The 106297-nt window shown below is 48.1% G+C and overlaps 2 protein-coding genes across 2 annotated transcripts; both read right to left on the reverse strand.

The window, feature by feature from the left end:
• Positions 1 to 18764: 18764 nt before the first annotated feature.
• On the reverse strand, positions 18765 to 50391 carry ZNF513 (zinc finger protein 513). The gene is made up of 4 exons (XM_082252490.1): positions 50296 to 50391; positions 41862 to 41993; positions 24844 to 25446; positions 18765 to 19939 (listed from the first exon to the last, which is right to left on the reverse strand). The coding sequence occupies exons 1-4, from the start codon at positions 50333 to 50335 to the stop codon at positions 19224 to 19226; spliced, it is 1491 nt and encodes a 496-aa protein (XP_082108616.1). The 5' UTR covers positions 50336 to 50391; the 3' UTR covers positions 18765 to 19223.
• Positions 50392 to 67333: 16942 nt separating this feature from the next.
• On the reverse strand, positions 67334 to 91075 carry PPM1G (protein phosphatase, Mg2+/Mn2+ dependent 1G). The gene is made up of 10 exons (XM_082252489.1): positions 90886 to 91075; positions 88226 to 88295; positions 87926 to 88011; positions 79854 to 79986; positions 79304 to 79752; positions 78122 to 78256; positions 71461 to 71695; positions 68993 to 69122; positions 68809 to 68911; positions 67334 to 67939 (listed from the first exon to the last, which is right to left on the reverse strand). Exons 1-10 carry the CDS (start codon positions 90994 to 90996, stop codon positions 67766 to 67768), a joined length of 1626 nt encoding a protein of 541 aa, XP_082108615.1. The 5' UTR covers positions 90997 to 91075; the 3' UTR covers positions 67334 to 67765.
• Positions 91076 to 106297: the final 15222 nt, after the last annotated feature.

Below are 106297 nucleotides of genomic sequence, written 5' to 3' on the forward strand. Positions count from 1 at the left end.
CCAGTTCTCCATGGGGGACCCATCTATGGTGCCTCTAAACCCCAGGCCTCAATGACAGGCACCTGCAAATCAGAAGATCAATAGGTCTGTTGTGGACATGTTGGTCTCTCTGAGCACTAGACCTCCATGGGGAATTCACTATGGTCCTTTGGATATTTAGATCTGCATAACAGGCCTGTCTGTGGTCTCTCCAAGCTCCAGGCTTCCATGGCAGATGTATCTATTGTCCTGATCTGCAGTTCTCCATGGTGGATACATCCATAAGCTCCAGGTGGTCCCTCTGAGCTCAAGGTCTCCATGGCAAATCTATCTATTGTCCTTCTGGTCTGCAATTCTCTACGGTGGACATGTCCCATGAGCTCCAGGTGATCCCTCTGAGCTCCAGGCCTCCATGGCAGACCTGTATATTGTTCTCGCTGCAGGTCTCTGTAGTGGACTTGTTGATGGTTTCTCTGAGCACTAGATCTCCATGGGGACTCCTCGGTGGACCTTTGGATATTTAGATCTGCATCACAGGCCAGTCTGTGGTCTCTATAAACTCCAGGTCTCCACAGTAGAGCCAACTATTGTCCTGATCTGCTCATCTCCATTGTGGGCCCGTTGATGGTCCCTCTGAGCACTAGATCTCCATTGAGCAGCCCTCTATCATCCCTCTGAGATTTAGACCTGCTTAGTGGGCCTGTCTGTGTTCCCTCTGAGCTCCAGGCCTCCATAGTGAACCCTTCTGAACTCCTGGGAACTGAGGGAGACACTTGAATGTGTAATGAAATCTATGCAACATTACAGAACAAGTCCAACTGAATGTGACCAACTCCTACAAGATACACCAGGTGTCCTCAGACTTTTTAAACAAAGGGCCAGTGTATTGTCCTTCAGAGAGTTGTGAGGCCAAACTGTGGTTAGTAGGAATAAAAAAATACCCAGTGTGTGCATTAGTGAAAAGAATAGTGCCCCATCATTTGTATCAGAGGCATTAGGAAAGCATTGGTGTTCACTGGTCACTTACCTTTGTAAACGTTCCATGTCTCACGCTACATCTCAGCTGGCCAGATGATTTCACGGCCAGATCTATGTATGCACCATCAAGCAGGTGATAACACCTCTTAACAAAGGTACAAACTCTGTGTTCTGCTGCCTTTCTACCAAAACAGCAATCTCACAGTGGGTACCTTAGGGCAGTGGTCCTCAACCCTGGCCTACAGGGCCCACTATCACGCCAGATTTGCAAGATAACTGAAATACATCCCAGGTGATATCATTTGCTGCTCAGTGATTGCAGTACTCTAGTCTGCATCTCCCCAAGGTAATACCTAAAATCTGGCCTGTTAGTGGGCCCTGTAGGCCAGGGTTGAGGACCAATGCCTTAGGGGCAATAAAAAGCCGGAGGCAGGCCCTATTGGGCTCTAGAGCCAGAGTATGAGGAGCATTGCAATATAATATACAGGAAGTGATCCAGGGACAATCCTATACCAGCACATCACATTGTCGAAGGCCTTTGATTTTATTTGCTTCAGCACCTCTTGCCTGGCAATGCAAGCGTTGCTTATTTTTAACCACCACTCCTAATGCTTTCTTTAGTTGTTGGATTCTTATTTACTAAGGCAATGTTTGTAAATGTGAGTGCTCGGTGTCACAAAGGGGTGATTTTATCTCTGGCTGGCTATTGGCCGATGGATCTGCCATTTTTTCTGCTTTTTACCATCACCTAAAGGTTTGCTTTTCACAGTTTTCTTCGTATATTCATTCATCTTGTAGCAACCTATTTATCAGGCCCACTTCGAGGTTCCTCTGTATACCAATGCAGCTTTGAATTGTGATCTGTGTACCCCATGTACCACCTCCACGGTTGAGCCCACTGCACTTTATCTTTTCAATGGTGGATATTATACCAACTCCATAGACATTTCATGAACCCCTTGAAAAAAACCTTTATGTAGTTCTTCCTCTAATTGGATGGCAATTGTAGGTCAGCCTTAAAGATCATTATAGCTTTCCCTCCCCTGCCTGTGCTTTAATCATTCAGGGCAAGGTTTCAGCTTTAATACCATCCTCCACAGAGATGCATACTCACCTCCATCTCCCTCCCCTGTTCAGCTGGTGACTGGGTGGGTGATATTGCATGGGGCAAGTCCCTGGCTCTGTCTAACTTGAGCTTATTCCATGTATAGAGGAATAACGTGAACCTGTTTCTCCATTTCACATACAAAAACATAAACCACAGGTTCTCTTATATTTTCGGTCAATACAGGGGGGTTGATTTACTAAAACTGGAGATTACAAAATCTTTCCAGGTATTTTTTTTTTTTAACCAAAGCTTAATTGAACAAGCTGAAGTTAGAAGCTGCTTGGCTACCATGCACAGCTGCACCAGAATTTTCACTCTTCAGTTTTAGCAAATCAACCTCAATGTGGGAGAGGGAACCGTTGTGTAAGATAGATGTGTGAGACAGCCTTGTGTAAGGATGTATGTAAGGAAAACTGTGTGGGAAGGAGCGTCTGGGTGCGAGGAAGATGTGCAGGAGGAAGCACTGTGTAAAGCCTAGTACACACGCAACGATTATCGGCCGACCGATCGTCCGTCTTTTGTCCAGAGTGGTGTTTTGTTGGTTGGAATGTGCCTAGACTGCACACAAATTTTCTCGCCCAACAAAATTCTACTTCAGAAGTGATGTCATGTGTTGGTTTGCTTTCTTTGTGTTCTTTCTTCTCTAAGCATGCCTAGTCTTGCTCATTAGATTTTCCCTGTCGAAATCTGTACTGACTGCACGAAAATCGGCCATGTTTTGACAGCGGACAAAAATTTTATAGCCTGCACACCAGATTTTTTTCGGCCGAAAAGTCGGAGTCGGTTGTCGGAAGCATCATATTAACAAGCCGAAAATCGGCAGATCGGTCGTCGGACGAAAATTCCCTGCCGATTTTAAACACGTGTGTACGAGGCTTAACCTTAGGTTCCCACCTATGCGTGTGAGGAAAGCAAGTGTGAGAGAGGTGTATGATGGAGCAGGTGTGAGCAAGGCTCTGGGTGTAAGGGAGATGTGTGTTAAAGAAGGCCATATATTTGAGATATGCGAGGAAGCAACGTGTGAAAGCTTCTGGATGACCTCCCCCCTGGGTCTGGGGGATTCATGTGCGAGGGAACCCTGAGTGTTAGGAAACCATGTACAAGAGAGATAGGTAGGTGTGTGTGTGGCTCTGAGGGAACCTCTGGGTGTGAAGGAGCCACATGTGAGGAAGCCATGAGAAGCGAGAAAGGGAGCCTCTGAATTTGAGAGAGCTGTGTGTGAGGGAGCCTCTAGGTGTGATAGAACCACATGTCAAGATGTGTGAGAGGGAGCCATGCGTAAGGACTCGTACACCCGATTAGAATATCAGGCAAATGATTGTCATTTTTTTTCACCCATGCCATTCTCATATCGAAAACTACTAGAGTTACGAAAATTCTCATAAGACAGAATACAACTTCCCACAATGATGTATTGTATTCTTTAGTTTCTGAACATGCGTGGTTTTGGTCACTAGATTTTTTATGTACTAATACTGTACTGATTAAACGAAAATAGTTAGGTTATCGTAAGAGAACAATTTTTGTGCTTTTCCCTTTGGATAATTTTGCATGAACTGTCGACTCTCGAAAGTTATACTAACGATCAGTTTTTTTGTATGATTGCTATGCAAGCGGTATTTTCCGTCCAATTTTCTCATCGTGTGTATTACGAGAGCCTCGGGGTGTTTGGGAACTGAAGGTGAGGGAGCCACATGAAAGAGAGATGTGTGTGAGGAAGCTGCATTTGTGTGATGTGTGAGAGTGCATGAGAGTACATAAGGCAGGCCATAGACGATTTGAATCTTAGCCGCAGCAGGAACCGACTGAAAGTTAAACAATGTATAGGCAGGTTTAATGTACCCAAGTTGATCAATCAACTTAAGTACAACCAAGCCTGCTGGATTTTACATACGATTATCGCTAGTGGCTGGTTCTAGTAGCTAGCAATAATCACGGCAACCCCCCCTCCCGGGAAAGAAATTTGCTCCATGTATGGCCTGCCTAAAGCCCCGTACACACGATAAAAAATTTGGCTGGGAAATTTCGTCCGACGACCGATCTGCTGATTTTCGGCTTGTTAGTATGGTGCTTTCGATAGCCGACTCCGACTTTTCGGCTGACAAAATCCTGGTGTGCAGGCATTAAAATTTTTGTCCTCCGTCAAAACACATCCGATTTTCGTCTCATTAGTACAGATTTCGATGGGGAAAAATCTTATGAGCAAGACTAGGCATGCTCAGAGACGAAAGAACGCAAAGAAAGCAATCCAACACATGACATCACTTCTGAAGTAGAATTCTGTCGTACGGGAAAATTCGTGTGCAGTCTAGAGCACATTCCAACCAACAGACACCACTCTGGACAAAAGACGGACTACCGGTCGGCGGAAATTTGTAGCGTGTGTATGAGGCTTAAGAGAGATGCGTGAGAGGGATCCATGTGAAAGGGAGCCTCAGGGTGTGTGGGATCCATCTGTGAGGAATCCTCTTAAATGTGGGGGAGATGCATTTGAGGGAAAGGTGATGGAGGGGTGTGTGTGTGAGAAATGTGTGATAGAGCTTCTTGGTGTGGGAGCCCCTGGTGCGAAGACACCTCTTAGTATGAGGGAGCTGTGTGTAAAGCCGGATATTCCTCCATCCACACATTCCAGTGTGAGGGAGATGTATGTGAGGGAGCGACGTATGATGGAGATGAACGTGATGGAACCACGTGCGAGAAAGGTGTGAGAGGGAACTGTGCATGTAAGGTTGTTGCATGTGAGGGAACCATGCATGTAAGTGAGATGTGTGTGAAAGAACTGTTCATGTAAGGGAGATGTGTGTGAAAGAACTGTGCATGTAAGGGAGATGTGTGTGAAAGAACTGTGCATGTAAGGGAGATGTGTGTGAGGGAATCGGGTTTGTGTGACTGAACTATGTGCGATGAGGCCAGATGTGAGGGAGCTGCATATGAGGAATGTGTGTCTGTAGGAGTCGTATGAGAGTGAAGGAGATGTGTGAAATAGAGCCACATTGAGGAAACCGCATGTGAAGAAGAGGTGGGTGAAGGAACCGCATGTGAAGAAGAGGTGGGTGAAGGAACCGCATGTGAAGAAGAGGTGGGTGAAGGAACTGCATGTGAAGAAGAGGTGGGTAAAGGAACTGCATGTGAAGAAGAGGTGGGTGAAGGAACTGCATGTGAGGAAGAGGTGGGTGAAGGAACTGCATGTGAGGAAGAGGTGTGTGGGAGTCGAGTGTAAGAAAGTTGTGTGAAAGAGAAGAGTGTAGGGGAGATACATGCAAGGAAGATGTGTGTGATGGAGCTTTATGTGGGGCAGATATGTGTGAGGGAGCCATGTGTAAGGGAGATGTACTGTATGTGAAGGAAATAAGTGTGATGGAGGCTGGAGCTGTGTGAGTAAGGTGTGTTTAGAGGAGTCGGCGTGTGGGGGAGCTGCGTACGAGGGTTATGAGTGTGAGGGAGCTGCACATCAGGGTTATGAGTGTGGTGTGAGGGAGCCGTAATGAAGTCAACCTAAAGTAACTGCATGTGAGAGATGTGTGGGTGTGTGAAGGAGAAGAGTGTAAGAGAGCTACATGCGAGGGAGCCACGTATGAGGAAGGTGTGTGGTGGAGTCGCGTGTGAGGGAGAAGAGCGTAGGAGAAAGCCACATGTGAGAAGGGAGATGTATAGGTGTACTTTTATGAACGGGTGAATTTTTTTCTCTCTTCGCTTCTCTGCAGTTCTCCGGGGAAAATGATCACCTCTGGCACCCTTTTTATGAAGCAGAGAACTTCAGTTCTCCCAGGGTGATCAGAGGTGAACTGTTTTCTCCGAGATCTGTGTAGAAGTGAATGGGACGCCTGTAATCTCGTGAGACAAAGCGAGATTACAGTAGTATGAAAATCTCTGGCGCGCTTTAACAAGCAGTGATAAATTATCACTGCTGAGTACACGATCCCCACTAAGGTTAATAAATAATTGTCCCCTTACATAAATATATATATATATATATATACACTGAATACACACATACATACATACATACATTATATATATATATATATATATATACATTAAATATATATCTACGTGTGTGTGTGTGTGTATATATATATATATATATATATATATATATATATATATATATATATATATATATATACACAGTAAAACCTTGGTTTAAGAGTAACTTGGTTTAAGAGCGCTTTGCAAGACAAGCAAAATTTTCAAATAAATTTTGACTTGATATACAAGCGATGTCTTGATATACAAGTAGCTTTAAGTCACAGCTGAGTATAAAAGAGAAGAGAGGTGCCTCTAAGTGTAGTAATATGGTTAAATTTAATGAAGGTTCAACATTTAGCAACTCACATGGTTGATGATTGGAACAGGCACATCTAAGTATGCAGGCATCCAGGCTAAAGCTGTCCACATAGACCATCCTCCGCACCGCCATCTACGTCATCCCTTCCATACTGCCCCTCGCTTTCAGATCGCTTTACTGCAGGGTGGTCTTCCCGGTCAGGATTACAGACTGGCAGTCGGTGGTGCAGAAGATAGTCTATGTGGACAGCTTTACCCCAGATGCCTGCATACTTAGATGTGCCTGTTTTATTCATCAACCCTGTGAGTTGCTAAATGTTGTACCTTCATTAAATGGAACCATATTGCTACACTTAGAGGCGCCTCTCTTCTCTTTGATACTCTGGAGCTCCTGCTGGATTTTGCATCTAATCCCCTTGTGGAAGCGGCTATTTGTGGATGGACATTTTATGGTTATATAACCTATCGCAATGCTATAATCTTTTTATATGGACTATAAATTGAAGGATTTATGAATAAATGGTTGTGGAACTAATCATCTGAGTTTCCATTATTTCTTATGGGGAAATTTGCTTTGATATAAGAGTGCTTTGGATTACAAGCATGCTTTCGGAACGAATTATGCTCGCAATCCAAGGTTTTACTGTATGTATATATATATATATATATATATATATATATATATATATATATATATATATATATATATATATATATATATATATATACATAAATATGGCAGGGGGACATGATTACTGTGTTGGGGGGTCTGACCGAGGAAGAAGGAAGTCGATAATCTTCCTTTTCTCTAGCGCTCATTGACAGACGTAGTCCTCGGTGATACACCACCTTCGGGTTATGTTGCCTCCACAGGAGCAGGACTAGACAGGAAATTAAAAAGCTCTGGCCACACCCCAGGGGCAGTCCCAGAGGGTATATCCTCTCTCTCTCTCTGCCTCAGCAAATCAGTTATTTTCTGTCTAGTTAGGAGTAAGGACCTAGATACCTTGCTGGGATCTTAGGTCCTGGCAAGAATTTTTTCTTAAAGGATTTTTTTAGACAGCTTTTTTCTCCAGTGTTCCTGTGAGATCTTCAAGCAAGAAAGCTGAACTGGGCGACGGGCTGGATGTTGAGATCCGGTGGTCACCCCAGTTCAGCCTACGAGCGCGTGCAGGCCATAGCTCCGCGCTGGGTCGGCCGCGACAAAGTCCCATTAAAGGACTGTCCACGCGAGTTAAACGTCTCGCTGAAACGCCAAAGACCATGAGTCACGGCGTCCGTATCGGTCGACAGCCCTCCCGCCCCGGTGGAGAGGGGTACTGTCAGGAGTTGGTGCCCGCCTGGTTCCGGTATGGTGAGTAGTATGTTCCCCCTTTCCCCCTGACTGGTTTTGTGGTGAACGCGGGCCCCTCTCTGTATGGTAAGATAGAGTCCCTTTCTATCCTACAACATGACACAGATCCTCCTACTTTGAGTGTGATTTTATGTGTGCAAAAAGCCAGGAGGCTTGGTTTGGGAGCTAACAATCTAATTGTATACATGTTTTAAAGATGTAATCTGTGGCATTCTGGGAATCTTATGGGTTAAGAATAAGCTACCTACCAGTCAGAAGCCACGGACATGTAGACTGCCTTCCTAATCAGATCTCCAGCTATTAGCAGGCCTCCCGAACGGCCATGCGGTCCGCCAGGGCCGGTACCGCCAACCACGCCATATCCCCATGCAGTGAGAGTGTTGTGTGCCCTGCAGCACTTCGCTATTCAGTACGGGCCGCCGCCATTTTTTTTGCTGGATCGCACGAGCCGCCATTTTGGCGTAGCCTCGTGTCTCCAGCATGGGGGCGGCCATGTTTGAGGTGATCCAAACACCTCGTGGAGCTTGGGGGAGGCGCCGGAAGGCGTACAGAGGGGCGGAGCCGCCTCCTTTCTTCCTGGGCAGCCAGCCAAAAGACTTCCTGTTTGTTAAGACAGCGCTGTAACCTGTTGCAGTTAAACTCTGAGCATCAAGTGGTGAGCCTGGGGGTCTATCTCTCTCTCTCTCTCTCTCTCGATCGATAGGGATCCCTAGCAGGTAACACTAAGGGGCTTTTGTGGCGCTGGGGGTCGAAAAAAAAAAAAAAAAAGAAAAGTTTTATTTTTGAATTATATTATCCAGGAAGTAACTGGAGTTATCATGGACCCTGCCACACATATTCCCCCACCTGTTTCCCTCGAGGGGGCCACGGGACCCGCCGGTGCACAGAGTATAGAGTCATTTACAGCAATTTTGGAGTCTATGGTGGCTCGGGTGGGGGCGGCCTGTCAGGGACGGGGGTCAAGGAAGCGACCCCCGCCTACCCCTATACCATCTGACACCTCTGACTCAGATTCAGAGGTGGTCACGGCAGTTGCAGGTTCCTCTGCAAGGGCTGTTATCCCAGGTAAAGCCCCCTCAGACAGTGAGGAGGACGCCTCTTCTCCTGCTATTATTCAGGAAGAAGCATTGGTGGACGCACTAGTTGTAGCAGTGCAGGAAACCTTAAAACTTGAGGCTTTACCGGCAGAGGCAACTGAAACAGAGATTCCTTTTGGTACTAATAAGCCCATCAAGACGATGAAGGCTTTTCCTGTACCTAAATGTTTCGGTAATCAGATTAAAGGAGAATGGGAGCATTCTAAACGTACCTTTACTATTTCCAAGCGTATTGCTAGACGCTATCCGTTTGAGGAATCCATCATTAAGAAATGGACGGTACCACCAGTCGTGGATCCGCCTATTTCCAGGCTGAATAAAGCCACGGTTATTCCAGTGGAGGACACTTCGTCCTTTAAGGATCCGGTGGATCGAAAGATGGAAGCAGAGTCCCGCACCATCTTCTCTCTGATAGGGTCAGCTTTTAGACCAGTAATTGTTATTGGTCTAGTTTCCCAGACACTTACGGAATGGGCGAAAATGATACGCCAAGATCTTAGGGGAAAAGATATTCCCCAGGAGACATCTGATTTGATGGAACAGATTATACAAGGGCTACAGTTTATCTGTGACGCAGCCTTGGACACTACTCCCTTATTAGGGCATGCATCTAAGACAGCGGTGATCCTCAGACGTGTGCTGTGGTTAAAATGCTGGTCAGCTGACCTAGGTTCCAAGAAGACCTTGACAAATCTCCCCTTTCAGGGGAATCGTCTATTTGGGGCCAACCTAGATGAAATCATTAAGGATGCCACTGGGGGCAAGAGCACTTTTTTGCCACAGGCTGCTAAAGCTAAGGGACCTCGCAACAAGCGAGGACCTTTCTTTACCGCCCATAAAGGGCGCCCGGCTGGTACTAGCGGGAAAGGCAAGACTCCTCCAGGAGGGTTCAAGAAGGGCTGGTCGGACAAGCAAAGGACCAACCCAGCCAAACCCGAAGCAAAGGAGTACACAGCCTGAAGGTGCGCCCCCACCCGGTTTCAGGGTGGGGGGACATTTTCACTGGTATTCAGGACATTAGATCGAGCATCAACCACTACTACCGGTGCGATTCTTCCCTTCCAACATTTAAGTACTACAGGAAGCGGTAATTACCGTTCCCTGAATAGATCTTTTCCTTTACCTCTTCCTAAGATTAGTCCCGATACCTCACAGGAATCGGATCTGGTTGACCAGATAGGCCAAGTAGCCTCTAGTCGGGTGACTTCGGTCCCTGAGGTTCAACCAGAAAAGATCACCTTTCCTGATAACTATCAGGTATCTGATAAATGTGTGGGAACAGAAAACGACCAGACTTTCTCGGATGGTCGGGGCCAGATACCTCTAGGGACGCCTGGTTCAGATCCAATCAGCGCCAGTGGTCCTAGAAATTCTAGGCTGGCCTCCTCAAGCCGGCCTGGCCGACTTGGACATGTTAGTCGTAGACGTTCCGTGGGAACTTCGTCTCAGGGAGTGTCTGTGGTCTCAAGGACCAATTTACCATCATGCTTTACAGTCGCTGGGTTTAATGGCCTGGCCATTGAGACCCAAGTACTGAAGGACAGAGGTTTGTCAGCTTCAGTCATTCCTACCCTTATTAAAGCAAGGAAAGCGACTTCCAGCAAAGTCTATTAGCACACATGGAAAACTTATATTGCGTGGTGCGAATCTTTAGGATTTCCTCCACGTACCTATTCGGTGTCTCGAATATTGGCCTTTTTGCAACAAGGGGTTGAGCAGAAGCTAGCCTTGAGCACCATCAAGGGTCAAGTTTCAGCATTAGCAATCTTCTTTCAGAAGCCTTTAGCTACCAAATCCTTGGTGCGGAATTTCATCCAGGGGGTGCGGCACCTGGCTCCTCCAGTCCGCGCGCCCTTACCGCCTTGGGATCTTAATTTGGTTTTGTCGGTTCTACAGAAACCTCCCTTTGAAAACATCAGGGAGATTCCCTTGCTTACTTTATCCCAGAAGGTGGCCTTCTTGGTGGCTATTACTTCTGCTCGCAGGGTGTCAGAACTGGCTGCATTATCATGCCAGTCCCCATACCTAGTGATTCATAGGGATAAGGTAGTACTTCATCCTAAGCCATCTTTTCTTCCCAAGGTGGTTTCAGATTTTCATCTGAATGAAGATATTGTACTACCTTCCTTGTGTCCTCAGCCCAAGCATCATCGGGAACATGCGCTGCATTCCTTAGATGTGGTTCGGGCAATCAGGGTATACCTGAAAGCTACGGAATCATTCCGTAAGACGGATTCACTTTTTGTGATCACGGATGGCCCCAGAAAGGGTTTGCCTGCATCTGCCGCGACCATTGCCAAATGGATTAGACAAACGGTGGTACAGGCTTATTCTATTAAGGGTCAGAGTCCTCCGTTCCCTGTTAGGGCGCACTCCACTCGAGCGCTCAGTACTTCCTGGGCTTTTCGCCATCAGGCGTCAGTGGTCCAGGTATGTAAGGCGGCCACCTGGTCGTCAGTACATACCTTTACAAAATTCTATAAAATTGATGTGACGGCATCGGCGGATGCCTCATTTGGCCGCAAGGTTTTGCAGGCCGCAATTTGAGGAGACCGGTGGTCTACCTCGAGGGTTTTTTTCTGTTTGAAAAAAAAAAAAAAAAAAATTGTTTTCTCTTTTTTTGTTGAGTCTCATCATTAAGGACGAGCATTGTAAACTTCTAGTTGGCACCGGTTGGGCCTTCTAGATTGGGATTTGATTTCCATTTTCCCACCCCTCAGTTGTGATACTGCTCTGGGACGTCCCGAAGGTGGTGTATCACCGAGGACTACGTCTGTCAATGAGCGCTAGAGAAAAATGGATTTTTATAAAATCTTACCGTAAAATCCTTTTCTCTTAGCTCATTGACAGACGTAGTCCCCGCCCCTCTGTTTTTTTGAGTTGGGTTAAAATCTCTAAAGACTGCTTTTTCACATAACTGATTTGCTGAGGCAGAGAGAGAGAGGATATACCCTCTGGGACTGCCCCTGGGGTGTGGCCAGAGCTTTTTAATTTCCTGTCTAGTCCTGCTCCTGTGGAGGCAACATAACCCGAAGGTGGTGTATCACCGAGGACTACGTCTGTCAATGAGCTAAGAGAAAAGGATTTTACGGTAAGATTTTACAAAAATCAATTTTTTCCCCCCCTCAGTTCTCCCCCGATTCTGTCTTCACTCCCCGCTTCACAAGCTCCAGGCTGGTGAACCCGGGAGTGTGAATTCTGACCCAGATCGCCAGTGAAGTGCGGGGATCGCAGCTTCATAGCCTGGCTGTTTCTGTGTCAGGCAATGACAGATTCCCGTGTGAAGAGATGATGTTCTCCGCTGATCATTTCTGTTTCATAAACTGAGAATGATCGGAAATGAGCTGTGATCAGCAGGATCACTGCTCATCTCCGTTTCATAAAAGGACCCCATAATACTGTGTAAAAGTTTTAGGCAGGAGCTAATGCTGAGAAGTACAGGCAGATACTTATCCATCACGCCACACCATCAGGGAGGCATGTGATTGGCCCCAAATTTATTCTGCAGCAGGACAACCCCAAACATACAGCCAATGTCATTAAAGTGGAACTTCACTCTCCCAATCAACATTATTTTCAATCCTCATGCTGCTAGCATTAGTAAATTGATAGGAAAGTATATTATATTTACTTGTTTTAAACTTTTTTTTAACCTTTCTTTAGATACTTCCTGGCTTCTTGCCTAGGCAAATTATGCCATACATCTCAGAAGGGGAGGTGGGGCTTTCTCAGCTAAGCACACTCTCTTGCATGCATGCTTAAGCTACTTCCAGAAAGTAAATGCTACGTGAATCATTTGCCCTTATTCAAGATGGCCACAGCCAGAAATGCTAGGGTTTTTTTTTTTCAAAGTGATTTTTTAACAAAATAAAGCATGGAGACATGGATGGATGGGGAAGTTCGCTTTGAATATTAAAAATGAATTAAATAGCATTTTTTTCAACATCATGGAGTCTGTCTTGGATGACATGAAGAGACAGAAGGATTTGAGGCAGCCGACATCCACAGAAGATCTGTGGTTAGTTCTCCAAGATGTTTGGAACAACCGACCTGCCGAGTTCCTTTAAAAACTGTGTGCAAGTCTACCTAAAAGAATTGATGTTGGTTTGAAGGCAAAGGGCAGTCACAGCAAATATTGATTTGGTTTTCTCTTCTGTTCATTTACTTTGCATTTTGTTAACTGATAGAAATGAACTATTAACACTTCTATTTCTGAAAGCATTCTAACTTTACAGCATTTTTCCACACTTGCCTAAAACCTTTGCACAGTATGAGGAAGCTGGGTGTGTGAGGGAGATATGTCTGATAACGCCACATGTGAGGAAGCTGGGTGTGTGAGGGAGCTGAACATGAGGGAGATATGTGTGATAACGCCACATGTGAGGGAGCCGCATGAGAAAGAGGTGTGTGAGGAAGCCACATAAGGGAAAGGTGTGTGTGAGTGAGTTGCATGTAAGGTAGATATGTGTGTGATGGAGCCACATGTGAGGGAGAGGTGTGTGTTTGGGAGGTGCATGTGGCAGGTGAGGGAGAGAGTGTAAGAGAGCAACCTGTGAGGAAGCCGTGTATGAGGGAGCTGTGTGTGAGAAAGGTACGCGTAGAGAAGTCGCAGGTGGGGGAGCGCTGTGTGAGGAAGGTACGCGTGGAGGAGTCGCAGGTGGGGGAGCGGTGTGTGAGGAAGGTACGCGTGGAGGAGTCACAGGTGAGGGACCGGTGTGTGAGGAAGGTACGTGTGGAGGAATCACGGGTGAGGGAGCTATGTGTGAGGACGGTACGTGTGGAGGAGTCGCGGGTGAGGGAGCTGTGTGTGAGGAAGGTATGTGTGGAGCAGTCGAGGGTGAGGGAGCGGTGTGTGAGGAAGTTATGTGTGGAGAAGCAACATGTGAGAGAGACGCGGGTGAGGGAGAAGAGTGTAAGAGAGCAACATGTGAGGGAGAGGTGTATGAGGGAACTGTGTGTGAGAAAGTTATGTGTGGAGGAGTCGCAGGTGAGGAAGCGGTGTGTGAGGAAGGTATGTGTGGAGGTGTCGCAGGTGAGGGAATTGTGTGTGAGGAAGGTATGTGCAGAGGAGTCGCGGGTGAGGGAACGGTGTGTGAGGAAGGTATGTGTGGAGGAGTCGCGGGTGAGGGAGAACAGCGTAAGAGAGCAACATGTGAGGAAGCTGTGTATGAGGGAGACATGGGTGAGGGAGAAGAGTGTAAGAGAAACATGTGAGGGAAAGGTGGGTGAGGGAGCTGTGTATGAGGGAACTGTGTGTGAGAAAGGTACATGTGGAGGAGTCGCAGGTGAGGGAGCGGTGTGTGAGGAAGAAATGTGTGGATGAGTCGCGGGCGAGGGAGCTGTGAGTGAGGAAGGTATGTGTGGAGGAGTCGCGGGGGAGGGAGAAGAGTGTAAGAGAGTAACGTGAGGGAGCCGTGTATGAGGGAACTCTGTGTGAGGAAGGTACAGGTGAAGGAGCTGTGTGTGAGAAAGTTATGAGTGGAGGAGTTGCAGGTGAGGAAGCGATGTGTGGAGGAAGGTTTGTGTGGAGGAGTCGCAGGTGAGGGAGCTGTGTGTGAGAAAGCTGTGTGGAGAATTTTCGGGGGGAGGGAAAAGAATGTAAGATAGCAACATGTGAGGGAACTGTGTGTGACGGAGATGCGGGTGAGGGAGAAGAGTGTAAGAGAGCAACATGTGAGGGAGAGGTGTGTGAGGGAGCCATGTACAAGGGAACTGTGTGAGAGGAAGGTACAGGTGAGGGAGCTGTGTGTGAGGAAGGTATGTGTGGAGGAGTCACGGGCGAGGGAGAAGAGTGTAAGAAAGCAACATGTGACGGAGCAGCATGTGAGGGAGATGTGCTTGATGGAGCCGCTTTGAAGGAACTGCGTGTGAAAGGGGTGTGTGAAGAAGATGTTTGTGAGGGAATTATGCATGTAAGGGAGTCACATGTGAGGGAGATGTGTGTGAGAGAGCCACATATGATAGAGCTTTATGTGAAGAAGTTGCTAGTGAGGGAGATGTGTGTGACAGAGCCACGTGTGTGAGTGATGTATGTGAGATGCGTTTGATAGAGCTGCATACGAGGAAGGTGTGTGTGTGTGGAGTTGCTTATGTGAGGGTGAGGGAGTCAGGTTTGTGCGACGGAGCTGTGTGTAAGGGATATGCATGTGAGAGAAATGTGTGTAATGTAGCTGTGTGAGGAAGCTGCATTTGAGGGTTATGTGTGGTAGGGAGCCACGTTACAGGAAGCTGAGTGTAATGGAGCTGCACTGAAGGAACTTTATGTGAGAGAGGTGTGTGAGGGAGATGAGTGTGATGGAACTTCATGTGAGGGAGCCAGGTGTGTGTGACAGAGCAGTTTGTGATGGAGCCACATGTCAGGGAGCCGTGTGCGTGAGAGGTGTAAGAGAGCCGCGGGTAAGGGAGGTGAGTGAAACTGTGTGTAAAGGGGGCCGTGCATGAGAAAAGTGAAGGGAATGCATGTGAGGGAGGTGTGACAGAGCTGCTTGTGATGTAGTCAGGTGTGTGTGAGACTCATGGATGGAGGGGCTGTGGTTTGGGTCCATATACAGTCAGGTCCATAAATATTGGGACATTGACACAATTCTAATCTTTTTGGCTCTATACACCACCACAATGGATTTGAAATGAAACAAACAAGATGTGCTTTAACCACTTTAAGACCGCTCACAGTAATATTACTGCGGCAAAGTGGCTCGTTATCATCTGACGACGTAGTACTACGTCGTCAGACACTCCCCCTTCTGGGCGGCGCTTGAGCGCCGCCGGAGGCTCGCTCCCGCTGTTTTCATTCACAGCGGGAGTCGGGCCAGGGGAGGAGCAGCGGCGATCGCCGCTGCTCTTACCCGATTGTCGGGGATCGAGTCTGGAGACACACAGCGGGCGGATCTCCATAGTGACAGGGAGTGACAGATCGGACTGTTCAGCATAGCTGGACATCCGATCTGTCCATGACTCACTCAGTCACCTCCCCCCCTACACGTCAGTAAGCACCAGGCATACATTAACCCCTCCCTCTCCAATAAAATGAACCCCTTCCCTGCCAGTGTCATTTTTACAGTAACAGTGCATATGTATAGCACTGATTACTGCAGTAATGTCACTGGTACCCCCAAAAGTGTCAAAAATGTCAGTCAAGGGTCCGATCTGTCCAACGCAATGTCGCAGTCCCGCAAAAAAAATCGCAGATCGCCGCCATTACGCGTTAAAAAAAAAACCACCAAAAATGACAGAAATCTTTCCCTTTGTTAGTAAACGCAATAACTTTTGCGCAAACCAATCAAAATACGCTTATTGCGATTTTTTTTTACCAAACATAGGTAGCAGAAAACAAATTGGCCAAAAATTTTTTAAAAAATTGGTTTTTACATCTTTTTTGGGGGGAATTTCATATAAAAAAATGTTAAAAATATTGTTATTTTTTCAAAATAAACGCTCTTTTTTTGTTTATAGCGCAAAAAGTAAAAATCGCACAGGTGATCAAATACCACCAAAAGAAAGCTCTGTTTGTGGGAAAAAAAGGACGTAAATTTCGTTTGGGTACGGCGTCGCACGACCGCGCAATTGTCAGTTGAAGTCGCACAGCGCCGAATCGCAAAAAGTGGCCTGGACGGAAGACAGCAAAATCCTCCGGTGGTAAAGTGGTTAATTGCAGACTTCCAGCTTTAATTTGAGGGCATTTACATCCAAATCAGATGAAAGGTGTAGGAATTACAACAGTTTGTATATGTGCCTCCCACTTTTTAAGGGACCAAAAGTAATGGGACAGATTAACAATCATAAATCAAACTTTCACCTTTTTATACTTGGTTGCAAATCCTTTGCAGTCAATTACAGCCTGAAGTCTGGAATGCATAGACATCACCAGACGCTGGGTTTCATCCCTGGTGATGCTTTGCCAGGCCTCTACTGCAACTGTCCTTAGTTCCTGCTTGTTCTTGGGGCATTTTCCCTTCAGTTTTGTCTTCAGTAAGTGAAATGCATGCTCAATCGGATTCAGGTCAGGTGATTGACTTGGCCATTGCATAACATTCCACTTCTTTCCCTTAAAAAACTCTTTGGTTGCTTTCGCAGTATGCTTCGGGTCATTGTCCATCTGCACTGTGAAGCGCGTCCAATGAGTTCTGAAGCATTTGGCTGAATATGAGCAGATAATATTGCCCGAAACACTTCAGAATTCATCCTGCTGCTTTTGTCAGCAGTCACATCAATAAATACAAGAGAACCAGTTCCATTGGCAGCCATACATGCCCACGCCATGACACTACCACCACCATGCTTCACTGATGAGGTGGTATGCTTTGGATCATGAGCAGTTCCTTTCCTTCTCCATACTCTTCTCTTCCCATCACTCTGGTACAAGTTGATCTTGGTCTCATCTGTCCATAGGATGTTGTTCCAGAACTGTGAAGGCTTTTTTAGATGTTTGGCAAACCTTAATCTGGCCTTCCTGTTTTTGAGGCTCACCAATGGTTTACATCTTGTGGTGAACCCTCTGTATTCACTCTGGTGAAGTCTTCTCTTGATTGTTGACTTTGACACACATACACCTACCTCCTGGAGAGTGTTCTTGATCTGGCCAACTGTTGTGAAGGGTGTTTTCTTCACCAGGGAAAGAATTCTTCAGTCATCCACCACAGTTGTTTTCTGTGGTCTTCCGGGTCTTTTGGTGTTGCTGAGCTCACCGGTGCGTTCTTTCTTTTTAAGGATGTTCCAAACAGTTGATTTGGCAGTTTTTGCTATCTCTCTGATGGGTGTGTTTTGTTTTTCGGCCTAATGATGGCTTGCTTCACTGATAGTGACAGCTCTTTGGATCTCATATTGAGAGTTGACAGCAACAGATTCCAAATGCAAATAGCACACTTGAAATGAACTCTGGACCTTTTATCTGCTCCATGTAAATGGGGTAATGAGGGAATAACACACACCTGGCCATGGAACAGCTGAGCAGCCAATTGTCCCATTACTTTTGGTCCCTTAAAAAGTGGGAGGCACATATACATACTGTTGTAATCCCTACACCTTTCACCTGATTTGGATGTAAATACCCTCAAATTAAAGCTGAAATTCTGCAGTTAAAGCACATCTTGTTTGTTTCATTTCAAATCCATTGTGGTGGTGTATAGAGCCAAAAAGATTTGAATTGTGTCGATGTCCCAATATTTATGGACCTGACTGTACAGGCCAATATTTTATATCAGGTAGCTAAGAGTGGTGATAACTATATCATTCTAGGGAGTAAAATTGTCAGAAATATTGACAGTCACGGATATTGTTATTGATCAGTCACTGATAAGAGCATGTTAGAATTATTGATCTGTCTCTGATAAGAACACGTTAGTTATCAGTCTGTGATAAGAACACGGGTTATTGGTCTCTGAAAAGAACACGTTAGCGTTATTGATCGGTCTCTAAGAACATGTTAGCTTTATTGATCAGTCACTGATAAGAACACGGTAGCGTTATTGATCGTTCTCTGATAAGAAAGTGTTAGCATTATTGATTGGTCTCTGATAAGTACATTTTAGCATTATTGATCGTTCTCTAAGAACGTGTTAGCATTATTGATCAGTCTCTGATAAGAACGTTAGCGTCATTGATAAGAACATATTAGTTAGTGTCATTTATTGATAAGAATGTCAGCGTTACTGATCAGTCACTGATAAGCCTGTTGGTCAACAAAAATATTGAAACATGTAGCCAAAATATATTGACAACTTTCTTTGTGTGTGGGCCCCCAAATGCTACTCCCAGCACTTGATAGAGTAGAAGGTGTAATAAGTGCAGACTGCTCCACCCTCCCTGCACTAGATAGGAGGTGTCTGTGAAGGACGCTCCACCCAGTACTGGCTAGAATATGTGGTTTCAGTGAAGGCCATTTCACCCAGCATTGGATAGAAAGGAAGGTGTAAGGGCAGGATGATCCACACAGCATTGGATACAATAGGAGGTGTCGGTGAAGGACACTTCACCCAATACTGGATAGAACATGAGGTGCGAGTGAAGGACGCTTCACCCAGCATTGGATAGAATAGGTGTGAGGGCAGGATGCTCAACCCATTACTGGATAAAATATGAGGTGTCAGTGAAGGACACTTCACCTAGCATTAGATAGAACATGAGGTGTGAGTATAGGATGCTTCACCTAGCATTAGACAGAATAGAGTGTTTGGGGGCAAAACGCTCCACCATGGGATAACATAAAAAAATTAGCTCCACTCAGTCTGACAACCTGGAATGTTTATGGGACGAGCACATGAACCAGCCATGCAATACTCCATAATATTCACAAAATGAGGACATACAGCATAACAGAGGGTGGCCAGTACTGTGCGGCCAGCCTTGACCCAAGGAGCTTACACTTCTGCTGAAGCATACTAGGCTGCGTTTTACACCATCTTGTGTAGAGCAGTTAAAGGTTCTATGATCCATCAGACCTCGGGGGCTCGTTGAGTCCTCCAGAGTGTCCATGCGTCTTCTGGTGACGCTTATAATTGTCCCAGTGGCCGGTAGTGTAGTGGCACTGTGCACAGCGGAGTGGCTTCTCGCCAGTGTGACGCAGCATGTGACGTTTGAGGTTCATGCTTTGGTTACAGCTATAGTTACATAGGCCACAGCGGAAGGGCTTGTCCCCGGAGTGGATGCGCCCATGCCTCTTTAGGTTGGCGAGGTTGCCACATGCATAGTCACACAGCTGGCACTTGTAGGGCTTTTCCCCCGTGTGAACCCGCTGGTGTCTCTTTAGGTTGTCGTAGTGTGCCGAGGCGTAGGAACACAGGTGGCACTTGTAGGGCTTCTCCCCGCTGTGCGTTTTCATGTGGCGGGATAAATGGTTCTGGTAGTGGGTGACAAACGGGCACAGGACACAGGAAAAGCCTTTGTCGGGGCTTCCCGAAGAGCTACAGCGAGGGCAGAACTGTCCATCCATCTCACCATCATCATCCTGAGGGCTGCCTTCATCCAAAACTGTGCCGCAAGAGCGGCACGTGAAGGGGAAAAGCAGCTCTGGGAGGCCGTCATCTGCTGAAGGCTGCAGAACGGGCGAAGATGGAGCACGGCTTAAGCGGACACAAGCTGGCAGAAAGACTTCCAGGTCATCAGAGGTCACCGGGAGGGCCAGGGCTGCCGCAGACACATCTGCAGTGAGAGGAGGAGAAACATTAGATGAGGCCGGGTACACTAGAGGAATGGTGAAAACAATCTCCCAACATGTTACCTTGGATGGGGAAGATGACCCTACCAACAGGGGGAGACACTGGGGATAGAAACAATCTCCATGTGGGAGGAGCAAACTTCATTAGTGCAGACTAGGTCTCGCATGTCCAAGATGGCTGTGTCACCCGGTAGCAGGAGGGGCAAACAAGGACATACAAGTTGTCCCTGTGTCACTCTGCAGTGGAAAGGGGCAAACAACACCTGATCATATAGCTTCCATCAGTCACTCTGCAGTGGGAGGGGTTATATCACAGCTCTCCTATAGACATCATGCAATGGGAGGGGTCAGGCTAGTTTTCACAGGTCCATGCTTTGTCATCCTGCAATGGGAGGAACTGGTTTAAAGGTCTTATATAATTGTCCATATAGTGAGAGGGGCAGACTTCCATGCTCAGCTTAGTTTAACTTTTCATGTCAACCAGCAGTGGGAGGGGCAGACAAGGTCATACAGGGTCAATGCTGTATCACCCTGTAAAGGGAGTGGTTAGAGACATCATGTAATGGTAGGTGGCAGGCATTTGTCACAGTGGGGTAGGAGGAACTGGCTCATAGGTCTTGTCAGAGCCATCATGCAGTGTAAAGGGCTGACTCCACATCCTGGAAACTCCCTTCATAGTAACCCTGTAGTGGGAAGGGCAGAATCCCATGCTTTGATCTTTTCTGTGTCACCCTGCATTGGGAGGGGCAGACAAGGACTCACAGGTCTATGCTGGGTCACTCTGTAGCTGAAGCAGCAGAAAAGGTCCTACAGGTCCATGCTGAGTAACCATGCGGTGGGAGGGGCAGACAAGGTCCTACAGGTCCAAGCTGTGTCACCCTGCAGTGGTAGGGGCAGACAAGGTCCTACAGGTCCAAGCTGTGTCACCTTGCATTGGGAGAAACAGATAAAGTCCTACAGGTCAATGTTGTGTCACCCTGTAGTGGGAGGGGCAAACAAGGTTTTATAGGTCCATGCTTTGTCACTGCAGTGGGATGGGCAGACAATGTCCTACAAGTCCATGCTGTGTCGTAGTAGGAGAGCTGACAAGGTCCTACAGGTCCATTCTGTATCAACCTGAAGTGGGAGGGGCAGGTAAGGTCCTACAGGTCCATGCTCAGTCACTGTGCAGTGGGAGGGGTGACAAAGTCCTACAGGTCCATGCTGAGTCACCCTGCAGTGTGAGGGGCAGATAAGGTTCTACAGGTCCATGCTGAGTTACCCTGTAGTAGGAGAAACTGGCTCACATGTCTCAGTTGTGTCACCATGCAGTAGGAGAAGGGGCTGACTCCATGTCCTGAAACCACATTCATTGTCACCATGCAGTGGAACAGACTCCTATGCTTAGCTGATCCCATCCATGTCACCATACAGTAGGAGGTGCAGTCAAGGTATTATAGGTTCATGCTGTGTCACTATGCAGTGGGGCAGACTCCTATGCTTAGCTGATCCTTTCCATGTCACCCTGCAGTGGGAATGGCAGATAAGGTCCTACAAGACCATACTGTATCACCCTGCAATGGGAGGGGCAGACAAGGTCCCACAGGTCCATGTTGTGCCACTCTACAGTGGAAGAAACAGATAAGGTCCTAGAGGTCCATACTGTGTCACTTTGCGGTGGGAGGGGCAGACAATGTCCTGTATGTCCATGCTGTGTCACCCTGAAGTGGAAGGGGCAGAGAAGGTCCTACAGATTCATGCTCTGTCCCCGTGCAGTGGGAGTGGCGGCAAGGTACTACAGGTCCATGCTGTGACAACCTGCAGTGGGAGGGGCAGATAATGTCCTACAGGTCCATGCTGTGTCATGCTGTGGTGGGAGGAACAAAAAAAGGCTGTGACACCCTGCAGGGAGAAGGACAGATAAGGTCTTACAGATCCATGGATTGTCATCCTGTAGCGGGAGGAACTGGCTCACAGGTCTCAGTTGGAGTCAGCCCCTTCTCCTACTGCAGTATCACATAACTGAGAGCTGTGAGCCAGTTCCTCACACTCCATGGATCTGTAAGACCTTATCTGTCCTTCCCACTGCAGGGTGTCACAGACTTTTTTGTTACTCCCACTACAGAGTGACACAGCATGGACCTGTAGGACCTGATCTGCCCCTCCCACTGCAGGGTGACTTGTAAAGGATCAGCTAAGCTTAGGAGTCAGCCCCACTGCATGGTGACACAACATGAACCTATATTACCTTGTCTGCTCCTCCTACTGTAGGGTGACATGGAAGGGATCAGCTAAGCATAGGAGTCTGCCCCACTGCATTGTGACAATGAACGGAGCTACAGGACATGGAGTCAGCCCCTTCTCCTACTGCATGGTGACACATGTCCTGTACATTCACAGACTATGCTTAGCTGATCCCTTCCATTTCACCCTACAGTAGGAGGGGCAGACGAGGTATTATAGGTCCATGCTGTGTCACCATGCAGTGGGGCAGACTCCTATGCTTAACTGATCCTTCTCATGTCACCCTGCAGTGGGTGGGGCAAATAAGGTCCTACAGGTCCATGCTGTGTCACCCTTCAGTGGCAGGGACAGATAAGGCCCTACAGATCCATGCTGTGTACAGTGAGGGAATAAATTATTTGATCCCCTGCTGATTTTGTGCGTTTGCCCACTGACATAGAAATTATCAGTCTATAATTTTAATGGTTAGTTTATTTTAACAGTGAGAGATAGAATAACAAAAATTTTCAGAAAAACACATTTCAAAAAAGTTATAATTTGATTTGCATTTTAATGAGTGAAATAAGTATTTAACCCCTTGGCAAAACATGACTTAGTACTTGATGGCATAACCCTTGTTGGCAATCACAGAGGTCAGACGTTTCTTGTAGTTGGCCTCCAGGTTTGCACACATCTCAGGAGGGATTTTGTCCCACTTCTCTCCAAGTCATTAAGGTTTCGAGGGTGACGTTTGGTAACTCGAACCTTCAGCTCCCTCCACATAGGTCTGGAGACTGGCTAGGTCACTCCAGGACCTTAATGTGCTTCTTCTTGAACCACTCTTTTGTTGCCTTGGCTGTGTGTTTTGGGTCATTGTCATGCTGGAATACCCATACACTACCCATTTTTAATGTCCTGGCCGAGGGAATGAGGTGTTCACCCAAGATTTGACGGTACATGGCCCCATCCATCGTCCCTTTGATGCGGTGAAGTTGTCCTGTCCCCTTAGCAGAAAATCACCCCCAAAGCGTAATGTTTCCACCTCCATGTTTGACGGTGGGGGATGGTGTTCTTGGGGGTCATAGGCAGCATTCCTCTTCCTCCAAACATGGTGAGTTGAGTTGATGCCGAATGCTCGATTTTGGTCTGGTCAGACCACAAGACTTTCACACAGTTCTCCTCTGAATCATTCAGATGTTCATTAGCAAACTTCAGACGGGCCTGTACATGTGCTTTCTTAAGTAGGGGAACCTTGCGTGCGCTGCAGGATTTCAGTCCTTCATAGCGTAGTGTGTTACCAATTGTTTTCTTGGGGACTATGGTCCCAGCTGCCTTGAGATCATTGCCAAGATTCTCCTGTGTAGTTCTGGGCTGATTCCTCACCGTTCTCGTAATCATTGAAACCCCACGAGGTCAGATCTTGTATGTAGTCCCAGACCGAGGGAGATTGACAGTTAATTTGTGTTTTTCTCATTTGCGAATAACCTATTGTCACCCTCTCACCAAGCTGCTTGGCGATAGTCTTGTAGCCCATTCCAGCCTTGTGTAGGTCTACAATCTTGTTCCTGACATCCTTGGACAGCTCTTTGGTCTTGGCCATTTTGGAGAGATTAGAATCTGATCGATTGCCTCTGTGGACAGGTGACCTTTAAGAGAGTGCTCCTAATCTCAGCTTGTTACCTGTAAAGAAGACACCTGAAAGCCAGAAATCTTGCTAAATGATAGAGGATCAAATACTTATTTCATTCATTAAAATGCAAATCAATTTATAACTTTTTTAAAATGCATTTTTCTGGATATTTTATTGTTATTCTGTCTCTCACTGTTAATTAAAAAACCTACAATTAAAATTATAGACTGATAATTTCTTTGTCAGTGGGCAAATGTACAAAATCAGCAGGGGATCAAATACTTTTTTCCCCTTACTGTAACCCTGCAGTGGGAGGGGCAGGTATGGTCCTACAGGTCTATGCTGGGTCACTGTGTATTGGTAGGAACAAAAAACGTCCTACAGGTCTATGCTGTGTCCCCCTTCAGTGGGAAGGACAGACAAGGTTTTACAGACCCATGCAGTGTTGCACTGTAGTGGATGGAACTAGTTCACAGGTCTCAGTTGTGTCACCATGCAGTAAGAGAAGAGGCTGACTTCATGTTCTGTAGCTCCATTCATTGTCACCATGCAGTGGGGCAGACTCCTATGCTTAGCTGATCCCTTCCATGTCACCCTACAGTAGGAGGGGCAGACAAGGTATTATATAGGTCCATGTGGTGTAAGAGGCCTTGTTTCAGTCTCCATGCAGTGGGAGGAAGGGCATGTCTTGTTGATCCCAATGTAGTCACCCTGCAGAGGGAGGAGCTGCCCACAGGTCTACTTTGAGTCCCCCCCTGGGAGGAGCGTGCTGCATGTCTATCCTCCTAATTTGTTAACTTTCTTTGGGTGGGGCAAAGTATTTCACATAGATCCCTGCTGTGTGTGTCATCCTGGGGATGGGGGGTAGGGAAGACCAACAATGTTATGTCTCACAACAACCCATTGTGTCCCCCTGAGGTAGGAGGAGGATATTCCATTTATGTCACCCTGCAATGGGAGGGACAGGCTCTGCATCACTGTCACCTTTGGTCAGGGTACATGGGCATTTCATGGAGAGTGGGACAGGGATGGGATGTGATGAGTCATGGAACTGACCATCAGGGGGGGCGCTCCTCGCCTCTTTGTCCTCTTCACGCTTTTCCTTCTGCTGCCCCCTTCGGTGCGCCATGATGTGGCGTTTGAGGTTGCGGCTCTGGTTGCAGCGGTAAGGGCACAGGTGGCAGGCGAACGGTTTGTCCTGGGTGTGAACCTTCTGGTGGCGTTTCAGGTTGCCCGGACTGCTGCAGGAGAAAGTGCAGAGCTCGCAGTGGAAAGGCTTCTCCCCTGTGTGGGTCAGAAGATGACGCTTGAGGTTGACAAGCTGAGAGGAGGCGTAGAGGCAGTGCGGGCAGCAAAAGGGCTTCTCCCCATTGTGAGTCTTCATGTGCCGCTTGAGGTGGCTGGAGTAATGGGTGGAGAAAGGACACAGACGGCAGGAGAAAAGCAACCTCTCCTTCTCTGAGGTCACATCTTGGGGGGAGGAGGCCTCACGGTGCTCCAGGTACTGACAGCGGCTGCTCTCCGTCGTCTCGCAGGGCCCACAGGGAGATGGCAGACCCCCCACACCCGCCTCTTCTGGATCGCTGAGCGGCTGATACGCCGAATATTCATCCTCGCTCAGCGGGTAACGCGGGATCTCCAACTTACATTCTACCGAATCTGTGGGGACAATAAAGAAAATATAATTACCCAGGAGTAGGCAAAAAGCAGCCACAATCTAAACAAAGAATCTGCTCACACAATCTATATATACAGACCTGACCGATGTTTATATATCCGAGAACTATACACTCATATGTACCTTTATTATTAGGTACACCCTGCTAGTAATTGAAAAAAATAAAACGGACAGGGAAACCTACACATTAGGAGGTATCAAAAGAGACCTCTGGTTACCTACCCACTCACTTATATAAAGTGGGCTCTATAGCCAAAACATATCACATAGAAAAGAAGGCAAATAGACAGAACTGCCTTAAGCACCATAACTATGAGCCTCCGGGGAATTGTAACAAGATTTAAATACAACATCAATCTATAAAAATGTATTAAACTTTATTGTACACAAAAATCCAATGGTAAATATAAAAGAACAGGAACCACCCACCATCACCAGTATATAAAAAAGACAACGTTGTCTAGGTTAAACCAAAGAAAGTGCACCGGACGCCATACTCACATGTACACAACTCGAACATCCCTCTAATAACTAGACAACTGTGGACAAACTATAAGGGAATGGTAAGTGCACAGATATCTCGTAGGACACCTCAACAAACTGATGCAGCAGGAACAGGGCAATCCTATACAATAACATTGTATATGGAGTCATTGGAAATTCACAGTCTGTTATCGCTAATGCTTCAATGTGTGGGGTCCCCGGGTAGATGAAAAAAATCAAAACATGGGAACAGGACATACAGTATCTCACAAAAGTGAGTACACCCCTCACGTTTATGTAAATATTTTATTCTATCTTTTCATGTGACAACACTGAAGAAATGACACTTTGCTACAATGTAAAGTAGTGAGTGTACAGCTGGTATAACAGTGTAAATTTGCTGTCCCCTCAAAATAACTCAACACACAGCCATTAATGTCTAAATCGCTGGCAACAAAAGTGAGTACACCCCTAAGTGACAAATGTCCAAATTGGGCCCAAAGTGTCAATATTTTGTGTGGCCGCCATTATTTTCCAGCACTGCCTTAACCCTCTTGGGCATGGAGTTCACCAGAGCTTCACAAGTTGCCACTAGAGTCCTCTTCCACTCCTCCATGATGACATAACGGAGATGGTGGATGTTAAAGACCTTGCGCTCCTCCACCTTCCATTTGAGGATGCTCCACAGATGCTCAATAGGGTTTAGGTCTGGAGACATGCTTGGCCAGTCCATCACCTTTACCCTCAGCTTCTTTAGCAAGGCAGTGGTCGTCTTGGAGGTGTGTTTGGGTTCGTTATGTTGAAATACTGCCCTGTGGCCCAGTCTCTGAAAGGAGGGGATCATGCTCTGCTTCAGTATGTCACAGTACATGTTGGCATTCATGGTTCCCTCAATGAACTGTAGCTCCCCAGTGCTGGCAGCACTCATGCAGCCCCAGACCATGACACTCCCGGAACCATGCTTAACTGTAGGAAAGACACACTTGTCTTTGTGCTCCTCACCTGGTTGCCGCCACACACGCTTGACACCATCTGAACCAAATAAGTTTATCTTGGTCCTTAGTTTGCTTGTCTTCAGCAAACTGTTTGTGGGCTTTCTTGTGCATCATCTTTAGAAGAGGCTTCCTTCTGGGACGAAACAAATGCAGACCATTTTGTGCAGTGTGTGGCGTATGGTCTGAGCACTGACAGGCTGACCCCCCCACCCCTTCAACCTCTGCAGCAATGCTGGCAGCACTCATACGTCTATTTCCCAAAGACAGCCTCTGGATATGGAGCTCAGCACATGCACTCAACCTCTTTGGTCGACCATGGCGAGGCCTGTTCTGAGTGGAACCTGTCCTGTTAAACCGCTGTATGGTCTTGGCAACCGTGCTACAGCTCAGTTTCAGGGTCTTGGCAATCTTCTTATAGCCTAGGGCTAGGCCATCTTTATGTAGAGCAACAATTCTTTTTTTCAGATCCTCAGAGAGTTCTTTGCCATGAGGTGCCATGTTGAACTTCCAGTGACCAGAGTGAAAGAGAGAGAAGGCGATAACACCAAATTTAACACACCTTCTCCCCATTCACATCTGAGACCTTCTAACACTAACGAGTCACATGACACCGGGAGGGAAAATGGCTAATTGAACCCAATTTGGACATTTTCACGTAGGGGTGTGCCCACTTTTGTTGCCAGCTGTTTAGACATTAATGGCTGTGTGTTGAGTTATTTTGAGGGGACAGAAAATTTACACTGTTATACAAACTGTACACTCACTACTTTACATTGTAGCAAAGGTTCATTTCTTCAGTGTTCTCACATTAAAAGATATAATAAAATAGGGGTGTACTCACTTTTTTGAGATTCTGTAAATAGTATAACCAAACTAAACAGCATTGCTCAGTAGGGATCGACTGATTATGGGTGGGGCCGATATTCACTTTTTCTGAAGTATCGGTATCAGCCATAAACTTGCCGATATTGCTTCAAGTGGCTGTACCGGAGTGATTCCTTCAGCTACAGACATTACCCTGGCACAGTTTTTTAGAGCCAATGGTCGGCTTTCTTGTAAGAACAACCAATGCAGCTAAGCAGCTGCTCGGGTGTTATTACAAGCAGCGGGAGGGGACATCCACCCCCCCCCCCCGCTACAGCTCCGCCTGGCTCTCCCGTCCCACCGGGAGGCCTGAGTGACCAGCCGGCCAAAGACCCAAACAAAGCCGGAATTGTCTCTGATCGGGTTTCCGATGTAGTAACCCAGAAGTGACGTTAATGTTATGACATCAACTTACGGTTACCGGAGCCTTAAAGGCACCAGATTTTAAAAAAATTACAGTATTCAAAAACAGCCAAACTTGGCGTTATGAATGCTTTTAAGTGCAGTGGAGGGGTTTGGGGTATTTTAGATCCCAGATCCCTCCATAAAGAGTACCTGTCACTGCATATTACTGTCACTAGGGATGTTTAAAATCCTTGTGACAGCAATAAAAGTAAAAAAAAATAAAATAAAAAAAAGGACAGAGTAAAAATAAAAAACTTTAAATGTGCAGAAAATCGGCACCTAATATCGGCTACCGACCTGAAGGGTCGCAAGAAAATAGGTATCAGCCTGGAAAACACAATATTGGCTGATCCCTATTGTGAACCGTTCCCAGGGCTGTGCTGACATCACACCATAAATGGATAAATCAGACTAGTATATGAATTTGGCTAGCCATAGTACAGGCATGTCAGGAATGGACATACACTGCCGTTCAAAAGTTTGGGGTCATTTAGAAACTTCCTTATGTTTGAAAGAAAAGCACTGTTTTTTTCAATGAAGAGAACATTAAATTAATAAGAAATACAGTCTAGACATTGTTAATGTGGTAAATGACTATTCTAGCTGGAAATGGCTGATTTTTAATGGAATATATACATAGGTGTACAGAGGCCCATTTCCAGCAACCATCATTCCTGTGTTCTAATGGTACATTGTGTTAGCTAATCATGTTAAAAGGCTAATTGATGATTACAAAACCCTTGTGCAATTATGTTAGCACAGCTGAAAACTGTTGTGCTGATTAGAGAAGCTAGAAAACTGGCCTTCCTTTGACCTAGTTGAGTATCTGGAGCATTAGCATTTCAGGGTTTGATTATACTCTCAAAATGGCCAGAAAAAGAGAACTTTCTTCTGAAACTCGACAGGGTATTCTGGCTCTGAGAAACGAAGGCTATTCCATGCGAGAAATTGCCAAGACACTGAAGATTTCCTACAACGGTGTGTAGTACTCCCTTCAGAGATCAGCAAAAATGGGCTCTAACCAGAATAGATAGAGAAGTGGGAGGCCCCGGTGCACTACTAAGCAAGAGAACAAGTATATTAGAGTCTCTAGTTTGAGAAGTAGACGCCCCACATGTCCTCAACTGGCAGCTTCATTAAATGGTACCCGCAAATCGCCAGTCTCAGTGTCCACAGTGAAGAGGCATCTCCGGGATACTGGCCTTCTAGGCTGTACTGACGTCACACCATAAATGAATAAATCAGACTAGTATCTGAATTTGGCTAGCCATAAAATAGGCATGTCAAGAATGGGCATACACTACCGTTCAAAAGTTGGGGTTACTTAGAAATGTCCTTATTTTTTAAAGAAAAGCACTGTTTTTTTCAATGAAGAGAACATTACATTAATCAGAAATACAGTCTAGACATTGTTAATGTGGTAAATGACTATCTAGCTGGAAACGGCTGATTTTTAATGGAATATATACATAGGTGTGCAGAGGCCCATTTCCAGCAACCATCATTCCTGTGTTCTAATGGTACATTGTGTTAGCTAATCATGTTAAAAGGCTAATTGATGATTACAAAACCCTTGTGCAATTATGTTAGCACAGCTGAAAACTGTTGTGCTGATTAGAGAAGCTAGAAAACTGGCCTTCCTTTGACCTAGTTGAGTATCTGGAGCATTAGCATTTCAGGGTTTGATTATACTCTCAAAATGGCCAGAAAAAGAGAACTTTCTTCTGAAACTCGACAGGGTATTCTGGCTCTGAGAAACGAAGGCTATTCCATGCGAGAAATTGCCAAGACACTGAAGATTTCCTACAACGGTGTGTACTACTCCCTTCAGAGATCAGCACAAACAGGCACTAACCAGTGTAGAAAGAGAAGTGGGAGGCCCCGATGCACAACAAGTATATTAGAGTCTCTAGTTTGAGAAATAGACACCTCACAGGTCCTCAACTGGCAGCTTCATTAAATGGTACCCACAAAACGCCAGTCTCAACGTCCACAGTGAAGAGGCCACTCTGGCATGCTGGCCTTCTAGGCAGAGTGGCAAAGAAAAAGCCATATCTGAGATTGGCCAATAAAAGGAAAAGATTAAGATGGGCAAAAAAACACAGACATTGGACAAAGAGGAAGATTGGAAAAAAGTGTTATGAACAGACTAATCTACGTTTGAGGTGTTTGGATCACACAGAAGAACATTTGTGAGACGCAGAACAAGTGAACAGATACTGGAGGAGTGCCTTAAGCCATCTGTCAAGCATGGTGGAGGTAATGTGATGGTCTGGTGCTGGTAAAGTGGGAGATTTGTACAAGGTAAAAGGGATTTTGAATAGGGAAGGCTATCACTCCATTTTGCAACGCCATACCATACCCTGTGGACAGCACTTGATTGGAGCCAATTTCCTCCTACAACAGGACAATGACCCAAAACTATACAGGAACTATTTAGGGAAGATGCAGTCAGCTAGTATTCTGTCTTTAATGAAGTGGCGAGCGCAGTCACCAGATCTCAACCCTATTGCGGGAGCAGCTTGACCGTATGGTACTTATGAAGTGCCCATCAAACCAATCCAACTTGTGGGAGGTGCTTCAGGAAGCTTTGGGTGAAATTTCTTCAGATTACCTCAACAAATTGACAGCTAGAATGTAATTGCTGCAAATGGAGAATTCTTTGATGAAAAAAGTTTGAAGGACAAATTTATTATTTCAAATAAAAATCATTATTTCTAACCTCGTCAATGTCTTGACTATATTTTCTATTCATTTTGCAACTCATTTGATGAAAAAAAAGTGTGCGTTTTCATGGAAAACATAAAATTGCCTGGGTGACCCAAACTTTTGAACGGTAGTGTATATTCTTTGTGTCATCAGAGAGTCATGTGCAAGGTCGTGGGAGGGGACAGGCAGCGTGCAAATAGCAGATAGCAGCTAAGTGGCAGCAAATGATAAGCAGAAAATGACAGGTCCCGGCCTCTAGCGGAAATAACCAGATGTAACACCTGTATGCAGGGAGCAGAGGAAAAGAGAAGAATATGTGATTTATAAGTCAGACAGCGAAAGCTCAGTCCTGAGATACCTCTACGGTCTGTGAGCAGATCCTTCACTCTTAATATAGAATGCCCAATGGTGCTGAATGTGGCGCGTGTGTTCCAAGCCTGATGGTTGCTCAGACTTCAGCAGATCCAAGTATGCCGCTTAACCACTTTAAGACCGGAAGGATTTGCCCCCTTCCTGACCAGGCCCTATTTTGCGATTCGGCACTGCGTGAATTTAACTGACAATTGCGCGGTCGTGCTACGCTGTACCTAAATGAAATTGACGTCCTTTTTTTTTTTCCACAAACAGAGCTTTCTTTTGGTGATATTTGATCACCTGTGCGATTTTTATTTTTTGCCCTATAAACAAAAATCGACAATTTTGAAAAAAAAAAATTTTTTTTTACATTCTGCTATATAACATTCTCAAAAAAAAAAAAAAAAAAACAATTAAAAATCAAAATGTTTTAACATTTTAGGCCAATTTGTTTTCTTCTACATATTTTTGGTAAAAAAAAAAAAATCACAATAAGCGTATTTTGATTGGTTTGCGCAAAAGTGATCGCGTCTACTAACCACGGGACAAATTTCAAATTTTTTTTAAAAAATGTACTAGTAATGGCAGCAATCTGTGATTTTTAGCGGGACTGCGACATTGCGGCGGACAGACTGCACCCCTGACTGACATTTTTGACACTTTTGGGGGGACCAGTGACATTACTACAGTAATCAGTGCTAAAAATATGCACTGTCACTGTAATAATGACACTGGCAGGGAAGGGGGTTAACATTATGGGTGATCAAGGTGTTAAATGTAAGCCTAGGGGAGTGATTCTAACTGTGGGGGGGGGGGGGGGTGGCTTCTGAAATGACCATAGAGACATGTGATTCTATATAGAAGGATCACAGGCGCTCTGTGATCATTCCAGGGAGAATGATCACAGAGCGAACAGCTGACCGTTCTCTCTCAGTGGGGAACGATCGCGAGGGTCAGGCGGCAATCGGAGCCGCCTGCCCGCTACATTGGCTTCCCCGCTGACAAGCGGGGGCGGGAGCGCGCCGCCGGAGGCACGCGCTCGCCCCCTAGCCTCCTGAGAGCGAGCGACGTACAGCTATGACAATTTGCCCAGGAGCGGCTGCCTGCCGCTGTATAACTGTGGCAGGTGGTCGTAAAGTGGTTAAGGAGAATCAACACATGCCACTGCTCGCAATAACCATATGGCGGAGACCTACACACACATGGACAGCAGTGTGGTTATTGCGAGCAGCGGCATGTGTTGAGCCCCCTTAAGCGGCATACTTGGATCTGCTGAAGACTGGGCAACCATCAGGTTTAAACACAAACGCCACATGCAGCACCATTGGGTCAATGGAACTGGCATTATAATTTAAGAGTGAGGGATCTGCTCACAGAGCGTAGAGGTATCTCAGGACTGATACGGATGGAGCTTCTGCTGTCTGGCTTATGAGTCACACATTCTGCTCTTTTCCTCTACTCCCTGAATACAGGCCTTGCATCTGGTTATTTCCGCTAGATGCCGGGACCTGTCATTTTCTGCTTACCATTTGCTGCTGCTTAGCTGCTATCTGCACACTGCCGGCCACTTCCTGCAACCTTGCATACGACTGTCTGATGACACAAAGAATATATGTCCATTCTTGACGTGCCTATACTATGACTTTGGTTTAACCAAGACAACATTTTCGTTTTTATATACTGGTGATGGTGGGTGGTTCCTGTTCTTTATATTTAACATTATATTTTTGTGTACAATAAAGTTTGATACATTTTATAGATTAATGTTGTATTCAAATCTTGTTACCATACCCCAGGGGCTCAAAGTTATGGTGCTTAAGGCAGTTCTCTCTATCTGCCTTCTTTTCTTTCTATACACCTTGTTAGTAGCGGGTTGGAGCCCCCTTTGCCTTCAGAACTGCCCTCATTCTTCATGGCATAGATTCAACAAGGTGTTGGAAACATTCCTCAGAGATTTGGTCTATATTGACATGATAGCATTACGCAGTTGCTGCAGATTTGTCGGCTGCATATCCATGATGCGAATCTCACGTTCCACCACATCCCAAAGGTGCTCTATTGGATTGAGATCTGGTGACTGTCGAGGCTATTGGAGTACAGTGACCTCATTGTCAAGTTCAAGAACCAGTGGTGAGATGATTTGAGCTTTGTGACATGGTGCATTATCCTGCTGGAAGGAGCCATCAGAAGATGGGTGCACTGTAGTCATAAAGGGATGGTCATGGTCAGCAACAATACTCAGGTAGGCCTCGGCATTTAAACGATACTCAATTGGCTCTATGGGGCCCAAATCTCCCTTTGCAGGAACCTTGTATGAAACTGTGCAAATGAAACCACCTCGAAGGTAGCCACCATCAGGCCCAGCACCTGCATGCAAGTCCGGAAGGATGACCATCTGCTGCACAGCAGGAGACAAATTGCAGTTTCTGGAGTTTGTACAAAGGAAGGAGCACTCTGGCTAAGCCCAAGTCCAGAGTCAGACCCAGATAGTCAAGCTTTGTGGACAGAACCAGAGCAGACTTCTGAAAATTCAGAATCCAGTCGAACTCCCTTAGAGTTCGTATGGCGATGTCCAGGTTTTCCACAAGAGCAGTAGGAGACTCAGCTCGCAGAAGGAGGTCGTCCAAGTAGCCCAGTACCGCGATCCCCTATTGGCGTAACAATGCTAGCACCGGGGTTAACACTTTTGTGAAGACCCAAGGCGAGACCAAACGGTAACGCCACAAACTGATAATGGTCCTCTCCGACGGCAAAGCAGAGGAAGCATTGGTGACCAGCACATATTGGAATGTGAAGGTAAGCATCCTTGATGTCAAAAGAGGCAAGAAAATCCCTCTGATGCAGTAAAGCCACCATCGTGCGAATGGACTCCATTCTGAACTTCTACACCTGTACAAAGCAGTTCAGCGCCTTGAATTCCAGAATTGGACGCACCTTGTCTTCCTTCCTGGGAACTGTAAACAGGTTTGAGTAAAACCCCTGAAAACATTGCAATGACGGAACTGGGACAACCACTCCTTGAAGTAACAGGTCTTGTACCGCCTCAAAAAGGCCCTGTAAGCGGTCCGGGGACAGGTGCAAGTTGGAAGGAAAGAACCATTCGGGAGGGTAAGAACTAAAGTCGATTTTGTAGCCGGACCATATGACTTCATGGACCGACTTGTGTTGTACCAGGGAAGTCCACGGGTCCGGAAACCAGTGAAGACGTCCACCCATACCCATTACGGGTGAGGGCGCACATTCATGCTGAAGGAGCCTTGTCCGTCGGTCTGGAGAAGCCCGCTCTGGACTTGCCAGACCAAGTTCGCTTGGATCCACCAGAGGAGGCCCTGAAAGGCTTTGATCCCTTGTCAGTAGCCCCCCGAGCGACGAAAAAAAAACGTATGAGCCGAAAAGGATAGCCCACGTCTAGGACGAGGGTCCTTGCCCTTATTAGCCTGCAGACAAAAAGTATTCTTCCCCCCCTGTGAGACCCTTAATGATGTCATCCAGAGTAGCTCCAAACAGGTGATCTCCTTGAAAAGCAAGATCAGTCAAGGCCTTTTTAGAAGTCTGGTCCGCAGACCAGCATTTGAGCCAAAAAAAAAAAAATATGGCGAAGGACCACTGCTGAAACAGACAGCCTAGCGACTAGGAAAGCTGCATCCAAAGAGGCATCACAGATAAACTGCAGCCCCTGGACCAGGCGGGCGGCGGGGGGGGGACTGCTCCCCCTACAGGGCATAAAAGCTTAGCCCACTCGGTCAGAGTTTGCGACACCAGTGCAATGGTAAACACCGGCCTCAGTGCCGAACCAGCCACAGTGTACAAATTGCGGCCACAGCTTTCACCTTCCTGTCAGCCGAGTCCCTAAAGGCTTGGGGCCTTCAACCAGAATCATGGTTGCCTTGTTCAATCTAGAGACTGGAGGGTCCACCACCAGTGAACAGTCCACTTTTTAAGAAGGGACTCCTCATAGGGCTACCGCATAGCAAATCGCAACACAATCGAACACAAGGGACGGTTGATTCAGCATCTGAGAAGACAGATGAGGCAGGGGAAGGCGGGCCATTTTCGCTAGCCCGTCGCCCAAATACCACCTCCACCCGGCACACAAAGGACTCCAGGACTGTCATCAGTGCATCAATGGAGGGTTGGGACCCAGAAGGTCCCGTAGCCTCTGAGAGGGGATAAGGTGGGGAAATGTGCTCTAAAGACTCCATGAGTCACCAGGGAGACCCCACAAAAATGTGTAAAACTCCCACCGCGCTGGCAGCACCACCTGGTTGCCAGTAACAGAGGACCAAATCAATCCTCAGCAGAGAGGGAGAGAACCCCACCAGACTCACCACACAGCAGAAACAGGCACCTGCAGCCACCAGGATAATCTGCACTCTACGTGTGGCGATCAGGAAGTGAAAATATCCAGGAGTCAGCACCAGGGGATGAGGCGGGGCTCCCACCGCTAAAATTGCCGCCCAGAGGGCTCCACTATAATGGCCCCCGCTATTTTCAATGGCAAACTACCGCAAAATGGCCAACAGACTACACAAACATGGCCGCTGTGCATTGAGCACACAGGCTACAAGAAAATGGCAGCCCGCGCAGCACCAGGAGGGATCCCTAGGCCTCAGAAGACGGCACAGGCAGGAAAGGGGCCCCTGGTAGGAGCCCCCACCAGGTACAGGTGCCCCCCCCCCATCAGCCGATTGTCCGGTCACCGGCGACACACCCCCATTGCCAGCACCCTACCCCTACCCCAGGGGGTGGACCAGGCCACCCTACAGCCCCAGCGTAAGTGAAGGAGGGGAGGGGGTGGCGAGATGGCCCACAGGGACCACCAGACCAATGAGGGGGGTGTCTAACGGTAAGGAGGGGAACCGGGGGCTCCGATCGTCCCATGGAGGGGCCCACGTCCAACCCAAAACTCTGCAGGGGGAGAGGGGGTGACAGAAACCAGGCGGGCACCGCTCCAGACAGAACCTCCTCTCCATCTAAATGGGGGCTGTCGGCAAGGAGGAATGCTGCGACTCAGGCCGAGACCCGGACATATGCAACCTCGCAAGGAGTTTAACTCTCAGGCCAGCCCCCGTCCAGTGGGGCTATGTCGCGACTGACCTAGCGTGGAGCTGAGGTCTGTGTGCTCTCGCTGGCCAGACTGGGGTGACCACTGGATCTAGATTATTCAGCCCATTGCCCAGTCCGGCAGGTATTGTAGATCTCACAGGAAAAAAACTATGAGAAAAAATCTATCTAAAAAGAAACAATTACCAATACCAGAGATCCCAACAAGAAAGAAGGTCCTTACTCCTGACTAGGCAGAAACAAACTTAGTACCTATAGCAGAGAGGGAGTATACCACGTGGGACTGCCCATAGGCGTAGCCAGACTTTTTTTTCTGCCTAGTGAACTACTTCTGTAGGGGGCAGTATAACCCAATGGTTAAGAAGATCAGGAGCTGTGTCCATCAATGAACGAAAGAGAAATATCCGAAGCTTTGAACATTCCATCGTCCCAAAATGGAAAGAGTATGGCTCACCTGCCAACCAAGACATGGCTGTCCACCTAAACTGACCGGCCGGGCAAGGAGAGCATTCATCAGAGAAGCAGCCAAGAGGCCCATGGTAACTCTGGAGGAGCTGCAGAGATCCACAGCTCAGGTGGGAGAATCTGTCCACAGGACAACTATTAGTCGTGCGCTCCACAAATCTGCCCTTTATGGAAGAGTGGCAAGAAGAAAGCCATTGTTGAAAGAAAGCCATAAGAATTCCTGTTTGAAGTTTGCGAGAAGCCACGTGGAGGACACAGCAAACATGTGGAAGAAGGAGCTCTGCTCAAATGAGACCAAAATTTAACTTTTTGGCTTAAAAGCAAAACGCTATGTGTGGCGGAAAACTAACACTGCACATCACCCTGAACACACCATCCCCACCGTGAAACATGGTGGTGGCAGCATCATGCTGTGGGGATGCTTTTCTTCAGCAGGGACAGGGAAGCTGGTCAGAGTTGATGGGAAGATGGATGGAGCCAAATACAGGGCAATCTTAGAAGAAAACCTGTTAGAATCTGCAAAAAACTTAAGACTGGGGCGGAGATTCACCTTCCAGCAGGACAACGACCTGAAACATACAGCCAGAGCTACAATGGAATGGTTTAGCTTAAAGCATATTCATGTGTTAGAATGGCCCACTCAAGGTCCAGACCTAAATCCAATTGAGAATCTGTGGCAAGACTTGACAATTGCTGTTCACAGACGCTCTCCATCCAATCTGACAGAGCTTGAGATATTCTTCAAAGAAGAATGGGCAAAAATGTCCCTCTATAGATGTACAAAGCTGGTAGAGACATCCCCAAAAAGACTTGCAGCTGTAATTGCAGGGAAAGGCGGTTCATTTTCCTTCCACTTCACAATTATGTGCCACTTTGTGTCGGTCTATCACATAAAATCCCGATAAAATACATTTATGTTTTTGGTTGTAACTTGACAAAATGTGGAAAATTTCAAGGGGTATGAATACTTTTTCAAGGCACATATACACATTATATACATCTATACACAGACCCCACTCCACTTACAGCTGTGCTCAAACGTTTGCCCGCCTCCTCTGGCATAAAGGGTGACTTTTTTGGCATTGGTATTGAAAATATGACTGATCATGCCAAAAACCTGTCTTGCATTTAGGGATCGCAATCATATGAAGCCATTTATTATCACATAGTTGCTTTTTTAAATCATAATGAAAATCAGAAATAACCCAAATGGCCCCGATGAAAAGTTCCCATTCCCTGGAATGTTTGGCCTTGGTACAGACACACAAGGTGACACACACAGGTTAAAATGGCAATTAAAGGTTAATTTCCCACATCTGTGGCTTTTTAAATTGCAATTCGTTTCTGCATAAATAATCAATGAGTTTGTTATCTCTCACATGGATGGGGAGCAGAAAAGTTAAAGGAAACACACAGTATCTCACAAAAGTAAGTACACCCCTTACATTTTTGTGAATATTTTATTCTATCTTTTCATGTGACAACACTGAAGAAATGACACTTTGCTACAATGTAAAGTAGTGAGTGTACAGCTTGTATAACAGTGTAAATTTGCTGTCCCCTCAAATAACTCAACACACAGCCATTAATGTCTAAACTGCTGTCAACAAAAGTGAGTACACCCCTAAGTGACAATATCCAAATTGGGCCCAATTAGCCATTTTCCCTCCCCGGTGTCATGTGACTCGTTAGTGTTACAAGGTCTCAGGTGTGAATGGGGAGCAGGTGTGGTAAATTTGGTGTTATCGCTCTCACTCTTCTCATACTGGTTACTGGAAGTTCAACATGGCACCTCATGGCAAAGAACTCTGAGGACCTGAAAAAAAGAATTGTTGCTCTACATAAAGATGGCCTAGGCTATAAGAAGATGGCCAAGACCCTGAAACTGAGCTGCAGCACGTTGGCCAAGACCATATAGCGGTTTATCAGGACAGGTTCCACTCAGAACAGGCCTCACCATGGTCGACCAAAGAAGTTGAGTGGACGTGCTCAGCGTCATATCCAGAGGTTGTCTTTGGGAAATAGACGTATGAGTGCTGCCAGCATTGCTGCAGCGGTTGAAGGGGTGGGGGGTCAGCCTGTCAGTGCTCAGACCATACGCCGCACACTGCATCAAATTGGTCTGCATGGCTGTCATCCCAGAAGGAAGCCTCTTCTAAAGATGATGCACAAGAAAGCCGCAAACAGTTTGCTGAAGACAATCAGACTAAAGACATGGATTACTGGAACCATGTCCTGTGGTCTGATGAGACCAAGATAAACTTATTTGGTTCAGATGGTGTCAAGCGTGTGTGGCGGCAACCAGGTGAGGAGTACAAAGACAAGTGTGTCTTCCTACAGTCAGCATGGTGGTGGGAGTGTCATGGTCTGGGGCTGCATGAGTGCTGCCAGCACTGGGGAGCTACAGTTCATTGAGGGAACCATGAATGCCAACATGTACTGTGACATACTGAAGCAGAGCATGATCCCCTCCCTTCAGAGACTGGGCCGCAAGGCAGTATTCCAACATGATAACGACATTCAAGACAACCACTGCCTTACTAAGGCAGCTGAGGGTAAAGGTGATGGACTGACCAAGCATGTCTCCAGACCTAAACCCTATTGCGCATCTGTGGGGCATCCTCAAACGGAGAGTGGAGGAGCGCAAGGTCTCTAACATCCTCCAGCTCTGTGATGTCGTCATGGAGGAGTGGAAGAGGACTCCAGTGACAACCTGTGAAGCTCTGGAGAACTCCATGCCCAAGAGGGTTAAGGCAGTGCTGGAAATCAATTGCAGCCACACAAAATATTGACGCTTTGAGCCCAATTTGGACATTTTCACTTAGGGGTGTACTCACTTTTGTTGCCAGCGGTTTAGTCATTAATGGCTGTGTGTTGAGATATTTTGAGGGGACAGCAAATTTACACTGTTATACAAGCTGTACACTCACTACATTGTAGCAAAGTGTCATTTCTTCAGTGTTGTCACATGAAAACATATAATAAACTATTTCCAAAAATGTGAGGGGTGCACTTACTTTTGTGAGATACTCTGTATGTTTAAATCTATTGGCGTCCATCTTGTATAATGCCATCTTGTGTAATAGTTTCTAGCTTCATTTCTTTATGCTAGTTTAATTTCTCTGTAACTTAATGCTCCTTGTGTGAGACACCTTGAGTTATTCTAGTTTTACGTAGTTATACCAAGAAGAATGTAATGTTTTATTGGTTATTCTAATTTTAAGAAACGCCTAACTTCTTTTCTGTCTATAACCAATCCGCCGTAATAAACCTTTGCAAATATTGCTTACAACACTTTGGGAAACTTATTTTCCCCAGATCTGGCGGATCGAAAAACAAGGACAGATTGGCTACAGACAGACGAATCTAATAAAAAGAACTGTCAAAAGACCTGCGTAACAAGGTAATGGAACTTTATAAAGATGGGAAAGAATATGTAAAGATATCCAAAGCCTTATATATGCCAGTCAGGACTGTTCAATCACTTATTAAGAAGTGGAAAATTCAGGGATCTTTTGATACCAAGCCAAAGTCAGGTAGAGCAAGAAAGATTGCAGCCACAACTACCAAAAAAATTGTTGGGGATGCAAAGAAAAACCCAAAAATGTAACCTCAAAAGAAATACAGGCTACTCTAGAAAAAGACAGTGTGGTTGTTTCCACAATACGACGATATTTAAACAAAAATGAGCTGCATGGATTCGAGTTGTCAGAAAGAAGCCTTTACTGTGCCAATGCAACAAAAAAGCTTGGTTGCAATACGCCTCACAACACCTTGACACGCCTCACAGCTTCTGGCACACTGTACACTGGAGTGGTGAGACCAAAATAGATCTTTATAGTCACAACCATAAGCGCTATGTTTGGAGAGGGGTCAACAAGGCCTATGGCAATAAGAATACCATCCCCACTGTGAAGCATGGTGGCGGTTCACTGATGTTTTGGGGCTGTGTGAGCTCTAAAGGCACGGGGAATCTTGTGAAAATTGATGGCAAGATGAATGCAGCCTGTTATCAGAAAATACTAGCAGACAATTTGCATTAGGAGACACTCACCCTCCACCGGTATACAGCACCCTATGGGGAGGAGACACTCACCCTCCACCGGTATACGGCACTCTATGGGGAGGAGACACTCACCCTCCACCGGTATACAGCCCCCTATGGGGAGGAGACACTCAACCTCCACCGGTATACGGCACCCTATGGGGAGGAGACACTCACCCTCCACCGGTATACAGCCCCCTATGGGGAGGAGACACTCAACCTCCACCGGTATACAGCACCCTATGGGGAGGAGACACTCACCCTCTACTGGTATAAAGCACCCTATGAGGAGACACTCACCCTCCACCGGTATACAGCACCCTATGGGGAGGAGACACTTGCCCTCCACCGGTATACAGCACCCTATGGGGAGGAGACACTCACCCTCCACCGGTATACAGCACCCTATGGGGAGGAGACACTCACCCTCCACCGGTATACAGCACCCTATGGGGAGGAGACACTCACCCTCCACCGGTATACAGCACCCTATGGGGAGGAGACACTCACCCTCCACCGGTATACAGCACCCTATGGGGAGGAGACACTCACCCTCCACCTGTATACAGCACCCTATGAGGAGGAGACACTCACCCTCCACCGGTATACAGCACCCTATGGGGAGGAGACACTCACCCTCCATCGGTATACAGCCCACTATGGGGAGGAGACACTCACCCTCCACCTGTATACAGCACCCTATGGGGAGGAGACACTCACCCTCCACCGGTATACAGCACCCTATGGGGAGGAGACACTCACCCTCCACCGGTATACAGCACCCTATGGAGAGGAGACACTCACCCTCCACCGGTATACAGCACCCTATGGGGAGGAGACACACCCTCCACCGGTATACAGCACCCTATGGGGAGGAGACACTCACCCTCCACCTGTATACAGCACCCTATGAGGAGGAGACACTCACCCTCCACCGGTATACAGCACCCTATGGGGAGGAGACACTCACCCTCCATCGGTATACAGCCCCCTATGGGGAGGAGACACTCACCCTCGGAGTCCCGGGAGAAGGAGAGAAGACGCTCAGTGCCATCACACAGCTCTAAATCATCACTCAGGAGAAGATCTGACTCCAGGACCACAGTGCTGGCTCCAGGACCTAAAGGCTCCACCCCTCCACCACCTGTCAAATCAGAGAGAGACAATAATTAGAGCAGAGATATATATATATATATATATATGAAAGGACAAACCAGGAGGAGGATGGGTGGAGGGATAGACAGGCAAGGGGGAGACAGACAGGAGATCAGATATGTGGAGGAGGAGGAGGAGGATAGACAGGAGGACGGATATGTGGAGTGGATGAGGAGGGAGGGGGGGGGGGGGTAGACAGGAGGATAGACATGTGGATGGGGGGATAGACAGGGGGGACGGATATGTGGATGGGGGGGGGGATAGACCAGAGAACGGATATGTGGATGAGGGGGATAGACTGGAGGATGGATATGTGCATGGGGGGGTAGACAGTAGGGCAGACATGTGGATGAGGGGAGGGGGGGTAGACAGGAGGGCAGACATGTGGATGAGGGGGGGATAGACAGGAGGACAGATATGTGGATGGGGGGGATAGACAGGAGGACAGATATGTGGATGAGGGGGATAGACAGGAGGACAGACATGTGGATGAACGGGGGGGGGGGGGTAGACAGAAGGGCAGACATGTGGATGGGGGGATAGACAGGAGGGCAGATATGTGGACGGGGGGAGGGTAGACAGCAGGGCAGACGTGGATGGGGGGAGGGTAGACAGCAGGGCAGACATGTGGATGGGGGGGGGTAGACAGGAGGGCAGACATGTGGATGGGGGGGTAGACAGGAGGGTAGACAGGAGGACAGATATGTGGATGAGGGGGGGTAGACAGAAGGACAGATATGTGGATGAGGGGGGGTAGACAGGAGGACAGACATGTGGATAAGGGGGGGGGGGATAGACCGGAGAACGGATATGTGGATGGGGGGGAGGGGGGTAGACATGAGGACAGACATGTGGATGAGGGGGGGGGGAATAGTCCGGAGGACGGATATGTGGATGGGGGGGGGGATAGACCAGAGGACGGATATGTGGATGGGGGGGGATAGACAGTGGGGCAGACATGTGGATGGGGGGGATAGACAGGAGAATGGATATGTGGATGAGAGGGGGGGGGTACAAATAAAGCAGACATGTGGATGAGGGGGGGATAGACCGGAGGACGGATATGTGGATGGGGGGGGGATAGACAGTAGGGCAGACATGTGGATGGGGGGGATAGACAGAAGGACAGATATGTGGATGGGGGGGGGGGTAGACAGGAGGACAGATATGTGGATGAGGGGGGGGGGTGCAGTATGTTGGGGGAGGGGCCAGGGGTGGTATGAGGTGTCTCAGGTGGGGGAGGGTAAGTACTGGGGTGCAGTATGTTGTGGAGGGGTAGTATGAGGTGTTTTAGGCTGAGTTCAGGTGGGGGAGGGCGAGTTTTGGGGTGCATGGCGTGCATGTGGATGGGGGGGGGATAGACCGGAGGACGGATATGTGGATGGGGGGGGGATAGACAGTAGGGCAGACATGTGGATGGGGGGGTAGACAGTAGGACAGATATGTGGATGAGGGGGGGGTAGACAGGAGGACAGACATGTGGATGAGGGGGGGGGTAGACAGGAGGACAGACATGTGGATGAGGGGGAGGGTAGACAGGAGGACAGATATGTGGATGGGGGGGGGTAGACAGGATTACATATATGTGGATGAGGGGGGGGTAGACAGTAGGACAGACATGTGAATGAGGGGGGGGGGGAATAGACCGGAGGATGGATATGTGGATGAGGGGGGGGGGTAGACAGGAGGGCAGACATGTGGATGAGGGGGGGGGGGGCAATAGACCGGATCACAGATATGTGGATGGGGGGATAGACAGGAGGACAGATATGTGGATGGGGGGGGGATAGACAGGAGGACAGATATGTGGATGAGGGGGCGGGGGGTAGACAGGAGGACAGACATGTGAATGAGGGGGGGGATAGACCGGAGGATGGATATGTGGATGGGGGGATAGACAGGAGGACAGATATGTGGATGAGGGGGGGGTAGACAGGAGGACAGATATGTGGATGAGGGGGGGGGGTAGGCAGTAGGGCAGACATGTGGAAGAGGGGGGGGATAGACAGGAGGGCAGACATGTGGATGAGGGGGGGGGGGGCAATAGACAGGAGGACGGATATGTGGATGGGGGATAGACAGGAGGACAGATATGTGGATGGGGGGATAGACAGGAGGACAGATATGTGGATGGGGGGGATAGACAGGAGGACAGATATGTGTATGGGGGGGGATAGACAGGAGGACAGATATGTGTATGGGGGGGGATAGACAGGAGGACAGATATGTGGATGGGGAGGGGGGGGGAAAGACAGGAGGACAGATATGTGGATGGGGGGGGGGGGAAAGACAGGAGGACAGATATGTGGATGGGGGGGGATAGACAGGAGGACAGACACGTGGATGGGGGGGGGGAATAGACTGGAGGATGGATATGTGGATGAGGGGGGGGTAGACGGCAGAACAGATGTGTGGATGGGGGGGGGGGAAATAGACCGGAGGACGGATATGTGGATGAGGGGGGGGGTAGGCAGTAGGGCAGACATGTGGAAGGGGGGGGGTAGACAGGAGGGCAGACATGTGGATGAGGGAGGGGGGCAATAGACAGGAGGATAGATATGTGGATGGGGAGATAGACAGGAGGACAGATATGTGGATGGGGGGGGGGATAGACCGGAGGATGGATATGTGGATGGGGGGATAGACAGGAGGACAGATATGTGGATGAGGGGGGGGATAGACAGGAGGACAGATATGTGGATGGGGGGGGATAGACAGGAGGACAGATATGTGGATGGGGGGGATAGACAGGAGGACAGATATGTGTATGGGGGGATAGACAGGAGGACAGATATGTGGATGGGGGGGATAGACAGGAGGACAGATATGTGGATGGGGGGATAGACAGGAGGACAGATATGTGGATGGGGGGGGGATAGACAGGAGGACAGATATGTGGATGGGGGGGGATAGACAGGAGGACAGACACGTGGATGAGGGGGGGGGGGGGAATAGACTGGAGGATGGATATGTGGATGAGGGGGTGGGTAGACGGCAGAACAGATGTGTGGATGGGGGGGGGGGAATAGACCGGAGGACGGATATGTGGAAGAGGGGGGGGGTAGACAGGAGGGCAGACATGTGGATGAGGGGGGGGGGCAATAGACAGGAGGATAGATATGTGGATGGGGAGATAGACAGGAGGACAGATATGTGGATGGGGGGGATAGACAGGAGGACAGATATGTGGATGGGGGGGATAGACAGGAGGACAGATATGTGGATGGGGGGATAGACAGGAGGACAGATATGTGGATGGGGGGGATAGACAGGAGGACAGATATGTGGATGGGGGGGATAGACAGGAGGACAGATATGTGGATGGGGGATAGACAGGAGGACAGATATGTGGATGGGGAGATAGACAGGAGGACAGATATGTGGATGGGGGGGGATAGACAGGAGGACAGATATGTGGATGGGGGGGATAGACAGGAGGACAGATATGTGGATGGGGGGATAGACAGGAGGACAGATATGTGGATGGGGGGGATAGACAGGAGGACAGATATGTGGATGGGGGGGATAGACAGGAGGACAGATATGTGGATGGGGGGGATAGACAGGAGGACAGATATGTGGATGGGGGGGGGATAGACAGGAGGACAGACACGTGGATGGGGGGGAATAGACTGGAGGATGGATATGTGGATGAGGGGGGGGGGGGTAGACGGCAGAACAGATGTGTGGATGGGGGGGGGGAATAGACCGGAGGACGGATATGTGGATGAGGGGGGGGGGGCAATAGACAGGAGGATAGATATGTGGATGGGGAGATAGACAGGAGGACAGATATGTGGATGGGGGGGGATAGACAGGAGGACAGATATGTGGATGGGGGGGGGGAAAGACAGGAGGACAGATATGTGGATGGGGGGGATAGACAGGAGGACAGATATGTGTATGGGGGGGATAGACAGGAGGACAGATATGTGGATGGGGGGGGATAGACAGGAGGACAGATATGTGGATGGGGGGGGATAGACAGGAGGACAGATATGTGGATGGGGGGATAGACAGGAGGACAGATATGTGGAGGGGGGGGATAGACAGGAGGACAGATATGTGGATGGGGGGGATAGACAGGAGGACAGACACGTGGATGAGGGGGGGGGGGGAATAGACTGGAGAATGGATATGTGGATGAGGGGGTGGGTAGACGGCAGAACAGATGTGTGGATGGGGGGGGGGAATAGACCGGAGGACGGATATGTGGATGAGGGGGGGGGGCAATAGACAGGAGGACAGATATGTGGATGGGGGGGATAGACAGGAGGACAGATATGTGGATGGGGGGATAGACAGGAGGACAGATATGTGGATGGGGGGGATAGACAGGAGGACAGATATGTGGATGGGGGGGGATAGACAGGAGGACAGATATGTGGATGGGGGGATAGACAGGAGGACAGATATGTGGATGGGGGGGGATAGACAGGAGGACAGATATGTGGATGGGGGGATAGACAGGAGGACAGATATGTGGATGGGGAGATAGACAGGAGGACAGATATGTGGATGGGGGGGATAGACAGGAGGACAGACACGTGGATGAGGGGGGGGGGGAATAGACTGGAGGATGGATATGTGGATGAGGGGGTGGGTAGACGGCAGAACAGATGTGTGGATGGGGGGGGGGGAATAGACCGGAGGACGGATATGTGGAAGAGGGGGGGGGGGCAATAGACAGGAGGATAGATATGTGGATGGGGAGATAGACAGGAGGACAGATATGTGGATGGGGGGGATAGACAGGAGGACAGATATGTGGATGGGGGGATAGACAGGAGGACAGATATGTGGATGGGGGGGATAGACAGGAGGACAGATATGTGGATGGGGGGATAGACAGGAGGACAGATATGTGGATGGGGAGATAGACAGGAGGACAGATATGTGGATGGGGGGGATAGACAGGAGGACAGATATGTGGATGGGGGGGATAGACAGGAGGACAGATATGTGGATGGGGGGATAGACAGGAGGACAGATGTGGATGGGGGGGATAGACAGGAGGACAGATATGTGGATGGGGGGGATAGACAGGAGGACAGATATGTGGATGGGGGGGATAGACAGGAGGACAGATATGTGGATGGGGGGGATAGACAGGAGGACAGATATGTGGATGGGGGGATAGACAGGAGGACAGATATGTGGATGGGGGGGATAGACAGGAGGACAGATATGTGGATGGGGGGGATAGACAGGAGGACAGATATGTGGATGGGGGGGATAGACAGGAGGACAGATATGTGGATGGGGGGGGGGGATAGACAGGAGGACAGACACGTGGATGGGGGGGAATAGACTGGAGGATGGATATGTGGATGAGGGGGGGGGGGTAGACGGCAGAACAGATGTGTGGATGGGGGGGGGGGAATAGACCGGAGGACGGATATGTGGATGAGGGGGGGGGGCAATAGACAGGAGGATAGATATGTGGATGGGGAGATAGACAGGAGGACAGATATGTGGATGGGGGGGGATAGACAGGAGGACAGATATGTGGATGGGGGGGGGAAAGACAGGAGGACAGATATGTGGATGGGGGGGATAGACAGGAGGACAGATATGTGTATGGGGGGGATAGACAGGAGGACAGATATGTGGATGGGGGGGATAGACAGGAGGACAGATATGTGGATGGGGGGGGATAGACAGGAGGACAGATATGTGGATGGGGGGATAGACAGGAGGACAGATATGTGGAGGGGGGGGATAGACAGGAGGACAGATATGTGGATGGGGGGGATAGACAGGAGGACAGACACGTGGATGAGGGGGGGGGGAATAGACTGGAGAATGGATATGTGGATGAGGGGGTGGGTAGACGGCAGAACAGATGTGTGGATGGGGGGGGGGGAATAGACCGGAGGACGGATATGTGGATGAGGGGGGGGGGCAATAGACAGGAGGACAGATATGTGGATGGGGGGGATAGACAGGAGGACAGATATGTGGATGGGGGGATAGACAGGAGGACAGATATGTGGATGGGGGGGATAGACAGGAGGACAGATATGTGGATGGGGGGGATAGACAGGAGGACAGATATGTGGATGGGGGGGGATAGACAGGAGGACAGATATGTGGATGGGGGGGGATAGACAGGAGGACAGATATGTGGATGGGGGGATAGACAGGAGGACAGATATGTGGAGGGGGGGGATAGACAGGAGGACAGATATGTGGATGGGGGGGATAGACAGGAGGACAGACACGTGGATGAGGGGGGGGGGAATAGACTGGAGGATGGATATGTGGATGAGGGGGTGGGTAGACGGCAGAACAGATGTGTGGATGGGGGGGGGGAATAGACCGGAGGACGGATATGTGGAAGAGGGGGGGGGGGTAGACAGGAGGGCAGACATGTGGATGAGGGGGGGGGGGGGGCAATAGACAGGAGGATAGATATGTGGATGGGGAGATAGACAGGAGGACAGATATGTGGATGGGGGGGATAGACAGGAGGACAGATATGTGGATGGGGGGATAGACAGGAGGACAGATATGTGGATGGGGGGGATAGACAGGAGGACAGATATGTGGATGGGGGGGATAGACAGGAGGACAGATATGTGGATGGGGGGATAGACAGGAGGACAGATATGTGGATGGGGAGATAGACAGGAGGACAGATATGTGGATGGGGGGGATAGACAGGAGGACAGATATGTGGATGGGGGGGATAGACAGGAGGACAGATGTGGATGGGGGGGATAGACAGGAGGACAGATATGTGGATGGGGGGGATAGACAGGAGGACAGATATGTGGATGGGGGGGATAGACAGGAGGACAGATATGTGGATGGGGGGGGATAGACAGGAGGACAGACACGTGGATGGGGGGGAATAGACTGGAGGATGGATATGTGGATGAGGGGGGGGGGGGTAGACGGCAGAACAGATGTGTGGATGGGGGGGGGGAATAGACCGGAGGACGGATATGTGGATGAGGGGGGGGGGCAATAGACAGGAGGATAGATATGTGGATGGGGAGATAGACAGGAGGACAGATATGTGGATGGGGGGGGGGATAGACAGGAGGACAGATATGTGGATGGGGGGGGGAAAGACAGGAGGACAGATATGTGGATGGGGGGGATAGACAGGAGGACAGATATGTGTATGGGGGGATAGACAGGAGGACAGATATGTGGATGGGGGGGGATAGACAGGAGGACAGATATGTGGATGGGGGGGGATAGACAGGAGGACAGATATGTGGATGGGGGGATAGACAGGAGGACAGATATGTGGAGGGGGGGGGATAGACAGGAGGACAGATATGTGGATGGGGGGGATAGACAGGAGGACAGACACGTGGATGAGGGGGGGGGGAATAGACTGGAGGATGGATATGTGGATGAGGGGGTGGGTAGACGGCAGAACAGATGTGTGGATGGGGGGGGGTGGAATAGACCGGAGGACGGATATGTGGATGAGGGGGGGGGGGGGGCAATAGACAGGAGGACAGATATGTGGATGGGGGGGATAGACAGGAGGACAGATATGTGGATGGGGGGGATAGACAGGAGGACAGATATGTGGATGGGGGGGGGGATAGACAGGAGGACAGATAGGTGGATGGGGGGGATAGACAGGAGGACAGATAGGTGGATGGGGGGGATAGACAGGAGGACAGATATAAGGGGGGGGGGGGGCAGTCAGCATTGAGGTATACAGTTTGGGTGGGGGAGGGGTTAGTATGGAGGTATAGGGGTGGGGGGTTACTGTGGTGTGGCCAGTAATAGGTTCTCAGTGCCTTATGTTTGATTGGCTGGGTGTTGTGGAGGGGGTATTGGGGTGGGGGAGGGGTAGTCTGAGGGAGGTGTCTTGGATAGAGGGGGAGGGGGGTAGTATGTGGTAGGTGGAGTAATAATATAGACAGATGGAGGATTTATTGGGGGAGGGGTGGTATGAGGTGTCTCAGATGGGGGAGGGTAAGTACTGGGGTGCAATATGTTGGGGGAGGGGTAGTATATGGGCAGATGGAGGATGTATTGGGGAGGGGTGGTAGTATGAGGTGTCTCAAGGGGGTTGGGGTAGTATATAGACAGATAGAGGGTGTAATGTGGGGAGGGGTGGTGGTATGAGGTGTATTGGGGGAGGGGTGGTGGTATGAGGTGTCTCAGGTGGGGGAGGGTAAGTACTGGGGTGCAGTATGTTGGAGGAGGGGTAGTATGAGGTGTTTCAGGCTGAGTTCAGGTGGGGGAGGGTGAGTTTTGGGGTGCAGTATGTTGGGGGATGGTAATATGAAGGAGGTACGAGGTCTCTGATGCCTCACATTTCACAGGCTGGGGGTGGGACTGTTTCCTCCTCGGCATTCTAGCTTCTCTCGGGCACTTCCGGTCCGTACAGCTGCGATCACCCGTGTACTTCCGGTGGCGCGCTGCCTCCTGGGAGGTGTAGTTCTAAGCAGGATACGCCCCTCAATTCAACCAACACCTCCTATTAGTCACATGACCGCAGGTTTCCCTTCTCCCCGCCTACTCAGAACGACCATTCCGACGTCTCTCTATCACAAAGGAGCTCGCGGTCTCCGCCCCCTCCAGTCCACCCGGAGGAGGAGGAGCCAGCACTAAAGGGCTGTATTGATTCTGACCCCGCCCCCGCATTGTAGAGGGGCGGGTGTAAAACTGCGACCCCTGGCGGTGGATTGAATAAGCACTCCAGTCCTGCACCGATTGTTCGCAGAGCTTAGTGACTGCGGTGAAGCTCTGCTGACTTCCATCATCCAATCATGTGCAAGACTATGGGGGAGTGCAGACTATGTGCCCCTAGTAAATCCTTCCCCATGTATTGTCTACAGCTGGACTCCAGGCTTCCTCTCCCAATGGAGGAAGGACTCCTATTCCTTCTAAGTGGAAGCACAGAGAAATGTCTCCAATATGTATGGAGGGGGGACCATGTATGGCCAGATAAGGTCATAAAAGCCTGAGAGAGCTGAGAAGTCCTGCTAGGAAGGATGTGGACCCCATAGATGGACACCTTGGTTTGTTCCACAAAGAACAGAGAATGGGGCTAGACTGAGAAAAGGAAGGGGGGGGGGGGGTCCATTCAAGAGGGAGAGGGGCAACTTCCCATCTAAGAACAAAGGGGCCAGAGGGAGAACAAATTGTGGAACATTCCTACAACTGGCAGAGCTCCCCGACCAATACAGGTTCAACCAGATCTTACATGGATGAAGCCCCTCACAGGAAATTATAGCCAGTAGGGTCCCCGGTGACTGCCCTCTTCATGGGAGGGTTGTCAGGACAAGGCACTAAACGCCACATCCCGGCATCATGGGTCTGCAGAAGAAATGAGCCGTGCAGAAGAGACACTGGAGGTGCAGCTGCAAGTGGACCTAGATGATAGGTCAGGGAATCCACCCTGGGCCTGGAGAACACTGAGAGGCATCAGATACCACTGATAACCTTACACACTCCAAGAGAAGCTTATTACTGTGAGATAGAGATGTGTGCAGCTGAAGCATTGATTTATTTCCCTTCAATCAAGTTCATATTCTCACTTTATCATATTCATTGTTAGAACGATTCGTTTCATATACTCGTTATTTTCAAATCTATTTGTCTTTTGGAAGACTGCTATATTCATTCTATTCCTACTCTCCTTCCTACGCTTACTCCCCTTTCCTCCCCTCCACTCTCCTTCCTATGCTTACTCCTCTCCTCTCCCCTCCACTCTCCTTCCTATGCTTTCTCCTCTCCTCTCCACTCTCCTCCCTACGCTTACTCCTCTCCCCTCCACTCTCCTCCCTATGCTTACTCCTCTCCCCTCCACTCTCCTTCCTACGCTTACTCCCCTCCACTCTCCTTCCTACACTAACTCCTCTCCCCTCTCCTTCCTACGCTAACTCCTCTCCCCTCCCCTCCCTACGCTTACTCCTCTCCCCTCCACTCTCCTTCCTACACTAACTCCTCTCCCCTCTCCTTCCTATGCTTACTCCTCTCCACTCTCCTTCCTACGCTTACTCCTCTCCCCTCCACTCTCCTCCCTATGCTTACTCCCCTCCACTCTCCTTCCTATGCTTACTCCTCTCTTCTCCCTACGCTTACTCCCCTCCCCTCCACTCTCCTTCCTACGCTTACTCCTCTCCACTCTCCTTCCTACGCTTACTCCTCTCCCCTCCACTCTCCTCCCTACGCTTACTCCTCTCCACTCTCCTTCCTATGCTTACTCCTCTCCCCTCCATTCTCCTTCCTACGCTTACTCCCCTCCACTCTCCTTCCTATGCTTACTCCCCTCCACTCTCCTTCCTATGCTTACTCCTCTCCCCTCCACTCTCCTCCCTACACTTACTCCCCTCCACTCTCCTCCCTACGCTTACTCCTCTCCACTCTCCTTCCTATGCTTACTCCTCTCCCCTCCACTCTCCTCCCTACGCTTACTCCCCTCCACTCTCCTTCCTACGCTTACTCCCCTCCACTCTCCTTCCTATGCTTACTCCTCTCCCCTCCACTCTCCTTCCTACGCTTACTCCCCTCCACTCTCCTTCCTACGCTTACTCCTCTCCCTTCCACTCTCCTCCCTACGCTTACTCCTCTCCCCTCCACTCTCCTTCCTACGCTTACTCCTCTCCCCTCCACTCTCCTCCCTACGCTTACTCCCCTCCACAGAGGGGATGGGTGTAGAATGATGGTGATGGCAGGGGAGATAGCTTAGATATATGGTAATAAGGGGTGGAGGAATTCCTGAGCTTTATAGGATGGGAAGGGAACTCTATAGTAATAGCTGTAAAAAGAGGGAGCAGAATGGAGGTCAGAAGGTAGTCTGCAGCAGGTGTGTCCAACATGAGGTCCTCCTGCTCTAGAGATTGAGGGAACTAATAGAGGTCAGGTGAAGTCTATAGTATATATTGAAACTGGGGGGCAGAGGGAGGTCGGTAAAGGATCTAGAGATATAGTAAATTTGGCACGGGGGTAGAGGATTGCTAGAAATATTGGAGTTGGATGAAGGTCAGGGGAATTCTAGTACAGTGGAACCTTGGTTTGCGAGTATAATTGGTTCCAGCAGCTTGCTTGTAATCCAAAACACTCGTATATCAAAGCAAGTTTTCCCATAGGAAAGCATTGAAACTCAGATGATTCGTTCCACAAGCATTTAATGTAATGAATAAAGATATGCTGTATTATATATAAAGTACATTCCTGTGCAGTAAAAGTATGCCATCTCCTCTGTTAAATAACATCATGTGTCCCTGTGCCTGCACTGCACACAACAAATGCTGATTTATACTTTATTAGAGAGTCTGTGGCACTGTGTGATTACTTAGTCCTTCTCTGCAGCTCTCCTCCCCCTCCTCCTCAGATGACGTCAGGAGGAGTGATCGGCCCCTCCCGCCGGGGATAGCAGAGGGGACGGAAACCAGAGAGAGACACAGGGACAGGAATCGTACAAAGTAAGTGCAGGGAAACACTTTGATAAGTACATATCGGCATCTTCACATACAGTAGAAGCACTGGGACACATAATAACATGTGACAGAGGGCATTAACAGAGGGGATGGCATGGTTATAGTGTAATAAAACTGCTCGTATATCAAGACAGTGCTCGTATACCAAGACAGATTTTTTTAAAAAATGTTGCTCGTCTTTCAAAATGCTCGTAAACAAAGGCACTCGTAAACCAAGGTTCCACTGTACTATATGGAGAGGAGCATCTTTGAGAAAACAAGGATGGAAGGCAGGAGCATTATTAGACCTAGGGGAAGGGTATAGATCTGACAAATTTTAGAGATATGGAAGAAATTCTCAAGATTTAGGCATGGAGTTCAAGAAATATCAGGAATGGGGAAAGTGTAAGCGAGGGTATTTTTAGATATATAGTAATTGGGGCAGGATGGCGGTAAAGATATAGGAGATAAAGGGCAGGATGGAGATAGGGAATTTTTAGAGACAGAAGGCTCAGGGCAAGATGGAGGTGGGAGGATTAGAGGGAGGGAATTGTGTAGGTATAGGAACGGGGGGTAGGATGGAGGTCAAGAGAATGCTAGATATACACTGAACAAAATTATAAACGCAACACTTGTTTTTGCCCCCATTTTTCTGAATATAGGCCTATTTTTCTGAAATATTGTTCACAAACCTGTCTAAATTTGTGTTAATGAGCACTTCTCCTTTGCCGAGATAATCCATCCACCTCACAGGTGTGGCATATCAAGATGCTGATTGGACAGCATGATTATTGCACAGGTGTGCCTTAGGCTGACCACAATAAAACGCCACTCTAAAATGTGCAGTTTTATCACACAGCACAATGCCACAGATGTCGCAAGTTTTGAGGGAGGGTGCTATTGGCATGCTGACTGCAGGAATGTCCACCAGAGCTGTTGCCCATGAATTGAATGTTCATTTCTCTACTATAAGTTGTTTCACAGAATTTGGCAGTACACCCAACTGGCCTCACAACCGTAGACCACGTGTAACCACACCAGCCCAGGACCTCCACATCCAGCATCTTCACCTCCAAGAGCATCGGAGACCAGGCCCCCGGACAGCTGCTGCAACAATCGGTTTGCATGACCAAGGAATTTCTGCACAAACTGTCAGAAACCGTCTCAGGGAAGCTCATCTGCATGCTCGTCGTCCTCATCTGGGTCTCATCCTGACTGCAGTTCGTCATCATAACTGACTTGAGTGGGGAAATGCTCACATTCGATGGCAGCTGGCACTTTGGAGAGATGTTCTCTTCATGGATGAATCCCAGCTTGCACTGTACAGGGGAGGTGGCAGACAGTGTGTATGACGTCATGTGGATGAGTGGTTTGCTCAAGTCAATGTTGTGGATTGAGTGTAACATGGGGGCGGTAGGATTATGGTGTAGGCAGGCCTATATTTTGGACAACTACCACAGGTGCATTTTATTGATGGCATTTTGAATGCACGGAGATACCATGATGGGATCCTGAGGCCCATTGTTGTGCTATTCATCCACAACCATCACCTCATGTTGCAGCATGATAATGCACGGCCCCATGGTGCAAGGATCTGTACACAATTCCTGGAAGCTGAAAACATCCCAGTTCTTGAGTACTCACCGAACATGTCACCCATTGAGCATGTTTGGGATGCTCTGGATCAACGTATACAACAGCGTGTTCCAGGTCCTGCCAATATCCAGCAACTTCACGCAGCCATTGAAGAGTAGACAAACATTCCCCAGGCCACAATCACCAACCTGATCAACTCTATGCAAAGGAGATGTGTTGCAGTGCGTGAGGAAAATGGTGGTCACACCAGATACAGAATGGTTTTCCAGCTATAAGCTGCTGGTCACCACCATTACTAGCAAAAACAGAAAATTCCATAAATGTATCCCATAGTTTGTGGGCGCAATAATTTTTACATAAACCAAACGCTTATTGGGAGTGTTTTTTTTTTTTAACCAAAACTATGTAGCACAATACACATTGGCCTAAACGGATTAAGAAATATTTGTTATTACTTTTTTGGGCACGTTTAAGAAAAAAAAAAAAAGGGATTGTTTTTGACTTGCCATAAAATCCATTACGCTAAAGAACACCGCTCCTGATCTTCATATACAGGAATAGGACACTAGGCAGAAAAAGAATCTGGCTATACCTATGGGCAGTCCCGGGGGGGGGGGGGGGAGGGTATACGCCCTCTCTGCTATAGAAGTATTCCGTTTTGTTACAAGCAGTGGCAGCAGAATCAAACCTCCAGTGGGGTGGGGTGGGGGGGGGGGTGCTGTGTCCATCAATGAACATCAAAGCAATTAATTTTATAACCAGTCAAAAAAATCATATTTTCTTTCGTTCATTGATGGACAGCTCCTGATCTTCATAACGATTAGGACATCCTAAAGCAGTACTAAACATTGAGGGGTGGGAACGGCAAAAAAAATTCCCAAGGCTAAAAACAGTAGCAAACCAGGCAACAGGAGCTCACCCAAAACAACTTGCGCTCACCTGAAAAAAAAAAAAAAAAAACACACAACACACCCTCAAAGAGGACCAGGTTCTCTAAACAGGAGCCTGCCAAACCATGCAGCCAAAAGAAGCATCCGCAAATGCCAACACATCCACTTTGTGAAAGTGTGCACCAACGACCAGGTAGCCGCCTTGCACACCTGCGTCACTGACGCCTGATGAGGGAAGGCTCAGGAGGCACTGGGTGCCGAGTAGAATGCGCCGTGACAGGGAAAGGAGGAACCCGACGCTTGTTGGAATAGGCCTGAATAACCGTTTGTTTGATGCATCTGGAAATTAACGCAGAGGAAGCATACTAACCCTTTCCGAGGCCTCTAAGTGAGCACAATTAGTAAGTCTGACTTTCTAAAAGACTCCATAGTTGCCAGGTACACCCTAATTGCCCAGACCACATCCAAGGCATGCAAGGTAATTTCCTTCGGCTATTTTGGCCTGGGACACATGGAAGGTAAAATGCCTTCATTGAAATGAAAATCAGACAACCCTTGGGAGGAACTACGGACAGGGGCAAAGAACCACCTTATCTCTGTGAATCACCAAGTAAGGTGGTCAGGATAACGGCGCCAGCTCCAACACCCTGCGTGCAGAGGTGGTAGCCACCTGAGATAGCATAAGCAAGGGAATCTCCCAGAGGACCCAAAGCACCAAATTGAGGTCCCAAGGTGGCAAGGGAGACTGCACTGGAGAAACCAAATGTCGGACACCCTGAAGAAAGGTACGCACCAGGTAGTGTGTGGCCAAGGGTCGTTGGAAGAAGACCGCCAAAGCTGACACCTGGTCCCTGATGGTACTCAAGGACAATTTCTGTTCAACCCCCCCTTGAAGGAAGGTCAAGATCTGAGCCAGCAAAAAGGGAGCGAGGATGAACCTCAAGAGACTCACACCACACAATGTACATCTTCCACGTACAATGGTAAATCTTCCTAGAGGTAGATTTCCTAGCTTTTAATAGCGGTGGAATCACCAACTCCGATAAACCTCTATCCATCAGCACCTGGCATTCCAACTGCAAGCCATCAAAGCCAGCGACTGAAAAAGCAGGATGGAAGATTGGTCCTCGAGACAGCAGATCCTCCCCGAGAGGAAGCTTCAAAGGAATGTCCATGACAAGGCGCATCAGATCGGTGTACCAAGCACGACGAGGCCAGTCGGGGCCACTAAGATAACCAGAATTCCTTCTGCCTCAATCCTGTGTAGAAGTCTTGGCAGAAGCTTGAGAGGCAGGAGGGTGTAAATCAGACGATACTGACCCCAACAGGGCCACCAGCTCGTCAGACGTTCGCCAGAGGATCCCGTGACCAAGGCTCTTTCTGTTGGGCTGAGACTCCAACAGATCCACCTCGGGGATGCCCCATTGGAGACACAACTGATGAAACACCTCTGGGTGAAGGGACCAGTCCCCTTGGTCCAACACCTGTCGACAGGTGATCCGCCTGCCAGTTTTCCACCCCGGGAAAGGTATGGTGTATAGGGCTGACATAAGCCACAGCCATGGCATTGTCTGATTAAATGTGCACTGGACATCCCTGAAGATGATCCATCCAATAGTCCAGACTACCGATCAATGTCTTGGAACTCCGAGCGATCAGATCGGTAGCCTGAACTCTTCCAGTGTCCAGATCCCAAATAGAATTTTTGCCAAGGACACCTGCCCAGCCAGACAGCCTGGCATCCGTGGTGACCACTGTCCAATACAAGGGGAGGAAGGATTTGCCCAGACAAAGCGCCAAAGAACGAAGTCACCATATTGGGGACTCCTTCATTCCCTGGCTCAGCCGCATCCGATTGTCTAGAAACTGCAGAGTTTTGTCCCATTTGGCCAGAACCTCCCTTTGCAGGGACCTCATGTGGAACTGTACAAACAGAACTGCCTCAAAAAGGTAGACACCATCAGGCCCAGAACCCACATGCAAGACCAGAGGGGATGACCATCTGCTGGACAGCAGGAGACGAATTGCAGCCTGCAATTTCTGGACTTTGTCCAGAGGAATAGCACTCTGGCTAAGGCCGAGTCCAGAGTCAAACCCAGATAGTCCAGCTTTGTGGACCGAACCAGAGCAGACTTCTGAAAATTCAGAATCCCGCCAAACTCCCTCAGTGTTCGTATGGTGGTTTCCAAGTTTTCCACCAGAGCAGTAGGAGAATCCGCTTGCAGAAGGAGGTCGTTCCAAGTAGCCCGGTACCGCGATCCCCCATTGGCGTAACAATGCCAGCACTGGGGCCAAAACTTTTCTGAAGACCCGAGGAGCAGTGGCGAGACTTAATGGCAAGAAAATCCCCCTGATGCAGTGATGCCACCACTGTGCGAATTAACTCCATCCTGAAGTTCTACACCCGCACAAAGCAGTTCAGCGTCTTGAGGTCCAGGATTGGACACACCTTGCCTTCCTTCCTGGAAACCGGTTTGAGTAAAAACCCTGAAAACGTTCCAAAGTCAGAACCAGGGCAATCACCCCTGAAGCAACAGGTCTTGTACTGCCCCAAACAGGCCCTGTAAACGGTCCGGGGACAGGCGCAAGTTGTAAGGAAAGAACCTTGCCGGGGGACAAGAGTGAAACTCGATCTTGTAGCCGGACCAAATTACTTTGTGGACCCACTTGTCCTGTACCAGGGAAGTCCACAGGTCCAGAAACCAACAAAGACGTCCCCCCCCATACGGGTGAGGGCGCACCTTCATGCTGAAGGAGCCTTGGCCTCGGGTCTGGAGAAGCCTGCTCTCGGCTTCCCAGACCAGGTTCGTTTGAATCCTCCAGAGGAGGCCCTGAAAGGCTTCGAACCCTTGTCAGTCAACCCTGAGGGACAAAAAAAAGTTATGAGCTGAGGAGGAGGGCCCACTTTGCCCCTGTAAGACCTTGTAATAATGTCATCCAGGGCAGCCCCAAACATGCGATCCCCTTTAAAGGGGGGGGGGATCAGTAAAGGCCTTTTTAGAAGTCTGGTCCCCAGACCAGCATTTAAGCCAAAGCACACACCGAAGGACCACTGCCGAAACAGAGAGCCAACCCATTAGGGAAGCCGCATCCAAAGAATCACAGAAACTGCAGCCCCTGGACCAGATGGTCCACCAGCTCAGTAAAAGGTGGGGGAACTGTCCTCCCTGCAGGTCCTGGTGTAAAAGCTTAGCCAACTCTGTCAGTTTGCAACACCAGGGCAATGGTGAATACTGGTCTTATTGCCGAACCAGCCACAATGTACATATTGCGGGCCACAGCCTCCGCCTTCCTGGCAGCCAGATCCTTAAAGGCTGGGGACTCTTCAACCAAATCATTGTTGCCTTGTTCAATCTGGAAACTGGAGGGTCCACCACAGGAACAGTCCACTTCTTAAGGAGACTCCTCATAGGGGTAACACCTACTAAATCACTTAAGGACCCCAATGGGACGCTTTGGTCGTCCCCACTCTTTAGCGACAATTCTTTCAAAACAGGTGGGGAAAGGGAACTCCATTGCCGCTCTGGATGGCTTGTGAGTGCCAAAGAGAACCTTTGCCTCTGTTGGAGCTGCGTCCTCCATCTTCAAGGCCTCACGCACAGATACAATAAGTGCTTTTACCAGCAACATTCTGTGCGTGGTTGAAGATGTGGAGGAATCATCATCCAGCAGGGTAACCCACGTTCACGGCTGCTGAATCAGATTCAGAATCTGATGAGAAAGATGAGGCAGGGGGCGCCTTTTGCTAGCCCCTGGCCCAAAATCCACCTGGAACACAAAGCACTCCATGACCACCGTCAGTTCATCTATTGATCTTTGGGACCCAGAGGGCTCGCAGCGGTAGAAGAGATCAGGTGGGGAAATGTGCTCCAAAGACTCCATGAGTCACCATGGGACCTCACAAAAGTGTAAAAACACTGCAAAGGTACAACTCCCACCACGCTGCGCTAGCAGCACCACCCGGTCGCCAGGCACAAAGCACCAAGCGATCCTCAGCAGAGAGGGAGAGAACCCCACCAGACTCACCACCCAGCAGAAACAGGCACCTGCAGCCACCAGGATAATCTGCACTCCACGGCGATCAGGAAGTGAAAAGATCCAAGAGTCAGCACCAGATGCTCCCACCACCAAAATCCTCACCCGCAGGGCTCCAACTGTCATGGCCGCCACTATTTTCAATGGCAAACCACCGCAAAATGGCCGCCGGACTACAAAAACATGGTCACCATGCATAGAAACACAGCCTACAGAAAAAATGGTGGCACCACGAGGCTCCCAGGGGGGATCCCTAGGCCTCAAGGACAGGCCCAGGCAAGAGCCCCCACAAGGTACAACCCCTCCCCCCCACACACAGCCGATTGTCTTGTCGCTGGTGGCGCCCCCCATCACCAGCATGGTGCCCTGCCCCGACCCAACCCCAGGAGGTGGACCAGACCACCCACACAGCCCCAGCATAAGTGGGAACGGAGGGTGGGGGACAGGTTAAAGGGGGGTGTAACCCAGGGGTCCGACCATTCCAAGGAAGGGCCCATGTCCACCCCAAAACCCCCCAGGGGGAGGGGGGGGGACAACCACTCACCACACCAGGAACCAGGCGAGCACTGCTCCAGACAGAACCCCACGCCCATCAAAATGGGGGGCTGTTGGCTAGGAAGAACGCTGCAACTTGGCCCAAGACCCAGTCATATGCACCCTCATGAGGCGTTTAACTCGCAGGTCAGCCCCCGTCCAGTGGGGCTATGTCGCGCTGAGGACTGCGCACGTTCGCTTTGCCAGACTGGGGTGACAACTGGATCTAGATCATCCAGCCCCTTGTCCAGTCTGGCATTTGATTGTAGATTCACAGGAAAAAAACAGGAGAAAAAATTTTTATTGAAAAAGAAAAAAAAAAAAAAAAGCCAGGACCAGAGATCCCAAGCAAGGAACTAGGTCCTTACTCCTGACCATAGGAGAGAGAGAGGGAGTATACCCCCTGGGACTTCCCATAGGCGTAGCCTGATTTTTTTCTGCCTGTGTCCTACTCCTGTAGGGGGCAGTATAACCCAATGGTTATGAAGATCAGAAGCTGTCTCTGTCAATGAACGAAATACATTTTTTTTTTCGAAATTGTCTGTCTTTTTTCGTTTATAGCGCAAAAAATAAAACCCGCAGGAGGTGATTAAATACCACCAAAAGAAAGCTCTATTTGTGGGGGGGGGGGGGAGGACAATTTTTTTTTTTTTGGGTTCAGCATCGCACGACTGCGCAATTGTTAGCAGTGCCATATTGCAATAAATGGCCTGGTCCTAAAGGGGGATCTGAAGTGGTTGAGATGAAGGTGAGGGAAAATTTAGAGATGGGACGGGGGAAAAGGGGTAAAACGGATGGAGGTTGGAGGAATTCTAGTGATAAGGGGCAGAATGAAGGTCAGGAGAATAAGATTTAGGTGAATGAAGGAGGTTAGGGGAGTCTAGGGGATGGGACAATATGGATGTGGGAGGGATGAAATTCTAGAGATACAGGAATGGGGGACAGAGGGAAGGGAAGAGGATAGAAGTCACGGAAAGTCCAGAGATTTAGGAGATTGGGAGCTTGCGGAAATTCCAAAGATATAGGAATAGGGGGGCAGGATGGAGGTCGGGCGAATTTGAGAGATACAGGGGCAGGATGGAGGGAATTCTAGCGATATAGGGATAGGGGGCACAATGGAGACTGAGGGAGTTCTAGAGATCTAGTACTAGAAGGATGGAGGTGGGGAAATTCTAGAAACATAATGGATGGGGAAAGTTAGAGTAAATTCTAGAAGAAGTATAGGTATAGGGGGACGGGCTGAAGGAGGTAAGGGAATCCTGAAGAAATGGGGAATATAAAAAGGGAGATCACAAAAACTCTAGGAGATAAGGGGACAGGATGGAGGTAGCGATCTAGGGATAAGGGGCAGGATTGGAAGTCAGGAAAATTCAAGAGAATTAGGGGATGGGGCAAAGAACGATAGCTGAAGGAATTCTAGACATATGGAGATAAGGGGCAGGATGAAGGTGGGGGAGGAGGATGGAAGGAATTATACAGCTTTAGGAATAGGGCAGAAATATGGAGAATGGGGGGGGGGGGGGGGGGGGAGAGATTGTAGAGATATAGTAAGGGGCAGGAAGGAGGTAGAGATATAGTATTGGGAGGCATGATGGAGGTTGACTAAATTCTAGAGATATAGGGAGGATTAGAGGGGAGTTGTGGAAATTATAACGATAGGGGTAGTACATAGGTAGAGTTGCTTGGAGGTATTAAAGATCATAGTGGATTATGTAGCCCCCCCCCTTTTACCTTGACAGTAATTGCTTGTATACGTTTCACCCTTGCTCCATCAAATTCCTTATATCCAGCAACCACAGTTGAAACAGGGCCAGTGTTACCCTACAATGGGGTCTAGAGCTGCCAACAGTTAGGCCCCACCACACAGTCCTCTATATGCTCCACCCTCTTCAAGACTGTCAAGTAGAATAAACTACAATGCAGGATCCATCTATACCTCCGACTGCCTGCCTCAGGGGGAGCATGGTAAGCATGGACCAATTCTACCCTCCAAGTGATAAGCACAGTCCATGTGGACCCATCTCTACCTCAGGCTCTCCCAAGTGGGAAGCACAGCATATATGGACTCCTCCAACCACCAACTCTTCCTACCCACCAATTTTCACAGGCCAATGCGGACCCATCCAGTCGTCCAGCTCCAACTGGCACGCTCCCAAATGCAGCATAGATAGGCACCTGTAGCAATCTATTAAATGCAACAGAAGGTAGAGAACAGGATCTAAAAAACAATTCTCTTTTTCGAGAAGGTATCTAAAACCAATTTTTTTATTTTTTAGGTTCCGTGTTAAAGCCATCTGAGGTTTTTACTGCCGCCTGGGTACGTACTGGAGAGATTCACCCTCTATACCTGTTCTAGTGACCATTGTCACTGGGATGTAAAGTGATGGGAAATCCAAATTGTTAGTTTTCACTGATACAGAATGTGAGGTGAAAATCTTCCAATGGGGACACTTGTTCTGGTGGCCAATGTGAGGTTTTCCTCACTTCGGGGAGATTTCCTCTCGCTTCCCGTTATGTTTTCAGGTGTTTGCAGATTTCCCAAGTAGGGAACTATTCTCAGGCAATAGTTATACTTTTAACGTTAAAGCCCACCAAGAATCCCAGTAAATGCACACATTTTTAGAGCTTTCCCTTTGTGGCCTCTGTGAATGAACGCTTCTGTCCTTACCATTATACAAGCCCAGGCACAGCCCAGCCTCCAAGTGGAATGACCAGCTAGAAGGCAACTACGGACAGGGTTAAAATGTGTCTGCACACCTTAGACATTTCTATGAGCCCACAGATATGTACAGGCCCATTACACCTCCATCCCTTCACCAATACAACACAGACAGAAGACCAGATGGCCAGCTCCACCCAAAACATCTGCCTCCCGAGCAGAACCATCAAAAACCAAAAATTGTTAAAGAGCCAAAACAGGTCAGCATGGGGAGCATCTCTACTCAACCTTTTTAGAAACACTCATTTTTTTCTTGACTCCCAATACCATTTCCCTACAAAAACATCCCATCTGTGACCCTCATTCCAAGCCATCCAACCCTGTGCCCCTCTGTACCCAACTTCTGCTATTTAACTCTCTCTCACCCCCACCACTCCTTCCCCAATACCCAACCCTCATCACCACAATAAATCCCCAACCTCACCCCATCGCCCCTCTCCTTCCCCAACCTAACCTACTCCTTCCCCCAGTTTTCACATATCCCACCATTGTCACATAACCCTTTCCCACTGTCTCCATCCCCAAAACCTGTCCCCGACGCCACTGCCTCCATCCCCAAAACCTGTCCCCGACGCCACTGCCTCCCATCCCCAAAACCTGTCCCCGACGCCACTGCCTCCCATCCCCAAAACCTGTCCCCGACGCCACTGCCTCCCTTCCCCAAAACCTGTCCCCGACGCCACTGCCTCCCTTCCCCAAAACCTGTCCCCGACGCCACTGCCTCCCTTCCCCAAAACCTGTCCCCGACGCCACTGCCTCCATCCCCAGAACCTGTCCCCGACGCCACTGCCTCCATCTACCATACCTGTGGCTGATCCCATTACCTCCTTCCACCATACCTTGAGAAAACTAGGTCACCCTCAATCAACTGCGAAACACAGCATCCTGTGGTCAGTCTTGTGCTCTGGCTAAAGTGTCTCCACACACGAACAATGGGATTAACAGTGTATTTCAGCAGGCTTCTCAGTATAATCCACTAAAGAGCAATTCTTTATTTGCTACATGGTAAAACACAAATGTAACAGGCTAACAGCCTTCCTCATAGCACATATGAGAAAGGCGGTCACAGCCAAAACGTGTTAGCCTGTTACATTTGTGTTTTACTATGTAGAGAAGAATTATACAGAGTAGCTGTCTGAAATGTACTAATAATCCCCCATACCGGTCCTGATCCCATTACCCCCTCCACACATACCTGACCCTCATCCCTTCTGTACAGGAGAAACCTTTAATGCCAAGAAGTCACTGATGATGACCAAGTTCAACACAGTCAGCTCCCTTGACAATTTTGACTAAAGTGACCCATTTATATTTTAAGACACAGGAGTTATTTTGAAACCTATTGAGTTTCTTTTAGTATAAACTGACAATTAGACAAAAAAGTGTTTAAATACTGTAATTGTATCAGACAATAACAGTATTACTCACAAGCACAGGGCCATCTTACTGTGCAATCTGGTGGTCCCATGAAAAGGAAAGCACACCGACTGGTTCCTATTCACAAGGAGGGGGAGAGACCCAGCCCCTCCCCAAGAACTGGGAACACAGAGATGAACACTTTCAATTCAAGCCTTTGAGCGTTTACATTCCCACAAGAGACATTGCATCTGAGAGCAATAAAAACCTTAGAACAGACAATGCAAGGCAAAGGAGGAGCAACAGTTCATCTGCTATGCTGCAAGCATTTACCGACAGGAGAGCTAAGTCAGCTGCTTCTTTTATTGTTCAATCACAGGCTGGTGGCCGGATAGTACAGTGGTACTAGAGCAGGATACATTTCATGGAGTGGAGAGAAGTCATGTCACCACCCTGGCTGTGCTGTCTGGCAGTTTAGTAGATCAAATGTGAACTTTAATAATTTGCCTGGGGTTTAGCCTTTGTTTACCAACCTATTGCTGCTGAAAAAATGCAGTGGCCTGCAATCATTGTTGGAAAAAAAAAACCAGCACCTACAAACACACGATACTGAATAAACCTAAGCCCCAGGCTAAGCCAGCACAAGTCCCATTGACATACCCAACCTGCACCCACCAAAAAAAGTGTCCTAAACTACTAACCATGAGCTTCTTCTGTCCTGCCAATGAGATGACTGTTACTTGAGTCCTGCAACACCCGCTCAGCAACTTTAAGTGTTCATCCCATTTTGACTGCCTACATTGGGAGCATATGGCTTGCACACGGCCCCAAAGCCAGACTCCAGCATGGTGGGCACCCAGCCCTGACACCAGAGCCCAACCCTGGACCCATGAAAGCCTCTAGCATCTGATGTAGACATGATGTTAGACATCAATGGATAGAGTTGAAGTGCACCCCTCTCCCTGAATTCAGCAGGGGTCCTGTACTGGTCACCTTGTGTTCTAAATGTGAGCACTTCCAGTATCGGTACATAAATGGGTAGAACCAACTTTTAGGCCCTTTCACATTCTCAGATAACCCAATCAGGCAACCAGAATATGGCAGACAACCAGACCCCCGGGCATGGCGGGCACTCAGACCCGATGCCAGACCCTTACTCCAGGATCCATGTAAAGCCCCGTACACACGCACAGATTCTTGGCCGCAAATTGTTTCCCAACGTCCGATCGGCCGATTGTAGGCTTGTTAGTATGATAATTCCGACAACCAACTGCGAATTTTCGGCCGAACAAAATCTGGTGTGCATGCTATAAAATTTTTGTTGGCCAACAAAGAACGGCCGATTGTTCCTCAGTCAGTACAGATTTCGGCAGACAAAAATCAGATGAGCAAGACTGGGCATGCTCAGAGAAGAAAAAACACACGGAAAGTCAACCATCACATGACATCACTTCTGAAGTTGGTTTTTGTCGGCCAACAAAAGTCCAGTGCAAGTCTAGAGCACATTTCAACCAACAAACACTGGACAAAAGTTGGCTGATCAGTTGGCCAACAATCTGTGCGTGTGTACGGGGCTTAAGGCTCTAGCATCTGCTAAAGCCATAATGATAGACAGACATCAATGTTAGGAGTGAACCCCCCTATCTGTACTCAGCAGGGGTCCAGCACTGGTCATCTAGTGTTCTGATAGGAAAGTACACCCAGTTCTGGTATATAAGGAGCAGGAACCTACCTCTAGGCCCAATCACCTTGTCAAATAACACAAACTGCAAATGACAGGCACCCAGCCTCAACCCCAAACCCCAGGCATGGCAGGCTTCCAGCCCCCACTCCCAGACCCATGTAAACCTCGAGCATCTGCTGGAGACATGATGGTAGGCATTAATGGAGAGAGTTGGGAGTGAAATGACAGCACCCCTCTACCTGTACTCAGTGGGGGGTTCAGCACTGGTTACCTAGTGTTCTGATATGGGAGTACGCCCAGTATCGTTACATAACAGGAATCTACCCTCTAGACCAGGGGTCTTCAAACTATGGCCCTCCAGTTGTTCAGGAACTACAATTCCCATCATGCCTAGTCATGTCTGAATGTCAGAGTTTTACAATGCCTCATGGGATGTGTAGTTCCGCAACAGCTGGAGGGCCGTAGTTTGAGGATCCCTGCTCTAGACCCATTCACCTTCTCAAATAACCCAACCAGGCACCCAACCCCCGACGCTAAACCCCCAAAGGCATGGCAGGCACCCAGTCTTGACCCCAGACCCTTACTCCAGGATCCATGTAAGCCACTAGCATCTGAAAGACATGTTGATAGACATCAATGGAGAGAGTTGAAGTGCAATGGCGGCACACCTCCACCTGTACCCATACCTGGGGTCCAGCACTGGTCACCTAGTGTTCGGATATGCGAGTACTCCCAGTATCAGATAATCAGCAGGAACCTACCTCCTGGCACATTCACCTTCTCCGAAGACACAGGAAGACATTGGTCCCATCGCAGAGCAGTGAGGACATCCCAGATGTGACCTGTTTGGTAAAGGAGAACCCTTTTCTTCTGACAGCTGGATAAACTATGCAATCAAACCCTTCCTCAGACTACTTCCACCCAACACGTGCTGGCACTGGGCAGGTAAGCAATTACTGCCGTTATGGTAATAGAGACATTGGCCCCAACTGACCGCTGGGGCCACCAACAGCACTCCCTCTTCAGCCAGCAGCTGTAGGTCACAGCTGTACACCCCCTCCTCCCCATGACATGACCTTGGTAAGAGCAATTCGGCAGTGATTTACACAGGAGCCTTATTAATCATTTAATGCCAGTGCCACAGGACTCGCTAAACCGCCATCATTAAGTTCCACCACAGCCATCAGGTTCATACTGGCCGACTAATCGCCCGACCGGCGCCAGATTGATTCAGGAGACACAGGTTTATAAAAAGGCATGTTAAAATTCATCCACAGGTTCCAGGGCCAGTGGGAGGGGTTCATGGAATGATTACAAAATTATACACATAATTGATAGCAAGCCCCATTTCCCTTCCCTCCCTAATTCAACTCCCACCCCCCTCCCAAACACGAGCACCATTTGGCCCAGACCCAACATCGAAACACATTTGTACAGCGGCCTTCAGAACCAACTCTAAAAAAAAAAAAAAAAAATTAAGGGACAAATACTCGTAAAAGTCTGTAGAGTGTTCAAAGTCCAATAAGGGCGCAGCAGCGCGTCCCGCTAATCCCTCTTCGCCTTCTTTTTACTTTCGCTGCAGTCCGCGCTGCCCATCTCCCCATCATCCAGTTTCCTCTTGCTGGGGGAGTAGGGCTTGAAGCGCACAATGATGCAGGTCATGTTGTCGCATCCTGTACCGTCTCCGGAGGTGTCGGGAGCCAAGCACTGGTCCAAGAGCTGCCGAGAGAAAACATATCCACTATTGGCATCCAATGAGTGCCGCAGGTGCACTCAAAGCGTCAAAAAAAAAAAAAAAAAAGACTAACCCCCCCCTCCCCTACCTTTATACCTCCATACTAAACCCCCCCCCCCCCCCCCCCACTCAACCACTATGCCTTTACACCAACCAATCTCCCTTCATCCAAGCTCTTTCACCTCATCCCACGACACAACCTCTCCAATACCCCTATGCCTCCATAGTTTACTATCCCCCCATATTGACCACACCCCTATGCCTCCATAGTTTACCATCCCTCTCCATCACGCACCTAATACCTCAACACTGACCCCTCCCCACCCCTATGTCCCTAAACTGACCGCTCCAACACCCCTATATCTCCTAGTGACCCATTCCTTTACCGCCCCTAAACATACCAACCACTCTCCCAGCCCTATGCCTCCATACTGACCCCTCCACCACCCAATACCTCCATACTAACCTCTACCCTATCTTTTTATACCACCACCCTGACTACAGTTCTCATATCTTCATTACATAATCCTCCACCCCAATACCCTCTCACTCTCCAACTGTGAGGCACCAGATACCCTCAAATCACCCCCCCCCCCAACCATCTTCACCCTCTGCAGCCTGTCAAAAAATGGGCCACCTCATACCTCCTCCAACCCTCATTATACTGTGCAGCCAAGTAACAAAAAGTCAGTGCAAATACCAAATTAAAGAAGTGTTAGCTAGCTGGCTGCAGTCAGAATGTGTGGCCACCATCTGGTCTTAGTCCTCAGAAAGGGGAGAACTTTGCGCACACCCAGAAAAAGGAATAGGTGCAGAGGTACCATTACTGGAGCAGTGTCACGTCGTCACTCACCTCCTCCACTATGGATGACAGGCAAACAGGGTCCCCAGCCTGTTCTTGCTGTTTAATCTTGTCATGAATAAAATCTATCACTTCCTGGCTGCTCATCACATTCCTGGAAGAGAAGAGGACACATCAGACCTGCACCAGCCACCCCAGGAATGTATTGTGGGAGAGGAGTAGGTGGACTCCTTACCAGATGCCGTCACAGGCAATGACCATGAAGTCATGCTTCTCATTCAGCATCAGGACTTTGATGTCAGGCAGAGCCGAGATCATCTGCTCCTCTGGAGGAAGGTTCTTGTTCCTCTTGTAGAAGTGATCGCCTAGGGAAGAACCACATCATACATCACTCTATAAAAGTTAGCCCCCAGCACAGGGGTTGGTGGGCAGACCCCAACGCCACCCCCTCCACCCAGAACAAGGGTCTGCCCCCAGCTCCCCTCCCAGCACAGGGGTCAGCCCCCAGCACCCCTGCTGACGAAGTCAGAAGTATTGACGTAACGCGTACGGGGGAGGAGCCTGTACACACGCCCCGACATCCCTATACATCCCCGCCTGCATGCCTGCACTGGCTGTGTGCCAGTAAATGTGAGTTCTCTGTATTTTCTTTATTGGTGCATATTAAAGCTTATTATTCAGAGAGCACTAGATGTCTGTGTCTATTCCTCTTATATGATCTGCCTTTCGTGGATGAGGAGAGAGAAGAGGAGAAAGGAGTTGATGCCCTGTATATCCCATCACTGTGGTTATAGACACAGTGGGTCTGGTCAGTCTTCCTGTATTGATTCCATCCATCAGTCCCCTGGACATGGGAAGTAAAGGAAGCAAGTGTTGAGCTGATTATCTTATTAGCACCTGAGAGTGCAACAAGTGGGTCTGGCTCATTAGAATTTGTGAGCCAGATTGTGAGGTGAGCTGCTAGCATTACTATTTTTCAGCACCCAGATTCACTTTGATTGGAATTGGAGCACCAGCACTTTGTCCTGTTTACACAGAATTTTTTTATGGACTCTGCACTGTTAATATTTATTTACCACTTGTATAAATTTATTATTACTTTATAGCACGTGCACTTTGGTCACTGTGTCACTTTATATTATTGGCACATTTTTGAGATTACGCTAATATTCCATTATATAATTTATGCATAAGCGTTGGCACTTGCACTTTTGGTTGATACAGTAATATTGATATTTATATATTTATTTTTATGGTATATATCCCTTTGGCACCGCATTTTTTTTCTTCTATAGCCCCCACCCCCCAAACCTCCCCCCAACACAGGGGTCAGCCCCCTCGTCTCCCCACCCCCCCAGTACAGGGGTCAGCGCCTTCCTACACATGGGTCAGCCAGCAGCCCCAGCATCCCCAACGCCTTCCTCCCCCCAACACAGGGGTCAACCGGCAGCCCCAGCGCCTTCCTACACACAGGGGTCAGCCGGCAGCCCCGGCGACCTCCCCCCCCCCCCCACCAACACAGAAGACAGCCCCCAGCACCTTTCCCCAATCACAAGGGTCAGCAAGGCCCCAGCGCCTTCCTCTCAGAACAGGGGTCAGCAGGCAGACCCCAGCGCCTTTCTCCCAAAACAGAAGTCAGCAGGGAGCCCCAGGGCTCTCTCCCACACACATATATGTGAATAAGTTATAGGCTAATGAACTCGTTGGACTGGTTCATGAACCTCAGCACAGGAAATGATGCAGACAAGAAGTGCGGGGAGAGGAAAGTACTTGAACCATGTGCTAAGGTACAAAGAACATTGGTTTGCAGGACTCTGAAGAAACAATCTTTAAATAGATCCTGGATGCACTGCTCTGCCTGTATGTATGCTGTGCTTTGCTGTAGTACATTGCCCGTACTGCTCTACCCCTCTGCATTTATGTAAATCTGTTCTCCCATTTATTTGCGATTGCACTTTAACAAAAGTTCTTGTTCAAACTTGGATTTCTATCTGTACCATGTTGGTTTATCTTTTTTTTTTCACAATAAAATCTGTTTTTTAAAAAAAAAAGAATAGATCCTGGAAAATGACTCCGTCATAAAGAAAGACCCAAGTTAAGAAAAACTTTTAGTGCACTTTTTGCAAACATTGTTCATGCCAAATTTACTGGGAAATATAGCGTGTGTATAGTTTATGCAAAATTTGTAATATCTGTCAGTCTTGTACTATATGCCTATCATTTTAATATTTTGCATGTGCTGCAGTTTGTTTAGAAAAAGCACATTAATTCACTACAGAGGTCTAGGCTTCCTTGCTTTATTAAAAGCAACATTAAAAGATGCAAAGTAAAACACTCCCAACACATAGAAGTCAGCAGGGAAGCAACCCTCACACAGAGACCCAGATTTGTAGAAAAGCCCAGGCCCTACTTTTGGAAGACACGGCACACTGGCCCATAGGCACCCCTTAAAGACTAGGCCTTGAGCAGACTAAACTGCAGATGGAAAAAAAGAGTCACCATTATCAAAGATCACACATGGAGCATTGGCAACCTATACTGCCCACCCTGTCTCTTACAGTGATCAGACAAGAGACGCGTCCTCATATTAAGCATTGTGCGGTTGACCCAATCAGCCAGGTCATAGACCTGATATACCTGTCAAGGCGCAGAGGAACATAGAAGCCATGTCTGTACTATACCGGCACTGCAGTCAGTCCTTACCAATAGCCCGTGAGAGATTGAGTCCTCCATTCACTCTGCCGTCCATGGTAACCTTGCCCCCTGCGTTCTTGATTCGGGCCAGCTCCACCTCATCCTCCGGTTTGTGGTCATAAGACATATCCACCGCTTTACCACCCTCCGATACCACACAGCGAGAGTCACCGGCATTGGCCACAATCAGCTGTTTTTCTCTGATCAGAGCTACGACGGCTGTGGTCCCGCTGTCTGAACCAGGCTGGGGAGAAAAAAATAACCTGTTATCGCCCAGCTGAGAATAGAAGTTCACCATAAACTACTCCCCCCAAAAAGGTAAAAGTCATTCCTAACCTAACAGAAGGGACATGTAGACAGATAGGGGAAGACTTTACTACGACACCACCAGATACTGAGGCTGATGACAACCAAAAGGATAACCAGAAAAAGAAAAAAGATACCAGCAGAGCTGAACATCTCCAGATACAGAGTCTGACCATACCAGACAAGTATTCAGCTCATAAAATGACATGCAGACAATGAAAAAGTCTCAGTATCTTGAAATTATTGGGATGTCAATTAGTTGGTATTGGGTGCTATCCTTGTTAGGTAGAATTGTCAAGCTAACGTATGTCCTACAAACCCTATCACACAAGGAAAGCACCCGATACGTCAAATTACACCAATAATGGCCAAAAATAGAAACCCCTACAACCCTTCCAGACAACCAGACATGGCACTCAAAAAGTTTCAAGACTCTGAAAAGGGTCATCTCCAGAGAAAGTCTTCAATCCTACCAGACAAGGATACTACCCATACCAGGGAATAAAAGGAAACCTAGGCAATGTAAAAGCCTCTCCGTATCTTGACATAATTGGGGTTGCCATTTAGCGGAAATTGGGTGCCATCCTTGTCTAACGGGGTAATAGGAGTCTCAGTATCTTGACAACCCTACAAGGATAGCACCTATACCAGCTAAACATAACAATATGGTAAAACCGCCCCTAAAATTCATCCAAAGAGCAGATACCAGGCATTAAATGGCATCCCAATAATGTCGAGATACTGAGAAGAACATCTCCAGAGTCTTCAACCTTACTAGACAAGGATAGGACCAGTTACCAGACAAGAAAAAAACATCTCCATAAACTCCAGATATGAAAACACTACTACCACACTACCAAAGATATGACCCCAACACCCGATAAAACACCCCAATAACAAAAGGCTACCAAGAGATGCCCACAACCCTAACAGACAAGGATATGACCAGTTACCAGACATAAAAAAAAAAAAAAAAAACACACCAGTGCTGCCAAGGTAATAAGACTCCAAACTTTGCCAGACAAGGATATGTCAATATACCATCTAAATGATGCACTGATAAGGCCAAGATACTAAGACCGCTACAACCCTCCTAGACAACGTTAAAACCAGATATGGCACCACAATAATGTCAAGGTACATCTCCAGAGAAAGTCTCCTACCTTACCAGGCAAAGATATAATCCATATCAGGGAATAAAGGGCACCCAGGCAACGTAAAAGCCTCCCAGCATCTTGACATCATTGGGGTTGCCATTTAGCAGATATCGCTAGTATAAAGTAGATAGTGCTAACCTTGTCTAATGGGGTTATAAGTGTCTCAGTATCTTGACAACTCTACCACAAGGATAGCACCTGATAACCAGCTAAATAAAACCTCAATAATGCCAACATACTGAGAGATCCCTAAAATTCTACCAAAGATAAGACCAGATAGCAGGCATTAAGTGACAACCCAATGTCTAGATACTGAAAAGGAACATCTTTGGAGTAGCCAACCATACCAGACAAGGATGTGACCAGTTACCAGACATTAAAATTACATCACCATAATTTCAAGCTATTGAGAGGAAGATTTCCAGAAAGTCTCCAACCCTACCAGACAAAGATACGGCCCATACCAGGGATTAAAAGGACACCCAAGCAACGTAAAAGCCTCTCAGCATCATTACTCTGTGGAGGATAGCACCCAATATCTGCTAAATGGCAACCCCAACCGAGTAACGATACTGAGACTTTTATGTTGCTTTGGTGTCCTTTAATCCCCGGTATGGGTCTTACTTTTGATAGGGTTGGAGATCTTCCTCTCTGTATCTTGACATTATGGTGATGTAGTTTAATGTATGGTAGGGTTGGATACTCTGAAGATGTTCCTTTCAGTATCTTGACACTGGGGTGTCACTTAATGCCTGCTATCTGGTCTCATCTTTAGTAGAGTTTTAGGGATCACTCAGTTTTATTGGCATTGAGACACGTATAACCCCACCAGATGAGGATAGCACCCAATATCCGCTAAATGGCAACCCCATCTGGTGGGGTTATAGGAGTCTCAGTATCTTGACAACTCTACCACATAATAGCACCAATACCAGCTAAATAAAACCCCAATAATGTCAAGATACTGAGAGGAACATCTCAACAGACCTCCAACCCTACTAGACAAGGATATGAACAGTTATCAGACATTAACCACTTGCCGACCAGTCACTGGGACTGTACTGCGGCAAAGTGGCTCGATTTCATCCAGCGACGTAGACCTACGTCACTGGACTCCTCCCCTTGTGGGCGGCGCTCAAGCGCCGCCGGAGGCTCGCTCCCGCTGTTTTCAATCACAGCGGGATTCGGGCCAGGGGAGGAGCGGCGGCGATCGCCGCCGCTCTTCCCCGATCGTCGGGGAATCGAGTGTGGAAATCCGCCTGCTTGTGTAAACAGAGAGGGCGGATCTCCTAAGTGACAAACAGTGACAGATTGCAGGGTTCAGCATAGCTGAACCTGGGATCTGTCCCTGTGTCTCACAATCCCCTCTCCCCACACACGTAAGTAAGCACCAGGCATATATTAACCCCTCCCTCTCCAATAAAATTAACCCCTTCCCTGCCAGTGTCATTTTACAGTAACAGTGCATATTTATAGCACCGATTACTGCAGTAATGTCACTGGTACCCCCAAAAGTGTCAAAAATGTCAGTCAAGGGTCCGATCTGTCCGCCGCAATGTCGCAGTCCCACAAAAAAAATCACATATCGCCGAAATTACTCAAAAAAAAAAAAAAAAAAAAAAAACACACCAAAAATGACAAATCTTTCCCTTAGTAAACGCAATAACTTTTGTGCAAACCAATCAAAATACGCTTATTGTGATTATTTTTTACCAAACATATGTAGCAGAAAACAAATTGGCCAAAAATGTAAAAATTTTTTTGATTTTTACATTATTTTTGGGGGGAATTTCATATAAAAAAAAAAAAAATGTGAAAAATATTGTTATTTTTTCAAAATTGTCGCTCTTTTGTTTATAGCGCAAAAAGTAAAAATCGCACAGCTGATCAAATACCACCAAAAGAAAGCTCTGTTTGTGGGGGAAAAAAAGACGTAAATTTCGTTTGGGCATGACCGTGCAATTGTCAGTTAAAGTCGCACAGCGCCGAATCGCAAAAAGTGGCCTGGACGTAAGACAGCAAAATCCTCTGGTGGTAAAGTGGTTAAATGAAACCAAAAATGCCAAGATAATAAGACTCCCTCTGGCAGACAAGGATCTGACAATACCAGCTAAAGGACACACTAAAGTCAAGATAGCAAAACCACTAAAACCCTCCCAGACAAGGATTTGATCAGACGACGGAAACTAAATGCCAAGATATTCAGACTATTACACAAGGAAACTACCCGATACCAGGCATTGAATGAAACAACCAACCCCATACCAGGCATTATTTTTTTCTCTGCCAGAGCTGTTTTTGCATTTTTTTCGTTTCTTTCACATTTAAAAAAACACTTCAGGCCTGAAGAGTACATAAAACCCCCAAATAGTATAGATTTTCTGAAAGTAGACACCTTAGAGAATGAAAAAGGTGGTAGTTCCTTTTTTTAGGATACATTTTAGTATAAAGGTCTAGGACACGCAAAACATTTGGTAAAAAATACACTAAAGTTGGCGTCGACCTGTGAAGTTTTATACCTGTCCCGCGTTATGTGGGACACCGGGGTGCGATCGTTTCAATCAATGAAAGATTAATTTGCCCTCCCGACCTTTAAGCTCTTCAGATACATTGACCTGCGACATGCATTGCAAGCTCAATTTCTGGATCGTGCACCTACCCTATCTAGGTCAACTGTCCTTGACGTCATCCTAGGGGACAACCCAACCAAACTGACATCAGCCATTTACCTTGAATTACACCTCAAATCCTCCAGCACTGTGACTGACTGAACTAAAGCACGCTGGGAAAGAGATCTTAGTCCACTGGCTGCGAAAGACTGGGACGCGGTTCTAGACTGCCCTCACCTCTCCTCCCCGAAGCTGTCTGACAGACTCAACTTTATATTATACACAGGGCCTACTTGACCCCGGTGCAAATCTCACAATATCGTCCTATTTACAGCTCAAATTGCCCTACATGCCACACACAGACAGGCACCTTCCTGCACTTGATCTGGTCGTGCCCGCCAATCCAATCCTTTTGGCTACAGATAAATACATTTTTACACGATCATATGGGCTCACCACTTCAACTGGACCCGAAGATATGCCTCCTAGGTCTATTCCCCGACACTGATAAATTCCTTTACTACATTCCTCCACAAAACACTCTTCAGTGCCTGAAAATTGATAGCCAGGCTGTGGACGCAGACACAACCCCCACTCTATCCAGGCATGGAGAGCTGACGTGATTTCCACCCGATTGTATAAGAAACTGATATATCGCCACAAGGGCTGTCCAACAAAGTATGAGAAAGATGGCTGGAGAGTACGGATACCTACTCCGATTAATGGCCCGTTGTGCTGTACTGCGCTGGCTTGGCCGCAATGACCCTGCACTCGCGGTTCCGTTGTATGTTCCTGTATCTTTTTGCTACTAAGCAGAGCATCTTATGATGTCGATTGAAATTTGCTTTCTCTAAAGCCTCGTACACACGCACCGATTGTTGGCCGACCAATCAGCAGTCTTTTATCCAGTGTGGTTGTGTTGGTTGAAATGTGCTCTAGACTGCACACGAATTTTATCGGCCAACAAAAACCAACTGCAGAAGTGATGTCATGTGATGGTTGACTTTCCCTGTGTTTTTTCTTCTCTGAGCATGCCCAGTCTTGCTCATCAGATTTTTGTCTGCCGAAATCTGTACTGACTGAAGAACAATCGGCCGTTCTGTTGACGGCCAACAGAAATTTTATAGCATGCACACCAGATTTTGTTCGGCCGAAAAGTCGGTTGTCGGAAGCATCATACTAACAAGCCAAAAATCGGCCGATCGGACGTTGGCCAAAAATTCACGGCCAACAATCGGTGCGTGTGTACGAGGCTTTACACTACGTAGGCCTATAATGCAATAGCTGTCAGACACGCTAACCATATATTTCTGTACTGCCGTGTTACATGTATGCATTCCCTCACTCCTGGTTGTTCTATTTATGTAGTTGATCATTGCTTTTGTATGATGTACTGTTGAAAAAAAACTGTTCAATAAACTTCTGTTTTATAAAAAACACACTAAAAGTTAATTTTAAGGCACACAAATGCAAAAAAATGGCCCAATTATCTTGGTAAAATATAAAAAAAAGTTCAGGCTGTACCGAGTAAACCAGATACCCAGCATGTCAAATCTGAAAATTGTGTGCACCAATGAAACGGTGACGAACTTCAGTACCATATATTTTCTTTAGGCAACACTTTAAAAGTCCCCTACAGGTCAGTAGTCGAGTCTTACACAGGAGCTCTAGTTTCAGAATTCTTGATCTCACGTCATGGTGATATGCAAATAGGTGTATGTGGCAATTGAGGTTGTCGTGCGTAGGCACCCCCCCTCCTACGCATACGCTTGTATCTGGGGGAAGCCTCAAACTTTTTTTTTTTTGGGGGGGGGGGGGATTTTGTGCTTGGGTATAACAAATTTGTTTACATTTGTAGTTAATTTTTTTTCCTCCATCATATAGGGGACAAAGTCCCTTATGTGCTTTTATGGTGACAGGTTCTCTATAATGAGACACTATGGGTCCAAAAGACCCCTGACGTCTCACCTGTCCCCCAAATGACTAATGCAGTGCAGATCACAATATTTACCTGGAGATGACCTTAAAGAGATGTCTGAACAATTGCCCATCCCAAGGCAGACTATGGATGTCCAACTCTGACCCAATCTGGACACCTATGTGATAATACTGCCTCACCTCCCATTCTTGCTGTCCACCCATTAGTAGACATCTGAAGAATCAGGAGCAGCACACAGCCTGGTGTAATTTGGGTATTCATGAGTGGAGTAAAAGCTGCACACCTTAAAATGAAGCATAACCAGGGACACCACCTACCTGCCCATACAAAGCCCCCTTAAATCTTTATTACCAATGCCAAGGAACACCATGCAGGCGAATATACCAGCCAGGTCTTCCCATTTATGGTGATTGTACTGTGCAGCCAGTCAGGTGACCAGAGTGCAGCCTGCCCTTCGGCCTCATGAGCAGAGTGGGGAAGCTGTGTTGTATTGGTTGAATAATTGCTCTTCACTGACCAATCTCACCTCCAGATTGCAAACAGCAGCAGAAGGTGAACACTCCATCACACCGGCAACCAACACGTCATCTAGTCTCTGGACCTTCAAACTGATCAAACCCAACAACCAGAGCAAAATTCCACCTTCAGCGCACACCTACCTCTTCCTTCCCATCCATTCCTGGGAGCATCTCTTCATCCTCCTCCTCTTCATCCTCCTCCTCCTCCACCTCTTCGCTATCCTCTTCTTCCTCGTTCTCTGCCTCTTCGCTGCTGTAATCCTCCTCGCTGCCCTCCTGGAAGAGAAGATGAGTATTGGAGATCATACATTTGCAGATGGTGTTGAAACCCCATTCCCCACCTCCTCCTGCGGTCAATGAGTCCCAGCATGACACAAGAAGGGTGACCAGGTCGGCAGAAGACCCAATAAAGCTGGTCATTAACTGGAGAACATGGAAAACTCAAAGATGAACTCCAGGATCGATAAATATTTTTCTTTGGTGGCTCTAATCAGACTCCTGATATCTGTGAAGAGGACCGGTCACCTCTTGCATTATGGGAGGGGCCCAGATCGACGGCACCAAATCATATAGAGGCATGCTGTCCCCTCTAACACCAACACCATGTTAAAGATAAAAGCGGCATTCCAGCTGTTTCGTTTTTTTTTTTTTTTTTTTAATAAAAGTCAGAAGCACGAAAAGTGTAGCTGCTGACTTGGAACAAACACACACACTCACCTGTCCCAGGATCCAGCGATACGCCTGCCTGAAGCCTCACTCCTCTCCCTCTCCTCTCAGCAGCGCAGCCACTCCCCGAACCAGTGCTAGGTCGCCAGAAAAAAAAAAAAAAAAAAAAAAAGGGACTCCCCGAACCAGTGCTAGGCCGCCAAAAAAAAGGGACTCCCCGAACCAGTGCTAGGCCGCCAAAAAAAAGGGACTCCCCGAACCAGTGCTAGGCCACCCAAAAAAAAAAAAAAGGACTCCCCGAACCAGTGCTAGGCTGCCAAAAAAAGGGACTCCCCGAAGCAGTGCTAGGCCGCAAAAAATGGACCCCTGGACCAGTGCTATGCCTTCAAAGGGACTCCCCTACTCCCCAACCAGTGATTTGCCTCCAAAGTGACAACCCCCCAACCAGTAGGTCTAAAATAAAAAAGGTATGTAATGAAAACGTAAAGGTTATATTTAATAACCAGCGGAGGGAGGACCCATCACAGGTACGCTAGTGTGAAATCTTTGCCAATTTCTGCAGACAAATCGATGAACCTCTACAGTTATGCCAAAGAATGAAAGGAAAAGTCTACCAACATGCACTGTGGAGAAGTAGAGCGGGCAGCCATCGCTTACCTCACTTTCCTCCTCTTCCTCTTCTGCCCCGGACTCTTCACTGTCCTCGAAGAACTTGGACTTGTCGGTGCTCGGGGGCTGGACAGTGGAGGAGGAACAGGATGGGCCAGCCTCTCCGGTGGATGAGGACACGGCCTCCTCTCCTGCCTTAGAGGACCTCCCTGAGGCTGCACTGCTGCCCCCTACAGCTCCATCTGAGGATGAGGAGATCCCGGAGGTGTCCTCCTTCTTGCCATTCTTACACTGCTCCTCCGAGTCCAGCTCTCCGTTCACACTGGCCTCCTTGGCTGGCTCCACACTGGCCTCCTTGGCTGGCTCCTCTGAATCTTTCTTATCGGCACTTTTATTATTTCGGGGCCCCTTCCCACAATTCTGCCCGTAACGGGTGAGCAGCTCCTCTATGGTCATAGTGGCTTCCTCGTGTAACAGAACTGCCTCTTCGTTGTCCACTGAAACAGAACAATGGCATTAAGACGGGAAACACAAATGGGCCTCCTAAATAGAGCCCCACCAATGCCTCCAACCACATCATGTCTATCCAGACACTCACCATCATCCTCATCTGCCACCTTATTCTTATCATCATGGTCATGGATGGGCCGTCCGGCCATCTGGGCCAGTTCCTTGATCACATTTTCCTGTGTCAGCTTCTCATCGATGGCGAGGAAGGCGTCTTCTAGAGCCTAGTAAAGGAAGATAAATGTTACTGCACATCCCTGAGCCATCTCCAGGATACACAGCCCTTGACTTCGTAGTAGTACCACCCCCCCCCCCCCCCAAATATATTCAGGATACAGCCTTCAGTCCCAAGTACCCTAAACCCTTCCCAAATATGTTCAGGGAATATGTTCAGGATACAGCCCCTCGATCCCAAGTACCCTGCCCCCCCCCCCCCGATCAAATATATTCAGGATACAGCCCCTCACTCCCATTTTGAGGGTACAGTCCTTTACTCTGAACCCCTCCAAATCTGTAGAATGTGGCTCCTCAAAAACCCCCACCCAACATCTCTGGGATAGACCTCAACACAGGGAAATTCTCTCCCCCACCCCCCTCATGTCTAGGATACAGATCCTCAGCCCAAACCCCTCAAATATCTCTAGAATATGTCCCTTCAAACCCCACCCCAACATCTCTGGGATACACACCAGCACAAAGCCCTTCTCTGCTCCATGCCCCAATTTCTAGGATATGGTCCCTCATTACCAAACCCCAATATATGTCTAGAATACAGCCCCACAAATTACCCCTCCCAACATCTGAGATACATGGCCCTTCTCTCCTCCCCATATTTAGACCCCCATGTACAAGATAACTGGATTTTTATCTCACCGTAAAACCCTTTTCTATAATATTCATTGACGGATGACCAGGTGGCCACCTTGCAAACCTGCACCACTGACACCTGATGACGGAAGGCCCAAGAGGCACTAAGCGCCCTTGTAGAATGCACCTTAACCAGGGAAAGGAGGATCCTGACCCTTAATGGAGTAGGCCTGCACCACCGTCTGCCTGATACATCTGGAAATGGTCCCAACAGACGTGGCCAGCCCCTTACAGGGTCCAACCATAAGGACAATAGGGAATCTGATTTTCAGAATGACTAAGTCGCCGCCAGGTACACCCTGATCGCCCAAGCAACATCCAAAGAAAGCAAGGCAATCTCTTTGGGGTGCTTAGGACACAAGGAAGGCAACACAATGTCTTCATTAAGATGGAAGCCAGAGACAACTTTAGGAAGGAACGACTGGCAATTCCGACACCCTGCGCACAGAAGTAATAGCCACCAAGAATGCTACCTTCTGTGACAAAGTAAGCAGAGGAAGCTCACAAATATTTCAAAAGGCGGTTTCTGAAGAACCGACCGCACCAAATTGAGGTCCCACAAGGTAACGAAGATTTCGCCGGGGGAGCCAGGTGGCAGACCCCCTGAACAAAGGTGTGAACCAAGGAATTAGTGGCCAACGGGCGCTAAAAGAAAATCACCAAGGCCAAAATCTGGGCTTTGATGGTACCCAAGGCCAAACGCTGATCTACACCTCTTTGGAGAAACACCAAGACACCGAAAAGGAAGACGCACACCAAACAATGCACGCCCTCCAGACTTTATAATAAATCTTCCTAGAAGTAGATTTTCTAGCTTTTAACAGCGTAGGAATCACCGGTTCAGACACCCCTCTAGCCTTCAGCACCTGGCTTTCAATAGCCAAGCCGTTAAAGCAAGCAACTGTAAAGTAGGGTGGAAGATCGGCTATCGAGCTAAAAGATCTTCTCAGAGAAAGTCTCCAAGGAACATCGGCGACAAGCGTACCAGGTCTGCGTACCAACACCTGAGACCAGGCCGGGGCCACTAGGATGACGGAATCCTTTCTGCCTTGATTCTGGGCAGGAGTCTCGGCAGAAGAGTTATCTGAGGAAATGCGGTATATCGGATGATACTGGCCCCAAGGGGCCACCAGAGCGTCTGTGGCATTGGCCAGAGGATCCCGAGACTTTGCTATGAACCTCTGCACCTTCATGTTGAGACGAGAGGCCAATAGGTCCACATCGGGAGACCCCACTGGAGACAGTTGATGAAACACCTCCAGGTGGAGACACCATTCTCCCTGATCTAACGTCTGCCGACTGAGGTAGTCTGTATGCCACCCCAGAGACGGCTGGAACAAAAACTCTCCCCACCTTAGAGTGCCGGCTACTTCCCGGGCCGCTAGGGCACTTTTGATCTTTGACATTTGCCACGGCTGTGGCATTGTCCGATTGAATCCTTACCGGGCTCCCCTGCAGACGATCCGTCCATTGGTTCAGGCAAAGCCTGATCGCCCGAATTTCCAGGATAGTGATCGGCAGGCTGGAATCCTTCAGAGTCCAACCCCCCCGAGCACAATCTGTGCACAAAACACCTCCCCACCTGGACAGGCTGGCATCCCTGGTGACCTCCGTCCAATACAGGGGGAGAAAGGATTTTCCCTGTTGAAGTGCCGGAGAGCGGAGCCACCAGATCATGGACCCTCTTGTACCCCGGCTCAACAGGATCAGATTGTCTAGAAACTGGATTCTTGTTCCACTTGGCAAGGATCTCCTTTTGCAGAGATCTGGTAAGGAACTGAGCAAGCAAGACTGCCTCGAAGTTGGAGACCATCAGGTCCAGCACTTGCATGCAAGTCCTGAGAGAAGACCGCTGGTCGGACAACAGGAGCTGAATCGCATCCTGAACTTCTGGAGTTTCTCCTCCGGAAGAAACACCTGGGCTGAGACAGAGTCCAGGGTGAGGCCCAGGTAGTCCAGTTTGGCGGACGGTACCAGAGTAGATTTTTGGAAATCAGTTTTCACCCAAACGCTTGCAAAGTTTGCACGAAATGTCCAGATTGTCTTTTAAGGCATTTGGAGACTCTGCTCGCAGAAGGAGGTTGTCCAGGTACCCCAGTACCGCAATCCCCTTCTGCAGTAGCAGAGCTATCACCGGAGCCAAAACTTTTGTGAACACCCGAGGAGCTGAGGCAAGACCAAAAGGGTAACGCCACGAATTGGTAGTGCTCCTCGCCCACGGCAAAGCGAAGAAAATGCTGATGCCCGACATATTGTCATATGAAGGTAAGCGTCCTTGATGTCGATAAAGGCCAGAAAATCCCCTTGATGAAGGGATACCACTACTGTGCGAATGGACTCCATCTGAAATTTCTGAACCCGCACAAATCATTTCAAGGCCTTGAGGTCCAGGATCGGACGGACCTTGCCTTCCAGGGAACAGTTAATAGGTTTTAATAAAACCCCTGAAAGCGTTCCGATTCTGGAACCGGTACAATGACCCCTTGAAAGAGCAGATCCTTTACCGCCCCAGGAACACCTCATAGGGGATCATGGGACAAGTGTAGGTTGAAAGGGAAGAACCTTGCCAGAGTCAAGGACCGAAATTCCATCTTGTAAGCGGACCGATTCAACTCGTGGACCCAATTGTCTTGAATTAAGGAGGTCCACAGAACTGGAAAGAAGTGAAGTTGGTCCCCCACCCCAGATATGGGTGAGGGTGCCCCTTCAGGCAAAAGTGGGATTTGTCTGCAGTCGGAGGAACCTGCTCTCGTCTTACCAGGCCCTCTTGGAACCCCCTATGGGGTTACGGGCGGATTTTGATCCCTGGCCCTTAGATCCCAAGGGACAAAAGGACCGCTTATGGGCCGAGACTCTTTGCTCCTGGTAGACTGCGGAAGCAGAGTACTCTTACCACCTGTAAGACCCTTCATGATCTCCAAGGAAGCTCTGAACAGTGTTTCCCACAAAGGGGATATCAGTCAGTATCTTCTTGGAAGCCTGGTCCGCAGACCAGTATTTCAGCTAAATCATGCGGCGAAGGGTAACCGCTGTCACGGACACCCTGCAAGCCAAGGGGGCCGCATCCAGAGAGCCGTTTAAGATATACTACAACCCCTTGACCAACTGGTCCGGCAGCTCAGGAGGCGGCTATCCCTCTTCCAAATCCTGGCACAAGAGCTTAGCCCATTCCGTTAAGGTCTAGGAAACTAAGGTTATGGCAAAAACTTGCTGCAGAATGGAACCGACCATGGTCAAACCACAGCCTGCAAAACTTTGCAGCCAAAAGAGGCATCCGCAGAGGCCAACGCATCCACTTTATAAAACTTTGTAAATGTGTGTACAGATGACCAGGTAGCCGCCTGCAAACCTGCATCACTGGACGCCTGATAACGGAAGGTCCAGGAGGCACTAAGCGCCCGAGTAGAGTGTGCCTTGGCAGGGAAAGGAAGAACCTGACCCTTAATAGAATAAGCCTGAACGACAGTCTGTCTGATCCATCTGAAAATGATCGCAGCAGAAGCAGCCAGCCCCTTGCGGGGTCCACCCCAGAGGACAAATAGCGAGTCCGATTTCCTAAAGGACTCCGTAGCTGCCAGATAAACCCTTACTGCCCAAACCAAATCCAGGGAGTGCAAGGCAACTCCCTTAGGATGCTTAGGCTTGGGACACAGGGAGGGCAACACAATATCTTCAGATGAAAGTCAGAGACGACTTTCGGAAGGAACGACGGACATGGATGCAGAACTACCTTATCCCTGTGAACCACCAGGTAAGAGGAACGACAAGTCCAGTCACCCTGCGCACCGAAGTAATGGCCACCAAAAAGACCACATTCTGAGACAACGTAAGCAGGGGAGGCTTCTGGAGAAGGACAACACCAAATTGAGGTCCCACGGCGGTGGCAATGGAGACCACACTGGAGGAACCAAGTGTCCTGGAGAAAAGTACGCACCAAGGAGTGTGGCCAATGTGCGTTGAAAGAAAACTGCCAAGGCCGAGACCTGGTCCTTGATGGTACTGGCCAGGCGCTGCACAACCACTCGGAGGAAAACCAAGATCCGAGCCACTGAAAAGGAACGAGGGTGAACTCTGAGGGACCACGCAATGTACATCTTCCATGTACGAAGGTAAATCTTCCTAGAAGTAGATTTTCCAGCATTTAACAGCGTAGGAATCACCGAGGCAGACAACCCTATATCCTTCAGCACCTGGCTTTCAACAGCCAAGCCGTCAAAGCCAGCGACTGTAAAGGAGGATGGAAGATTGGCCCTTGGGACAGCAGATCTTCCCTAAGGAGGAGTCTCCAAGGAGCATCAGTGACTAGCCATACCAGATCGGCATACCAAAACCGGCGAGGCCAGTCTGGAGCCACTAGGATGACCAGAAACCCTTCTGCCTTGATCCTGTGTAGTAGCCTCGGCAGAAGCTCGAGAGGAGGAAAGGCTTAAATCAGACGATACTGACTCCAAGGAGCCACTAAAGCGTCTGTAACGACGGCTAGGAAGATCCTGACTGTGCCACAAACCTCTGAACCTTCCTGTTGAGGCGAGAGGCCAACAGATCCACCTCTGCAGTACCCCACCAGAGAAACAGCTGATGAAACCCCTCCGGATGATGAAGAGATTCTCCCTGGTTTAATGCCTGTCGACAGATAGTCTGCTTGCCAATTTTCCACCCCTGGGATATGCACAGCAGAGAGGGCTGAACTAATCTTTATGCCCGCCTTAGAATGCCGGCTACTTGCCGAGCCGCCAGGACACTTGTGCCCCCCCGGTGATTGAGACAGGCCACAGCCATGGAATTGTTCGATTGAATCCGCACCGGACATCCCTGGAAAATACTTGTCCAATGATCCAGACAAAGTCTGATCGCTCAGAGCTACAGTACACTGATCAGTATTCTGGACTCTTCCAGAGACCAGAGCCCCTGAACACAATCTGTGCCGAGAACACCTCACCACCTGGACAGGTGCATGCAAGTCCGAAGAGTCATCAAAAGCCGAATTGCCTCCTGCAACTTTTGAAGTTTCTCCCGAGGAAAAAAGCACTCTGGCTGAGGACGAGTCCAGAGTCAAACCCAGACAGACAAGGCTAGTGTACAGAACCAAAGCAGACTTCTGAAGATTCAGAATCCAACGAACTCCCTCAGCGTTTGCAGAGTAATCTCCAAGTTGTCAAACAAGGCAGACGGCATCTGCCCGTAAAAGCAGATCATCCAGGTACCCCAGTCTTGGGATCCCCCGCTGACGCAGTAAAAACCGGGGCCAAACACTTTCTTGAAAACCCAAGGAGCAGAAGCAATACCAAAGGGTAACGCCAAAAATTGATAATGCCCCTGGCCCACAGCAAAGCGGAGGAAACGCTGATGGGCAACCCATATTGGGATGTGAAAGTAGGCATCCTTGATATTAATGGAGGCAAGGAAATCCCCTTAATGTAGGGACGCAACCACTGTGCGGATGGATTCAATGCGGAAATTCTGTACCCATACAAAGCGGTTTAGCACCTTGAGGTCCAGTATTGGGTGCACCTTGCCCTCCTTCCTGGGAACTGTAAACAGTTGAGTAAAAAAACCTTGAAAACATTCCGACTTTGGAGCCAGAACAATCACCCCTTGAAGTAACAAATATTGCACCGCCCCATAGAGATCCTTTAACCACTTGCCGACTGCCTAACGCCGATCTACGTCGGCAGTCAGCCCCTCACAGGCAAAGTGACGTAGGGCTACGTCACTAGCCTGTGAGGGTCTAGGGAGCGAGCGCGCGCTCCCGCGTGGTCACGGACCCCCCCGCGCGTGTGACCGGCGGACCCGATGTCCGCCGGTCACTCGGCGATCGGCGGGGGAGAGGGAGAATGTCAGGCAGCTTGTGTAAACAAGCCACCTGTCATTCTCCTTGCTGTTAGGATACTGATCACTCGGATCTAGTATGTAGATCCGTTGATCAGTGTCCATACAGCTCAAGCCCCAGCCAATCACAGTAGAAAGCACGCCCCTAGGGATACACACAGCCCCTCCCTCCCAAATAAAGTTAACCCCTTCACTACCAGTGTATTTTTACAGTAACAGTGCATATATATAGCACTGATTACTGTAGAAATGTCACTGGTAACCCCAAAAGTGTCAAAAATGTCAGTCAAGGGTCCGATCTGTCCGCCCCAATGTCGCAGTACCGCAAAAAAAAAATCGCAGATCGCCGCCATTACACGTTAAAAAAAAAAAACAACAAAAATGACAGAAATCTTTCCCTTTGTTAGTAAACGCGATAACTTTTGCGCAAACCAATCAAAATACGCTTTTTGCGATTTTTTTTACCAAACATAGGTAGCATAAAACAAATTGGCCGAAAAAGTAAAAAAATTTTGATTTTTAATTTTTTTTTTGGGGGAATTTCATATAAAAAAAATGTGAAAAATATTGCTATTTTTGCAAAATTGACACTCTTTTTTTGTTTATAGCGCGTGATCAAAAAATCGCACAGGTGATCAAATACCACCAAAAGAAAGCTCTGTTTGTGAGAAAAAAAAGGACGCCAAATTCATTTAGGTACAGCGTCGCACGACCGCGCAATTGTCCGTTAAAGTCACGCAGTGCCGAATCGCAAAATACCCCCTGGTCGGAATGGGGGTAAAATCTTCCGGGGCTTAAGTGGTTAAGCTATTTGGGGATAAGTGCAGGTTGGAAGGATAGAACCTTTCCGGAGGATGTGTTTGAAACTCAATCTTGTAGCTGGAGCGAATGACAAGCTGCAGCAAAGACGTCCCCTCACCCCAGATACGGGTGAGGTCGCCCCTTCCTGCAGAGGAACTTGTGTCCGCAGGTCTGACAACACTTGCTAGTGGTTTGCCCAACCAAGACTTTTTGGAACCCCCACCGAAGGCCTCGAAAGGGCTTGGATCCCTTGCCTGAGGGACAAAAAAAGTCACTTGGGAGACGAAAAAGGAGGGTTCCCATCGGCGACAGGACTCTTCACCCCTGGAAACCAGAGGTAGAGGAGTGCTGTTTCCCCGAGAGGCCCTTGAGGTCATCCAAGGAAGCTCCAAACAGGTGATCTCCCCAACAAATGGAAGATCAGACAAGGCCTTCTTAGAAGCCTTGTCTGCAGACCAGCATTTCAGCCAGATAATGCGCTGCAGGACCACTGACGAAAGAGAAATGGTCCATTATTCAAACCCCCCCCCCCCCCCCAATACCTCTAGTTTAAGTTTATGGGACACGGCTCCTCTGCTCCCCCATCTATGGGACACCAGCCAGCCTTGACATGTCCCCTCCTGATAACATTTCAGGGACACAGCACTTCCCTGTATGGAGACTGACCTTCTGTAATTTGCCATCCTTGTAGGCTCTCTGATCCTTGATGATGTCAGGTAGGTACTTGGCGCAGTAGAGAGCCACCTCTTCCCCTGGAAAAAATAAATAAATAAGTACAGGACATATATGCCAGAAGCACAGCAGAGTCAGCATTGGTTGGGGATGGAAGGGGTTCTTCTGACCCCCATACCAGAAGAGGGAGGGGTAATTATTTCTAGCCTCTGTGTGGGAGGGACAGAGTGGGGTTTGACATAACTCAGAGGTGGGTGGGGCTGGCATCGAACCCCTGGAGAATGGAATACTGACCTCCGTGTCCATCATAAACGGAAAACATGGCTGTCTCCCCATCCAGCTCCGGGATGCAGTTGTGGGCGTCCTGCAGAGAAGAGAAAAGAAGCTGAACAATTTCTCCTTGTAATCAGGATGTACCAAGGAGGGGTACAAACATGCATAGAAAAACGGGGAGGGGGAGAGTGGGTGCAAAAGGTTCAAAGCCTTTACAGGGGTGGTGGGGTATTTAAGCCTGAAGAGGATGGGGGGGAATAAGGGGTTATAGGGAGGGGTCCCCTCCAACTATATCTGCACAACAGAGTCAGTACAGGAGGGTATGAATATAATGAATATAGGGAGGGGAGATCCAGGATCTACAACCTGGTGAGGGGGATGGGGTATAGGTGTACATCCTAGTGGGGGAAGGGAGGTTTAGTAGTGATGTAGGCAAGTACAGTGTACACCCCCACCCCCCCTTCGATGAAGTGAGGGGGTTATAGATGACGAAAGGGGGGTAACACCAAGTTGGAGACAAAGCTAAGTTTATGCAGGTGGGCGACGGGAGAGGAGGGATATAGATGTGAGGGGGGGACTGAAGTCGCCCCGACTTAGAAAAAGGTTCCTGCACTATTTGGGGGCGACTTCGGAGTGGTTGCATCGATTTCTATTAAAGTTGTTTTCACGCCATGCTGAAGTCGCGCTGCAGGGGGGGGCGGATTCAGAGTCGGGCAGCTTTGAAGTCGCCCCAGTGTGAACCGGCTCTTAATAACTGCAGGTTAGTCGCATGGTGCAAAAGCAGGATGAATTTCAAGGCCACTGAATTTTAAAAAAAATGCTGCATGCACCTTTTTTCTGCGGAAAATGAGGGCATAGCAGCCCGTTGAAATCAATGGGCTGCTATGCCTGTGCAAATGTGGGCCGCCAACCCGCATACATGTGAACCGCCAACCCGCATACATGTGAACCGCCAACCCGCATACATGTCAACCGCCAACCCGCATACATGTCAACCGCCAACCCGCATACATGTGAACCGCCAACCCGCATACATGTGAACCGCCAACCCGCATACATGTGAACCGCCAACCCGCATACATGTGAACCGCCAACCCGCATACATGTGAACCGCCAACCCGCATACATGTGAACCGCCAACCCGCATACATGTGAACCGCCAACCCGCATACATGTGAACCACCAACCCGCATACATGTGAACCAGGCCTAAAGCAATAGTAAAGTAATTTATAAACAACACCTCCTTCAGGTTTAACCACTTCTTGACCACAAGGATTTGCCCTCTTAATGACCAGGCCATCGGATCGGAGCCGAGCGCCAGGACCAGTTATCACCAGTTAGGCCAGACACTGCTTGATGACCTATTTTAGGCCTGGTTCACAGAGTCTGTACTGACTGACTATATAATAATGTGCATAAGTGAACCAAAGCCCCTAAATTCAGCAATGAAATTGAAGTGAGGTGGAAATTTAATAATAGAATACCGTGATAATACCGTATACCGTGGCAAAACCTTAATCAATTAATCGCAGCATGAAAATCTGATACCGTCACAAGCCTACACAGGACAGGAGTGACTCTGGGGGGGGTACACTGTGTATTCCTCATTGTTCCCAGTGAGATTGGAGATCACACAGCTGTACACAGGAGTCTCCCGGTGAGGATTTCTCAGGTAGACGCTGGAAAAGTTAAGTGGGAGCCCCCGGCCTGACCGAGTGCCACATCCCTTCACCAGTCTGAGATTATTCATGCGGTAGGCGGGGGTTGGGATAACGGTAGGTGTGTAGATACAGGAAGGTGGTATATACAGGTAGGGAAGTGGGGGGATAGATAGGTATATACATAATGGGGTGAGGGGAGTTTACAGGTAGGTGGGTGATGGTATATGCAGGTAGGTGGGTATGTAGACAATGGAGGGGAGAGGGTGGTATATGGTAGTGGGTGGTGGTGGTATATAAAGGTCAGTTGGTGGGGGGGATGGGTAGGTATATAGAGAATTGTGGGGGGGGGGGTGTAACAGATAGGTTGGTGGAAGATATATACAGGTAGGTTAAAGGGAGTGGTGAAGGTGGTATATGGTTGGGGGGGATAGGTGGTATATTGGTATATACAGATAGGTAGGTGGGGGATGGTTAGGTGTATGTGTGGGGGGGGGGGGGGGGGGGTTACAGATAGGTGGGATAGGTATGTATAGTATATACAGGTAGGTGGGGGGATGGGTAGGTATATAATGTGTGTGGGGGGATTACAGGTAGGTGGGCTATGATATATACAGATAGGTAGGTGGGGGATGGTTAGGTGTATGTGGGGGGGGGGGGGTTACAGGTAGGTGGGGATAGGTATGTATAGTATATACAGGTAGGTGGGGGATGGTTAGGTATATAATGTGGGGGTTGGGAGAGTTACAGGTAGGTGGGGATAGGTATGTAGATGATGGGAGGAGGTATATGTAGATATACACACAGGTAGGGGGGGTGTTATATACAGGTAGGTAGGCGGGGATGGTATATACAGGTAGATGGGTATGTGAATAGGGGTAGGGGGATGGAACATTATGGAAGTTGGGTGGTAGTGTGTATATATATATATATATATATATATATATATACACACACACACAGGTAGGGAGGCGGGATGGACTATACAGGTAGGCGGGGAGGGGGATGGGTGGACACTCACCTCCATGGACACCCTCCAGCCCTGCATGGCGGAGTAGCCGTAGCTGACCCCTACGCTGCCCCCCTCCCCGGAGCTCTTGGCGGTATTCGGTTGCGATAGATAGGCTCCCATCTCTGGACACGTGCGGGCTGTGTGCGACTCCCGGCTCTCTAATACAGCGGACCGGAAGCGGAAGTGGCGGGGAAGAAAAGAAAAGCCGGAGGGACACGTGACCGAGGAAGGCGGGGCGAAGGCGCCGCGTCAACAGCGGGCATGCGAGAGCCATTTGTCACATAAGACATTGCCCTCTTCAAACATGGCGGGATGAAGTCTCTGCGATCACTCCCCCGGAGATGACGTAAACTCACTGACAGCCCCGCCTTTAGTTATGACAGAGCTAGCCTCCCTGTGGTGGCTCCTCCCCGGCGGGCTGCGTTCTCATAGCGACCAGTCAGAGCTCCGCTTCTTGTGTTCTGTACTGTGATTTGCTTTCACGGACACTGAGCTCCGCCCACCCTGAGACTAACTAAACTATTGTGTCCCTTACCCCCATCTGTACCCCAATATAACACCGTGTACCCAAATATATAATATACTCCCTGTCTGTACCCCAATATACACAGTGTACCCAAATATATAATAGACCCCCTGTCTGTACCCAAATATATAATAGACCCCCTGTCTGTACCCCAATATAACACCGTGTACCCAAATATATAATATACCCCCTGTCTGTACCCAAATATACACAGTGTACCCAAATATATAATAGACCCCCTGTCTGTACCCCAATATATAATATACCCCCTGTCTGTACCCCCATATATAATATACTCCCTGTCTGTACCCCCATATATAATATACCCCCTGTCTGTACCCCTATATACACCATGTACCCAAATATATAATATACTCCCTGTCTGTACCCCAATATACACCGTGGACCCCAATATATAATATACCCCCTGTCTGTACCCCAATATACACAGTGTACCCCAATAGATAATATACCCCGTCTGTACCCCAATATACACCGTGTACCCCAATATACAAAATACCCCCTCTCTGTACCCCACTATACACAGTGTACCCCAATATATAATATACCCCCTGTCTGTACATCAATATATAATATACCCCCTGTCTGTACCCCAATATACGTGGACCCCAATATATAATATACCCCCTGTCTGTAACCCAATATGTATTAGTCCTGTAACCCGACGTATCACACCCCTATATTATATATATATATATAGTATACACCCCCCCGTACCCCGACATATCACACCTCTATAATATACACCCCTGTAGCCCCGCCATATTATACCCCTATATATAATATACACCGACATATACCCATATATATATATATATATATATATTATACACCCCCCTGTACCCCAAAATATTATACCCTATATATAATATACACGGCCTGTACGTCGACCTATTATACCCCTATATATAATCTACACCGACATCATATACCCTGTACTCCTATAAATAAAATATAACCCCCCCCCCCGTACCCCGACATATCACAACCCTACATATAATATACACCCCCCTATACCCCAACATATTATACCCCTATAATATACACCCCCCTCATACCCCAACATATTATACCCCTATATATAATATGCACCCCTGTACCCCGACATATACCCCTATATATACTATACACTCCTGTACCCTGGCATTTTATCCCTATATATAATATACACCCCCATATCCCAACATATTATACCCCTGTATATAATATACCCCTATATATACTATACACTCCTGTACCCTGGCATTATATCCCTATATAGAACATATTATACCCCTGTATATAATATACACCCCTGTACCCCAACATATACCCCTATATACACACTATACACTCCTGTACCCTGGCATTATATCCCTATATAGAATATACACCTCCATACCCCAACATATTATACCCCTGTATATAATATACACCCCTGTACCCCAACATATACACACTATACACTCCTGTACCCTGGCATTATATCCCTATATATAATATACACCCCCATACCCCAACCTATCACACCCCTATATTTAATATACACCCCCGTATCCCAACATTTTATGCCCCTATATATAATATCCACCCCCCCCTGTACCCCAACATTTTATATCCCTATATATAATAAACAGCCCTGTACCCCAACATTACACTCCTATATATAATAAACACCCCATGTACCCCAACATGTATCCTACATACTTATATATATATATATATATACACCCCCTTGTACCTCAATATACATAATATACCTCTTTACCTCAACATAGTATAGCACTCTGTTCCCCATTATATATAATCCCCCCCCCCTGTACCCCTATATACAGTGTATTCCCATATACCCCCCCTGTGTGAACCACCAATCTACATTATATCCTGTACCCCAAATTATTGTACCCCTGTACTCCAACGTACCTCAATATACATATTATCCTGTACATATTATACTCCCGTGACCAATATATAGAGTACCCCAATATACAACATAGCCCCTGTGCACACCTTTATATACAGTATAGTCCTTGTACCCCCATAATTACAATATCCTAAGCCCCAATAAACATACACTATACTACCAAAAGTATTGGGACGCCTGCCTTTACACACACATGAACTTTAATGGCATCCCAGTCTTAGTCCGTAGGGTTCAATATTGAGTTGGCCCACCCTTTGCAGCTATAACAGCTTCATCTCTTCTGGGAAGGCTGTCCACAAGGTTTAGGAGTGTCTATGGGAATGTTTGACCAGTCTTCCAGAAACACATTTGTGAGGTCAGGCACTGATGTTGGACGAGAAGACCTGGTTCACAGTCTCCGCTCTAATTCATCCCAAAGGTGTTTCATCAGGTTGGGGTGCAGGCCAGTCAAGTTCTTCCACCCCCAAACTCACTCATCCATGTCTCTATAGACCTTGCTTTGTGCACTGGTGCGCAGTCATGTTGGAACAGGAAGAGGTCATCCCCAAACTGTTCCCACAAAGTTGGGAGCATGAAATTGTCCAAAATGTCTTTGTATGCTGATGCCTTAAAGCGGAGTTCCACCCTGGGAATAGTTCTTTTAATAAAAATACCCCCGGGACAGTCAGGGCTAGTACATTCCACAATGGATAGCCTCTGATCTGTCCCGGGTTGCACTTACCTTTTAGGACAAATACTTACCATGAAAATTTCTTCTCCAGCGTTGCCATCTCAGGTGTGGGCAGCTGTGAAGCCAGCGCATCCTCTTCCGTGTCTTCTTCTCCCAGAATGCGCCTGCACCGGCCCCTCTCGTCACTTCCGCGCGGCACCGCATTCCTCCACAGCTTCTGGGCATGCCCAGAAACTGTTTAGCAGGGAATGAGGCGTCGCACCGGAAGTGACGAGCGGGGCCGGTGCCGTCGCATTGATTCCTGGGAGCGATGACGTTCAGCTCCCAGGAATCATTGCAAACCGGAAGAGACGGCGCGGGCTGCGGCCACAGAGGGAGGAAGTGGAAAATAGGTGAGTATTTCTTTCTAGAATTACAAGGTAAGTAAAAAAAAAAAACTAACTATCCAATTTCTTTTCAGGTGAAGGAGACCAAGCGGATGGCGACAAAATCAATTAGGTCGATTTTGTGCCCGGAACTCTGCTTTAAGAGTTCCCTTCACTGGAACTAGAGGGCCAACCCAACCCTTGAAAAACAACCCCACACCATAATCCCCCCTCCACCAAATAATTTAGACCAGTACACAAAATACTTTCATGCTCCCAACTTTGTAAGGATGGCCCCTTCCTGTTCCAACATGACTGAGCACCAGTGCACAAAGGAAGGTCCATAAAGACATGGATGAGTTAGCTTGAGGTGGAGGAACTTGACTGGCCTGCACAGAGTCCTGACCTCTACCTGATAGAACACCTTTGGGATGAATTAGAGTGGAGACTGCGAGCCAGGCCTTCTCATCCAACATCAGTGCCTGACCTCACAAATGCTCTTCTGGAAGAATGGTCAAACATTCCCATAGACACACTCCTAAACCTTGTGGACAGCCTTCCCAGAAGAGTTGAAGCTGTTATAGCTGCAAAGGGTGGGCCAACTCAATATTGAACCATACGGACTAAAGCCTCGTACACACGTAACGATTATCAGCCGACCGATCGGCCGTCTTATGTCCAGTGTTGTTGTGTTGGTTGGAATGTGCCTAGACTGCACACAAATTTTCTCGGCCAACAAAAATCTACTTCAGAAGTGATGTCATGTGCTGGTTTACTTTCCGTGTGTTTTTTCTTCTCTGAGCATGCCCAGTCTTGCTCATCAGATTTTTGTCTGCCGAAATCTGTACTGACTGACGGAAAATCGGACGTTCTGTTGACGGCCAACAAAAATTTTATAGCCTGCACACCAGATTTTTTTCGGCCGAAAAGTCGGAGTCGGTTGTCTGAAGCATCATACTAACAAGCTGACAATCGGCCGATCAGACGTTGGCCAAAAATTCCCGGCCAACAATCGTTGCGTGTGTACGAGGCTTAAGACTGGGACGCCATTAAAGTTCATGTGTGTGTAAAGGCAGGCGTCCCAATACTTTTGGTAACGTAGTGTATCACACACCTTGCATCCCAATATAGAGGGCCTGCTAAGGCAAAGATGGCCTCAAGGGCCTGCTAGGGCAAAGATGGCCTCAAGGGCCTGCTAGGGCAAAGATGGCCTCAAGGGCCTGCTAAGGCAAAGATGGCCTCAAGGGCCTGCTAAGGCAAAGATGGCCTCAAGGGCCTGCTAGGGCAAAGATGGCCTCAAGAGCCTGCTAGGGCAAAGATGGCCTCAAGGGCCTGCTAGGGCAAATATGGCCTCAAGGGCCTGCTAGGGCAAAGATGGCCTCAAGGGCCTGCTAGGGCAAAGATGGCCTCAAGGGCCTGCTAGGGCAAAGATGGCCTCAAGGGCCTGCTAGGGCAAAGATGGCCTCAAGAGCCTGCTAGGGCAAAGATGGCCTCAAGGGCCTGCTAGGGCAAAGATGGCCTCAAGGGCCTGCTAGGGCAAAGATGGCCTCAAGGGCCTCCAACCTTTTATCTACCAGATATCGGGATATGGATTTGACTTCTATGGGGGGGCTGAGGGTAAAGTAAAGAAGAACCCGATCCCGGAGGATTTCCCCACATGGAGATGATGCAAGTGAACAGCAAAATGCATAAAACAGACATAAAACACCAAAACCCTGAGACTTGAATATAAAGTGTCAAGTGTGTAGACCCCACTTTCCCAAAGCAAGCAGCAGATGAAAGAAAAAGAACTAGAAATGGCATTAGGGACTGGTATCAAAATACATTTTATTGAATCACATGGTACAAAAAAAATAAAATAAATAAAAGTAAACCCTAACCTAGAAATATTCCACTGTGTGAATAAAAGGTTGTGACCATGTTGTTGATCCGGACTGGCCAAGCCCTGAACAGCAGAATACACATATAAACGGTACAAGTGAGACTTGTGGTATCACCCAGCACGGAAGCCAGGCTACCTCCCCCGAAAGAAGACCATGGTGAAATCCCACCATTCCTTTCCAGTGGGAAAGGCATGGCGGCTCCATACTTGTGTCCAACTGAGCCTGCCCCAGGAGGAGACTCACCTAGAGTTGGATACCACCAGGGCTTTTTTTTCCAGTCGGGAACGTGGGGGGGGGGGGGGTGGCACCTTCAGCACTTAATGTATGTAATGCCAAGGGGTACTGGGCTATGCTGGAAGCTCTACTGATTCTAGGAGGAATCTATTTTTGTGTGGGGGTCTATTGTTGCAGACGAGAGGGGGGTTAATTGTTGAGGGAGAGGTCTATTGTTGCTGGAAAATCTTTTTTTGCTGGGGGTCGATTGGTTCAGGGGCAGATTGTTGCTGGGGTGGTACTTTGTAACAGGTGGTTCATTGTTGCTAGGTTGGAGTCTGTTGTTGCTGGGAGGGGGGGATCTATTGTTGCTGCCTGCAGAGGATCTATTTTACTGCTTTTCTTGTTATTAAATTATTTAGCACCACAAAATGATACTTCTGTATTCTCTAAAAGGGCCAGTACTGGGAGGTGGGTAGGGGTGTGGAACCAAGGGACGGTGCTCGGAGGTGGGTAGGGGTGTGGAACCAAGGGACGGTGCTCAGAGGTGGGTAGGGGGTGGAGATAAGGAGTGACTCAGAAGGGGGGAGTTCCTGCACCTATTCTATGGGAGGGGGATCTATTGTTGCTGACTGCAGAGGATCTATTTTACTGCTTTTCTTGTTATTAAACAAATTTAGCACCACAAAATGGTACTTCTGTACTCTCTAAAAGGGCTAGTACTGGGAGGTTGGTAAGGGGGTGGAACCAAGGGACGGTGCTCAGAGGTGGGTAGGGGGTGGAGATAAGGAGTGACTCAGAAGGGGGGAGTTCCTGCACCTATTCTCTGGGAGGGGAGGATCTATTGTTGCTGACTGCAGAGGATCTATTTTACTGCTTTTCTTGTTATTAAACAAATTATTTAGCACCACAAAATGATACTTCTGTATTCTCTAAAAGGGCCAGTACTGGGAGGTGAGTAAGGGGGTGGAACCAAGGGACAGTGCTCAGAGGTGGGTAGGGGGTGGAGATAAGGCGTGACTCAGAATGGGGGAGTTCCTGAACCTATTCTCTGAGAAAAAGCCCCGGATGCCACAATGCAAAAATAACCACCTGTTCTGGGGTGCCAGAAAGCTGAATGCTGGGTGCCCCTGTCTTCTGGGACCCGTGTGTCTCCCAGACATCAATGGGGGGAGGGGGAGGGGCCAGAAATGCCATAGATTGCAGGATTGTGATGATCCTACCTGGAAGTAGGAGTGTGTGCACACTTTTATCCAAATGAAATACTATTTCACAATGCTAAATTGTAACTTAAGTTACAAACACTGTGCAGTAAACCAGTGCCAACAGTAAAGAGTACCACCTCCTGAAGACATCATCACAACAAAACGCCTCAGAGCAAAGTTACAGGAAGTGACGTCATCCCACTACATACACCCAGAAGTTACACGGTACACCCGAACATTCTGGGACAGATAGCCGAGCCCGCATCGCGGCTGGTGGATTTGGCTTCCAACACATTGTATGTGTGTCTTTCCTGGTGCAAGACCTTGTGAAGATGTCATCACGCTGAAACGCGCCATGGTGGAGCTACAGGAACTGTTGTCATCCCACTACATACACCCAGAAGTGACAAGGTACACCTGGACATTCTGGGACAGATAGCCGAGCCCACATCGCGGCTGGTGGAGCTGGCTTCTAACACATTGTATGCGTGTCTTTCCTGGTGCAAGGCCTTGGGAAGATGTCATCACGCTGAAACGCGCCATGGTGGAGCTACAGGAACTGACGTCATCCTGCTACATACACCCAGAAGTGACAAGGTACACCTGGACATTCTGGGAGAGATAACTGAGCCCAAATCACAGCTGGGTCGGCTTTTAGCACATTGTATATGTCTTTCTTGGAACATGGCCTGGTAAAGATGTCATCACGCTGTAATGCGCCATGGTGGAGCTACAGGAAATGAGGTCATCCCGCTACATACACCCAGAAGGGACAAGGTACACCTGGACATTCTGGGAGAGATAGCTGAGCTTGAATCATGGCTGGTGGATCAGCTTTTAACACATTGTATATGTGTCTTGCCTGGTGAAGACATCATCATGCCACAATACGCCAAGGCAGAGATACAGGAAGTGACATCATCCCACTTCATACACCCAGAAGCGACAAGGTACACCCAGATGTTCAGGGAGAGATAGCCAAACCAGCACCACGGCTGGTGGAGCGGGCTTCCAACACATAGTATATGTGTAAAAGATTTGATCCCCGATACCTAGGTTAGTAGGTGTAGCCAACATCCCAAAGAGACATTTTAGAACAAGGTTTGGTGCCTCAGGCCAAAGAAGGTGGGACTTTATGGGCTCAGTCAGATAGTGTGTTTTATATACAATTTATTTAAAAAAGATATATGTATTGATAGCATGATAATTATACAAACAATATAACACAATTAGTGCCAATGGGTTATAGACCCATGTGAAGGAGTGAGGTAGAATGAAGAAGTGACAATGTGAATGGTGACTTTAAGAACTCTGTCTACTTAGTGCTCATGCATATGAGCTTGTTGAGAGAGAGTGTCTTTGCAAACTTCCGACGCGTTTCGGCATTATTATTGGTATATTGCCTTTATCAAGGAAGGGGGCAGAGTTCACCATATATGAAAAAATATAGTGAGTATATATTAAGGAATATAATATAACACTATTTGTAAAAAATAGTGAAAAACAAAAAATAAAGAATTATGCACGTACATGTGATTGGACAGTCAGATCCCAGGCTTTAGTATTCCCTCTGCTTTCCCAAAACTAATCACACAGGATTTGTAGAGGATTTGCTATCTGTAAAAATATAGATGAGGCAGTGGTGGTAGTGCCAAAAATCTTGGATGTGAATGAAGGAATAATATTTTGAGCAGACTTGCATAGCGTAGAAAATGCTTGATGTGTATGAGGAAGAAGGGTGCCCTTCTGATTGGCCTGAAAATATGACATATTGGGTCAAAAAATGTTTTCAAAAATGGTTTAACATTCCTTTAAACCACTATGGTAAAATGGTGCTTGTCACTTACAGTTAATTTTAACCAGTGATAGAGGTCTCAGTGTAATGGTCCAATGTAAAGTAGAAGGCCTGTGGAAGGGATATTCTTTCTTTAATTCAGCCTGCATTGTGAAATAGATTGTAGATTGTATTGGCAGTGATGTGTAATTGCTTTAATTAGACCACTGTGTGGGCATATAGAAACTTACATTTGAGGAAGTTCCGGATTTAAACAGCAGGGGGAGCCCTGGTCAGGAATTCCGGTTGTTCCCTGGTAAAGAAAGTTGTGCTAGTGAGCCTTGGAAAAAAGGCATTTCGGCACTTTAGGAAAGAGTACATCCAACAATGCAAATTATAGCATTGTTGGATGATAAATTTACGATTTGTAAGGCTGAGGTAGCAATTGGAATCCAAGGTAGCGTGTCCTGGGCGTCCGCACCGTCCCTCTGCTAGAGGGAAGTGGCGCCCTGTTTGAAATCCCCGGCTATATGTACCCATCGGCGCATCCGTACGTCATGACGCCGATCCGGCGCCTGGGCCGGCGTGTGGACGTGATGCGCGCGACGCCGATCCGGCCTCCGGGCCGGCGTATGGGCGTGACGCGCGCGCAGATGGACTGCGCGCGCACCTCGCCTGCGACGTGATGGGCATAGCAAGCTGTTCCGTAGCCGCCGACACAGGAGTGAGACAGAGACCTTGGAGGGTGCAGCCCCCAAACTCTCTGTCATCCCCCAGAGTGTTGGTACTCTGGGGTTACCTGTGCCGGGGTGGGTTTGAAAAGGAGGGAATATTTCGGTCCAGGGCGATTGAGACTGAGTTGGTCACAATGTAATCGGCATATAATACAATAGTACAAAAATAATAATAATGAGATAAGTAATAAAAGGAATAATAATGATAATTACAGGTTATTGGTAATTAATAGTATTTAAACAGCAATATTAATTACAAGAAAGTCGAGGGACTATCCAGTCAGGGGGGGTATCCAGTGGGCAGGGATGGGTGATACCCCATGAGACACACACGTCATGTTCAAGGTAAAATTATGTTACAGGGGGAGAAAGGATTTTTTTGGAGAAAACTGTCTTGAGTGTGATATGGGGAATAGAACAGGGGGGCTTATTGTTTGAAGCGTGATATAGTGGGGTGTATATTCAGTCGGTTTTTCCAGAGGCGAAGCCTTCTAGGAAGGGGCGATAACTCTCGCTTTCGTTTAATCCAGGGGGTGTTGTGGCATTGAGTTTTTTTATCCAACGCATCTCTCTCTGTAGAAGGGACTTATTCCAGTCCCCTCCTCTAGCTGGAATGTGGATGCGATCTAGTGCAGAAAAAGACACTTTTGGCATCTTGTATTTATGATAGTGGGTTATTTGACGGCCTAGTGGAAGATGGAAATTGCCAATGGTCATGCTTTGTACATGTTTGTTGACTCTCAGTCCGAATTCTTGGTGTCTTTCCGACATAGAATGCACCGCATTCACAGTTCATGATGTATACCACCCCCTTGGTTTTGCAGTTGGCAAAATGGCGGGGAATGAAGGTTTCACCGTTAGGAAGAAGCAGGTATGTGGATTTGGGTATAACTGCGCATTGGGCGCAGGAGCCACACGGAAAGGTGCCCACGGTTTTGCAAGGGTCTTTTTGAGGTTTCATTTCACTATGTACTAGAGTCTGATGTACAGATCGTGTTTTTCTGTATGTGATGAGAGGATGGGCGGGTACCAGTTCTTTGAGTGTGGGGTCCTCAGTAAGAATGGACCAGTTCTTTTGTACTATGTTTCTTATTTTATTGTGTTCATTTGAGAAGCGCATGATGATTCTCGTGGGAGGAGCGCTTCCCACGCATCATGCGCTTCTCAAATGAACACAATAAAATAAGAAACAGTGATATTAGCTTTTGCTACAGTGCCTTAAAGTATTCATACCCCTTGAAATTTTCCGCATTTTGTCATGTTACAACCAAAAACAAATGTATTTTATTGGGATTTTGTGTGATAGACCAACACAAAGTGGCGCATAATTGTGAAGTGGAAGGAAAATGAAATTGTTCTCAAATTTTTTTGAAAAGTGTGGCTGCATTTGAATTTTTGCTCATTCTTCTTTGCAAAATATCTCAAGCTCTGTCAGATTGGATGGAGAACGTCTGATCAGCAATTTTTAGGTCTTGCCACAGATTCTCAAATGGATTTAGGTCTGGACTTTGACTAGGCCATTCTAACATAGGTTTTGATCTAAACCATTTCATTGTAGCTCTGGCTGTATGTTTCTGGCTGCTACAAATACTGTAGCTGCTGACTTTTAATATAAGGACACCTACCAGTCCAGGGATCCCGCAATGTTGGCACCCCAATGTCCATCAGCTCTGGGTGTAGGCGCTGACATCTTCACTAAGGGAAACAGGAAGTGGAGCCTTGCAGCTTCCCAGCCTGTTTCCGCATGCACGAGTCGCACTGCACTTTCTGAATGGTCCCGCTGTCTTCTGGGACCTGTGTGTCTCCTAGACAGCAGTGGGGGGGAAGGGGCCGGAAATGTCAGATTGCGACGATCCTACCTGGAATTATGAGCGGGTACCTGGTTTTGACAGGTATCCGCTCCCCCCCCCCTCAAAAGGTGCTAAATGTGGCAGCGGTAGGGGGGAGGAAGCAAACAAGTGGAGCTTTCCCTTTTAGGTGAAGCTCCGCTTTAAAGAAGAGCTTCAGCCTCATGTGTAAAAACGAAGTCAGCAGCTGCAAGAGCTGCTGACTTTTAATAAACAGCCCCTCACCTGCCCCACGATCCAGCGATGGGCTCACCCCAGCTGTTTTCCCCTCTTGTCGCCTGTCCCCCGGCATCCTAACTGTGGACACCCGGCTGTGACAGGTTGCGACTTCACAGCCAGGCGCCTGCTGTGCTGTGCATTGTGAATGGTCATGCAGTCTTCTAGGACCGGTCACATGTCCCAGAAGACTGTGGGGAGGGAGTGGGGGGATGGGAGAACTTCCACTACCGATTGCTTAGGAGGTCGGAGTGGGTACCTGTCAAAATGAGGTACCCACTCCCCCTCCCCAAAAGTGCCATTTCACAAACTGGCAGGGGAGGAACTTCCCCCTTTGGGTGGAGCCCCATTTTAAAGCCCCGTACACACATACCGATCGTCGGCCGAACGATCGGCCGTTTTTTGTCCAGGGCTGTCGTGTCTGTTGAAAACTGCAAAAGACTGCACACGAATTTTGTCGGCCAGCAACAGCCGACTGCAGGAGTGATGTCATGTGATGGTTAACTTTCCTGGTCTTTTTTTCTTCTCTGAGCATGCCCAGTCTTGCAAATCTGCTGTCTGTCGACTGAATTCTGTACTGACTGGCGAACAATCGGCCGTTCTGGTGTTGGCCAACAAAAATTTTAATGCCTGCACGACAGATTTTTCGGCCGAAAGTGCGCTGTCGGCAGCATCATACTAACAAGCCTACAATCGGACGATCGGTCGTCGGCCAAATCTTTACGGCCGACAATCGGTACGTGTGTACAGGCCTTAAGACTCGCAAAAATCCTCCAGGAACTGCCAGATGGCAGAATCGCCCGGGGTCAGATTTAGGGATGAGCCAAACACACCTGGGTGGTTTTCCTAAGCATATCAAAGCTTTAGATGCCAAATAGAAACCCTTTTGAAGTCAATAGGAAGCAAATGTGAAATTGTATCCATTTTTAAAGCTAATAGCCAAGGGATTGGCAAACAATGCATGGTGGCTGGGCACTGCAGCAGAGGATATGTACCAGTGCAAAAAATAGGATTTTTGTACTTACCATAAAATCTATTTTTCTGAGTTGACGGACACAGCGCTCCATATTCAGAACCATGGGGTTATATTACCCCCTACGGGGGTAGGACAATAGGCAGAAAAAAGACTTGGCTACGCCTATGGGTAGTCCTAGCTGGTATACATCCCCCTCTCTACTATAGGCCTTCAGTTTAATAACAAGCAGTATCAGAAGTATCAAAACTCCATAGAGGGGTGGGTGCTGTGTGGGTCAACGAACTCAGAGAAATGGATTTTAGGGTAAGTCCAAAAATACTATTTTCTCTTTCCTTCATTGACGGACACAGTGGTCCATATTCAGAACCATAGGGATGTCCGGAAGCAATGCCAAACATGAGGGGTGGGGCGACAAAAAAATCCCAAGGCTAAACACAGCCAACCAGGTGACAGGAGCTCAACAACAAACAACTGGAGCCCAACTTGAACAAAACACCCCCAAAAAGAGGGAACAGACCCGCTAAACAGCAGCCTGGAAAACAATGCAGCCAAAAAGGAAGCATCCGCAGATGCCAACACATGCACTTTGTAGAAATTAGTGAAAGTGTGCACCGATGACCAAGTAGCTGCCTTGCAAACCTGCGCCACTAAAGCCTGATGACGGAAGGCCCAAGAAGCACTCGAGTAGTACCCGAGTAGAGTGTGCCGTTACAGGGAAAGGAGGAACCTGACCCCTGATAGAATAGGCCTGAGTCACAGTCTGTCTGATCCATCTGGAAATGGTCGCAGAAGAAGCAGACAGCCCTTTTCTTGGCCCATGCGTGATCACAAATTGTAAGTCTGACCTCTGAAAAGACTCAGTGGCTGCCAGAGATACACCCGAATCGCTCAAACCACACTCCAAGGCATGCAACGAGAGGGCCTGGGACACAGGGAAGGCAACACGATGTCTTTATTCAAATGGAAGTCAAAGACCACCTTAGGTAGGAACGACGGGCGTGGACGAAGAACCACCTTCTCTTTGTGGACCACCAGGTAGGGGGTACGACAAGATAACGCCACCAGTTTTGACAACCTGCGAGCAGAGGTAATAGCCACCAAAAAGGCCAACTTCTGAGACAATGTAAGCAGGAGAATCTCCCGAATATTTTTAAAGAGGCTTTTGGAGAACAGAGCACCGAGTTGGAATCCCATGGCGGTAGAGGAGACTGCACCGGTGAAGTAAGGTGTCAAACCCTTTTGAATAAAAGTACGCACCAGTGAATGCGTGGCTAGGGGGTCGCTGAAAGAAGATCCCCAAGGCAGACACCTATCCCTTGATGGTACTCAAGGCCAACTTCTGCTCAACAACTCGTTGAAGGAAGGTCAAAATATGAGCCACCGAAAAAGAACGAGGGTGAACACCGATTAACTCACACTATGAAATGTACGCTTTCCACGTATGATGGTGAATCTTACAAGAGGTAGACTTCCTAGCTTTCAGGAGTGTGAGAATCACCGACCCAGGCAAACCTCTATAGCAGGGGCTATAAAAGGCCATTAGCAGAGGAGGGGGATGCATACCAGCTAGGACTGCCCTGAGGCATAGCCAAGTCCTTTTTCTGCCTAGTGTCCTACTCCTGTAGGGCGATATAACCCTATGGTTCTGAATATGGAGCTGTGGAGAATATTAGTGTGTAACTGTGTGGGGACATTAGAGTGTAAGCTCCTCTGGTACAAAGACTGACTCAGTGTTCTCTGTACAGCACTGCAGTATATGTCAGAGCTATATAAATGTAGAATAGTGTGTGACCGTGGGAGGACATTAGAGTGTAAGCTCTTCTGGTACAGAGACTGATGTGACTGGCTCACAGTGCTCTCTGTACAGCACTGCGGTATATGTCAGAGCTATATAAATGTATAATAATAGTGTGTGACTGTGGGGGGACATTAGAGTGTAAGCTGCTCTGGTACAGAGACTGATTTGACTGGCTCATTGATCTCTGTACAGCACTGCGGTATATGTCAGAGCTATATACATGTATAATAATAATAATAATAATAATAATAGTGTGTGACTGTGGGGGGACATTAGAGTGTAAGCTCTTCTGGTACAGAGACTGATGTGACTGGCTCAGTGTTCTCTGTACAGTACTGCGGTATATATCAGAGCTATATAAATGTATAATGATAGTGTGTGACTGTGGGGGGACATTAGAGTGTAAGCTCCTCTGGTACAGAGACTGATGTGACTGGCTCAGTGATCTCTGTACAGCACTGCGGTATATGTCAGAGCTATATAAATGTATAATAATAGTGTGTGACTGTGGGGGGACATTGGTGATTGGAGATCTGGTACAGAGACTGATGTTACTGGTTCAGTGTTCTCTAATGCGGTGTGTGTTGTACTGTATCCGGTCTCTCTCAGGGACGAAGAACCAGTCCTGCTCTTCGCACGCATTTGCTGATTTCTTTTTTCTGCTCTCCATTACTATTAGTGGGATTTTCCTCCACCTCGAAGTCTGGAAAGATTTGCCTGTTTGAAATACTGTGAGAAAACTTTTCAAAGTAGACAAAATCAGTAGAAAGCCAAACATTTCTTAAAACATCTTTAATTCGTCAATAGAAAGTTGCTGGAAAAGGGACAGTTATGACAACGTATGATTGTAGGATGAGAGAGGTCACACCCCATATTGTTTTGCTGCACCAGAAAATGGTATTATATCAAAGGCTGAATCGGTGTATATCCGGACTTGAGCTGCGATGTTAAAACATAGGAAGATGTGAAGTATCGCTGGTTAGGCATCTCCAACACGTTTTGCTGAGGCATCACCGACTTTCAACAAGAAGAGACCTCTTGAGCCTCACCAGAAACCACTGGTACATCTGCAGACCTTTTCTAACCGCAGAACACCAGAATGGGCCAACAAGACCACATTGGAGGCTGCAAGGCTTTAAAAGGGACCAGTCAAGACCAGCTGATACCTGACAAAACTGCTGACTGCCAAAAGTGTTTCTAGTGCCAAAACACAACACTTCTCTCCAGCCCTGAAACCCCTCTACAGCTCCCAAAAACAGTGCTGGCCCCGACTCCGAGACCCCTTCACAG

Source organism: Pelophylax lessonae (genome assembly GCF_965119305.1).
Source record: "Pelophylax lessonae genome assembly, chromosome: 3".
Taxonomy (NCBI): Eukaryota; Metazoa; Chordata; class Amphibia; order Anura; family Ranidae; genus Pelophylax; species Pelophylax lessonae.

What these genes read in the sequence shown, in the direction of transcription:
- ZNF513 (XM_082252490.1), bottom strand. Translation starts at nt 50,335, where the DNA reads ATGCCGAGGAGGAAACAGTCCCACCCCCAGCCTGTGAAAT. An exon ending in CTTCTCCCGGGACTCCGAGG is followed by an intron (nt 25,447 to 41,861) that starts GTGAGTGTCTCC and finishes TTGTCCCCACAG; the next exon opens with ATTCGGTAGAATGTAAGTTG. An exon ending in GAGGAGCGCCCCCCCTGATG is followed by an intron (nt 19,940 to 24,843) that starts GTCAGTTCCATG and finishes CTCTCACTGCAG; the next exon opens with ATGTGTCTGCGGCAGCCCTG.
- PPM1G (XM_082252489.1), bottom strand. Translation starts at nt 90,996, where the DNA reads ATGGGAGCCTATCTATCGCAACCGAATACCGCCAAGAGCTCCGGGGAG. An exon ending in CGTTTATGATGGACACGGAG is followed by an intron (nt 88,012 to 88,225) that starts GTCAGTATTCCA and finishes TATTTTTTCCAG; the next exon opens with GGGAAGAGGTGGCTCTCTAC. An exon ending in AGGAAGAGGAGGAAAGTGAG is followed by an intron (nt 78,257 to 79,303) that starts GTAAGCGATGGC and finishes CTTCTCTTCCAG; the next exon opens with GAGGGCAGCGAGGAGGATTA.